We start from the raw sequence: 124,539 nt of genomic DNA on the forward strand, positions 1-124,539 counted from the left end.
TTAATTTAATTTACGATCCAATTTAGAGCCGGTAGAAATCAAGTCGAACGTTTCGCGTGGCGAGCGTGAGATTTTGACCGGATCGCTATACACATACACACACACACGAAATGATTATTTGGATATACAGCGAGGCAAACGAAGGCTCGCTTCAGCGATGATTTCGATGGGGCGAGGGTCGCGTCAAAAGAGCCGAAGAGCTTTTAAAGCGGCATTATGTGGTATCGAGGAGGAATAAAGCGAGAGGCTCGGTCCGATCGATGGGGATCGAGCAAAGAAAGAGGATCGACGGAGGGACGGACCGTTGTTATCTTCGCTTACGAAGAAAAATGTTAGCCGAGGATGTAGCGTACGGTGTGTGGAACGGGTCAGCAATGCTATATGGCCCGTTTGGTCGAGCCCATTAAACTGCACTCGAGTCAATGAAACCTCTCCTTATCCCCGGTCTCGCAAGACATGGCACGCATGTCTGAACGGCGTAACTGTTTTCCGTTCTTGCGAAAAGTTAACGGCAAGGAGCGAGCGAACTAACACGAGCGCGCGTGTGCACACACAGCAATTTCGCTGACTTATGGCAGCCTGGCAGGACGCGAGCGAGCGAGCGAAGCGTCCACCGAGCATTGGTATAAGAACGCCCGTTAGCCGCCAGCTCGATTTTCACATACCGTTGCGCAACTTCGGCCTTAATTTCTCCATGATCGATCTCTCGTCATCCACCACCCATCTCAACCCCATTATGCCTGCTCTTTCTCTGGTCGACCCCACCACATGTAATCTTTCCCTTATATTCCCTGGCTTATAATTACTTTCACTCGCCAAATTCCTCCGGCACTTGTAGAGATTCCTAATATATGTATATATGTATACTAATGCAAGAGAGACGCTATTGTCTGGATTATGCAATGCTGAAACAGCTGTTTTTGCACGAGCCAACTTATACGGATCAACGGAGTATATATATATATATACTAATTATTCCATCAATCGAGATGATTTATCGAGTGCAGTTTCGATGATCGAGAATAAGAACTTGAAACGGTATATGGATGGAAGCTGGTATATATTGATTTTCAGTGACACATTGCTAGATCGGGAATAGATACACTGTGTATATATATATATATATATATACATAAAGCGAGTGTCTTGCTTGGCTGCACAGGAGTTCTCGATTAGTCTTACGCAAAGTAGGCAAATTAATTGATCATTTATCCCTCGCGTGATTCGGAAGTATCTCAAATGGACAAGCCTTTCTATTTACCTTTCTCCAATTGTGCCTGTCAGGCACAGCTGAAACTATTCGCGTAATTACCCAATCTCATCGAGTACATACTTTGTATATTTATATAGAGTAAATAATATATAGTCAACTGTGCAATAAAAGCAATTCATTGGCATATTTAGCTTGATCGATTTGACTGATGGAAGGAGCGTTTAATTTTAAACGTTCCAGTGGTTTCCGTGCTCGAAAAACAACGATCCAGCGTCCATGGTTACATATATATATATATATATATATATATATATATATAAACATGGTCGAGCTGTGGAAGAAAGTTTTTCTTTCTGGTTCAACGAGATCACGCTGGCAACCTAATTTCGCCCGGCTGGCTCGCAACAAGATGTTTCCACGACGAAACTAATTGCATCCATTAATCGTGGCTCGATTGAAATCCTCGATGATAGAAACACGCGTAGCAGCAATCGCAACCGTGGCCATGGGACCATTAATATTACAATTACAAGAGGGGCAATTATCGGGAATTTCATCGGGAAGCAAGTCGAGTTTAAATGTATTTTTCGAGTAACGCTCGGTGCGCTCCTCCATCAGTCCAACGTCGCTCGTTACGTTTGAGTCGCCTTGATGGATCGTGGTCGCGAGTATCGGTGCAGCCAACGCGGACGACACGCACAGCACGCGATAACGGAGGGAACGCCGCAGAAAACTCATCGGAGAGCTAATTAGCGGAGCTTTTAAAGAGACCGTTACGCAACAACCTGGCAAAGTTTATCAGTCTTTTCGTGCATACGAGTCCGGTGCGTACGTACATACGTGCGACCCACCACTCGTGCATGTAGCTGCTGTAGGGTTAATCGTTAACAACCGCTTGCCATTAACGAAGACATTTTCGATCGTGCATGGATGCAGCCTGCAATATATGGCGACATACCTGGAGCTTCCATTCAGCATTGTCTACGAATTATCGCTTGGCTGGACGCACGTGCGATTCACTCGTCTCTCTTATATACCTGCATATATAGTATATATATATAGCTTATCTCTATAGACACCGATAAACTTTGATCAACCACGACTACTGCAATTTCCGTCAGAATTATTAAAAGTACTCCATTACTTCCGCACATTCTCTCCAGACTCACATTACTATATGCTCCAGTGATTCTGTGCATAACATTTTTCACTAATGTATATATATATATATATGTAATATAGCAGTCTACAAAGTTATATAGCAAACTATGAAGAATTCTTATCTTTGTGGGAATTTTTCAATCTGCGAAATCGTAACGTTCAACAGGCCAATTGTGCAATGACTCTGATATAATATGAGAGTCATTTTCAGGCAAAGAATCTCGTAGGTGTAAGGTACTTGTACGAGTTTTAAGCCCCAACCACGTCTGTTATTGCTGTTTGGAAAAAACAGGTCTAGTTTCGTTGTATCCTGGGGACTTTGTAAAAATTTTAGTTATAAGCTGCTGTATGCACGGTTGTAATGTACAATTCGTACTGTGGAACTGCTTCGAGATAAGGTAAACCGAATCTTGTTGTTATCACGAGAGTTTGGCAAGTGACACAGTTTTGTTTCAATGATTTCGATACACGTCGCAACATCCGATGAAATATACAATTTTTTATAAGGATCGATCTATCGATGAAAATTAACGAAAGAACGTGTCATCGAACCAATAATCGCAAGCAGAAATATTAGTGCGAATTTCGAGAGATCCGGACATCGGGATTACGTGGCGATTTATGAATGAAATATTTACCTCCGTAGTATAGCAGCTATACAGGCTTTACAACAGCGTTTGACTAAGCTGGAGCTTCCCATCAAACAGGTACCTGTACGTAGAGATGCAACATTGATGTTTCTGTGAATGAAACGGCTGAACCGGTTGAGAACCATTATATACCAACACGCCAAAGCGAACCTTAAGAGACTGGGACGCCCGCGCACCGGTCCCGCCAAATCTCACCCAGACACCACTCTCGCGTGATCGTGATTCCGGCTAATTGTAATTGCTCGTTAACGTTGATCAAAAACTCCTTAATAATATATTTTAACTCTCTGATAAACACCTCTGTGCCCGCAAGAAAACAAACCACCAAATTACTCCCCATCAACCATAATTCGCTATTCGGCTGGTCATACCTCGAGTTTAATTAACAAATTCCAATAAGAAGCGCGAGAATAATTCGGCAATTAACAGTCGTAGGGTGCGCGGTAAACTCTCGCAGAGACCGATTAAAATTCGCATACGGAAAATGCAAGATATATTTCGGGCTGGATTGGAATCAAGGAGCTTTCTAGTCCGGATTAATTCGATGTTTCGCAAGCGAGCGGATATACGTGCTGCCTTTATTCCTTTTAATTTTCAGCTCTTTCGTTCCTCGCTTTCAATGCTTCTCTCATCGATACGATAAAGCGATAACGACGTAAGAAGAATTTAATAGCACCTCTGCTGTATGATGAATGGAAACTGCGCGATAATAATTCTCCAGTGATTTCAGTGCACCGACAGATATTCGATCAATTAAATCGGAAACACGTTGTTTATCAGAAAACTCCACGCTGTATACTTTTGCCAAACTCGCTCTAGCGTATCGTCGCGTAATAATATAATCCACAGACGAAGAATCGTAGTAAATCTATATATGTATATAAACGTTCCCACCACATCTCGCACCGACTGTGTTCGTAAAAGAGTTTCGCTCTGACCAGTGTAATTTCGATTTTTCATCGATTGTTTCGGCTTTCGCAATACTCGCGACGAGATAAATTGTAATAGGGGAATGAGAGAGCAGAGTATATATAGAGTAAAAAAAGAAAACGAGAGAGAGAGAGAGAGAGAAAGGAAATGTTGGTCGTAAGAAGAAACGGGTGAGAAAGGTGGAAGAGAGGCGAGCCTTCGAGTTGAATCTCGGCGACTTTCGCGGACTTCATTATCCGTGCGTGGAACGGCGGGGATCACAGGAAGCCTGCGAGCGGGAAAAGAAATCTCGAGAGTGAACAGTGGTGTATATAGCGAGGCTATAAAAGATCTCGGTCCCTCCTCTCGGAAATCGTCGTCTCTCCAGCAACTCCCGCCTCGCGCGATCCGCCCACGCAATTGCGTGCAGCCACCCACGCGGCCCCAGCGTGCAAAGAACGGAGCGCGCGGCCATGATCCAAGTCGCGAGTAAAATTTCAGAATTCGTGCGCGAAGAATATTCGTGGTTCCACGCCGGATTTTTAGCGTCGCTCGAGATTCTTCGTTACGCGCCTTCGACCTTATAATCACGTTTATTATTATTGTTAAATAGAAGAGAGGGGGGGGGGGGGGATTTTGCAATTATCAAGAAAATGAAGGAAAATTGAGCGTGTACGGTAAAGGAAGATACGTACAAGAAAGTTTTCATTGGTGTGGCGAATGTAAAATTTTCCACGTCGCGTGGACGCGTGTACAAGGCACGGGTAAGCCTTACGTATACGAACATCGAATGCTTCCCTGAGCAGAATCGCGTCGGGCGACGTAGCCCGAGGCTGTCTTCTCTCGCTGGGTGCCCATTTTTCACGAGAATCCATCTCTCTCTCTCTCTCTCTCGCTCCTTCTACCACGAATCTCCGCTTCGTGTCTCCTCCTCCTCCTCTTATACCTTCGCCGCTCCCCACCCCCCTCTTTTTTTCCTCTTTTAATTCCATCTTCTCCTTTTTCTTCTTTTAATCTCCCTTCGTACGCAGGCAACGCCATCTCACTCCTGGTCTACCTTCTCCCTTCCTTTCGAGCAATGTCCATCCTGCCTTGCCTTCTCTCTCTCTCTCTCACTCTCCAGACACGAACTCACGCACTCCGCCCTCTCCGCTTCTTCTCTTTCTCTCCATACACCCCCCTCCCTCCATCTCTCTCCCTCTCCCCCTTCGATCCGAGTCCATCTCCAAAGACTTCGGCAGCAACACCAGCATCTCCCAGTGCTTTCTTCTCGTCTCCTTCAAGGCGCCAAGAATTTCAAGCGATTCACGTAATCGGAAAAAGTATCTTTTGTAACGAGCCTCTTCAACCGAGCTATCTGTCCTATCCAGCGGTACGTATAAAACCCCTCCTCTCGCTCCTCGTACGTACATTTGCTACGAAAAGGATAATTAGGAGAAATGCCAATATAAAGTGCAATCTCTTCGAGTTTTATTAAGAACAATTTGACTTTTTTTTTCTCAGCTTTCCAGTCAATGGCCAACGATATTCACCCAGGTGACCACGCACTGGCAAAATGCGGTCATCTCAACCACGTTATAACCTTCCTCCCAAATCTATCCTTATATATAGACGCTTTGTACCTATGTACACGCGCGAGGCTTATTTTCATTAAAGAAAGAAAAGAACAACGAAATAAATAACGCTTTACATGTACCACTCGCTGAATGAAAAAATATTCACAGCTTTATCTCGAAGCATAATCAGAAAGCTACGCAATCTCGCGTGTATATATATATATATATATATATATATATATATATGTACATTATAGGACAGAGCGCGACTTTTAATAATGAAATTAAAAATAATTTACTCGCGCCAAGTTGATAAAGAAAATGATAAAATAAGGAGCAATGGGATTCGACGGATAATTTGGAAAAATACGAGAGAGTATATACACGACTCTCCGGATAAAATCAGTTTAATGTGGCGCGTTTTACTTTTATTGCAATCCCGAGAGAGCGAGCTGCGTTTCTGCTCATTCTTTCCTGACGCAGCATTAATAAAGACTCGCTGCAATCTCGTGCATGAACGGCGCCAATTGGCAGGGTCCGTCGCGACGCCAATCTCACACGCACACGCGCGTACACATGGAACATTTGGTATAGAGAGAGGTGCCTCGTTCGCATGATAAATTGTCTCTATTAGAGCGTAATGAGAGGAGCGCGAATCTTTGCTATAGTGTCTTCTTCATCTCGCTTATTGGCTCTCCCTATTCTATATACGTTGGATAGATTCGCAGCGTCTCTTTCTCAGCAGAGACTATATATATATATATATATAGGTACTAGGGGAGGGGTGGAGACTCGCGTAGTACGGTCGCACGATACGATAGCTTTCCGAGAGACGACGACAACGACGTGACGCGACGCGACGCAACGACGACGACCACGCAGGCGCGCACACACGCACTCTCGCGTCCATTTCTTTTTCGTCCCTTCCCCCTCCCCAGCCACCTCTCTCGATCCCCTTTCATCCAGCCTCCAGGAATAAGAGAGATTTTAACTCGAGCACACTATCTACCACGCATTCAACTCACTCGAGATTCTACACGTTGATCCAAGCTCATCCTCGTCCCTCGCACCTTACAATTCTATTTCGATCCACTCTACCGATCGACTGCACGTGTATATATATATATATATATATATATATATATGTGTATCCAAAGGGATCGGTACGAGTGCCAATAACAGTCAATCACAATGCTAAAAGTCATTCTTTTCTTCCGCTTGCACTCAGCCTGGAGAAACATTGACTCGGAGCTGCTAACAGAAATGATAGCCGAGCGTTTAAAAGCATGTGCGAGAGCGAGGTTTAGCGTTTAGCCTCCGTCCGTGCCTCGGGATCGAGAGAGAGAGAGAGAGAGAGAGAGAGAGAGAGAGAGAGACGCGTGAGTATTCAATTCCTTCCATATTCCTCCTCTCACAGACCATCTCGCGTTTATCCTTCGGAAGGTGATCGAAAAGAGAAAGAAGCAACAACCACACGCCGATATCTATATATATATATATAGATATATATACACAGGCTAGACGAGGATCGAGCTAGAAAAATTATTTTCCAAGTATTATAAATACAATTCCGTGCGTCCTACGTGCTCCCATTTTTTTCACCTCTCCGGAGACTCACGAGCTCCGCGCAATGGAGGGGATAGACCGATATAGCCGAGCCCGCAGCGAAGTCTGCGGATGACCAACGCTCGCCGAACAGATGCCCGAGTAAATTTTTCCAACACCGGCTATTCGAGTATCCAGCGAGAAACTTCCCAATTCTATTTTCGTCCTAGAGAACGAATCAGTGGGTTATAGTAGATAATTGGAATTGGGGGGGAGTGATCATAGAGAGTAAGATAAAAGAATAGAGAGAGAGAGAGAGAGAGAGAGGGAGTGGACAGAGAGAAATTTCTCTGCACGGGTTTCACGCACACGCAGGTGCGTGTGTATTTCTGGCCATCTTTCCAGCACGGTCCATCGCAGGTATCCTTCGAAAAGTGGGGGGAGTGTGAGAGAGAGAGAGAGAGAAAGGGATAGAAATCGGGTATCAGGCAGGTCGGAGAGAGACAGCAGCGGAGACACGATAATGCCGGGTGGCCAGGCTGCCTCGTCGATGACTCGATGCTCTGTTTGTATCCGTGTGCTGGTCGCGCACACGGTTATCTCCTTCCTCCTCTGGTTCACGGCGTTCTCCGTGCAGCCGTCCTTCTCCCGCGCCAGCTACCTGCTCGTTCTCCTGCCTCTTGGAGCCCCTGTACCACCCCCCTCCCGCTCCCCACTCCTCCCGATAGCGTCGTCCCTCTCGCACCTCGCCACTCTCACCGTGGTCCACGCGGGACCAAGAAGGATCGACTCTGCAAACGGCTCGAAGCCCTCTCCTGCCGATGCTGGACCATACAGTGGTGGGAGTAAGTTGAGCGAGAGAAAAAGAGAGAGGGGTCTCGCTGGACGTAGATGGACCTGCGGCGAATCGAGGGACATGGAGGAAGCTGTGGAGGAGGAGGGGGTGGAGGGGAGGGTGAGAGGAGGACAGAAAAAAAGGGAGGCGTCACGGGGTGCCCAGGTAAGTGGAGGATGACAGATACGAGGAAGCAGGTAGGGAGAAGGACATGGGCTGCCCGGGAGAGAGAGAGAGAGAGAGAGAGAGAGAGAGAGCGGACGATGACGACGGTGCAGAGGGAGGTGGAAAGAGAAGCGAAGGTGAGAGAGTGCGAGGGAGAGGGTCGAGGCGGGAGGCAGATTGGAGGAACAGAGGGAGAGAGAGAGATAGAGAGAGGAGGGGCGGGAGGGGGCACGCGTGTGTGTAAGCGTGTGAGAGGGGGCTGCGCAAGGAGCCGAGCGGGATGCTGGGAGGCGGCGGCGGCGGTGGCAGCGGCCATGTTGCCGTATCCCAAGAGAAGAGAGAACGATCCAAGAGAGCACCGTGAGGCTGGTTCGTTCGTTCGTTTGTTGCTTGCAGCGGCGGCCAACTTTGCTGCCTAAATTTTACGTGCGATAGTGGCTTTAGAATCGGTGAACCGCCACTCGTATAAAGTAACCGGACGTGTGCGTTGTTCAAAGTTTTTCCAAGGAGCCGGACCCGCGGATTCTCCCGGAGTCTGCCGCCGCATTCCGCGATCTATCTCTCGCTCTCTCTCTCCCCCTCTGTCCACTTATACCCCCCTCTCTCTCTCTCTCTCTCTCTCTTTCTCAAACACAAACACCTACGTACACTGACGCCGCACGCACTCTCTCTCTCTCTCTCTCCCTCTCTGTCGCACCCTGCGTGTGTACAACGTATCTGTATGTGCTCGTGTGTTTTCGTTCCGCTGAGTCGACGTCGCCGTCGAGTCGCCCCGCGTTCCCGTGCGCACATCCAACGAGCCGGTTGCGAACGTCAGCCAGATACCGAGAGGGGAGGGAGAGAGACAAGACTGCACGGGAAAACGCAATCGGAACCACGCAGCAACATCGACACGTTTTTCCAGTGTGTGAGATAGTGTGATACCAAGTGTCCCCCACCCCTCCGCATCTAGCGTGAAACCGAAATAACATCCAGTTACCGAGGACCAAGGACCAAGAACCCTGTGTCATTCGTTTGTGCCCCGCGTGAATTATGTGCGAACATCAGTGACGTTTTATCAGTGTTTTTCGCTGGAAAGTGGAGAACGCTCGCGTTTGGTGTCGGCAAATGCGAGGAATCGTTCTGTAGACGCGTATACCCGGGGCCCCTGGGACAGGGCGCCCACTTCTATCGAACTGAGAGGATAACACGCTAGAATCTTGATTCTTCCCAGGACTCGTTGATAAACGACAAAGGTGGTGAAATTATCATCCGCGGAGATGTGATCCGGAACATAGGAGGGACTCTCAGTAGTTTGTAGTTGATCCCCTCTCCCCGACAGATACCCCACCCCCCACCCCCCTACCCGAACACCCACCTACCGTCTTACCTCTCTTCCGATAATACCTGATACGCTACTCTCCTATCATCCGCAACCACCCACTGATACATCCATCTTCGTTCATCGTCATCATCATCTTCGTCATCTTCGTCGTCGTCATCAGCATCGATCCACCAAACTCTTTTGGATAACCTCGTACGCGAACCAAGCATTCCCCTCGAACACGTCGATGCACATTAAGTGAGTATTCCTCGTGCCCTTTTCAGCTCGTTCCGATCGATCCTTCAAATTAAATTATCGCCTCTTTATCTCTACAATATCTGTCCCCAAGATACACGTACGTAGCTACGAGCTTACTCTCAGAGTCTCGAATATAATAAATTGCGATAAAAGTGTCTACTTTTCCATCTTCCGCTCCCTGAGATTCTTCTTATCAGTCAGGTCATCCGGAGTAAATTTTCCTGCTTTCCAATGGGAAGTGGATTTTACCTGCTTTGTGTGACGCACAGGTGACGCGCAGGTGACCTACCGGCAAACAGGTAGCGTGCCATTGGCAGAACCTAAGACCACCGCTAGGTAACCACAATATCTTAGGGTTAGAGTGGTGTTTTCTTTTGATTCCATTCATTGCTTCAATGAAAAGTTTATTGTTCGGAAAAATACGTCCTTAGGATATCCTGTTATTGTGTACTATATATATATATATATATATATATATATAGAGAGAGAGAGAGAGAGAGAGAGAGAAAGAGAATTGAATCAACGACACCCGAATAATTACTCTTTGATAGTACATATTTGTGCAATAGGAGATATCGTTCTATTATTTATATATTTTAACGAATCTTATCGATCCTTACTGATTGATTATAATTGGAGAAGAAATAAAGTTGAAAGGTATATATAGTGTGTTTAACATAAGATATTCCAATAACATCGTACGATACTTTGGGATTCGTCCCCATTAACGAGCCAGCGTTGAAGATAACCATAGAATGTTCTCGAACGACCTAAACGTCCTTCTCGCCTCCTTGACTCTCTCTCCCTCCCCCCCCCCCCTCTCTCTGAGAACACGTGCTAATCGCTTTACTCCCGACCCATCTCAGAGAACCAACTATATTCCCAAAAACCCTTCGTATATATTATATCTCGCCAGAAAATTCTCACTCCGAGAGAATATACAGCAGAGAGTGGAACATAAGTCAGTAGACTGATCGTGGATAGAAGCAGCAGGTACTGGACCATTTTTTTGAAGCAAGCCTCGAGACCGTGGAAGCCACACCGTGAAAGTCTAACATGACATAAATACCGTACAGGACACTCGAAAGTCAGACAGTGGAAGAACACACGAGTTATTCGAGTTATCGATACAAAATACATGGACCATTTCCAAGTCAGAGAATTTTTGCAATCAATCTGCGGAGTAGAAATACGAGTCCTCGCGATGCGAGAGTTGCCAATAGATCAAAAGTTACGTTTGGAGACTGAAAATGATCGGGGGACTTTCTCCAAAGCTCCGAGTCTCGGGAGAGGCCGAAGAAATTCCAGCGAAATATATATATATATATATACATACATATATAAGTGACGATTGGAAAATCGTACAGAGAGAGCGAGAGAGAGAGAGAGAGAGAGAGAGAAAACGTGAGTAGGTTAACGGACGGACGCAAGAGAGTCTCGGAGAGACGCGAAGGTCGCGGACAACAACGTTGGGCACACTATTTTTCACTATATATTTTATCACAGAGAGCGCAAGCGAAACGACGGTTGGCTCGAATAAACTCGGACTACCGGATGGAGCTATGAGAGAGCGAGCAACTTGTGACATGTCCAGCAAGGATGATTCTTCTTCTTGTACTAATGACGAGGTCTCCGTCTCCGTCTCCGGAGGCAGCGTCCACTGACGCGAGGCGAGGGCGTACAGGTACTTGAAATACAAACGGACCCACGGAGGTGGGTCCAATCTGATGCAGGGTTCCCTTTGAGAATCAGGTTAGACCGGCCGAACCTGCTTCTCTGGCTTCTCGGCTCCGCTCGATCCGCGTTGTATACCGGCCGTACTTACTCCTTCTCTTGGTCGCCCCAATCTCCTTCTTCCGCGTAGTAGGTAGGTTGGTAGGCAGACGGCTACCTACCTACCTACCTACTTCCCGCCACCCTCGGCGCGCACAACTTTTGTCTCTCTCTCTCTCTCTCTCTCGTATCGTGTCTTCATCTCGCGACTGGTACATCTCGCTTCTCTCGTCGATGCCTGTCCGTTCTGTTGACGAAGTGCAGCCGTGCAATGACTCTTTCAGAAGCCGCGAGAAAGAAGAAGCGAGGAACCGAGCGAGAGGGGAAGAAGTTCAGCAGGCTGCAGACACGTCGATCGAGAGACTCGCTCGCATTCACTCTCGATTGCTCGCTTCCTCGTTACGTCTATTATTACACCTGTCTATCCGTCAGACCTGCCACTTGCAAATTTCCAGTTGTACGCACCACTTTCAGCATCCACGCAACTCTCGGATTATCGCAATGGCTGGGATATCACACATTTATGTATATATATATATATATATATATATGTTTAAAAAGGACGGAGCAGAGGGTATATATATAGCTGTATAAGTTGGCTGTTTGTTCGCCTCTGGCCAATCGTCATCCTCCACAGCCCACCATGGAAAGACGATAAACGCCAAACGATTAGACACAGAATTCATCGTGTTGGTTCTTCCTCAAACGCCTTTTCACCTTTCTTTAACGCCCACCTCCCGTTATTCCTGCGACTGTGACACATGTGGAGTATACTAATCTCTCTCTCTCTCTCTCTCCCTCTCTCTCTCTCTCTCTCTCTCAGCTTGTATTCCTCTCGATCCAACGTTTGCCAAGCTTACCCAGCTTCACAATGTATATATAATAATATTATATTATACATACAAACGTTACACGGTTAAAGCTGTACGAGCCGAACAATGATTATACAAATATACATTTACAAGAGTGTTAATGGCTGCTGGCGTTTTTTCACCGCGAGACAGAGCAACGCTGTCCAGCAGACGGACTGGTTTAGCCAGTTTCATTGACCGTTCTTTGCCATCCAGTCATTCACCTTAACGATAATAACTGCATGATTAGATTAAGCGAGTCTCCGCTGACCTCGTGTCAAGGTCGAGTCAAGCTTCTCCCCCGCGTTGCGGCAGGTCGCTCTTATACACCCCGAACGCGTTCTATTTTATTCTTTTTTTTTTATTTACCTTTCGTCTGATTTCCCTCTTCCTGTTTTACAGCTTCTCTCGCTGCTGCTGCTGTTAGCGCATTTATCAAATCACGTGCCATACAACGCTCAACGACCTGTGATAGATTCATGTTAAAAAGAAACTAACATTGCCATAAGCAATAACGAAGGGATCGATAGTCCATCCGAAGGAGAGCGAAGCTGACGATAAAACGTGGGCTTTAGTAAGAATCGATCGGGAAAGAAGAGGCAGAAGAAGAGGAAGAAGGGGATCCAGTGCCATTAACGCCAGATTTATACCGGCCACACCATACGACGAGTAAAGAAATCGAAAAGAGCGTTCAGGAGAATGTCGACCTGCACTGACGAGCCTGACAACACATCCCTGCACATGCAGGAGGCTTTGTCCCCGGTGAGTATCCTTTTCTTTTACTTCTGTAATTATATAAAGGCGAAGAAAACAATTTCTACGATTTATTAGATGATTCGACGTATATATATATATATATATATATGTGGTTCGTCAGTTCAAACGTCCCGAAGCAAGCACGTGAGAAAACTTTTGTTATTTATATCCTATATGTATACAAATTATATTAAAAATAGCAAAAAAATTTGCACAAGACTTCTTTGAATGCAAATTACAAGACTATTCCAGAAAGAGCTGTGGAAAAATTTAATACCTCTTACAGTTATATATAAGAAGAGAGATATATTACACGCGTCTTCTCTCCTCGCGTTTTTGCTCTAGGGCGTTTCGAGTGTCGGACCTCACCGTCCGCAGTCACCGATTATTGCACGAATCTATCGAAATAACATAATGCAGCGAATGACGAATAAAAGAGAAGAATTTCGGTGAAATATTACAGCGTTAGGAGTGAAAATGATCAATTCTACTAGAGTTTTCGTCTCTCTATCCAACGAGAGAATTATTAATACCCGCACACACGCGAGTGCGAAGCTTTTTACCGCTACGAGTGTGTTTTACTCGAACGATACACGAAACGCAATCATACTTGAGGGCCGACTTTGGTGCATGGCCAGGTCATCCTTTGACCTCCCTTCGTTTTCTCTTTCGTACTCTCCCCGGTTGTACCACCCGGTGCGCGAAATAACGAGAATGGTTAGCCGAGGATTATTGCCGTTCGTGTGCTCTCTTATCCACTAGGAGTTCCTTGCACGACCCTGATCTGCCACAATTGGTGATGTACGAGCCTCGTAAGAACCGATCGATCGGCGAGATTCCGACGCAATCTCTTTCCCTCTCTGCTCCTATACTCGTAATAATTTCACGAAAAAACAAACGTAGATATTTTTGTGTATATATATATATTGAGAATGGAATAATGATATGGTCCACCCTGCATCCCATCAGCGTGCGTTACACACACTCGCATCAGTAGAGAGGTCCTTCTTCGCCATGCACTCGTTTACCCGCGATAGCTCGACGATCGATCAATCTCTTATTATGGAAACGGTACCAAAGTTTATTACTTGTCATCGGAATAAATGATCTATGGTAATTTATGTCAGCTCGCAATAAGCAGGATGTTATTGTTGCGGAGGATTTTTCGCAATTTCCTGCGGTACTCGAGCAAGAAATATTGATAGTTTTCAGTCAGCGGGGAGTATATCGATAGCAGTCTTCCACCAGTGGCACACATCACCCTATAAACCTTTAAGGATCCAACAACCCCCTGCGGATTTTCATTTCGAGCCTCATAATGCCGTACCTGTCGCTTAAAGTGAAACTCTCAAACTGGCGCCTTTATATTTGTACGCTGGAACGCCTCGCGAAGATAAGCTCCGGACTTATATATGCCATTCTCGAGGAATCTTAACAGCCAAGAGAGTTATAGCTAAATCCCTGTGGAGCGAATACAGTCAATTTTGCGGTTTCCGAAGCACGCTAGCGGCGATAAAACTTAAATATCCCAACACGTAATCGAAGTAGCAGAATGCTACTTGCGCGATATGCCTTTTCTTTCCTTCTCCCCCACCCCTCCCCCTATACTCAATATCCTCCACTTTTTCCTATACTATTTCTCTCTTTTTACCCGCGTAGTCGCGCTTTTATAACTCTACTTTCCCCATCGCGCCACGACTTACTCCTCCCAGTCAAATTAATATCCGCCAACGAGGAATCCAACAAATATTTGCTTATATTTCGAAAAGGGAGAATATTCCGTATAGCATTATATATATATATATATATATATATATATATATATAAATACGCTCTTGTGCCGAGGGACGATATTTTCTTTAAAACGTCAAATGCGTCACAATGAAAATAGAGGAAGGTACATATATATACGAGTAGTGCAAATAAATATTATCTCAGCGAGATCGACGGCCAATTCTGTTTTGCATATAGTCGCGCCTAGTCGCTAAACCAATGAAACGCTCGCATCTCTTTCGTCTCGGTATATATACATACATGTATAGCAATGGTAAACGCATACACACACACACGTGTGGAAGAAGGTATATAGCCAAGAGTGAAGGAAGGCGAGCCGTGAGAGATGACTCTTGAGATTTCTCGCGGTTGAAAGTAATACGAAAAGGGGCAGTTCGTGCTGTTCATTATCGAGGTGATCGTCGCCTGAAAGCCTCAATAAAATTCGTGTTTTTGCCCGATTTCCGTGAACTCGTTACCATGCGTCTTCATCGGAGCTTGCGCTCTCTCTTACCGCAAAAGAGGGCGGGCAAGTTACCGGCGTTGACTCACGGCAATCAAAACTGAAATGCCGCAAAAACTTTAATGAAGATGACAAAGCACCCTCTCGAACTCGCTGCACCTTCTCCAATCGCGTCCATCGCGGTTCTGCCTCGTGAAAATAAATCCACGACAAGACTCTCGTATTCTTCCTCCAGATTAATATGTAATTTACGAGCGATAATCCCCAGATTGAATAATCGAGCTTCGGAAACTGGAGACGGTTCTCGTTTCTTCTTTTTTCTCTTTTATTTTACTTCATATCTCTTCCAAAGACGATCGATCGAGTTAAAATATGTATTTGCGAGCGCAGCGCAGGTTCGATATACATTTCGTGTTTTCTCGTTTAACAAGCGACTCTGGCAATCGAGGGAAAGATTCGACGACCGAAAATAGCAGAAATCGTCGCGATGGAATATCATGCGAGATACTCTTGTATATATATATATATATATGTAACGATGTACAAAGTGGTCGTGCACCGGTCTCTCAGTGCGCAGCCACTAATTATATAGAAACGTCTAACAGAGCATAACTATCCGCGAACGAGAGGAGTCTGGACTAATTACGCAGAACAACAATTAGTACTGTTATCGCCGGAGATTTCTCGCGTGTAAACGTTTAAAGTATACGAGCCAAGAACCGAAGCAGCAACAAATTTAAATAGCTCTCCCGAAAGGAAGAGTCTGTGCAGAGAATTATTGCCACGTCGCCCTCCCGAATCATTAATTAATCCGTGGCAGAGGCGAGGATCGAGCGTTGCACTTGTCACCGGATGTGCGAGTTCTGACTAATGTCCCATGGGGCATTTTCAGGACCTTTGACGTCCTGACGAGGTCAAGCCGAGGATGCGCCGAGAATTCCGTCGAAAACATCAATAATGGAGCCTACAGCTAGGATTATTCGCGTCCAGCAGTCTCGCTCGGTGACAAAAAACCCCGAGACCGATAAATCAACGGGATTATCGAGATTTAGCCAAGGGAGAAAACATAATTCATTGCGCATATTACGTTAATTCGAAAATTTATCGGCTGCCGATGCGAGATAAACGACGACTTGGTGACACACTCGAAAACTGAGACTCGCTCTTTTGCCTCAAATTACCTTTCGTCACAGTGTATATATGTATATGCGTGTGTGTGTGTATATATATATATATATATACGCTTTGTAGTCGCGCGGATATTACGAGCGTGATTCACACTACTGTTAATTATGCTAATTAATGGAGCGTCGTTTGCTGGTACTTTTCGCACCAACGCGAGACTGGCATAGGCTTTGTTGTGCTTTTGACAGTAGCACGCTTTTTCGTGTGTTCTACGTTAGGTTACGTCAAGAGCGGTGGAAAAATTATTTTTTTTTCTTTAAATCTCAAATTATTGTTAAATGTATATAGCTTTTCTTGCAAAATATATATGCAACCTGTGTAACGTACAGGCATTTTTATTTTATTGCAGAGAAACGAGTGATATAGGTATATTATTTTATAATAGATTTTCTATTATATATAGGAAATGATCCTAAATCCTTAATCGCGCGTTTCACTGCAAAACGATGTATTGCTAAAATATTACGTGCGCAACTAACTCCTCCTTTAAACAGATTTAAAAATTGGATATATTTTTTCGAGCGTAAAGTAGTCTCGGTGTCTCGCTTGTATTATTACACATAGTTTACTTTTACTTATATAGCGCGAAACTCTAGCGAATCTTCCGTTAACCAATCTATTAAAGAATTCGAAGAGCCACAGGCGATTGTAGAAATTTATTATAATGGTTTCCTGGATATGAAAGTACAAGTACGATTTTTAAAATTCAAGGAACATCATTGGCTGTTAATTGTGTCCGATAGAAAGTTAGTTGGTAGGGACATTTGCACTTATAATCGTTTGATCTTTGCACGCATTAGAAATATTATTCGTTACGGCTAACCGCTGCAACTGCGATTAATAATTATTATGAAGAAGTGGCGCTGATATATACGTAACCCCCGTGAATAAGGTAACTGAAAGTTATAAATATCATTTCTATATATAAGATCGTTAATGAACTGTTGGATTATTGCACCATCGGTTGTAATTGCATTATAAACGGGATGATCAGTTTCTCCTTATTATTTTCTATTATAAATGGCAGTTGACATTTGCGAGAGTGAGCAGTGAAAATTTGGCTTTTCGAGGAATCGAACGCGAATACGAGCTGTATTTAGTAATAGTTCTGTCTATCTACATAGAAAAGCCATCAAGGTACTTTATGGAGCCATGATTCTCTGCGCTGTGTATAATTATCGTAAAAGATCAATTCTAACTGTAAATTTTCACTTAGACCAACTTATAATCTACACTTCATTACGTTATCACGGTGTTTTGAATTATTGACAAGTCTCGGTGGTAATTAAACGAGTAATCTTTTACACGGGAAATACCGGCGAATTATTCACGGTAATTACAAGCTTTGTGAGAATATGAAAATGCCATTATGGGAAGATTGATATTTGATAATGGATGTTTAGAAATTGCGTATATATAGATGTATACACGCGCTTTAATTGTGACACGTTGAATGTGTGATCGAAAGGTGCAGGAGGGGCCAGTTTCACCGGCGTCCTCCTCTCTGAGCAACCCAAATCAAAACGACAGCGAGCAACAGGTTCTTCTGGCCACGATGCAACCGGTGAACGTTCTGGACCTGCACGACCCACCGACCGTCCACTCGCTGCACCCTAAATACCACCACCACCACCACCACAGGCACCACCATCATCACCTGCATCATCATCATCAGCCGCACCATCAAGACCCGGACGACGTGCAGCGCGCAGGACCGGAAGATCCGGACGGTCGAGTAACACCGGAAGCCGGGACCAATCCGGCGCTGGGCGAGCACAAGATGATCGACCTGATCTACAACGATGGCCAGAAGACAGTGATGTACACTCACGACAAGGAGATCATTTACGAGAACGAGGCTGACAGGGTTCAAGTGGTGGAGTATCCGCCACCCCCACCCTCGCCCCCCTCGCCCTCCCCGCCGTCCGCCAGCAGAGCCGGCCTCCTGCCCCCGGCCTGCAACGCTCCAAGGTCGACCGCCCTGCACCTCCACCACTACCCTCAGCTGCAGCTCCAGCACGACGAGGGCCTACCCGTTCGCCACGCGGTCACCGCCAGCGTCCCCAACTGCGCCCCCCAAACCACCACCACCACCGTCCTCGTACTCTCCGAACTGGTCGCGGCCGATCCTGCGGCCAACGCGGCTGCTGCTGCTCAGCAACTCACCCTCACGGCAGCCTCCCTTCGTCCTGGGTGAGTAATCAATTATCTTTATGTTATAATTAATTATAGCCTTAATTTTGTGCCTGCGGTGCAGATTTATTCATCGCTCCCTTTTTCTTCCCATCCCCGATACGCGGCAAATTCTTCTTGTCCCAACTTAATCGGGGGTTTGTATATACTTATTATATACCACTGGAATCGTTACTGTTTTTGCGCCGCATCCGAATCCTTGATGTTTTAACAGCTCAAGATAAAATAACAGCTGAGACAGGAGTGGAAAGGTTGCGGTGATTAGTCTCGTGATAAAATCTTGCCGCGAGTCCCTTTTTTTTTCTTTTTCTCTCTCTCTCTCTCTCTCTTTCCATTCACATATAATATCCTGTCGAAATTATAAAATCGAAATCTAGCATTATAATAAATCGCGAACGTTGACCAGCCCGTTTTTATGACTCGTAAAACTGAAAGAGAGGGAGAGAGAGAGAGAGAGAGATGGTGCGAAAAAAAACCCGAAATATTTCTCAATACTGTGTGAAATTTACGTTGACAAAATTTAGGAGCTGGCGAGGGAATTTATAGTCGCTACTTTGGTAAGATTTTAGAATAATTGTGTGTATATATATGTGTGTGTGTGTGTGGCGGTGGGGAACAAAGAATCGTAAAGAAAAGTGCAGTGACCATACTTAATTATAGCGTATCACGTTTAAGCGTATCCTTGTCAGTTTTCTCTTTGCTTTTTCAAGAGTCCGGTAGGTAAAAACAATGTCTCGTTTTAATGGGCTGTATAAAATTGTTGAGTTTGTCCCGGCATTTTGAGGTGACGCGAGTTAACTAAGAGGCGCGGGATTGGAGCTTGTCTCGTCCGAATGTGGCGATTTAAATTTTCCTTTACAAGATCGTCGGCCATGAGAAGAAGTGGCCTGCATGGTAGTTCATTGAAGCGTCCATGCAGCAGCACACGGCGCACCGACGCGTCGCGCTCTCGGACGGGCTCGAAAGGTCAGAAACGGAAAAATGCGCGTGCAGGATGCCTCTGCGCGAGCTCCAATGAATATAGAGAGATCCAACGGTTCGTTAGTGCCGCAATTACGACCGCTGGAACGGAGACAGCGGCCATAATCGCCAACTTTTATTAAAGCCTCGGACCTGCAGTCTTGCGAAACAACAAAGCAAAGAAAAGAACGCAGCTATAGGAAATTCGCACTCTCGTTCGAAGCATCGCGTAATAACGCGAGCTGCGCGCGCCTCGTCGGCTTCGTTAATCATTTTTCGGATCTCCGCTATCCTCATTTTCACATGTTAATCCTCTCGACTAAAAGTCGACCTTCGATTTAACGAATGGCGCTATCGACGAATAACTGCGAGGTATTTTCCAGATTCTGCGTAGATACAAAGTGCTGATTAATTTGGTGAAAAAACCGCCGCTAAGGCGTATACCGATATATATATATAAAGAATTGTCGTTGCGACAAAAAACCTCGCGCTCGATATTGCAAAGCGATTATCTCTCGAGAGCGGCGATTAATGTTTGTTGAACTACGTTTCGAAGCACATGACGCAGCGCGCTAATTAAATATGTATATCGATCGCAGCCGTTACGAATATTTCACGATGAATTCTTCCAAGTTATTTCAATGAGTATGCGTTGGCAAAAAAAATGGGGCAAAAAAGTGGGGAAAAAATAAGAGAGATTACAATGCATCTTTCGCCAGTCGAGATCGAGCATCGTCGTGTAAGATAATTTGTTGCGCAGCGATTTTCAGATAAACTTGTTATTCCAGCGGATTTATGGTGGATATAATTTGGCCAGAAAGAGAAAGAGAGAGAGAGAGAACAAAGTGAGCTGTATATATATATATAGCGCTTGGTTGATATTTGAGTTGCACGGATTTGAGGAGGCGAGAAAAGAGTGTGGGATATCGAGTGGTTATCTGGCGGTTGTATCGGCGCGGACAATTAACAGTGATTGCGCGCTTTGCTATCCGGGAGCGCGCGCGTCCAGTAAGTCACGTTGCTCGCTGGAATTTATTATTACAACGCGTCCGGTACTCCGTACGTGCGTTACACTGCGTCTCCGCCTATATATATATATATATATATATATATATATTGGCGCGCGCGCTCGCGTATTATTCCTATATCCCCGGTGAGATACACCTATGCGCGGAATATCGCAAACCAATAACCATTAACAACACGCGGCGCGCCACCTTGCACTTTAGCAATAAATAAAAATCAACTGCAATTAATCGGTCGTAAGATATGCACGGGGAGACCTTGGCCGCCTCGAAAACAACTAGCAGAAAGAGAGAAACGCCAACCTCCGAGCTTATTTTCGCTCGTGATTATTATAAATTGGGTGTTTATGCCCGTGCGAGCGTGAAACTCTCTCTCTCTCTCTCTCTCTCTCTCGCGATCCTCTTGAACGTTTTTTTCTTCCCTGCCGAGCCAGCGCTTTTTTCTCACGACATGAATCTTTTCACGATCCTTCGATCGCGTCACCTATAATTTATTCGTTTTTCCAATCGAACGTGAATGAATGAATATATATATATATCTTCAGGTTTTTTTTTATTTGGTACCAATGAGAATCGGACCTCGCCGCACGACGCGATGCTCCGATTTTAATTGAATTTCACGTGTGGAGTTTGTTTGTTTCTCACGGACCGAGTCGAATTCGTGTGGGTATGAGTGTACGAGAGCGGGGGGGGGGGGGGTAGTCACGAAAGATTCATTTGCACGAAATGGAATCGGGTAAAAAAGATAGTGCGGGCGCTTGCAGGGGAGAAAGAGAGAAAAGTGAAACGTGCTGTGCCGGCTCTCTTCGTCCGTCGAAGGTGTCTCCGTGACGATATCTTTGAAAATTCAAGTTCCCTTTCACTTCCACCAACATGGTCGTGGACATCCAGGGCCAAAAAGAGAGAAGGAAGATGTGGGATCCTCAAGGTTCCCCCTCTTTCTTTATTTCGTTGCGTTGCTGCCCCCTCTCTCTCTCTCCCTCTCTCTGAAAAAGATCGAAGGAGAGGATTATCTGTCGGAGCGAGAGAATTGATCCACCTAAAATTGAGAGGCCTCGCATGGATTTGCTTCCAATACAACCACGCTCTCGTAGGTATTTAAGCCAGCACATAAGTAGCTTAACCATTGGCGAGAATTAATCTCACCCTTGTCGATTCATCCGGACTTTTTTCACATTGCGGACAAACGGGAATCAATTTTTATTCTCAGCATACCTATATTTATATATATATACATAAAAGAGTACACAAACCCCTTCCAAAATTGAAACTACCGGCTGGCCGGCGCAATAAATGCGCGAGTCAGAGTTTTTCGCTGTCAGTGGAAAATTATGGTCGTTTCCCACGTGCACGAATGACGATTACTGTGTTTTCCAACAATAAGTCGCGCGTCATTCTTATCTAGATACACGCGTGCTCCGTTGGTAATCAGAAAATAGCGATCGGTTAATAGCAAAGTGGCAGACGCTGGAGGGGGCCGCGCTTGTAATCTATGTTAATACGACGGAGGTGGGTGAACGCTGCCTGTAATAACAGTGTTTTTGACCGTGTGACGTCACGCGTGCACACCACAGCTTTTGGAGGATTATTTATTTGACAGATCTCCCTACGGGGCATTCTTCCGCGCCTTTACAGCCGAGCTATAATGCCAAGCCGACCGGCGAGCTCGACGAGCACCATCCTCCGGCTTATTAGCGCCGGTGTGGAAGCACCATAAACCATATGCCCACTGCACTTTCCCGTAGACAATATACTATACTCTCCGAGAGAGAGAGAGAGATCCTCCCCGAGAATACCCTGCTGCGTCTGCTGCAGCCTCGCTTCTTCGTCTCTCTCTCTCTCTCTCTCTCTCTATGCTCTTATACATATCCATGTACGCCTTTGTAATATCCAATATCATTTTATTCCGCTAAATAACCAAGATTTATCGCGAGAGTCACTGCAATTTTAAGCCCGACTTTTAATCTCTTCACATTTTCTACGTTTATGCATTGTATATAGGTATTACCATAGAGGGACTTGCTTTATTTTCAACAAACTAAATTCCTTCTTCTTCCTCGTCTCTCTCTCTCTCTCTGTCCGCCTCTTATAACGCTGCTTTTTGTGTCACTGCAGGTAGGACAGCTTTAATGAAGAAAAGTTTATGCAAACTTGTTTCAATTATTTCTTAATAAGCCGATAATTTGGCCGTTTTCGGCTTGTTCCCGTAAAGTACCTACGGCCAGTCGGTTAAAATCTACATACAACTTGATTATCGGTCACGTCAAGAGAGTGGCATCGTTAAATTCGATATTCCAGTTACGAGCGCTCATATAACTATATATATATATATATATATATACATATACGTGTGCGTATGTATATAGAGGGGTGTGTATACGTATGCAGCCGCGAAAGCGCTTCTTTCTCGCGAATTTTCGGATTACAGGAGCCGCGTTTCGTATGCGCGCCAAATTGCCGTAATGACGGTGCAACGACGTAAAAACCGTTTGGTTCGTGGAAAGCAGAATGTAAGTCAGGACCCGCCTCCTCTCTTCTTGCCTCCCATCCCCTCCCCCTCCTCCAGCACCACCGTACCTCCGAGACCAAATACATCCAGGCAACCCTCTTCTTGTACGCACGAAGGCAGGCGCCTTTGATCCCGAGCCTTCTTTTCAGACTCCGATGCCCCCACTGTACATCCCGATATTTTATGGCCCTACGAAAATAATATAAGCAAATTCCCGGATTCTTATTCCACCATGAAACACCCCGGCCTCGCGCGTTCCTGCCTTTCGGAATTATATATGAAAAAAACTCCTTTTTAATCCCATCTTCCATCCATTAACGTACGTCTTTCCTGTCAGAATCTCGGAACCATCTATTTATACCAATTATTCCCACCTTACTTCCCCCAAATGCATGCAATACGTACATATATATATATATATACGTTTATAATATTGTTTTCAATCTTTCCTCTCGTCTCTTCTCTCGCCACCTTCCTCTTTCCACGCACCACTCGGACGGATAAATAAAATCACTGAAGAAATTTTAATAAACTCATTTACAATCTATATATATATACGAATTTATAAATATTCCAATAGAGATATTAAGAATTCAGAATTTAAATTCACTCGTATCGCTTGGTTCGCCTCCTGCCATTCGTATTTATCTCCTCCTTTATTGCCGCGATTTGTCCCATGGTGGACAGAGGGAAAGAGAAAGAGAAAAGACTTTGAGCCGCCAATGCTCGTAAGAATCGTTAAAAATCTATGGAAAATGAGCCTCTTTGCGTTCCGTGCGAAAGAATTAAGAATTCACCGGGATTGAAGTTCGCTCATAATTCATGTAACTCTTATCCTACTTTGCATTCACTGTAATTAGCGCGTTTTTTTGCTCCGCTAGCGTCGATCATTTATTACGATTACCGGCGATCGCGCAATTAACGCGAGGCAGCAGCCGCGCGCGTTTGCATTAACCGAAAGCCCCATTGAGAACCTTCGATTTCTGCATGCATGTATATAGGCGATCGCTTAAAAATCCTCGCAATAACTCATGCTATCGATCTAAAATTAGCGAGTGCGCGGCAGCGTCGAATTCTCCACAGTTTACACGCGATATTTCTCAATGACCGCGATTCTCCCTCTCCCTCTCCCTCTCTCTCTCTCATGCTATATCGACGACGCATGCATGGAGAACGCATCGCGCGTCAAGCGGAAATGTCCCGACGCCAGAGACAAATTCTGTTTGAACTCGTGAGTAATTACGAGACGGTGTAATAATAACGATAGTGCGGTGACTTCTGGGGCCCCCCGTGCGTCAACATGTTTTCTTGCAACCAGCTATATAAGATTTTTTTCTTCCACCCCCCCCCCCCCCCCCCGCTATTCACAGACCTCTCGTCGTCTTCTTCCGAAGCTCGCCGAGCACCAGATTTGCATACGGACATGTATACGCATTAGCGAGCTTAACGTACGGCTCTGTAAATCTGCAAATCGAGCCCTCCACCTCACCCCCCTCCCCTTATTCCTCTACTTGGCCTTCGTCCCGCCTCAATTATCCCCTTTTATTAATGCAAATGGCACACGTCCTCGACTCTCCACCACAAAAGTCACTGTCAAAAACACTCGGGGTTGCTCGCGTATACAATTTCGAATTTAATTGAGATCGTGGAGAACGCTGCCAAGTTTTTCCATGAAACGCGCCGCCACCTTGTAATACACCGTTGTATATCTGAAACTCACAGATTAGCCGGGAAACGCGTTTATTTATCGCGTATCACTCGACTCTCCGGTTAAACGCGCGCGACCTACGCTCTATATCCAGGTAATTGCACTGGTAATTGCGAATTTCACCTGTCGATCGCGTTCCTTCCATTCTCTATGGTACTCGCTAATTAATTGTTTACATTTTTCAAGACTTTCCCGCATTGGCCTTATTTTGTCCGCTTTCATGAAAAACGTGGCCGATTCGATACTAACGCGAATGCCGATAAAAGCCGTTGGCTAATGTCGATCGCGATTACCATCTCGTATATACCGATTGCTTTAGCGCGACTGCTCGTATATATAAACTCGTACAGTAATTCGAGTGGAGAAAAGGGATAATAAAAATTACGAATTATTATTTTATTAAACGTATCAAGAGTCTGATAAACAATTAAAAGGCGAGGAAATCTTGTTGGAGAGAAATCTGAATATTCCGCAGGCCTCCAATAAGGCGAGAGACTCTGGATAATCCATGGTGCGAGAGAATACCCGACGATTGCCCAAAGATATCCAAAGATATTCCTCCCGCAAAATCACCTTTTACTCGCGGAGATACACGCGCATACGCGAAATACTCGATGCCCAATCGTAAATAACCCAGGCGGATATGCATGCATCGAAAGTCCCTCTCCTCCCCTTCCCCCAATATCGCTCCTTCTTCTTCTCCTCCTCCTCGGAAGCCCTACCACTTTCTGCGAAAAAACCAAAGTTTATCCTCCGACAGGTGAGAAAAGTCACGACACTCGGCGCGTAAATTCGATAAATTGACTATACCTAAATTTTCTCTCTTCCTTCGCGATGAAGCCAAACCTATATCGAACCGGGAAACTCGATAGCCAAAACGAAGACTCTGAAGAGCGCTCGGCACGAAAGGGCAGGATAAAAAAAACCTCTTGACAAATTCCTTCGAATCCTCCATTGAGAACCCCATGATTTCTCTTCAATTAATTATTATGACTGTGACAATTTAATTTGACGAGATTGGATTTTTGAAAAGTTATCGATGGTAGGGTTTGGTGTACACGTGCGAGGAGCTGCAGCGTCGGGATATATCAGGGAAGAAAATGCGAGACGCGCGATAAAAATGACGCGTGTACGGGAAGGAGTGTGAGAGACGAGAGCACATAGGCGAGCAAGTGAGATATAAGGTAAGACGATAGGACGACGGTGCGCGCGTCTTAACTTTCCCACACATTCACGACGCATCTTGTAAGTCAGAAGAGAAAGAGATGAGGGAGGAGGAAACGTCAAGATGGCCGACGAGCAGCGTCCACCAGTCCTCAAAAGGGAAAAGCTGCATCTTAGCAACGTATCCGTCTCTCTCCTTTGATTTTCCATTTCGTCTCTCTCTCTCTCTCTCTCTCTCTCTCGCTCCACCTCTCGATTTCTATCTTCCTCATTTTCCCTCCTCGCATCCCCTTTACCTATGATTTACTTTCGTCCTTTCTATATATATATTCCCAAACCCCAACCCCCTCTGTTATCTCCATCAGTCTCCCTCCTCCCCTTTACCAACACCTCCCTTCTCTCTCTATACATATATATACACAGCAATTATCATTGTCTTGCGCTTCAATTTCCATTGATTTTTTAACTACCATTCTTCCTCCCCTCGAGGTTCGCCCTTCCTCTCTCCCTCGACATCTTTTTATCCCTCCTTCCCTCTTCTCTCCTTTTCTGCCGTAAGCACAGCGATGGTTCTACGCTTTCCCCCACCCCCTCCCTATACTAAGAGGTTCCCTGCGATACCACTTGATCGACGAGCGTTAGGCGTTTATTAATGTGTGCGGCTATACTCAGAAAAGCGATGCAAAATCGACCATCCGCGCTTATATATACGTTTATCGAATTACGCTGGAGACCCTCTTAGTACCCCCCCCCCCCCTCCTTCCTACACTACAAGGACTCTAACTATATTCTACACAGCCTCTTTTTGCACCAAAGAGGAAATTGCTAGATACTCCACTTGATCGCTTTCCGACACTCTTAACGAGCCAGAGACCACCTTCCACCGATTCTCACTCTTCTATTTGATCTGTAACACTCGATTAAACCGTTCGAAGAAAAGAACCACTCCCTCTCCACACCATCGTCTATACACGAGCAGCTCTAAAGTTTACTCCAGTGCACAGTGCCGTAATATTGCAAGAATTTCATTATTCGACCTCGGAACATAAATCGTTCGGTAGCGTGATTTAAGACTGGGTTAAATTCGCTGTTTAAAATATTATACCTATTCTATATATATATATATACATTGCACGTTAAAGCGCTATCGGTAAATTTATTACACGGTTTTATCAATTTCCGTATTATCGCGCGTAAAAAGGTAGAGAGATGATGGAACAATCAAATGATGCATCAGACGGGATCCGAGCGTGGCAAAATAAGAAAGCACAGTGCACGCCGGGCATTTAGCTATTATTCACGGCTTTCTTTCGAGAAATGCATTAACGATTACGATCGGCTTCTCGCATTAGCGCTCATCACAATGGGTATAGCGCGAGATTTTCGCAATATCCTTGGGTGTAGCCGGGGGAGTAGCGTGAACGCGGCAAAACTGTGCGGATAAGGTAGAAAAAAAAAGAATTAGGGTGGAATGCGATATATTCGCGATCGAGAGAGAGAGAGAGAGAGAGAGAGAGAGAGAGAGAACGTTAATTCGTACATTTCGATCGCGATTCAGTCCGGAATGGGCTTTTACATAGGTGCAGGAGAGGGTGTTCGTTCAAGGAGGATAATTACGGCAAGCCTATAACGCGCGAGTTTTATCTGAGACTTGGATCGAATCTCTATTCAGAAAGGAGAAGCCCGAGAAACGGTTGGACGGATACGCGTAATAACAGTTTGTGCGCGTTGCCATAGCAATGTGCTCGCATGGCAGATAGAAGGAAGCTCTGAACGGACGCGCCAGTGTATATATATATATATATATAGCTACGCACAGAGAGTCGATAACTGATTTCTCGCCGACAAAACCTGCGCCAGAACTAATCTACTTTTGCAGCCGGACATTGCTTGGACATGGACGCCAATATGGATGCGTTACGCGGAAGAAACCTGATGATGTCGGAGCTACCATGGCAAATCATCCGCTCGCCGAGACGATAGACCCTGCCTATAGCTCCGCTGACGAGCCCACCTTTTCTTCCGGCAACGCCAGCATTTTCCAAGATACCTCGCCCTTTATCCACCTCCCGATGCAATTAATTAGCCGCGCGTTTCAAGAAAATTCCTACAGTCTAATAGGAGAGAAAAAATAAAAACACCGAGCTACCGCGAACGATGACTCTGTGAGATTTTATGATTGATGCGTTCCCTTCTGGCACGCTAATGAGCCAACCGTCGAATTTAATCGATTTCCAATGATTTTATTTTTATATATATATATATATATATATATATTATGATCCTGTACGAGCACGCAGTGTGCACGCGTATAAATAATATTGTAAACCGAATGTGACGTAAGAGAAGAAAATTCACCGAGCCTTTTTTTCGTCGTTAATGAGATTTAGATTGGTTTACAGGGGACATAAATCTTGTCGGGGTGAAGCTCGTAATAAGTGAATTAATCTTGCTCGGGAGCCACGGGATTTCTGTCGTAAAAAGTGCGATACCTTCTGGAAAAAGTAACGCGACGTTGGATGTGTATGAAATGGCGCATGGAATTTTGAAAAAGCTTTCTATGTACACGTATATAGATGCGCGTAGTGTAGTAGTAGTCGTGCGCGATACCACACGCTTAGACTCCTGCATGGTGGTGGATGATGGAACTAATGGAGGAAAGGTAAATAATGAGAGTCGTGCGGATGAATAATTGGGAAACTGTCTGCGGACGCTTAGCCATGCAGCTTGTTTTCAGATGTAGTTGCGCGTGAAAGGTTGAGAGGGGGGGGGGGAGGAGGAGGGGAGAGTTTAATAACAGCTTTCAGCGTTGAAATAAGCTACCAAGGCTCGGGAAGAGCCGTGATTTTTCGTGAACGGTGATTATCGGAAAGCAAGCATGTACTATGTAGCAACCAATTCCTCGGAGCGACTCGTCTCGGATCGAAAGCACCCGATCGCTACAGGCTCGGGAAGAATATAATCCGTTTGCGGAAAAACACCTCGGTCTGTACTAATGAGAGCTCCTTTTAACGCCATCGTCTGGTTAATGGACTCGCGCGGCGTTACCCTCGATTTACCACGAGACTCTCCGACGATTCGGTCTGCTACGACGCGATAATTCATCCGGCGACTATCGATATAAATCCACGCGATAATGAAGGCCGCGCGCGCGCGCACACCTTGTTAAAATAATCGCGAGCGAGATATAGCTCGCGGACCAACGACGCAATTATCCCGATAATTAATGAGTCATCGAATAATCGACGCTCCTCTACGCTTATCAGCTCCCGGCGCGATAGAATGATCATCGATTTCAACCTGTACCCGCTCGTTACCTTACAAAGTCATTGAAATCAATTCCTCCCTTCAATCTCTCGGCCGCGCGCGATAATATAAATGCATTTATTCATGGAAGCTGTGCGCGAATAAAAATCACCGGTGCTAATAAATTAACGAGCCTTGGATTAAGATTGCTTCCTCGTGTACCACGTACGTGTCTTCTGTATGTGTGTATATATAGTCTCTGCATGGAAAAAAGTGGCAGGAGAAAGAAATCGGCGCTGAGCCGGTGAAGATATTTCCAAGAGCGGGGATATATCGAAGGAATAAGCTATCGAGCCTCTCGGAGGTTTATTAAACGAAACGGCAAAGTTTCGGCGAACGTTATATAGCAGCGATAATAACGATAAGGATACGCGAATAAGGATGAGTACCGAGTCATCGAATTAAGAGAGATAACGTTATAATAATAAGCTGACAATTTTATTTAGATTCAATCGAGCCTCGTAATAAATGGACAATTAAAATAAGCATCGCGGCATCTCCGATATCACGCAGCGAGCGAACGGTCGGAATTCTTTCGCTGGGATAAAGTGGAAAATTTACAAAGTTGTTGGAGAACGGCGATGACGCTGGGATCCAGCTGAAGGATGATGCGCCGAATTCAGACACAATGACTCAGAGAGGTGCTATGGCCAAGGATGGAAAAGGAGCGAAAAGATATGGAGGGAATGATTTGGTGGAAGAGATCGAGGAAAAAGGAATAATAGGAGGGGGGGGGGGGGGAGTGAGAGAGAGAGAGAGAGAGATAAGGACTGCACGCGGGGTGTGCGATGCTACGCTGCAATAAATGCTGAGCCGGCAGCGGCGGGTTGTTCGAAAACACGCGGCAGGGGCAGCGGGATGAGGTTAACGCGGCGAATGATTCATCGGCAGCCCTAAAATAGCAATGATGTATCGTCGTAATTGGCTGAGATTTCGGCCTTAAATCTTCGCGGGCGCGTTAATTGCCGACCATGAAAACGTCCCGGTGAATCTCGACCCTCCCCCCTCCCCTCGCCACCCTGCACAACCCACCTGACACGAGACAATTTGCAGCCGTTGAAAGATAACATCCATTCTCCTGCTACGTACAATTATTTCACGAATAAACTTCATTCGTCTCGATTAATCGCGTTACCGCGCGCGCATGCGCCTTAAACGCTTATAACAATATTAATTTGTCTCTCGTCGGGAGCACAGCACGCGAAACACGACACGATTTCCACACTGTCATTATTTGAAGTTTCACTCGTTCAGTTTAAAAAGCTGCGGCTGCCGAGCGGTGAAAGAGAATACGCCTCGAGAGATCTCATTAAAATTACGCATTAGATCGGTATTTCTCCGCTCGATCGAAACTTTCGTGTCCTGAAAAAGTGGAATTTTCCGAGTCGATGAAAGATTTCGAGAAATGGCTGCGTATATACGTGCCTGTGCACCACGTTGCACTGTAGGTCGTGTAGGAAGCGATCGGGAAGGTCGGTGCGTGGATAGCGTTCATTCATCAAGGGAGTAGGAGTATCGTTTGGTTCGTTAAGAGTCGATTACGTTTCTAGACAGTCATCATTCGCGTGTTAGGCACGTTCGAGACGCGTCGCGAGCCGGGCACGCGCGCCACCGAGCTAGTCAGGAAGTTGCCAGGATCGTTTCTCGGAGGTTAACCGTAATCGAAGGGTCACAAGGGAGGAGTGAGAGGAGGGGAGGGAGGGGGATACAGATAGAGCGAGCGAGAGGAGAGAGGATGCACGGTGTATATATACAAAGCCCATCGTCGCGGTGGAGCGGCAACTCGCCGAGCGAGACGGATGGCAGCTGTTCGACGAGGAAGAACGGTGATGAGGAAGGTAGGGAGAGGGGAGGGGGGTTGGCAAGCGGCAAGAAGAAACAAGGACAGCTTCGTGCGCGGAACAAGTGCACAGGCCTGGTTGGTCTCGACGGCTGCTGCTGCTGCAGGCGGGCAGACAGGTTGTCCAGATTCCACGGAAGGTCGTTTGCTTTGCTTACCGCGGGTCGCGAGGCAGCGGAACGCCGCCGCCGCCGCCGCCGCCGTTCCGAACCTCGGCGGCCTGGAGCGAAGGAGACGGAGGAGAAGGAGAACGGCCAGACTCGCGGGGACACGTGCACGCACACGCGTACAGCCGTGTTTACATGCAGAAACTCCGTCTCTCTATCTCTCTCTCTGCATCCCTTTTCTACTCTCCTTCTTCTTCTTTTTTTTATTCCTCTCATTCACACGCACACACGCGCGCAACCCCCCCCCCTCCCCACCAGCCCTTCTACAATATTTCCAGTCCCCATCATTCATGTCTCGTTTCTGTCGTCCTACGTGAATTTCTTTATAACCTCGGCCAGGGAAGCGCGAGCGCGAATAGAGCGCACGCACACACGCGCGCGCTATCGACGATCTGCTTTCTCGGAGTGTTTGCAAACTCTCGTTCAGCAGACCGTTGTGTTTGTTTGTGTTGGCGCGAGAGAGGATGAGAGACACCGGATACCCAGTTCTGTACTGGTTCTCTTCACTGACCAGAGAAAGCTCCGCTATTGGCGTAGATTTATACGTGTATCGACAGTTTTGCCTCTGTGTGTATGTGTGTGTGATACACTCGCGTATCAAGGTTCCTCCGTGACATACCGCCACGGGAAATCCGCACCCATCTCTCTTTTTCTACTTATTTTCTCCACTCCGATATACATCTGTTGACGCAAGAACCTTTTCGTGAAAAACACTTTGATACCTCCAACTCGAATTTTATACAAAAGCGTATATAAAACTCGGATTAATCGTACTTTGAATATTCAACGGCGAAGGTTGATCAACGCAAAGATTTTAGAAATACGAAAAGAAATGAAGATATATATATATATATATACGAGTGGGAATTTCTAATGGCAAGATCGTAGAAGATCCGTAAAGTCGCGAAACCGAAAGACACGCCTTTATTCGGAGTCAAAGTAACTTTCTCTGTACATACTGACACCATGTAACGCAACCAACTTGGTAGAATCGACTTTGGCTAATACATATAGATATAGACATATAGAGTCGTGTAGAGCTACAAAGTTTCAGGCAAAGCGATCCGATGAAATCTGGAGCAGGAGATACCCGGTATATATATATATCTATATACGTGTTTGAAAACGTATATATAGCGAGAGGTTTTTATAAATGGAGAGAAGGAAAAGTTTATATATACGGGATCGTGTCGCTTGTTTCTTTTGGATTAAATGGAAAGGTGGGGGGGGGGGGGGGGGGGGGGAGGAAGGCAGCTGTGCAGGAGAGAATCCACGATGGGCTTTTTCAGGTTCTGCTTGAACGACAGGTACGAGTGGAACACAATCGGATGGAATTAGCAGAACTCGTGGGTATCTCCACATTGTTCGGGAGTAGCGTTAACGCGCTTTGAATGCCTGTATGCTCTCTGCATGCTTATACATATCAGATCACGCCCTCGGACATCGTGCAAGCAGCTGTTTTTCTTACGTCAGTGAGAGAGGAATGTCTTTGAATTACGACGGGTGTACTCTGGCGACAATTGCACTCATGCACGCGCGTCAAAAAGGGCGTGGATCGTCTTTTTGCTACACGCGCACACATACACGCACGCACACCGTGCAAGAGAGAGAGAGAGAGAGAGAGAGAGAGAGACCATTCCCCTCGAAGCAAATTACGAATGCGTTTTTGCGCATCGAGCAGCGAGTTTTTGCGTCCCGTGGGATCGATATCGTCGCGTTTCAACGCGCACGATTTATAAATCGTTGAAACACATTTAATTACGAAAGTCCGTAATCCCGACGAGCCGAGTCTCCAGCTTAAATCTGGTTTAAGGTGCGATCGCGAAGCTATTACTTAAGCCTGCAATATCGTAACTACACACTCGCCGTGCATGCAGGAGTAACCGCAATATTATCACGCGAGTGTCGCCGAGAAAAATCGGCGATATTTTGTACGTGCTTGTAACGACACTCGGTGGCTTTTACGAGTCGCGTTTTACAGCCAATAACTTGCTCGAATTGCCCGATAGCGTAGATCACGAAACCCGAGATTAATCGACAAATAGAGCTCTGCAATATGCTGCAACTTCCAATATGCAATAGCGTTATCTAAGCTCGCGTTGAATTTATCGCTCTGTCGCGTCATTGATGTTCCTGGATCACATTTCATGGACACTACTAACCGACGAGATTAAGACCATCATTTGCTTTTAAACGTCAGTACCGAATACCCTCGTTTTCCTTGATCCCTCTAGATCGCGATAAACCTATGCTTTTAACTTTGTCCAACTTGAAATTATAAAACGATTTTTTAACGCCGCCTCTCCGTGCTTACACCGCGCTGCTATATAGTGTATATAGCAGTGCAGCCACACTCGTACAGAGTTAATCTCGATATTTACTACCCTCATTCGCCTGGTAAGCTTTCATGTCTTCTACTACTGGCATTGAACAAATTCTGACAAGTAGTCAAAGCTGCAATGTCGCCACAATTTATCGCGCTCGGGTTATCCAACTCGATATATCACAGCACTAAATCTCAATAATTTATAATATGCGTAATTCATGATTTTATCATCGTCTCCTCGATGTCTTATAAATTAATCACCGAGCCTCGTTGCACTGGAGCACTAAAAATCCATGGAAACGGTGTGTGACGAGACTTGCCTCTGATCATGCTATACATACGGCATTATAATTTCATTGATAGCGCCGCGAATTACCGGATTCCACCTCGTGTTCTTATATTCTTACGAAATCTTCAGCAACGATGATACCAAAAGGATTCCAACTCGAATCAATTCTATATCCTCTATTTAACGCAACGAACCACAGCTTTCCATGTAGGTGATGACGAGATCGATCACTTCAGGGTCTAGCTGATATAACTCCAGGACGGTTATCCGAATAAGACAGTGTAATACGTACGTCAGGGGGTAAACTTTTCCATATCTATATATGTAGGTACAAAGGCAATAAGACGCTTGGACGTATGTACGCGACGCCTCGACTCGGATCGCTTTCGTAAGTTCGATCTGGTCGCGCAACGACGTCGTTTCTTCTCGTTCCACGAGCGTCGCGAGTCGCAAACTTGTCGGATTAGCCTAACGATCTCAGCTCTCGCTATCGGGCCGTTAAAGTGGCTCGGCGATGATGTCGCGATAACCCTAGCGCAGCGCCACAGGCTGCATCCAGTCCCAACGCGAGTTTATCTTTAGGGCCACCTCGCACACCCTACTTATATTACCCACAACTCTATATATACATATACCTCCGTCAAAATAAGCCTCGCGTCATCCGAATCAAAGTATTTCGTTTCCCAAATCTCTCCGAAGCGATCCAATAAACGCTATATATATATACAATTCTTTAAACGATCCTCGCCGCAATAACGAGCGTGCACACATACGGACGGAGAGCCATAATAGAGATTGCGAGTGAAATTCTTCTGGGAAATGGACTGCTCTGGTGAACGGGGCTTATCTCCCAGGACGATCTCGGAATGGCGTAGACCGAACTATATTTACTGGGAGACGGCGAGACGGCCGCGTCGCGTCTCGTCGCGGCTGCGCTTCCCGAGCGCCGGCCGCACCAGACTCGTCTCTCTTTCTCTTTCGGCCGCGCGCGCGCGCGCGCGCGCACGCTGGTGCATCGCGGTTTTCGAGCCCGCGCGCGACCTCCTGGCTCTCGCGTCGCGATCTCCGCACGCACACACGGGGGAACCGTGCGCCGCCTCCGGCTGTCTGGCGCTTCGCCGGTGATGCTGCGTGTGCATCGGTGCGCGAATGTGTGCGTTGCACGGTGGAAAGGATCAGCTCGCCTAAGCGGAGCCCCATCGTCCATCGCGCGCGCATCCGTCGCATCTCGCTGCTGGCGCGACCGAGTCGATATATGCGTGATCGCGCCAATATTCTCGAGGAACGCGCTCGTGTAGGTGTGTACGGGTGTGCGTGCACCCGATTGACGCGCATACTGCGCTAGAGAGAGAGAGAGAGAGAGAGAGAGAGAGAGAGAGAGAGAGAGTAGAGCGGAGACAGGGCGTGGTCCAGCCTTGCTCTTACTTGTAATTATGCTTATTCACTGGACTTGCAACCGCATCGATGTACTATATATATATGCGTGTTTGTGTGTAAGACCCTCAATAGACAAATCCACGCAAAGCTCGGATTTCACAATGGAATCGAAACTATTAAAATCCCTTTAAAAGCGATGAACGACATCTCCGACGACAGCACCCGTGTCACACATTTTGGCTGGGAACGCGCTGGACAGCGTGTATAATTAGCGGGGAGAAACGCCAGTCATGCGAAATTTTGTAGATGGACGTTATGTAAGTTGCACAAGGTGCCCGTTGCCGAGATCGAAACCAGCTGCAAATTGGTATGCGCGCCGAGAGTCTTGCGTCACTGCGGTGTATTTAGTGCAGATTCTCGTCTCGCGCAAATTTTATTCTCAATTCTGATCGGTAATGGAGGCTTTTTGGGTATTGTATAAAAACGAAAATTTTCTCCTTGTAATTCCGATTCTTCCGCGTGATTCGACGCCGAAAACCGGATGGAGAGGAGAGGATCTCGGCTTGTATGGATCGGTGTAGAGGGATGGAAAGTTAGAATGGCAAAAGGACAGTGGAAAAAAAAAGAGAGGCTTTGGTAAGTGACCACGGGGTACCTACGTGTTCCAGGTGGTAGTCATATATATACAAATTATGATAATGACCGATTGCTTCCCTTGCCTTTGCGTCCTTCCTCTTCTTTCGACCCCCACCCCCCCCCCCCCCCAACCTAACCCTCTTCATCCTTCCTTATTTTTTTCTTCGCGTTATACACACACACGAACCCGTATCCGTGCACTCTCATCCAATTGGTCGGCTTTTTTCTTACACACACACACACACACACGTGTGCAAGACCTATCAACGATACTTACCTCTATGATATTTTGATCCACGCGTAATGCGATACTTGTGCATATCGTTGCGCGATTGATACATCATTGAAGACACATATATATATACACTATTCGATAACCGTCCAATTATCAAACTGATTTCCACACGAGTTCCAAGTATCAGTGTTAGATGGCGCAGTCTTCGAAATTAGTCAACGGTGCCATTAATTCCCTGTCGTAAATTTCCTACATATACATGATAATAAAATGTATTCTAAAGCGCGTCATTTCCATTTCGATTTGAATATTGCGAAATCAATTAATGCAGGATAAATAATGTCGCGCGTCCGGGACACGCGCAGATTCGAGATTTTCAAGAACGAAGCTTCCCCAGCATTCATCGATATCATTGCTGCTGTCAACGAGCGTGACGCAGGGTAATGGATAATATTTTGGACACTTTCCATTAGCACATAACGCTCGTACCTTTCGCACATTTCAATCGACCGGTGAATTTTCCCGCGCGTACATACGCGACGCGTGCTTTTTAATGGCGCGCGCACGCGGCACCAAGTTTGTCCGCAGCCAGTCGACTATATCGACTGCTTCGCGAAGCGTATTAACTCTCGACATTTTCCAATACGGAAGTTCTCTATCTAGATTTTTCACTAGCCAGTCGTATCTCGACGATCTTATCGGATATTGCCAATACAAATCAAACTGGCTTGTCAATATCTTTAATGCCCCTCGCCGCTTTTATCAAATTCCATTTTATCACGCCAGAATTTTTCCAACCTGCTCGAATATCCAAGTTGCACGCGAGCAGTCCGCTCTTTTCCTCGGACCTCCAATAATATTGCCAGACGTCGTTATATACTCTACACCGTTGTACAAAATAAACCAACTCCGAGGGGTGTATAATTAAATCGGGAAAAGCGCGATGGACGCTGGAGATTTCGGTTGGATTTCGATAAACCTTATATATATATATATATATATATATATAATTACAGCATCTGAGAGAAAAGCATCGAACAAAAGTATATAGCTGACGCGTCGAGTGGATAATCTGACATTTTAGATGTGCTGCGGAGCGAAAAGAAGGGTGAGGGGGGGGGGGGGATAGGAGGAAGAAAATCGTGGTTTCAGCGCGCGCACGCGCGTAGCTCGAGGGGGATTTGCAAGGTGCGTCATAAGTTGAAAATGGTGGTCGTGGCAGAAATGTCACGAAGCTGTTGGCGTCGGGGCCGGATACGCGGAATAATCCGCGTTTCAGGAGAGATAAGCCGCGCGAGAGTCGGCGAGTGTGCATGTGCACGTGCGTCGGAGCTGCGGCGACGCGGCCGTTGCGGGGCGCGCGTGTGCGTTTTCAACAGGCCCTTCCAACACGCTATTCTTTTTATGCCCCCAACGCAGCGCGCGCACACACACACACACACACAGGCGTTCACCGACGAGCCAAAGCCGCAAGAGCGGCGCGCGCGCGTATCGATGTTTCTGCAGCGCGCGTCGAGCTATTGGACCAGAAAGCTCGACCTTTCCATCGAACGGCGCGATATCTGCTGCGGCTACACGCGCTGTATAATAATCGCTCTTGCGCCGAGTCGACGATCGAACACGTCTAAAACGCGCTCGAAACGAGCCTGGACACCGCTGCATGCGTCAAGTTTCCTTGTTACGCGCGCACGATTCGCGCTGCGTTGTTTACGACGCATAACAGTCTGCCTAAAAGCTCACCTGACTCGCAAAAATTGCTGCAGTTTCCATTTTAGCGGCAAATGATCCGTGGCTATAAAATGACTCGGTTGGCGGATTAGGAGAGACGGCCGAGAAACGGGTGCCTGGCCTTAGATAAGCCAGGACAGTGCGACGCGTGGACTGTGGTGTGTGCTCCAGTCACGAAGCAGAAGGACGCGAGTGCTACTAAAATAGCTACGAAGGTGCATATTATGTTTCCAGAGAGTGAAAGAGAGAGAGATGGAATTGCTGCGAGAAAGGAGATCGATGGATCTAGAGAAAGAGCTAGGCCGAGTCACAGTTGAGATCTAAAGGGCAAGGACACTCCAACGATCCATCTCATTCACTCTCTCTCTCTCTCTCTCTCTCTCTCTCTCTCTCTCATGCCCGCGCGCCCGCGTCACTCGTTCCATTCAAACTACAATCTCTAATCAGCTTCATTTTATGATTTAATCATGCGAGACTTCAACGTCGTACCATTGGAAGTTACAAGAGCCTACGATAATTAGGCTAGTTTTCCCAAGAGAGCCTGCGTACAAGCATCAGCAATTTATCGATCGTTTCAATAACAATTTTTCCAACTCTCCAATCACGCATTATATATATATATATATATATATATTCGTAGTGTCAATTGCGACGGAGCATGAAAACAGGATAAAAGGGCATTCGCGTTTTGCCATAATACGAGGGGGAGACTCGTATATATGTGTGTGTGTGTGTAGAGTGGCTACCGCGGTTCAAGCTCGCCACCACCACCCTATTAATTCGCCGTGAAGGCATTTTTTACGTGCGTGTAATTGCAGCGAGATTATCGGCGACGCGCTCATTACGCGTGCCGAGAGATTATTAAGACGCTGTATATCACCGAGACTGGCAAAACAAAGAGGGACAAAAAAGAAGCAGAAAAATTTCCTTTATTTTATGCAGAGCGCGAAGCAGGAAAGAACGTATAATTGAATCAGCGGAGAAACGTAACGAGGACTTTTCGAAAAGTTCCACGGTCTACTCGAAAGACACACTCGAGGATTAATCGTAATAATAATGCATGAATTAAAATTTTCTCCAGGTGGTTTTTAACATTTTCAGCTGTTCCGAGAAGTTGGCACGAACGGGAGCATTTATTTTCACGCGGTTTATGGAAATTTATACTGTCGAGGGAACAATGAACCCCTCGCGCAGTGTCCAACACACACACACGCACATAAAAATGCGAAGAGAAATGTAAATCAAGCCGGGCCGAGCGGTGTTATCATTCCGAGATTTGTTGTTAGATCGCCGAGCGGCAACGGTAACGTGGCTGCAGCAGCCTTTATATATATAATGCAATCGACTCGTGCGCGCGCGTGCCTCAGGGCTTTCATGTAAATGCGTGGCTCATTGAACTCCGAGTAAACACTGGCAGATAGCATCGAGCTTTTCTACGTGTTTCATTGAGTAATTGATTAATCGAGATGCCGATAAACAATGCGAATTTCTCCCAGAGTCTCTTGAATCTGATATCATAAATATCTCGAGAAAAATTTCAGTCACTCGACTCGTGCGAAAAGCAGCTGCAATTTTTTCTTTTTCCTTTACCAGTCAAGAATGGTCCCTTGATTCCATCTCTTCAGCAATTTTACCAAAATATTCGTAATATATTATGCAAATTTAGTCTGTGATGATTGCAACAAGAATTTGCAATATTTCTAATAACAAATGAAATTACTCGATAATATATATATATATATATATATATATATATATATATAGGCGACTAAGAGAAGCGTGCATTAGCCACGAGCGAGTATAGTCGGTGCAATAACGAAATGGAAACTGCGCATTATTCGCAGTCGATAAATCCAGTAGAGCGAGAGTACTATTATTATACGCGCGAGAGAATGACGTTATAAATTGTTATAAGAGTCGAACATTGAAAGCTTTCGCAAACACCTTCGTAGATCGCGCGTCGACGTAAACGCGATCGAGCTGTGGAAGCGTCGCGCACAGGATCGGTTTTTAAGGATCGTTCCTTCCTCTTGGACAGTATATATATATATATGTATAGGTATACATGTGTAGCGGGTCCATTAAAAGGAGTGGATCTCGCGCGAATCCTGGCAAACGCCGTGCAGATTAAGTCGTGGGACGAGTGGAATGCTCGGATTAAAGCGAGACACTAAATTCGACCTGGTGCTAGCTTCATGGTTATAAGCTGTCCTTATAGTCGTGCTCGCGCGCAGGGTCTTATCGCGCTCTTTCCAGTCGGAGGCACGAAGCTCGCACTAAAACCTGATAAATTCATCATGAAAACGTCGATGGTAACGACGACGGCGCGGTGCGTGGGTGGATCGGACGCGAGAAAGCAGCGTTTCTCGCGCGAAACCTATATATCCCCGAGACTCGCGTTCTTTCGGACAGAACGCGACTCCTTTATATGGCCATCGCAGAGTTACGGGAACGACCCTGAAGAATCTATATAGCGCGGCCGGCAAATGGCGCTCTCGTCCCGCGAAAAATCCGACCAGGACGCGTTTTCTACTGCCGCGTGCGAAAAAAAAAAGAGGAACGTCGGGTAGTTTAATCTAAATTGTCCTGGCGTCTTGGCAGATTGAAAGCTTCCCTTTAACGCTCGTTCTTACACTCTCACTGGCGCTATTATCGTTTAACTTTATTCAATCGTCAATTTCCCCTTAACTGTTATTATACGTGCGCGTACCGAAAGATAACTCGAGGTTTTAGGGACGTAAAGAGGCAGTTTAACAGCAGGTGTTTTTGCGCTCTTTGTTATTGGGTCCGCGGGAAAAAATGAGCAATCTCGTAGAAGAGAATTGGTCGATGCGAGGAAAAAGCGGTGGATAAGGTGTGTGCGTTTGGCATTGCGGGGATAATTGCGGGGCAATTGTGCCGTGGCAGTAAAATTGCGTTTTCTCGCTCGAACGTTGAAATGCGCCGCTGCCACGGTACGCGCATGCGGGGCTTGTGGGTGTTCGCGCCGTTTCTACGTGCCACGTACTGTCTAAGGTGTACGTGTCGTAAAAACGCATCAATCACGCGGCTGCTGTCCGGCGTTATCGAATCGTTCTTCGACTCGACACGTCGGCCTCGCGTGAAATGTTGCCTTGTTCCACAGCCGCTCGGACTAAATAGTCTTGTCCATTTGGCGCGGTGCCGGTATAGTGAGAGTTCCGAATGTCCAATTGCCCGACGCGACAACGCGCGATGCTTTACTTTGCAGAATTTCTTATCCGCGACACCTCGCACCCTTATCTCCTTCCTCGAAATTTTATTCTTTCCACACATTCGTGCTTTGGATTCTTTATTCCTCAAAATCTTTGTTACTGATATAATATTTTGATATATATATACATACGTATATAATTTTAGAATGCAATTGCAACGAAATTTTACGAGAAAAATTAAAGATTCTTTCACCTTTGCTTCATCTTGCATATAACTCGAGTCGAGCTGTGGATTGGGATTTAATATTGAAAAGCAACATTGATGTTCTTGTCATCGAGTTGACAAATCGCCATTAAAATCTAAATTGACGTTTCACTTTGCAATCTACTGTATATACTATCATTGATCCTCGGCTGCGCGAGGCTCTACATTCGGCATCATTATACCTAATTATTCAACGGACAACTACCAAGCGAGATATAACACAGCAATATTTAATTAGCGTGTCTGTCGCGAGCTCTCTCGGTCCGAGTCCATTGGTGCGAAGCTGCTTACGAAACACGCTGAAAATTCGATGGGCAGTTTCGATAAACTGACATTTTTCACTCGAACTTCCACTTTTCCTGTTTATATCGAAGCAACGCGATTTGCCACTCATTTATCATATTAAGTAATATCCGCTGCTGTTTTTCTTCTGCACAATTACCCATGCATGCACGTATGTATATATATATATATATATATATATATATATATATATACGTTACACATGGTACAGAGTACGCGTAGAATGTGAAAAAGAAATTGAAACGTTCTCTTTATATTACACGTGATACAATCTATATATTCCTCGTCATCTTATTAGCAAAATCGTTTGTTCGTTCGTTCGTTCGTTATTTTTATCGTTTCTCCAATTGGTAAATTGGGCGTTTGCTTATACACACACATACACACACATATATATATATAAGGATAGGAAATGCAGGAACTTTACGATTAGGGACGCGGTTGGATAGGATAATCGTGGTGCCGGTTATGGGGATGTTTCGACGAATAGCGGGCATAAAAAAGGAGGGATCGAGGGGAGGGGAAGTAATAAAAGAGCTCGGCTTGACATTACTGTCGCCAAAGACGCGAGGGGATACTCGTTTGCCCGGGCATATCTGCGGTAGATCTCTCTTTCTCCACGGCGCACGATGATACTCTCTGGCCAGCGCGGAGACTCTTATTTACAACGACAATGACCAACGTAACGACGATTCTTGGTTAAACGTGCCTCGAGCCGCGGACGCCATAACGCGCGACGACGTTTTTACGAAACGCGATAAGAATTCGAAAAGAGTAGCCCGATATATACCCGCTTTAATACTCCTCTACACCTTCATATATATATATAACCCTCGAATTATTTCTATGAAACAGACTTACGCAACTATATTCCCAAGTTTCTGCATATATATATATATATATATATACATATATTATTAATATTTTACGTCGCTCGCAAACTACTCGACGAAAACCATGATCGAATTAAAGACTATATGCATATAGTTGTATAAAAACCTGACGACAAAACTCGAAGCCATATTCCGATTCCTTCAACCTCAACCGATCAATGTTTTCGCAAAGGATCCTCGACTCGATATGCATATCAGTATCGTTTCTTTTACCACGCGAGTCTCTCGACGAATATATTAATTCATTTTATCAATCAATCCTCTTTTTTCGATCGAAAAGATGCTTATCTCAGGATCGAACGGAAATTCGCGTGGCTGTTTCGTCAGGATGGAGATTCTCCGCGGAATAATATTGGAATAATTGGCGACAGGCGTCGGCAGACGCGCCCATATATACGCTGGAGCGAGAGGGATGATTTTCAGGTGGAAGCCTGTCCGTCGGGCTGGCGGAATAAAATTTGTGCTGACGCACACCGGAATAGCGTGTAACCGCTTCATTAAGAAAACTGGTTCGTTGTGACGTGGGGCGGCTCGATTTTACTGGATTTAACAGTATATCCATGTGCTTCCCTCTTTCCTTCTCTCTTTGGTGAGATGTTTGCGGGGGGGGGGGGGGGGGGGGGAGAGTGGCGCGGGGCGACCTGGCAAGAGTGTCGGGCGCGCGCGACGTCCGAGCGCAGCCAGGGCGGTGCTCTCGATCCGGCTCGTTATGGATCGCCGCTTGAAATCGTTTTATGGGCGTATCACGACCGCGTCTTGGAAAAATGGCAGCTCGAGAAACTCTGTCCGGAACGCGCGCGAGATTCTCCGCGATCGTCGTGCGTGGCTTCGTTAAAATGGCCAATGGTGAAACTCTCCTGCGGGAAATCCGCCGCGGGCCTCTTCGATGGAGAAAAGCTGCGCGCGAGAAACCTTTGGATCCGCGTTTGCGCTATATATATAGGTATGGGTTCGTGGTTTTCCAAGGCCCCCAGCGACGCGCGAGCTTCCTCCTTCTTCGCGCTGCGTACGTCGATCGACGCAGCGCGACGCGCGATTTATTCGACGCCCGGAGTATCGCTCCAGAGGCGTCCCGAGTGGCGCGGCGCGACACCCGCGTCGATCTTCGTGATTTACGCCCATCCGTACCATAAATTTCCTGCCAAACCATCGTCTGCCTTCCTTCTCTCACTCCCGCCTATTTTTTACGAGTCCGCTCTGCGCGCCTCGATACTTCCCAAAGTACGAATTTCGAACCTACCGAATATATACACGCGCGCTTATATGTATATATATATATATATATATATATATATATACTCGATTAAAAATTCAGCTCACCGGGAGGTTTTATTAATCCCGCGACAAAATTTGCATGCCGCCGTGAGTCACGGTAGTCAAGAGTGAAAAATGCTGCTCGTAAACGGGCATCGTTTAAACGTCAAAAATGCTAATTGTACACGGTAATTAATAATAATTAATAATACGCGCGTTGTGCATTTGAAACTGCGATATCGATTTTTGAGATCGGTGTATATATGATAATTGCAATTATTATTAATGTATATAGGTAGAATCCTCCGTTACATCGACGTTCGTTATTTCCCGCGTGATTTCCGAATTTCGTCGGCTTCGTCTTCGTCGCCGGTGAAACTCTCGAAAACGAGTTTAGCGCGAGGCGCAAAAAGCCAAGCAAATCGGGATCAACAGTTTCCACGCCCGAGGTTCTTCTAGATCGAATGAATTATTCGCCCCACGAACACTCGCCAATACAGCTATATATATATATATATATATATATATATAGTGACACCGTAAAACATACATATATGTATATAAAAGAAGGCTCGCGTTCGTTCGGTTAGAGCAAATGTTTATGATCTTACCACGGTGAATAATGTCAACTTTTATCTCTCCGATTTCGAGACTTAAATGCCTAATAGAAATCGGATGTCGGTAGTCCAGTTTTTGCCGATGAACTCCGCGGGAAGAATAATTAGCTCGAAATCGTCAGGTTGCAATGCGTGCGCAGATTTATCGAGGTGAGCGTTCTTCTATACAGTATTGGTATAGTTATACACATGTATGTTGTTCAGCAGTAGTATATATATATATATATATATATATATAGGTATAGCCATCGGAGTGGCACGACGACGATCGATAAATCCTTAAAAGAAAGTCATTGAAAAATTGCGAGAGGCTAGCGCGAATTCTTGTCTCGCGGCAGGGAATTCCTGCCTCTGTGTATGTGTGTGTGTGTATAGGGCAGGCATCTCTCGCGCGTCGCAGGATGATCAAACGGGAGCATCCCAAAACAGGAATCCCGAAAACTCGATACCCGTCGTCCTCGGGCAAGTTAGCGACTGGCCCACACCCGGAAGCTGCTAATATGCAACACAGGAAGAAGAACCACCTCTCTTCTCCTTCCATTCTCCTGCACGAAACACGGCTACCAGAAAAATTTAGAGTCCCCACTCCCTCCACTCTTCTCTCTCGTCCTCCGTACGTCTATATATATATATATATATGTATGCATGTACCTTTTCCCCCGTTTCACAGAGGTTGGAAGGGGTAGGAACGAGACAGGGTCGAGAGAGCGAGATGCAGGTATATACCTATATTTATATACATAGACCTACGCACGCGTGTGTTCGTCGAAGAAGACATACACGGACACGGAGAACACAGTGGTGTCTCTTGACAAAAAGAGGGGGAGAGAGGCAGGCGACAGACACGGGGGTAGAGCGTGTGCACGCACACCTTGAAAAAAGAGTGGCCGGGACCCGGACGGGACGCGAGGGCGCGGTAAAACGCACACACACGGAAAGAAGGACCGACCGCGCTAGACGCACCAACACACCTATGCGTGCAAGCGCACCAGCTCTCTCGGATATACTCGAGAATCGAGCTACGATGGTGTGCTACGCTATGCTGTCTCGCACATAACGCTGCTGGTTCGTATGGCAGTGAGCGAGAGAGAGAGAGAGGCGAGGAAAGCGAGAGACGCGCAGTAGTAGAGTGGGGATGGAGGGGCGGGACTGCAATCGCGCGAGGACGAACACGCACGCACCGTGGCGAGCACCGACCAAGAGACCACCGAGACCCTCACGCACACACGACTCGCCCCGCTAATACCACCTTGGCCACGCACACTTGACTGTCTCGAGCGAGGCAAAGCTCTCACACTTACCTGACAAGAGATGTAAGTTCAGAAAGTGGAAGGTGCCACTTCTGCACAGTCCAATACAAGACTCCGAACCGGAAAGTTGCTCCGAAATTAGGTGTAGTTCTTAGCTTCCTGTTTTAAGGACGAATGACGGAGGGAGAGGGGGAAAAGGAGCTAAAAGAGGAAAAGGAGGAGGTGTGCGAACGAAGGAGGGAGTATGAGGAACGGAGGAGGCGGTGGAGAAGGCGGAGGCACGATAACGAAATGAACGGAGATACGTGAAAACGTGGAGAGCGGGACAGACAGGAGTGACAGAGACGGTGGGATAAGTGCTTGTTGGTGGACGGTGGACGCGCGCCAGGATCGATCTCCTCTGCTCTGCTCTGCTCTGCTCCTCGAGTCCTCTCTTCTCTCTCTCTCTCTCTCTCTCTCTCTCTTTCATCGCCTCTCCTATCGTCGTCCAATTTAACGGAAGGCATGGAAACCGGACAGTTGCGCGCACGCTATTAGCACGCTCGCTTCGCGCGACCACGCTGCTGTAATTCTTCGCTCCTTATACGCGATATTCGCGCGGGAAAAGCATCCAGTGACGAAACATTGTCCCGCAGCAACATTGTGACGCGAGTGCGACCAGCAACGAAACATACAGCAGTGCGAGCAGTGCCGGTACCACTCTGCAGAGAACGATGCGTCGCCGAGCGACGTCGACGTCGACCCTGACGTCGTCGATCCTCGTCCTGCACCAGGAACGACCGAGCTGCGCGACCCACGGATGACCCAAGGTCCATCCACTTCCAGCAACCGGACCGGGACACCTCGCACCCACAGGATTTTCTCGAACGGTGAACGTGACAGTGATTTTTCCTCAAAGCTGCGCTTGTGTTCCTCGCAGAGATGAATATTGCGACTGTTTGATAATAATAATATTGTTACGAAGGAGAAATTGAAAAACAGCGTTCTTTGTGTGTGCGTGTTTGTATGCTTCGAAACGTGTCCCTTGGGAAGCAGCATCACTTCCGGGATAAATTCCTCCACTCGTGTATTTGTATTTTCATGAAGCTATCCCGCTGGACGCGGATCGATCACTGACGCAGCTCCTCAAGGTAGTGTAATCAGTCTTTTAGCTTGCTCCGCTGTTGGAGGAGCGCGCAAAAACCGCGACAAATGTGCCCCTTAATCTCGAAATATTTCCCTCAAAAACTTTCCTCTCCTTATTCTTCTAATCCGCCATTCGAGAATCGTCCGTGCTGAAACTCTCAACGACCATCGGCGGCTCCTTTCCAACGACGAACTCTCGCTTTTTTGATTCGACTTAAAAAAGACGCACGATCATCGCGCTCTGCGTTTATTCCATACGAGTTTAATACTATATATATATATATATATGATGTGTGTGTGTGTGTGTGTGTAATTTTTATCTCTCTCAATTCTACAGAATTATTCGTACAGTGCATATTCTTGGAATGTTCCGCTCGCGTCCCTGATTCACTTTTCGCAAAAACCTCCTCAACAGCGACGATGAGATCGGTGGATAGTCTCCGGTGGTGAAACTCGCACACAAACGCAAACAGAGTTTTTTTATAAGAAAATCTGAAAGATATGTAGATTCGCGTTGGAATAGGCGCGGGTGTCGTCGGGGGGAGACTGAATGTTAATGACAAACTTTGTCATATCTAACCTTGCCGAACGTCGTTTATTTCTCGGTGAAATCCCACACCTATTCCGAAGACTAGCTTAATAAAACGGGCTTCCACACAATTGCTGCCCCTTTGACATTTCTTGCGTGGTATCGCGAGTCCTCTGATATTTCCAAATTCCCCATCGATTTTTATAGGCCCGCTCGAGCGAGCGGCCGGCCGGTCGTGCAACGATATACGAAAATAAAAAGGATCGGCAGCAGGGGAATATATATACAAGAGACACGAGCTTATACTACTGGCGAACCGGCAAGAATTTCTGATAATTAGAACGGGCGACACTTATCTTTGGTCTCGATTAATGACATCCGGGGATACTCGTCGCTCTTTTTTATTCCCATTTTTCCTGAAGAACGGTGCAGTCCCCGACGTGACTCGAATCGTCGAGCGAGCGAGTCTCGTGTTTCTCGGCAATAGCATCCCGATCACTCGGGGGATGAGGATGCAGCATATATATATATATATATAGCTATATGCTGTTTCTCTTATTGCAGGTTCGTGCGTTATTATTATTATTATTTTCGGGCTTGCGCGTGCGTGGACGTTTCGAGATGTTTATAGCTACCTGAGTGAGTAGCTGCTATGCTATACATATATATATAGATATATATATATAGAGAGAGAGAAGAGTTTTGCCAGGATTCGCTGTGTCAACGACGATGACCCCTCGATTGTCCGATGCAAAGTCCAGCCGTGTGCTGTAAAACCGAATGGGGTCCGAATTTCCCATGGGCTAGGCCTAATTATGTCCATGGGACACTCGTTCCATTATTGTAGTGGCATTGAGCATTTGCTAGTTACCCTTTTATGCTAAGTGAGAGCGAGCCAGAATGACCCTCAGGATGGGTGACCGTTCCTCCTCGCGTCGCTAAATCGCCCGGGCCGGACACTCTTCCCGGTCGTGGCCACTACGACCCACAGAGACCCACACGTACCAACACTCACCCTGTCGCACTTACCTTCCCGAATCATTCCCAGACTGTCTTCTTCTTCATCCTCTAGCTCACAATTTTTACCAAGAATTTTTTCAAATTTTATTCATTTGTATCCGCTGCACCCATGGAAAATTTTGTTTTTCAACTTTGAACAGTTTTCTATAGTCTACGTTGAAAAATTCTGTAGGTTTGCGGCAGGTCGATTGGGTAATATTTGGATTGCGCTTTAATAAGGGGGAAGCCTCTGTATTCCATGCAGGTAAACGTCCGTTGGAGCGTTCGTCCCGTGTATAAGAAGCAATAATTCTCGAATCTCTGTTACCGCGGAAGAACAACGCTATATATATATATATAGTTATTCGAAGAAACTTGACGTATACTCGTGATAAAAACACATGGATTTGGAGTTTTTCACTTGCAACGCGTTACGACGATTCGAACGTGTTTATGGGGAATAGATGGGTTGCCGGTCGAATAAGTCGATGGATCGATCGATCCGATAATAAGATCGTTAAAGATCGTTCGTGCGAGACACCGACATCTCACACGGTCCTGCGATCTGATGCTTGGCGACGCTTCTATCCGGGCGACATTGGAATCGCGACTCTTATCGACTTTTTTCATCGCCCTTTCGTCAAGGCGGACGGCAAGAAAATTGTAATTAGCTCGCCTGCCAGGAACGTCCTCCTTTTTACCCCCCTCGAAATATTCTCCCGTTCCACTCGATGATCTAATAATACAAACATCCAATTATCCCATTTGACGCATCGAACGCTAATCGCTGATGGACGGGCAAAACGCGAATAAAAACAAAAAATAAGAGACAAATACACAGACACAATTAATTCGAGCAAATCGAACAATTAATTTTCGTGCGGGATAAACCTTCGCCGTATATACTTTATTATCACTGTAATATAGCTGCTGGTTTATATCAGTTACACCGCCGACACGCTGGAATAATATTGTAATCGAATTATGTTGAAAGCGCGCAAGGGAATATATATACCTACATAATAATAATAATATAGGTATAACAAGACAAAGAAAGGTTCGGGCAAAAGAAATGAATGTGGAAGAATAAGCCCGCCTGCTTGGTTAGAAAATTAGAACGATTATTATCGGGCGTGTACGCGTTTCCGATATGCAAATTAACGTGTCGCGTTTGTGACTCGTGAGTAAATTGGACGGCGTATATCCGCCTCTCCTTTCTTCCTCTATTTTCTCGCTCCACCTTTTTCGCTCGTCCATCGTGAGACAGTCGCCAATTTGATTTGCACTAATAACTAGATCGTTAGCCCCTCGGGAGAGTCAAGCGGCGTCCTAGCATGTGGCTCTTCTTGTCGCGCTGCCACAATGCCAACAATGCTAGCCTATTTCCTCTCAATGGAGAAAAGGGCCAATGACTCTCGATAAAAGAACTCCCGTTGCGCTTTGTTCCATATTTTTCTCTTCTACATATATATATATATATGTATATGTACTCGTCTCCCACAAATTATATGCAACATTATCAAATTTCTTACATGTCTATATATATATATATATATATATAACATAATGTGGTACACGCAGTCATGAGAAAGAAAATTTAATTTCACTGTTTAGGCTCCTGTTGCTTCGAACGTTTGATCATCCATGGGCAGTGCGTACAAGAAACTAAGTGTTAGTAACTCTTTATTCCAGTCAATATTTCAACAACTTTTGTTAAAAGTATTTTTGCTAGCTTTACATCCTCCAAAATACATACTGCGATATATTTGTACAGCTCTCGATATTGGAAATTGCGAAGATTATTACATATACTGTTCGCGTACATATCATGTAACAATAAGTGTTTATTATTATATAAATTTTGTAAATTGCATTTCGCGTCAGAAATCGTGAATATTAGCGGTTGGTTAGCAGCACGATAGGTTGGATGGATGCATCAATCGGCGGTAAAGTAACGAGAGTACATCGATAATAATTTGCCAGCATAATTACCGGAGATAAACGTTCGAGTCTCGCGTGGAAACGATCGGTCCATAGAATTAATTCGTTTGAAAACATCGCACAAAACATCATCAATCTTGTTTCCTCTCAATAAGGAGAAATAAATTGATCTCCTCGTCAGGAATAAACATATCTTCCGAGTGATTTTTGCAAATGTTATACAGCAAAGATTTGGTATTATTATTATAGCAGCACCATAGGATAAATCATAGGTTTGGCCAGCTCGACGTTATTATCATTTTGCTATCGAACAGACTTTTCGTCGCTGGCTTTCCTAGAAATGGATGTGTGCAGTGTGCTGCAGCTAGGGATGAGAGGAAAAGGAAGAGAGAGAAAAGGAATCGAGACGAGACACTCGTATATATAGATATACGATGATGAATTACGCGTAGAATCGAGCTAATGGAAGGTCGCCATAGGGAGATTAGTTAACGGGCCGTGGATGTGTATTCGGGATCATAATGCTTCGCTGAGTTCCAACTGGTTCTGAAGGCTGCCGAGGTTAGCCGAAGACTCGAAAAGTCCCGAGACCTAATATCGAGCGTGGAATCCAGAGTACGCGCGAGTCACCCGGCAAATATTCGGTAACCCGTTCTGTGTGTGTGATCCTTAACAAATAATACCCTGTGTGTATATATTTCTCTACATCGTAATACTTAAACTGTCTGTCCCTCTCTCTCTCTCTCTCTCTCTCTCTCTGCACTCCCTTCAATGTTTATTAATTAATACAACACACACTCTGCTCTCTCTTGCTTGTCTAATTGATTCAATATTTAATATCGATCGATCAAACTCCTGCAGCAATAGTGCCAATTATAATGATTTAAAATATTCGCAAACTAGTCGACACTCTCCAAACTTAGATCATCAATCTTGTATGAAATCAGCTCGAAGCATTCGTTTCGAATAAGCTTCAAGCGTATATATACGTTGAATGCTAATTTTTTCATTTTTAAGAGAGAAGTAATTTATGTTGTGAACACTGCAATATTGAGAAACTGATACAACGAAAACCTCTATATTAGTCATGCACGATAAGTGTATATATCGCTTAGTTCCGAGTTGGAGTGCAACCCTGTCAATAGTGCCACGTAATTACACGAGAAGAGTCATTGAAATGAAAATCTATCCTAGAAATATATTTGTTTTACGAGATTCGAACCGTTGGATAAGCACGACTGATATTCCAAGAGTATGTCAAGAGTGGGGATAATAAGGTTCGAGATGCAAAAAATTGAATTAGCATTATTCGGAGCGGTATCACATTGAAAGAATTCACTGTATCGAGTGATTATCATTATTGACGAACGAGAATGTGCGTATAGAACATATGGTATACAAGTTAGGGTATTATCGATCGTGGAGGGGGAATAACGTGGAACGAATTGACCCAATCAATCGTACACAGAACTGCGGAACGTTTCAATCCGACAGTTGGAAAATCGGAGCGGAGAAAATGTGAAGGAAAATATCTGTGAAATAGTTATATAGAAAAGTCGACAAAGGTTGGTGGTGATTAACTTGGTGAAAAAATGTAGACGTAATGCGGCGATAGGATAAAATGCCCTTATCGTTTACCGACACTTTCAACGCGAACGAGGAAACGCTCGCAGGTGTTCCCTGCACGAGAAAATTATTCTTGCTTGTCGCATAAAATTAAGGTAAAAGTGCAAAGCTGCGAGGATGGTTTGATCGATCGTTGGAATTAGATAATTAGGGAAGCGTCCGATTTTCTGTATTTATTGTATTATACTATATATATATATATATATATATATATATATATACTCTCTCTCTCTCTTTCTCTCTCGCCACGCTCAAAGCGCGAGTATATTGACGAGAAAACTACCGATAAATTGGTAAACGCTGGATAAGAGGAATACATGTATATATATATATATATATATATATATATATATACGTGTGTGTGTGTGTGTAAAAAGGGAGAGAAAAGTGGGAAAAACGACTTTTGAGCAAAGGAAATTTATAGATACGGCTTTATAATAAACTTGGCAGAGGCTGAAAATATCGATATATAGCTCTGAGAAAAAGTTGGTTTCGGATAATCGAGCAGCGAGAAATTTAGATGGATAATATCGTAATTTAAATGTCGTAATCTCGCTTCAGCAGGAAGATAGGCCAAGCTCGTTTTCGCGTATCCAGCTGCCATCGGCTTAAATTAATTCGCTAAATAATTGGCATTGCGTAATTAATTAAATTACAGCGAAAGCGTAATACGCGCTGGGACGAGCGTGAAAAACGCGAAGAGTTCAACGCGGTTCATCCATCATATAGCTGCCCGTAGCAGCCAACCCAACCTGCAACTCCGCGGAATTATTGCGTAAATCGACGAAACTGTACGAGTTTTGCCGCGCGCGCGCGGATTAGACACGCGTCTCTGCGTATAAACTTTATAAAAAGCAGATTATGGAGATGTCGAGGAAGCGGCGCTTGATAATTGCGATCGCCGATTGAACTTTCTTCTTCTCCGTCGAAAAGTGCGCGATGATTCCTGTCAAGCTTTTCCTTATGTAATTTAACCTCGTTGGAGAAAAATCGGCGCACTTTCAAACCCGGCGTAAATGAAACCATTAAGCCGATGTATTCGGAGACGCGTAAAGATTAATATATTGACCGGTAAATTTCATCGGCGCGCTAAACGGGCTAATAATTATTGACTCGACCATAATTAACGAGCTGGGCAAAGCCTCTCTTCCACTATATATATATATATATATATATATATAAATATAAGAGCGTCGATGTTAACGGACGTTCTCCTCTCCTCTGATTGGCCGATACACGCGGGCGCGCGCGAATGCACGCTCGATCGCTCAGAAATCCATCGGTTTACCTCATTATCCGGCTGCGCGCGAGGCGCGAGATAACTGAAACGAGCGGACCGACCGATCGAGAAATTCCACTGCCAAGTCTCGCGCGACCAATTTATTTTTCTATACTCCATTATTAATTACTCAACTTAGCCCGGTAGCTTGTCTCTCGCTTTGCCCGTTTTTCCGCATTAATTATGCTTTACCGCGATATCCCTTTTCCCTCTGCCACTGCGATCTGCAAAAACTCCGCGTTATCTACGTACAATCCCACCAATAAGCTGCACAATAATAAATAATGTGGACAGCAAAGTGTCCCGTGCACGCGCGTTACGCGAAAACTCGTTTCCTTTCGAAAACAATTATCCATCCGATTATATTGATATTACAAGCGGGTGCGCGCGGAACGAGATGAGAGAGCCGAATATCGCTCGAGAGTGGGGTAAGAGGGGTGGTATAACCACACACACGCACGTATACGTGCGCAAGTGGGATTTTTCGTCGCGGTCCTTTCACGCGTAGAGTTTCATTAAGATAGCGTCAGTCTCGTTGTGGTATTAAATGCGAAACGTTGAAAACTCGTATCGTGTTTCCAGAAACGCAATCTTATTCGTCCTTCTGGCGAAATCCGCGTCCTTGGAGGTTGGCCGGACACGCAAGGGCGTTTATTAGTCGAGATCTGTTCGCGGGTTCTCGCGTGTCCCAGCAGCCTGCCTGCCAGCACGAATGATAGACGGATAAACAGATTCGAGCATTGTACGTAGCTGCACACTCTGGTGTATATATATAGTTATGTACATATACACGTGCATTTCGTATATACGTATAGGTATATATATTCACGAGCGAGAACTGGTCACACGCGTGTCGCTATCGTTAGAACGCTGCCTGGCCGGATTGGTGTGCGTCAGCTGAGTTCCTATAATGGGTATGCAAGTAGCGAAGCAGGTTCCATTCATTCATGTTCGGAGCGCACCAGTGGCCTACCATTTACAATTTCCCATTTACCATCTTCCTCTTCTTCTTCTTCTTCTTCTTCTTCTTTTCTTCCTCCTTCTCCTTCTCTTCTTTACAGCTCGCGTGCGCGTGCCATACGTCCAACTTGCTCCATTCCTTCTATCCTATATATATATATATATATATAGAAAAATACCCCTATCAGAAATATCCAAAAATATAACTCTGACCAATATAAACTCTACACTCTCGAAACTCAATTATCCAACGAAGAAATGCAGTCGGCCATTTATCATCGCTACCTCGTTTCTTTGCGATAATAAAAATCCTCGAGTGTTTTATTATGTGCAATCATGGAATATGTATATATATGTGTGTGTGTGTGTGTGTGTAAACGCCTTGAAAGAGAGAAGAGAGAGAGAGAGAGATTGGTTCTCTCGAGTCATATGCTATATAATACATACATGTGTGTACATATAGAGTCGACCTGGAGAAGAACTCAGATTGAAAGCAGAGATCCATTAGTCACGAGCGTTGCAGGAAAAACCAAACGTCCAGTCTCATATTCGAGCAACCCAGCTACGAAATAATAACGATGATAATAATTGATTGAAAAGGCTAGAAATGTAACGCGGCGCATCGCTATATTCGCGGGATGAAAATATTGCGTTATCTCTAAAAGCGATCGGTATGTAAAGACTAAAGACAGTCATCGGTATCTTCCCGAGTACAAGATCTCAGGATTCGATATTTTCCCTGCAGCACTCGCGTGCATTCGTCATCTCGACAGAAGGATGCGAGACCGATATATATATAAGTTTCCGTGGGCAGCCGATTCAGACTTGGAAATTGCGCTTCCACTTGACAAATAATGCCTATGACCGCGGACGAGAAAAATTAATCGCTTACACGGACCGTATATATTCGGATACCTCATCGGAACACGCGTCAAACTTTCGATACTCGCAACGAGCGAGCGTCTCCGCGTTCAATTACAATATTTATATGTATACTGCAGAGTTGCGAGTCGCGATGTCCCGATAAAAATAAACGACGCTGATAGAGACGTAGTGGCGCGAATACGAGACAAAGATATAACCATCGATGCAGCTCCTATATATATATATATATATATATATATATATATGTATAAATTGAGTCATTCAACCTTTCGCATTTTCCAAATAAAGACCCATAAGCGAGCTTCCAACGAGATTTTCACGTGGATCGATGGCTCGAGCGATCGCGGCGCAGGATAAACCTCGTTGGGAGCCTCTGATCCATCGCGCGATCAACGATCGACCGTTTGTTCAAACTCGAGCTGCGATCCAACTTGCGCTGTGTGCGACAGCGCGAGAAAAAGATGCCTGCTTCGCTACAATCCAAATAGCAAGCGTACGCGAGCCTTGAGCTATCTGCACGTAGGCGTAAGGTAAATAAAAAGTTCTAGTCCGTTCACGTAGCTTACGAGACGGAGACTTTTCTACTTAATCATGGATTCCTCCGGCAGTCTTATCGAACCATTACCACGTTTGTTGATTTTTCAAGTTGACTGCACGTCGTCGCGCGACATTAAGTTTCGCGGGAGAAAAAAAATTAACAAGCACCAAGATAAAAGAGATCCTCGAAAGAGGCAAAGTGCTCATCGGCCACTCTACGCACTCGTATATATGTGTGTGTGTGTGTGTGTCTGTATAGGTAAGACGCGAGGCGACGCCTCTCATTCGCAATACTGTGCAACGCGGACACAATACGCTGTATAGTACTACCACTACTACGCTCTACACTCTTAATATCTATATACCTACAGTGCGTGGCTACGCGAGATGGTGGGGTGAGGTTGGGTTATGGAAGAGAGACCAAACGAGCAAAGTCACGGATCGAATCACTCTCTCGGCAGCGTGTAGCTCTATGCTACTCTATTCACCTTTTTTCCACCTCTAACGACTACTCGCTGCACTTTTCTTACGCCCAACCTTTCCTCTTCTTACGGCTCAACTAGCCAGTTCATTGATTTAATTAAACAGAAACGCGAGGAGCTCCACGAGAGTATCACCGCTCTATTTCGTTCTTTCTTCCGTGCAAACGCTCGTAGGATACATTGTGTGGTATATTTATATATGCCCTTTTGCCTTTGACGATACATTTCCAATTCAACAATTTTCAGCCTCGCCATTACTCCTTGCATTTGCGTCATCCGTGTATTTTAAGCTGTCCACTCATTGGCCAGTTATTTATACATTCTTCTTTTTACGAGATTCTCCGAGCTGGCGGGATCCTCTTGAAAGATATGCAAAGAGTTCAGTGATCTCGAGAGTCTGCGCCTTTGCAAGGAGACGGGAGAGAATGAGGGGGGGGGGGGGTGGTCCCTGGAGTCCTGGGGCAGAAATTTGCTAATTGGACCGTGCGTCCGGCTAATTATTGGAAGGGTCGAAACTTGGCAGGCGCCCAAAAAGCGGCAGAATTTCTCGCCAGCACGGAGAAATCACGTACGAAGCACGAGGCACAACAATGAGAGACAATGGGACCTATCGTCGTTTCTACCGAGCTTTTAGTTGGCATAGAAGTTCAGGGAGGTGTGAAAGAGGATATAATAATATAGAGTTACTCGGAGGCTGGGGAATATTTCATATCGACTCATCCCATCCTGCTGGATATGCTCCTCTCATTTGCTTCTCTATGTCTATTCTTCCTTTCTCCCCCTTTCTTTTCCATACTCCCTCTCTCTCTCTCTCTCTCTCTCTCTCTCTTGTCCCTTGTTTCACTCTCTCACTCTCTCTATTATATACGTATATACAGTATATACTACATTCATTCTTCCTTTCTTCGATTTTCTTTTTTCTCCCCCCCCCCCCCCCCCTCTCCCCTTCGCATTCATCGATTCTCTATTTTGCCCATTGCTTTTTTTTCCTTCCATTGTTTTCCAACTAACCCTACATATATATATATATATATATATATATATATGCACGGCCCTTCATTTATTCCCCTCTCCAGTCATCATCCCTTTTCCAGCCTCTTACTCGGTCCAGCACCTTCGATTTTCAATCTCGCTCCACGGGGGTCTTCATCGACGAGACCCACCATGCATTATTTCGCGCACGCTCTTGCACGAGCTGAAAGTCAAAACGGTACCAAAGGGTGCATCGTGGCTAGAGAGAAACTTGAGAAGAGAGAACCATAATAACACGAGATCCCACCTCGCGAATGACTTTGTTTTCTTCATTATAAACGTACGCAAAAAGCATCCGCGTGGAGACGTTTAAAGAAAATACAAATTCATTCCCACTGTCTCCTAATATATATTATCATTTATCACCCTGCGGCACGTAGATTCCGTAATTTACAATGTAACTTCCATAGTAAATTTCCCTGACGACACCAGAGGCCAAAAGGTGAAAAAATCACTGTTATAACTGCATTATTACCATAGAGAAAACCTAACGTTTCCGCAGTAATTTGATAATAGATTCCGTCATTTTACGTAATAGAGTATTAATTCTCAAGAATATACAAGCGTTGATTGGAGATTCTCTGTTGAAGAAGCCAAGCAGCTAACTGTATTACGTCAGACGATAAGGACTCAATTCGTAAGTGATCGAACGACGTTATTTGGTTCGGTTGGTCTCGTTGAATGCCGAATGCGAATCAGCAGCAGCAACTCTGTATCGTTGCAGGAAAGTTAGCGGGACGATATTCAGGTTTCGCAGCTCGTTATCCGCGTTATCATTTTTCTGCCTGATATAGGCAAATGCTAATTGTTGGCGTCCTGGCGAGTAATTTTAAAGCGATGTAGGAAGTTCCGGGCACCGCTTATCCTATCGTCGGTCACGCTGGGGCAGCCACGGCTCGACAACCCCCGGATAGATTGTGCGCGCGCATGGAAAGATACCGTCCAACCGAGGGAGACAGATATATACGAGCTACGGTCAAAGCTGAGATAACGCGTCTACGCGCCTCCTCCGCGCATTGCCTAATCCGATATACTGTGCCGAGCCCGAAAAACTTCCAAGATCCATAATCGGAGCGTTCGCCTTCGCAACCGTGCGGACCAATTGCGTTCCTTCGACCGACATACACACGCGATATATATATACTATAATACCTTTCCCCTTTCTAACACTCTAAAATTGCGCAGGCATGAAAAATCAACAATGGACTTTATCCATTTCTATATAACGAGACTATCAGCCGTTTCGTGTGATATATATATATATATATATATACCTTGCATCGACTCCATTTCTCGACACGTCGATATTGGATCGACAAATTTCTGTATGGTCGAGGCGAGGAAAATTCTGTCGGGTTATATACCTATATACACCGAACGCGCTTGGAAGGATCGAATCTGCATACTCGCAGCAGCAGAACACTTACCGTGGGAGAATAACCTGTTGGATAGAGCGCTTTATTGGTGAAAAAATGAAGAGCAAATAAGAGCCCTGGTGAAATTTGACGGTTCGATCCATCAAAGTCATCGAGGTTTACCCTTGGATCCCGAGTCTCTCCCTCGGTGAGCAGCTTCCCGTCGTCATATTTTCGCAAGCGTGTCCAACGTCCTCGACGAATATATTAAAACATTAAGAGTCCCGAGAGCGAGAGAGAGAGAGAGAGAGAGGAGCTAGCGTCTGCGAGAGATTCGAACGCCGGCAAGCGCAATGTCGCACACAGTCGAGTGGTGTATATCTATATATATATATATATATATATATATATATAGGTAGAGCGCCTCCGCGCGCGCGCGCACAGTGCCCACGTTATCCGTTGTGGCGCGGCCAGGACACTTTGTCTTTTCTATTTTCGTGCCTGGGTGGTGCTCGGTTGCCGCCGGAAGTGGCCGGTTACTCGCTCAGATAGACACACGAGAGCGGAGGAATAATAATTACGGTGCTCGGTCGTTGTTCGCGACAAAACGACCATTGCGAAGCGAGAATTCTCGCTGTCGTGCTGCTGGCTCGCTCAGCTGCGGGACTGAGAAAACGCCCGGCTCCCTTTGCTTCCTCCGAAAATAAAAGCCCAAGACGAGAAAAGGAAGCTTTTTCTAGGAACATCGCGAGTAGAATACATCGATTTAGGGAAATAACTATTAACCCGTACTCTCAACAAATTGCATACCGATTGAGCGAGACGAACGATCGCGTTATAGCGTAATATATAATTGCACGCGTGGACGTTTTCTCTGCGAGACTCGAGAACAAGAGTTTTATATATATATATATATATATATATATATGGACTTTTGAGAATCGCGTGTGCCGATCCGTGTTCTTGAAACTCGTCCGTACACACAGCGGCGAACATTAGTATTTTCCTCGCGAAGCAAATGGATCACGAACCAGCCTGGTGTTCCTAGAGTCAAGTATCTTACGAACTCGTATAATGCTCTACAGAGCTAGCTAGGTTCACGGAAATGGAGAATTTTATATTTTCGAAGGACGAACGTCCTTCCGAGAATTATTGTCCCCGCGAGGCAATGCTAGGTAAACTATATATATATATAGTGATTTTAGAAATCCACTCTGTCGGATGGACAATACACATACACTTATATATACAGGGGAATATTTTCGAGAGAATTTTGTCCTAGTTCGGGATGTTTTTGGACAATTGGTATGTAAGAGGAAACATCGGCTGCCGAGTTAAGTGGATGCCGCTGTAGGAACGTGCAGAGGCGGCTTTATTGAAATGCTTACGAGGGAGCAAGAGGGTGGATTCACGGGTCGCGTGGACAAAACTCTCGTGGAATATTAAGCGTCCCTCGCAGGAGCTTTGCGCGAGCACCACCTACCTGCGGCTCTCGCCTTTCGACAGCTATATATATATATATATATATATATATATATATATGTATGAACACTCGTGTCGCACCGATATTAATGTCACACCGATTCCAGTGCAATACTACTTTGCACAACGCCCTTAATTCCCTGACAATGACTACGGCCACCAGCGAACACCAAAGGATCTCGTGCACAATATTGCGCCGTCGATCCGATTGTCGCCGAGCCCCCGTGATCCATAGATCCTCCTCCGCGAATTTCCATCCAAGAGCTCCACCATTGTTGCCTCTATTGCTCAAACAACCGGCTACTCTAGTCCATTATGTATAAGATTAAATCGGTTATAAGGCAAGTAGCAAATGAATAACGGATTATCGCGACTTTTATTAGAAGGGAATCGTTGAAAATTTGCCGCCTCGTCGTTGTTTATGTACGCGACCGCGAGTACGCTGCACTTTTCCCTGTCGTAACGAGCCTCCGTCCGGCGCTCCTATGTACCGGAGGATGGATTTTTAATGGAGACACATAATACGCGAGATTGATGCACGAGACGTTACGTACTGCCAGCTCCATGAGAACACGTGCTAAGAATCTTTTAACGTCTCACGTCGATTCTCGATCGTGGCTGTGATAGTTGCGTCAAATATTTTTATTATCTTGTATTTTTTTATAGAATTGAAATATTTGCCACCCTGTGTTCTATGAACGTGTTATAAGGATCTTTTAACGTCTGACATTGATTCTCGATCATGGCTGATCGTTGCGTCAAACATTTTCATCTCTTATTTTTGTATAGAATTGAAATATTTGCCATGCACCCCGTGTTCTATTATCGTTGTTATTTCTCCCTCATCAGTTTTCATGGAACCGTTTTTCTCTTTAAAACTTATTTGAAGAATAATTCTTCATGGAACACCGTGGCGAGCGACCATTCCTTTCGGAAATTTGCATCGGTTATACACCTCACAGTTATATACCTGCAACTAGAAGCACCCTTCTTACGTGTACGCGTGTATTCGTGTACGTATTCTCGTGCCCGTGCACTGTCATCCTGCGATGATAGATCGAATCATGTGCCTGCACACGATCGAGGGATTATACCTTCGAGAACTCGGCACGATCTATTTTTTGTTTTGTAAACTATACTCGTGCAAAAAAAAAACACCTGCGTCCAACGTTTCTCCTCGATTTTCCGCAATCTCTTCGGATTAGCAATCCATGTGTACATATATATAGTATACAGAGGGCGATATCAGAGAGAAAAAATGGTGTGGACAGCACCCGCGCCCCTACCTACGGAAAAGCATATGGAAAATCGTGGGGCTGGCGAGGGAACACAATGTAGAAGAAGAGGACAGGGTTATACCTATATACAGTGGTGCAAGGGACGAAAATCAAAGAAGCATGCGAGAACCGGATGCGCAGGTGAAGTCTGCGAATAGGGGTTGTTTGGAATTTGCATATGTATCCACGAGGAGCTGTTGCGTAATATTCTCCAAAGTCTAGCTTCCGAGCTGTTTGGGAAAAGAGTGAAAGAGACGGGGGTTAGAAATATAAGGGACTGAAGAGGCGCGGCGAGGAAACTAAAGAAGGAGAGTTCGGAGGAAAAAGAGATATATAGTTGTGTGCTTTGCTTATATATATATACGTATACCTGGCTAGCTCTCCATCTCTCTCCTTCCTCTTGTATACATATATATGTAGTACAACATATAGGTGAGTCTGGTACACCGGTCACGTACCGAGAGGCGCACGCAACTTGCCCGGTACGTGCTCGCATTACTCCAAAATTCGTTTGTCGAAGCACGAGTTCTTCGATACCCAGGAGATGTTGGCTCGATCCTCTCGGCACACGTGAGACATTTTTCTCCATAAGTCGAGCGGAGGTCCATCGCTGCCACTGCTTTTTTTCGTCGCTAACCCTGCCCATATCTTGCCCATCCACCGCACTCCGAATCCGCGTGGAATGAAGGACGAAAAAGCTGCTGCGATCACCCTTCTATTTCTTTTCACCCCCCCCCTCCCCCCCTCTCATTCCTCGAGCATCGCTTGCACTAATATGGACAACCGCCTCGCTCCCTCTCCATAACGCTGCAGTGTGACATTACACGTGAGGTGCTTCGCATTGCGATGTACTTCTCCCAGCGCAAAAAATTCTAATCTCATAAACCATACCCACCTCGCTTATCCTCGCTAATTATCAGCTTTTATCCACGTCCGTTTCGTCGGAAAAATGTCAAAAAGCCTGGGGAATCGAACACGAGCGTTTATCGCTAAACGTGTCGTGTTTTCCTCGTAGGACGACTCGTCTTAGGAATAGCGTGAATTGCAGTGGAGCGATGGACTTTTTTCTTCGACTCTGTAGCTGCCACTTTGTTTTTGATGGTATATCTGGTATTATATTCCGCTTCGAACTTTGTCTCTCTCTCTCTCTCTCTCTCTCTCATCGGCTCTGCCTCGATCGATGTTTATTTCTTCGCGGCATCAATCCACTTTTAGCCAGCGAATCCTCCATTAATCACAAAGGTATTCGCTAAATTTCCATGAAATTTCTATAATTCTCTGAAAACTGCCTTTCAGACATTGTTGCTATTTCATTTATCACGAAACGTCTGCCTTAATGCCGGGGAATAAATTTACTTGTGGAGACCTAGGCGAAAGCAAACTTGTGTATAGCTGTTGGAATGCGTGTATATGTTTATATGAAACAGCTTAACGCACTGAAGTATTTTCAGATATACGCCATCTTTTACCTATCATTTTGACACGTCTGTATTTCAATTATTTATCCAACCTTATAGTCGCGATCTTTTAATCGATAAACGTGCGAATATTTATTCTTGCAAAAAATTACAAGTTTTTCTTCTTTTTGCTCCACTGACTATTAATTGGAGAATGGGAAATTTCATTGAATACGTCTATAGAGCAGTACAGACAGAGGCATGCAGGCACAATAATCTAGAGCTGTGTTTACACAAGTCTGGGGCTAGGAAATTCTCGCCTTAGCGATCACGAAGAAATTCATTGTCTCGCTGCATAGGTAATATACAGATATATATATATATATATATATATATATATATAGAGAGAGAGAGAGAGAGAGAGGAAGATCTAGTAGTGAGATAAGCAAGCGGTGGTTGCACCAGATTGGCTCACCACCTTGCAGTTCGCTCGATCTCTTCGGAATCTCTCTGGTTCATGCCTGTGCAAACAGAATGGGAGGAAAATATTTGCACAGGATAGCTCGGGTCCTCATTATCGGGGGGTACCAGAGGGGCAACGGTTGTCCAGGTGCAGAGGAGCCTCTAGAGGTGGGGGGTTAGTCATCGTAAGTAGAGACTAACTGAGCCTAAAAGAGAGATAGAAAGTGGGGAGGGGGGGGGGGGCAGCAGAAGGAAGGAGATTGATTCGACATGCATAAATTAGAGAGGATGAGGCTTTATTCCATACGCGACCGGGATTGGGATTGGAATTGGGATCCGCGTAGAGTATAAATTGATGACTGTAGGCAAAAGGCAAAGGGTTTATAATAATTAATCTTCGTGATTGTGACTCTCTATATAGCGATAGGTACGCGGTGCGAGCCACCTTGCTCGTTCCTTCTCCTCGCATATCAAGTATATATATGTGTATACATACAGGTATACCTACATCCAAGCATCTGCCTTCAAAGTTGAGGAGAGCTTTGAGAGACTGCTACTCAGCTTTATCATTGAGGGAAGCAGAAATAATGCGCTACTCGAACGCCTACGATCCATCGGCATATAGCAATACACTATATATATATATATATATGTATATATATATATATATGTAGAAGCATCGACAAAGGATCGGTGATTTTCAATGGAACAAATGTAATGAGGCTTCTTAACAAGAATTCAGTATAGATAGAGCGCGATGATGTGCGATATAATTGGCTATGATCACTGGGAGAAGCACGTGAGAAAAAAAATTCAAATCGTCGATGCCTCGGCTGCGTTTCTCGATGTCCGTCCGATCTTATCTGGCCGCGCGCCGAGCATGAAGTTAAATCATCGAGCGAACACGCATCGATATTAGTTGGTAGCTGGTATCGTTCCACGGTGAGCACGCAGATGTGTAATTATTATAAAATAAGATTCTCCTCCTTGCGTACCGCTGCGAACTTCGTTCTGCCAACTTTTGTTTGCACAACTCGTTAACTTTATTTCCATAGTTTCTATATATTAAATAATATAGGAGAAATTTAGCATATATATATAGCAATAATATTAATTCGGTTTGTGGCAAATTGGCTGCACTAGCAAGAGAGATCGTAACGACGACAGTCGTATTTTAACAGAGTATTTAGGGAGAGAAGCCTCGCAGGGTTTCAGCGACGTTTCTTCGTGGCTGATCGAGAGACGCTGGAGAACCGCTTGGAAATACCTGATGAATCTTTGGGGACGAATAAGAGAATCCCGCAATAAGCGCGTGTATATGAAGAAGAGGAGGAACGGTGACAAATATCCGGGCACGAATGGTACTCGGAGGAAAAGCTCGCGTAAGCTTAATTCACAGTCGTATACGTGTATATATAGCGCGACGTATGGGAGCGATAAATTACGAAGGAGCACTGTGCGAAAGCCCGACCGTCGCGTCGTGGTGGCCATTGCTAAATTGAGGAATCATCCTGGCCGCTTATGCGCCGCGATTATCGTTAATTGATAAATTCGATGGCTCGAGGTGTAATTTATCGGCTTGCCGGCGCAGCAGCCGGTTATTTCTAACAGTTATTCCACGAGTGTGCCGCGTGTGTGCCTCTAGCCGTGACCTTCGAAAAAGACCGAGCGCGCGGCGCGCGAGGCTCGCTCAACCTTCCCCTCGCGCCAATATTATTGCACAACCGAATTCCCCCTCCAACCTGCACCCCGCTGCACACACAGAAATTCCCCTCTTTTTATCCCATCGCATCAAAATAAATCTGCCCCACGATGCGTTTCTCCCGCGTATAAGCGCGGAATACTTTATTAACGATTAAATTTGAAATGTTTATACCTGTTTATATATACATATATGATTTTCTTGGTAAAAGGCGCGATCGATGCAATCATTTCTAACTTTATAATCGCGCGTGTGCGATGTGGTCTTTGTTGTTTGATAAAAGAGAGAGAGAGAGAGAGAGAGAGAGAGAGAGAGAGAGAAAATGGGGGAAAGGAGGAGGGGGGGTGGCAAGTTTATTGGACATATAAATCGCGTTATTTATGGGCTTGATAATAATAGCAAGAGTCAAAGGCTCGGTTAATAAGCGCTGGTGTTTATTGATTTGTTAACAGACGACGTAGCCGTGCAGGGGAGGAGGACACGAACGGAGGGACGGTGGTAGTGAGCGGAGGCGGCGGCGGCGGCGGCGGCGAGGAGTCCGCGGATCAGCAACAGGCGCAGCAACAGAGCTACGTGGGGGGCCAGCAGCAACAACGTGATCCAGGGGAGGAGGAGGAGGAGTTGGGAGCGGAGGAGGCGGCGGCGCAGTCCCTGCAAAGCGGCGCCGAGGGCACCGACCCTGCCGAGGTCCACAAGAGGGTTGCCGCCGTTCAGGTACAGGTGCAGGGTATGGAGGGCGATTGGCGTGCCTACTGCGAGCATCCGCTCTCCGTCGCAACCGCTGCCATGCTAAACCTTCAGCAGCAGCACCAGGTCACGACGGTCGCCGGTCACGGGGACGACCCGGCTGCCTCCTACGTCTACGAGTACTACAAGCTCCCCGAAAAATCCACCGCTGACGTCAAACTCCCACCCACTCACGAGCTATGGTCCACGTAAGTTTTTTTCTTCAATTTTCCTACTCTAACGTCCACTCGACTCGACAAAAAATCACTCATCCTCGCATTCGCCAAGTTTTTCATCCATCCTTTTTTTTGTCTTTTTTTTCGTCAATTTTCTACGAAAAACTTTATTTCATAAATCGACGGCTGTAAGGATGAGTAAATCTTGCCGGATCGTAAAGTGAGATTTGCTCGTGACAGTTATTGCGTAAAGAGCTCGCGGTCCCCGGCAACTGCACGATAAAAAAGCATACGAGCATTTGGAATGCTTAACGACCGCGCGTGTATGGAGAAATTTTCTAAATTTCGATCGCTCCATTTGACGATGAGACGCTGCGCGATTCGGTGCAGGAGACTTTATTTATTTTAGGTTTTTTCTCTCAACCTCTATCTTATCTGCCGCTACGTCAGCAGGAAGAGCTCAATTATCGAGCGATACGATTGAAAAATATCGCATTAGCATATGTAATTATATTTTTTAGTTAGCTTTGTATAAATAGCGCGCGGATTATCTCGATGAGACTATCGCGATTCGATTGGCTGACAGATGAAATAATGCACATATAGTTCTTAATGATGAAAATTAGCATACCAATCGCAATAAGGCATATTACAGCAGCGAACAGCGATAATGCTACGAGGAACGATACGTACGGTTTCATCCCTAGCTATTATATATATAGTTATTGCGAGGCACGAAATCCTAAGGGTATAATAATCTCTCTCCCTCTTTCTACGACATCAAGCTGCAGTACCCATACATATATATATATATATATATATGTATATAGATTCACGTGCGTTACAATATATAATTCAAAGATATTTGCTGGAATATCGCGGACTAAAAGCTAAACTCACGGCTTCTTTATGCAGTCGCTGTTTACGGGCGCACTTAATTTAGAAGCGGGATCGCGTCGTAAAGGGGCCGGTTGGTGCTCGGTAGGACTCGATTAACGCGAATCCCTGCAGGATAGCACGGGATAGGCGATGTTCCGAACGGGCGCAACCGCGCCAAAGAATTCCCCGGTGCCTCGATTAGCACTCGGCGCTCCGTGTAATAGCGTAATCGCGTGCTCCGTGAATTATGACCGTAAATCCGCAGCTAGAAATCGGTAATGGAGCAAACTCGCGGCTTCCTCGCTCGATCCACGCGACTAGGCTCCCTCTACCACCACCTCAACACGCTGTATTGAGACGTTCTCCGGCAAGCTTCGCCAAATTCATCGAAATAAAAACTCAATTTCCTCTTATAAACAATCTTCATTCGATTTATGCAGAATCGCACTTATTTATTCAAGAGACTCTATATAGAACATCCTGTGCATACGCGCGTTATTTCCGCCAATCAGAATCTTCTGCCTGTCGTTTTGCCATACAGTAGATCATGGTTAATTTCTTGGGTTTTATCAAGGATGTAGGCGCGATTATTTTTCTCCATTTTTGCGCATCTCGATCGCTCGGCTATCTTCATTATCGAGCGTGGAAGAAAACGAGAGGTGATGCGCGCGGAGTGAGAGAATGGGGGGGGGGGGGGGAGGGAGAGACTAGGCAGAGAACCGGGTTATTATCCCAGCGACTTTGTTAATGTTTTCAGAATGGCATAAATCAGCAGTAATTCCTGAGCATCCCGGTTATTATCCAGGCTATTTTGTTAATACCCTCGGAGTAGCATAAATCGGTAGCAGCGGAGTGTCAGGCTCTTTCGCATTTCACGCATGGAGTTTAATTAGCGCGCATCGTTGCGGCAGAGATATATCATATCCGGCTTATTTACACCTCCCGCGGAGATTCTTCCGGTCCATTTGCTCGGTTTGCAAACTGCACGGCGCGCCAAAGGTGTCTCGTGAGAGAGGCCGCCAGGGCGAGTCCCGTAGGATAGGGGTCTCCCGTTTCGGCCTGCCAAGGACCCCTTCGCCGCTACGACTCACCCCTGCTCTGGCTGCGGCCCTACTTTTGATTTATATCGCCCGCTTAGCATATTTTGTAATTTACTGTTGAGAATCCTCAACGTACCGATTCAACAACAGCCATCGAAGCCCCGGAATTAAACTCTGCAACGCTGATGCAAGTGTAGAATTCTCTCTGTACGAGCGCGCGCGCGCGTGTGTGTGTGTGTGTGTGTAAGATGAAGCGACGCCATAACATCGTCACAGGAAAAGTTTCTCTCAGCGTCACCCTGCGGGAAGATTCTGCCCTAATCTTCCTTCGCATCTCTCACTCATATTCTCTCTCTCGCACTCTTAAGAACTGCTCGATCTCTCCTCTCCCCTCACACTCTCACCGATAACATCTACACAATTTGTACGCCGGTGGATCGTTAAAAGCGCGTGTCTCCCTTCCTCTCGTTATCCATGCATCCTCCGTTCCTCGTCTTTTAACTCTCCTCCCGAATCTCGATATCGAGACTCGGACGTATTTGATCCAATTTCATTGTGTCTCCTTCGTACTCTACACACGTATATATAGATACCTTGCGAAGGGATCCTGCTACCGATACGAATAATACGCGAGGAAAAAACGTGTCTCGATGCTCCGAAGCGAGACTCTCTCGTTCAGAATATATGTATATATATATATATATATAGAAAGCCACCGCATCATCGTCATCCTGCAACGACAACTGCTGCAAAGATCGAAGGGCGCGCGAACGTCCAGGACTTTTGAACTTTGCGAAACACGAGCCGGTGACAAGTCCCAAGGCACGAGTGTTTACGTTATTAATTCTTGCTACACGAGAGTTTGCGTTGGCGCATGCGGCAGTCCGACAACTCAACACCATCCACGCTATTTAAAGCTTGTATCCACCAGTCACATATATTCTATCTATTAGTAACCGATACCGAGGTCCCGGCGTGTACAGAGAGACTGCGGGAAAAGTGTGCAAAACCCGCGCATTCCTTTTACTCTTGTACGTTCCAAGCTCTCCTACACTTTTGTGCCTCTATTTTTACAGAAATTACCACGTAAGACGTTTTTCACCACATTTTTCGCTCTTTCCATATACGACGGAAAGTATAACGCTTGTACGATCATCTTTCATATCCTTTTTCTCCAAAACGTGTATATATATATATATATATATATACATGTATGCATAAACAGAGAGGATTTTCTATAAAAAGTTGTTAAGCGGTCATCTCCGAGGGCGGTGATAACAGTCGATGCAACTTTGTCGTAATTTACTCTCATCAGCGTGAAAACGGCACAATTTCCTCGATATATATATATATATACGCATTATACCATATACACGTGCGGTATACGCCATACGTACTTGACGCGTCTATAACCGCTTTATCAATAGACTGGTCGAGACGATACTTTACCGTTCGTTAAACTGGAAAAGTCACGAATTTATTGAAGGCGCTAATTAACGAGGAGCAGTCCGGAATTCGATCTGCGAAGTTGCGTAATCGCGGCGACACCCGCTTATATATGTACTATATATACCGTTTCAGGAGTTCCACGACTGGCTTCGTTAATTGCACCACGATCCAATCCAGAAACGCTTCCGTGTAATTGCAAAATTTATCTATCGATACAGTCACGCTACCGCGTGTTTCTTCTTCTTCTCGTCTTTTGTTTTCCTGTAATATTTTGAAGTTAAGGGGGTAGCGAAGGTGAGAGTGAGATAAGTCGGACGGTAGTTGTGCTTTAATGGGAGAGTCAGTTAAGAGACTCGCCACATGGGGTAGTAGTACACTTATACGCGTATAGGATAGGATGGCGAGCCGAGTGGAATCGGCGTACGGTTTCACAGCGAGCCGCTGCAGTAAAACTGGACTCCCAGCTGTCCGCGATCGCTGCCTTAATCTAAACGCCCGTACGCGTTAGCGACAAGCGCGATATGCGTTTGCCTGCACGCAGCTTCCCTCTCGAACTCGAATAAGAGAAATCCAGCTGCCTCGTTCCTTTACTCGGATGAGATCCCATCGCGTACTCGACAATAACAAGCCCACACGTATATGTGTATATACTATGTGTATCCTACTGTATAGTGTATCTCTATCAATTTTGCTGCTGCTATTATATACTCACTCTTGTATATATATATATATATATATATATGTATGTACATTTCCAGAGTGCTGGGGACAAAGAAAAATTAACCGAACGTTTTTATATAGACTCCCCCTCCCCCCCTCCTTTCACAATTTCTCCGGAGAAATTTATAATTTCGTATACAAAAAGAATAGAGTTAACGCGGAAGGCAGAATAAGGGGTTTCCTCGAAAGTAGAAAATCCCCCGAGGAAAGTAGTATAGTCACGTAGGTCGATTATTGCGCTTGCGGCACGTGAAGGAGCAAAGGTACAACTGGTTCCTAGGCAAGGTTCGTCGTGTCTATAATCTGGAGTTGACAGAAGCGACCGGAAGTGACCGTTTTACGAGCTAGCAGCCTCGTTACTTGGTCCCGGTGACCCCTGAACCTCGCTCGACGAGTAGTGCAACTGTGAACGCGGCCCGACGCGTTTGCTTCGCAAATTGCGATTCGCGCTCGTACAAAATGTAAATGTAGCTTTGACCGCGACACGCGATACTGTATCATTACCTCCGAGCTACTCCATAGTTACGAAGGATGTATTACGCATTGGGAAATGGAATTGGAGCTTATTATACCACGCGGACCGCGGATCGTTTCGCATGATCGATCCAAAACGCTCCATTTGCTTTCCTCGAGAAATTCACATCGCGTTGACGCGTCCAGACGCCTCCGGGGAGATCTCCCTATTATATATATATATATACATAACGAGTGAATCTAGAATGAAGCATTTTTCGTAACTCGAAAAAGACCAAGAGTATATATATATATATATATATGCGTATAACACAAGACATAAAGGCAAATGTGTAGCATGGTGTAAACTGGTGCAGGAAACATGGCTGACGCGATTACAAGCGAGCTAACGAGCCGGGCGGCGCTAGACGCGTCCGGTGCTTTACGATCTTGCTATTCGTCGCGCGACAAAGTGGCGAGGACGTGTATATATATGCGCGTACAATGGAGAGTCGGAGGAAGGTCTGCCAGGGGTCGAATTCAAGCGGTTTGACTCGCTCAAAAGTCTCTCAGCGATTTCTCGTTTCTTTGGCTATCGAGGCGAAAATCTGCTCTGTAACCTGCGCCCTATGACCCACCTGACGGGAAGGCCCCCGTGCGTCACGTCGTAAAACGAAACGGGCCTGAATAACCAGATTCTGAAGCGGAGACGTGGCAGTGGCAGGCCCCGTTTTCGCTCCACCTTCCACCGTCGTACATCCGTCTAGCCTAGTCTTGTTTCTTCAAATTTATATCGTACGTATAGTCTACTATATATATATATATATTATAGCCATTCTTACGAAAGCAAGTTTCGCGATCCACCGCGTTGACAATGCCACGCTCGTTTTACAAGCCAACTCGCGATCAGCCCCACACGCACAATTTTCTTTCCTCTCCGTGCACGAGTTTCTAAAAATTCCTCGAGAAACACGATAAAGATATTTAGCAACGCGATTCTTAGATTACCGTTGTCGTCGATGGATGCTGTAAGCAGGATCTGGAGGTTGTTAATATGAGCGCCTCGCGTAATCGTATATATATATATATATATATATATATATATATATACTCTCCTCGATATACACCGGCGAGCTCTCGCTCGATCAAAAATTTCTCACAGCAAAAACGAAGGAGTATCTGTATAGGATGTTCCAGTGATAAGACTCGCGTGTTTCGACGATATAAGAGTGATTAATTGCGGTATTCGAAGCGGGAGAATCGGTGACAGCTGTACATGCGTGCTTCTTCGGGTCATTCGGCCTGCTCCCCCTTTTGATCCTGAAGCCGCGAGACTCGCGAATATTAGTAAATTTCAACGCAATCTTTTAAAATCCTTCGAGAGAAGCGATTGCAGGAAAAATCTTATACGTTTGTATATTATTTCATTCCAAGATAAAACGATGTAACTCTGTTAATTCTTTCCTTAATTATTAAATAAAGAAAGTACGAAATAACTATACGAGCAAATAAATGATTCATCGAGCCGTGAAACGGACGACCGAATCATTATCGAGAGAAATTGGTAAATCAATTTGGATTCCTGTTGAGTCGGGGACCATAAACGATCTCGAGTACGGGGAATCCTTATAAATATTTCAAGAGCAAGTGGAAGGAGGAGGAGAAGGAGGGACTCGAAGAAGAAGAAGTAGCTACGAGGGTAGAAAGCCGGATCAAAGAACTCTTTCCGCGTGGATCTCGCGTCCCTACTCCTCGCTCTATACGATGGAGGTTTTCGAAACGCAATAATGGAATATTTCCGAGAATAAAGCGGAGCAGAGGCAAGACACGGAAAGTGGCGTAACGAGCGTGAGAAGTCTCTAACATAATAAGTTTAAAAGCGCGTGCGCGTTGCTGCTGTGTTGGCATTTGAAATTTGTCCGTACGGCACGTGCGTTTCTCTCGCGGCAACGGGCCGTGTACAGGTGCCTCGTGCCAGCTCTGTATATATATATATATATATATATACCAACGCGGTATTATTATACTATACACAGCTATAACCATCATCGTCCCGTTTGACCAGCGCGCGTGCTCCGTACGCGAGAAAGAAAAAAATATGTAAAGACAATAATAATAAAATGGAAGCTCCTCGGACCTGTCCGTCGAGTTTCGAGTAAATCTCACGCGTGTACACAGTGGCTCGTGTGCCATATATTCGAACTCAAGACGCACAATCGTGTCATATATATATATATATATAGGAGACATTCGACTTGGGTCGATTTCTGATGAATCGAGCCGGACGTTGCGATCCGTCCAGCTGAATCAATGAAGATTAATCGTCGCATTGTGCGCATTAGAGCTTTTTACCTATATAGCTAGGGAAAAAATCGATATACTCCGAGTGGTTGTTGGAGTTAAGCTCACGTGCAATCCGTTACCGGTTTCTCGAATGCGAAATAGCTTTTCGTGGAGCAGGAACGCGTTGTTCCGTGCACCGCTGACAGTCCTGTTGGATGTGATAAATTAATACTAATTCCGGTTCCGCACGAATCTTGCGGTATCTTGCGCGAAGCTTCGAATAACCTGCAGCAACCGCATACTACACTCTGGCCACCAAACGAGTTTCCTTCGACTGCACGGCGCGAACCAGCGGTGATTCTGCGGTCTAACCCCGTAACATAATGAAACAACCTTATATATATGTATATATATATATATATACGTATACAGAGGCATCCCCTTTGGCCGAAAATAGATTTCTTTCGTTTCGTAAGTCACCGGCAAATTTCACTCGATTAATCAGACTCTGCAACCTTCCAAGCTCTGCGATGCGTTTCTATCTTATTGGGAATGACAAATTTCTTATCGTTCGTTGGCATCCGTTATATTATACTATCGGTCGTCGTAGTTTACTACGAGGTTTGATGAATTTTTCTGAATTTATGTAGTCCATTATCGCAATTTGACAAAGAAAATTTTACAGCCCGTTTTCCTCTTCCGCGATAAACGTGGAGAACGTGTCGCAGCGTGTATTTTTGCGATAATAATCGCGCGAGATCCGGAGACTCTCGCGGCGATACTCGAAGCCCCGAGTTATTGGATGCGTATATACGTGTTGTGACCTCTGGCTGACCCCGCGACCTCCACAGAGTGCGCGCGACTGTCTTGTCGTCGATTTTGCTTGTTCGTAAGCGCCTAATTGCGCCAATGACGACGGACGTAAACTTGCAACTCCCAACGTATACATATATATAGAAAATTGCGAGCGTCGTTTATGAACTCGTACATTCGACTCGCTCGCAAAATCCAAATTCCACGCAGGATTTAATTCGCGATAAAATATCAAACACTCTCGTCCATTAATATTAAGCAGCTGACGCGACTGCAAGGATTCATAATAATATTATTTTCCTCGTGTGGAGAAATTCAGCCAAGTGTTATTCCCATCCATCTCCACGCTACGTATACAGGATATAGCATAAATGGTACATACGAGATCTCGTTTACGTGTGTCTCGATCGCTCCGACTCACGAATCCTCGACAGGATTAGCATACTCCTCGTAATTGCGGGTAATCGTCTGAATTTCGGTGTAGCGCGGCTGTATTATTCGCTTCCAAGTATTATATACGTGGAATATCTCGAGGATTCTTTCCTTCGAAAGCTTCTCCAGTCCCCTTTATATACACACACGCAGCTGAGTATATATATATATATACGCGAGAGCTGCGCTGGATGATTATCGGGGAAATTCCTAGAAACGGCGAATCGTCATTCGCGAGAGATCGTTAAAGATCGATTATCGTACAAGATTGGCGCAGAATCGGAGAAAAATAAAATGAAATGCGGAGGATAATAATTCGGAGCCGGTTTACCGCCGTTGGATCGCTTATACATATAGAACGCGATCGTAAAAATCGGTTGGGCTGTTTAATTCGGGGCTATCGTCGTTGGTGCGTAGTATATATATGTATATATATATATATATATATATATGTACCAAGTTGGTACAGAGGATATGACGGGGAAAGGAAGATAGGCTCCTCGAGCATTATTTGGACGGCTCCGGAGGAGAGTGACTCCGAATGGCAAATTCACATCGTTCGAGTACGGATTAGCATCGCATTACTCGCTGGCAGCGAATAGCACGCCGTAGGCGCGGATCCATTTCACGTAAGCCGAATTCATGAGGAAAGGTTCTCCCGTCTAGCCTGGGGTTATGACAGATTTCTTCCCGTTTGAGATGCGCAACCCCGGTGAAAAAAAAAGAACCCAGCGGGAACCCGACTCTTCCCGTTTGCCTTTCTCCTCCATGCGTGCCTTTTTCACCGCTTCGTCCGCCAATGAAGGTGATGACGCGTCGCGAAACACACCGGATAAATCCCTTTGAATCTCAATTGACAGCGTTGCACAAAAAATCAATCCAATTGATTCGATTATCGCTCTTTTGTCATTTATTCTCCCTGCGAAATCATTTGCACAGCGGCCTCTATTAATATATATATATATATATATATATAGCACTGGAAACTTTCTTCTCGTAAAACTGGTAATATAATAAATTTTAACTATGAAAGTATTTTTTTTTTTACGAGATATTTTTCTAGGATAGAAAGAAACGTACTCGAGAATTAAAAGAGAAACTGTGGCATTTCTCTGGAAGAATCGGTATATCGCCAGGTTATTTGTTTAGTGGTGACGCAGGTCTGTTGCGGGAAAAAATCTCGAATAGCGGGGAGTACAATGAGATGAGAGAGTGCGCGAGAGAGAGAGAGAGAGAGAGAGAGGATGGGGGATCAGGTATCAAGTGTAAAAAAGAAGGTATTGTACGGGTGCATCTGACCGTAGGGTAGGTATCACAGAGAGCGATGATGTTCGCCACAGTCGAGAGGCAAGGAGCGTCGTAGGTAGCCTCGACTTTCCGAGAGAGAGAGAGAGAGAGGAGGAAAAAAAAGGAGAAAAAGATCTCGCATGCACCGAGAGCACCTTGGCAGTTTATAAGGGTCTCGCGCTTTGTCGATACGCATTATCATGCTAAATATAACATGTTAACTACTTGGCATAAAACCCGACTCACCGAGCGATTCAACGACGAATCGCGTGTCGCGTTTCTTCCTCGCAAAACTTTTATTGCCGATTTCGGCAGATGCACTTTTGTTGCTGGTGGCAAAAGGAGAATTATCGTCGCACGGTGCGAATCAATTTTCGCCTTGATAAGAGACTTTATATGGGATGCCTGTCGCCAGGCTGCATTCCTCATCGTCAGCGCTCATAATTAATGTGAGAAATGACGCACCTTATTATTCGCCACTGCGTTTATAACGCAGCGTGCACGGCCCTTTCGATACGTTTCGAGCGAGTCCACGCTCGATCGTAAATGTGATCGGCGCGTTTACCCGGAGCTCGTTAGTAAAATCCCTCCTCCGATCTAATATATAAATTCGTTTGTTTATCGCCTGATTATCGCGGCCACTGTGGCAAGCAGAAAGGATCAAAGAAATCTTTGTCATTCGATGTACTCTGTATATGCATATATATATATATATACGCATTAGGAAGGATATAGTGTGCAAGGGTACATTCGACACGCGTCCTTGAGTTGGCGAATGCGAGAGAGAGAGATGAGAGATAAGGAAATGAATTTTAATGAAAAGTTTGAATTGTGTCGAAAGGGGTGTGATGGGGCAGAAGCTGCTGGTGCAAGAGGCAGGCTCGGGCCCGGGGCCTGGTTCGACGAATCGCATGGAAAGCGGCGAAGGTGCCGGGGGAGGGGAGCTGCATCATTTCCTACACCAGTACAACCAGCAGTCTCACAGTCCCGGGCAGAGCCTCCAGGGTGGGCTCCCACTTCCGCTGAGCCCGCAGTCCCTGCGCCACGACGGCTCCTCGAGCGGCATCACCGGGGTCAAGCGGGAACCCGAGGACCTCAGTTCGTCTCGCGGGGCCCAGTCCAGCAAACGCCACAAACAGGCACAGCCGGACAGTCCGACGCCTCCTGGAATGTATCACCACCATCAGCACCAACTACAGGTAAGCCAAGCCAGTCCCTGCATCCAATAACTCGCGAACACAAAGATATATATGTATATATGCGTTTTACATATCCACACGCTTCGCTGGATAAAAAAGACTTTTTTATCAAATCAAATAATTACTAATGAAACTCTTTAATTTGCCCGGGATATATATATATATTCTTGCGTAACGCTCCGCTGCGTTGCGTAACGAGACGTTAATACGCGAGAGAGGCCAAGTATGGTTATTCGATGGGTTAAAAGTTATCGTTATTAATCAGCCATTGGCATAAAAAGGTGCTTGCGTAATTTTTGGGATATGTGCGAGATTAAACAAGGATGGATCGTTGCGGATGATTTCCAGGTGCAGCAGTACGGCAGTCCTTACGATCCGTATACGTCCTGCAGTCCCAGATTGCAGTCTGGCGCGTACACTTCGACATCCACGGGGACCGGAAACGGCAGTAATCCGGGATTGCACCAGGAGGCCACGGTCTACGTGGCCAACGATGCACTTCCGCCTCTGGCGTCCTCCAGCTCTTCATCGTTATCGACCAACACAGCATCCTACACGAGGTACGAAATTGTACCGAGTTCCTACGCCACGACGCACGCCATACGCTCCACTTCCAGTAGCAGCAAAGTCCTCACGGTTGATCTTCCCAGCCCGGACTCTGGAATCGGTGCCGACGCGGTCACACCTAGACAGGATCATCATCCACCTACGGCGCTCCACCAGGTAAGTCTCGACATGCACGATAATAATGATAAACCACGAAGCTCTCGTCAGTTTAAACCGAGAATCGATTCTCTTACTCGAGCTCGTGCATCACAACTGTTCCATTAAAAATTCCTGCCAGATTTCGCCTGCATTCGTTACAAGGCTATTATTATATATATATATATATATATATATATATATATATATAAGTTTCTGCTTAACGATGCTCGTATATAAGACAGCGCCCGTTCTGGCATTTCGTTACGTCATATTATTTACGTTTCTCGTTACAACGCTGCGCCTATATCTTAATTCGTATTCAAGGCAACCGAATTTAATTTCGTGTTAAAGCCATTTCCATTCCCATTTCACCGCAAACCATTTCGGGCGAGGACCGCGTCTAGCCCACACGTAGGAATGTTAATGCTCCTCTTAAATAACGTCTTAACTATCCTGGTGGTATTTCACCGTGTGTGTGTGTGTGGAGAGGCGCTTAAATTCAATCACACACACACACACACACACACACACACACACACATAGGGACTCGCGAGCAAGGTGTACACACTAGAAATCTTTTCGATAAAATTCTATATTGGAGAACGTTGGTAGTTTTCCCTCTATTACGACAATTGTGACAAGGTAAAGTAATAAATATATGTAGTATATAACATATATACACATGTAGAAATCCAATTTACGGAAGCTATATGGGAAAGAGCAATGCGTTTTGGTCGGTTTTGCCGCTGATTCGCCATGCTTTCGAATATCGCGGAACTTTTCGCAGTAGCTTTCTGCGGTTGGTCGTTCGAGACAGTATTAAAAGTGCTCATTGTTCGAGTCGCGGCATGAAGACGTAAGAACGTCGAACGTTTAGCAAGCGACTCGTTTAACGACAGTGATTGGGAAACACGTATATATATATATATATATAAAGCGTGCGGCGAATTTTACGAGACCGCAAGGCTTCCACTCTTCCTCCTCTGCTTTTTTCCCCTATTTATTTCCCTCTCGAGTCTTTTCGCTCCTCGGTTCCTCGACAGCCGCAGCAGCAGCTCTCGCGCGGCGCGTCTCGCATCCTGCGCTTTCGACGTGTACGATTTAGAGAGAAGCGCATGCTGCAGAGTGGTAAGCGAATGTCACGCGCAGACCCCGACAGACGCACGAGATAACTGCTTTCCCATAAGCGTTTTCAAAGTGATGGGAAGACCTATGAGGTCTTTGGCGATTTTACTTCCAGCTATAAATCATCCTCGCCACTTTCCTCCCATCGCGAAATAATTACTCAAAACACACACGAACTGGTTAACCCGACCTTATTGATTTATCGCGCGAAATTCGTGCTTTCCAACAGTCTATTAAATTATTATTAATCACCCACGTAAGTTTCGACGCGTGTTTAACCTCGTATATATATACCTATATAGTGCATTTCGCAATGATTTTTATTATATCGATATAATAGGCTAATAAACACACTGAATTAGTTCGTGTCGTATTTCACGATAGATTTCAAACGCTGAAAGAATTTATTCGCCTATGTCGTGCGCTCGAGAGAGAGAAAGAGAGAGAGAGAGAATTTGCGTCTGGCTGTTATATCTGCAATAAGACGTTTATTGATTTACAGTCCTCGTTCGATTATACGGAGCTGTGCTCGGGTGGAAATGCCGCCGGAACCGCGGTGGTTCTCGAGAGTGGTGCAGTCATTCATCATCAACCGTTGCAGTTGCAACTCCAGCAAAATCACACGCAGGCGCAGGTGCAGCGAGGAGCTCTGGTGTCCGCCAGTGTCACGCCAAATCCGAACCCCAACCCACCCCGATCGAGGCCCTGGCACGATTTCGGCAGACAGAACGACGCCGATAAGATACAAATCCCAAAAATGTGAGTATACATATTTCAACATTATATATTATATATTTATATCAATTCACATTACACAGCTCATCCCCTCTCGTGAGATATCTGTTCGTCAAAGTAACATATACGTATACCGTGTACTACACGTACCAGGATTATCAGCGAAAATAAAACTAATGATAAGCAGTGATAAAGTCCGGGATTGTGGTCAGTATACATATACATATATATAGAGGCCGGGATAAATAGAAGATAGTCCGAGAGAGTCTTGTCGACATGGTAATCGGTAGTCTTTGAGAGGAGTCAGTTTGCGCGGAGAATTTGTACGAAGAATATTATAGCGCGTCAGCGGGAGTCGCGTGTACATATACATTTCATGGAGAACAGTTGTAATAAGGCAGAGCTGTCAGGTAGAATGTGGGCGAGTAATAGCAATAGCAACAGTAAGAGCTAGCCACGGGAGCCAGGAGTCGTTCAGGCCGTTCACCCCTCCGAGTCTCTTTTCTGCTTATCCGGTGTGTGCACGGTGCACGGTGCACGACGCGCGCGCGCGCGCTCGCGCAGGCAAGGCGAGGCAAAAATTCTAATGCGAAAGCGCCGACTGCCCCTCGTCTGTCGAGATAAAGATAAATAGGGAACCGTGCGACACGCTATATCGTTAAAACTTCTCCAGATAGACCAAGCGAGACAGGAAAAAGCTCGATTAGCCCCGCCAACTCTGTCCTCTTGTCTCTGCTCGCTACTTCGCCATATTCATTCCGTGTGTTCTGTACATGTGTCTGTGGATAGATATATACGTATATATATATATATATATATATATATATACCTGCCCGACGAGCTTTTCCACAACACGTTTATGTATATATGCTCTCCTTCGTTTTCTTCCTCTCTGCTTCCCACGAGTCAATTTTAATATGTCCGGCAAACGTTACGCGCGACGGAAGCTTATTCTCATTAATGAAAGTCAGAAAGCATTATATATATATATATATATGTGTGTGTGTGTGTGTGTATGTGAATATAATCTATAGAAAATATGCAGCGAGACAGATATTTCATTTCCTTTCGGAAACCCCTTCCAATATACTTGCTAATTTTATGTAACATCGACACACCGTGTTTCTCTTTCGATTTTATAGATTCTCCGCTTACGGATTCAAGTATCATTTGGAATCGCCTATCAGTACGTCTCAAAGACGGGAGGATGATAGAATAACGTACATCAATAAGGGACAGTTTTATGGGATCACATTGGACTATGTGCCTGATCCTGATAAGCCGCTCTTGAAAGCTGGACAAACCGTTAAGGTATATATATTTATTTATTATATCAATTAAAAGTCAATATTTTCTTTTAATGCATCATTTAATTTATTGATTTTTATTTTTTAATTTTCCATTACTTCTTTGTATATTCCATCGAAATAGTTACTTTTTATATAATATAGAATCACGTTAGAACGATCGTCAAACTATGAGAAATTAAAGTGAAATTTATAAAGTGGAAGATTCATCGGAGAAAGGATATAATAATAAAATGACGATGCATCGCGTTTCTGAAAAATCAGGGTGTCGAATAAATCAGATTTCGTTCGTACTATACATAAGATTTTCCAGTCGGAGAACGTAGCCGTTTGTTCACGCGGCTCTAATTGGCAGCACGGCGCACCGTTAGTAATTTCCATTCTGATAAAGGCGTCGATTTTTTTCGGTGACGAGTTACGACTTCCTCGTTAATTGCTAATCAGCCGTCGAAGCGTGTGCGATCAAACGGTACGCGCGTAAACGTAACTGTCCATCCCTCTCACCCCGCGCTCCATATTTTCTAGCAGTGAGCAATTCTTCGCCCATTCACCCGAATCAAGAAAAATTACGCGTATATACCCCAACGAGCAACCGCACGTACGCACGCATGCACACACAGAAACGCGCCAATCGCGTGCCATGCTGCGTGCCTATCTCGCGAATCTTTCTTAAACTTTTGCCAATTTTCCAAAGTTTGCACAAAACCATGCTGCGCACAATTCCACCTTCTCTCTCTCTCTCTCTCTCTCTCTCTCAAATTGCAGAAATTCTTACGTAAGCGATTAGAAATGATGAAAATTTCGCTTTCACTTTTCATCTCTCGCGGTGAAAGCTCTTTTTTCGATATCGCGAACCGTTCCGCGGCCGCCGATAATCTTTCAAGGTGTTTCACGGAAATACACTGTATACATATATCATATTATAACCAGCTAAAGAATATAATTTTCATTCAGAGCGTCGTGATGCTGATGTTCCGGGAGGAGAAGAGTCCCGAGGATGAGATCAAGGCTTGGCAATTCTGGCACGGCAGACAGCATTCTGTGAAACAGCGAATTCTCGACGCCGGTGAGTAAACATGGAAAAAAAAGTAGTATATAGTTCGTATATATATACGTTATGCGTTGACTCATCAACAGCCACCGAGTAAAGTGTCACGATCTAACCACATTTCTTTACGTTTTATCGCAAGCTATCCGAGGCGATCGTCAGTGAGTAAGTTTACGGTGGATTTGTCATCTTATAAGAGGATATCTAGAGTATTTCAATGGGGGGGGGGGGGGGGGGGTAGATGGTTGAATTTGTATCTCATTTCGATTCTGTTTCAACGAAGAGCTAGCTGACAGTAGACTTATTGTTGCAGACACGAAGAATAGCGTTGGCTTGGTGGGCTGTATAGAGGAAGTTGCTCACAATGCTATTGCTGTCTACTGGAACCCACTCGAGTCTTCGGCAAAGGTAACGCAGGCAATACAATATACGATTCAATCAAGATTTATTCCAACCGTTTCTTTCTCCTCGTCCCTCTTTGCGTTAATAAATATAATCGCATTGAGATTCCCAAGAACAATGGATATTAATTCATGACTATAGAGAGTTGATTAATTTGTCCGTTTTCCTGATGCACCCTTCCGCTCCTATTGCAGATCAATGTTGCCGTGCAGTGTCTCAGCACGGATTTCTCCAGTCAGAAAGGAGTCAAGGGTCTACCGCTGCACATACAAGTGGACACGTACGAGGAACCACCCCCTCACGCACACTCCTACACGCCACCCTCCCATCGTGGTTATTGCCAAATCAAAGTATTCTGCGATAAGGTTATTGTCAATTATTTCGGTCAAACCGATCGATTTCTGTAGGAGTGATTTTTAACCAAATTTCATCTATATGTAGAATATTCTCGATTAACAATGTTGAAAATGACAATTTCAGGGAGCGGAGAGAAAGACGCGCGACGAAGAGAGGAGAGCAGCGAAACGGAAAATGACTGCTACCGGAAGGAAGAAGCTGGATGAACTCTACCATTCCGTAACGGAGCGCAGTGAATTTTACTCGATGGTCGATCTTCACAAGCCACCAGTGCTGTTTTCACCCCCGGCCGAGCACGCCATAGACAAGGTATTTGAGGATCGCTTAACAGTAGCAATATTGTATGTATATAAAAGAAAAGCCACAGAATTCATAATCCTCTGCTCTCATTTCCGGCAAAGTGTCGCATGTGTCGGGCAAATTTTCTTTAATATATATATATATATATATATAAGAATGATAGAGATTGAGAGGAAAATATGGCGATGTATGCGTGCAAAAGAAATCGTAACGAGAGTAAAGTTGTTTTCCTTTTCTCAGTTCTCGACGATGGAGTTATCGGGCTTCTACGGAGGTGGTGGAGGCGGGGGCGGGGGCGGTGGCGACACAGACACGTCGTCTCTGAGTAATGGTGAGAGCGGAGGATTGAAGACGGGTGGCAGCAGCCCCTATCCCGCGTGCGGCAGACCAAGCCTGCCAGCGTTGAAGTTCCACAACCACTTTCCGCCCGACAATCTCAGTAGTCTTCACGACAAGAAGGACTCCTTGCTGATGCAGGTGCAGGAGCTTCAAGGCTCGGTCCTCCAGGGCGTGCAGCAAACAGCCCTGACAGCGGGGACCGTCGTATCGGGGGTGGGCAACCGTCTCCATTTGCAGCAACAGCCACCCCACCTCCGGCCAGCGGATACCGAGGAACGCGTCATGCTGTACGTCCGTCAGGAGTCCGAGGACGTCTACACTCCCCTCCACGTCACACCGCCGACGGTCCAGGGACTCCTCAACGCTGTAAGGACTCTCTCACGCAGGATTCCTCCCTTATCTCTCTCTCTCTCTCTCTCTCTCTCTCTTTCTCTTTCTCTTTCTCTTTCTCTTTCTCTTTCTCTTTCTACACAACTGAAAAATCAAACTCTCTACCCGCCTCCTCGCGATCTCTTCGCATCTCTTTGAAAATTATTCAGGCACTCGCTAAAATGTAAATCTCCTTTTCGACACGATCCTCTTTCTCGAGTAAGCAAATCGATAAATTAAGGGACGAGTAACTTGAAGTTCGCGTCGTTGTACGATATGTGCGAGAGCGCTATGCGAAGACAAGCGTATACACCACGTAAGAGTTTATTCATGCATGTAAACGCATATACTGTACCATAATTAATATCCGTGGCACTCATCCATTCGCTAATTAATATTAATGCGCATGCAATTCCCCCAAGAGATCACATGTGCGTACACTAACTCATTTCTTGCCATATTACACGAAGAACCGTCAAAGGACTGCGATACGAATCTTGGCGGTCATCCCAGTTTTTTAAATTGAAATTTAACGTTTAACGATGATGAAAGAAAAAAGTGGAAAACGTCGGATATAAGCTCGCTAACGCGCCTCTCTCTCTCTCTCTCTCTCTCTCTCTCTCTCTCTCTCTCTCGTTTCGCCAGAAAATGCAATTTTTCATAATTGACATAGGCGACTCGGCTTGATCTCTCTCTTTCTCCATCTCGATCTCTCTTCTCTCTTCCTCATCCCGTTTCTTCATACCACGAGACGCGTAACGCGGGCTATGATATCTAAAAAGCGAGCAGGATAGAACGATGGTCCGTCAACCACTGTCAAAATTCTAATATTCTACTTTTTTCTATTTTACAGATTGAGTCAAAGTACAAAATTGCATCCTCGAGTATTAATAACCTCTATCGCAAAAACACAAAGGGGTAAGTTTAGTAGAGTGTCATCTTTACTTGCATGCACGCTAAATTAGTGCATGCCATAACGGTGACATTGCCTGACTGACTCTTCGCCTGGTTTGGTAGTCTCTCGCTCTTTTGCCTCTATCTATATCTGTCTATCTATTTCATTCTCTCACTCACTCACTCACTCTCTCTATCTCTCTTTCACTCTCAATATTGTTTCTCCTCGGTTCATCAGACCAGATATTAATTAAACTTAGAAGTTTTCTCGACTGATCTCAAGAGAAAACAAAGCGCTCTCGTATCTTTCTTCGTGCATGTTTTTCAATGTTACTATATATATATATATATATGTACATATATACTCTAAATACGTTTGGTGCCCTTGTATCCTCCTCGCATGTCTGAAAGCTTCTCGTCTCTTACTAATCCACTAATCTCTCTCTCTCTCTCTCTCTCTCTCTCTCTCTCTCTCTCTCTCTCTCTCTCTTTTGTTCTATACATCAGCCTCTAATACTCTCACGCTTCCCTATATCGCTACCTCTAAAAATCTTATTAACTTATTAACTTTGCACATTTGCATCGCGCGTGTCAATCATACTCTTCCTCTTACAGTGTCTCGCCTCATTGGATATTTCATCTCACTGGTCTCTTTTTCCATATAAAATCTCTCGATTATCGCGAATCGATCGATCTCTCGAGCTACGGTACTCACGCAGAAACGGGTTGGGCGCGGATGTCTTTTTCATTTGAAACTCTGCAATCTCTCTCTCTCTCTCTTTCTCTTTATCTCTATCTATCTCTATCTTTCTCCTTCTTATCTAACTAATTAAATCGATGAGTGCAATTTTTTGATAATCGCCAATAGAAAACGTAGAAAATCTTTTGCAATGGACCGTAAATCGACGGCAATAATACACGCGACAACAGATATGAACTATATATATATATAATAGCTATAGGTTGTAACAAACAAGCGACGATGCGAATTTCAGTTGGAATAATCGTAGGAAGAATTTGACGAGAGTCGCTTGTGGGTTTTTAGCTAAATAATATATATATATATATACGCGCTTGATTTCACGTTTCTTTTTCCTGGTGTGTCCGCGGTGATGAATCGTCAGGGCGGATGATTGATGGAAGGACGTACGATGATTGTTGCAGAATTACAGCGAAAATTGACGACGGAATGGTGAGATATTACGTGGACGAGGATCTCTTCCTGTTGGAGGTCAGCCATTCGAGGGTGAACCCGGAGACCGATCGACACCCCAATCCAGGATCGCCGAGCGATCCAGGGGATCCAGAGACTACGGTCGGTTATGACGTCACTCTGATCGAGCTCTCGACGGCTGCGTCCTCGCCATTGACGAACTCCTCGCACGAGCACGTTCACCAACACGTTCACGAGAGCGCCAACACGTGAGCTCTTCTGTCAATTCTTCCTGAGGAAATCGCCTTTGCGCGCACCTTGTAAATACGTATATAAGCGGTGAAGGAGGAGGAGGAGGAGGAGGAGGAACTGTTGAAGAGGGAGCTTCTCTCTCTCTCTCTCTCTCTCTCTCTCTTTGTGTCCCTGGCTCGTCAAGAATCCTCCCGATCATCTCCAAATCCGAGATAATCGGATAGCGTGCAATCCAAGGACGCCTATATTCTCTCTCTCTCTCTCTCTCTCTCTCTCTCTCTCTCTCTCTCTCTTCTCTCTTCTCTCTTTCGATCTTTCTCTCTCGCATCAAGGTCACCAATCACCGTGTATCTGCACAGCCTCGGTCAATCAGGCTCTCGAGGAGTCGATCCTCCAGCAGGAGACGCCGAAGACGCACCATAGACTTAGACTGAAACTCGCTGAAATCGACGTGGCGCCAGCGCACTCGCCAATGAAATTCATCAAGGTCGAGAGATCTCCAATTCCTCCAGCACGACCAAGCCTCGGCGTGGTACGAATTCTTAAAGAGAGAGAGCGCATCTCTATTTCTCTCTCTCTCTCTCTCTCTATATATATATATATATATATATATACCTAAAGCGCTCGCCTATGTAAACCTATATATCGATATATCAATTTCCGTTTTCCCAATTTTCCAACACCCCAAAGTCTGCCACACATTCTCCATCGACTATATATATATATATAGTAACTTCATTCGTTCAACGTTTCATTCTTCAACAATTTTTACTGATGCGAGCGCAGAATTCTTAAGATTACTGGATCTAGTAGAATGTAATTGAAATGCGATCGATCTGTACTGTAAATCAATCAAAATTGATTTAAGAACTTTGTTATATATTAAGTATTGTATGTATGACGTATAAATGTATATGAAACTGTCATTCTATGTTATTTGTATTGTCGCTTTAGAGTTTAACGTCTGTTTATACGTTTAAGAAACGCCGTCGACATTAACTGAGTATACATATTTTAAGGGTTGACGATGTTCCAACTATTAATCTCATTATTGTGTTAATACGCCAATTGCCATTTTAAATAGTCCAATAATCCTGAGGATGTCATAATTTTCATCGATGCATCTCGATGTTGCGCGATGTCAAATTTTCAGCATCACGTAGATTTTTATGAATAATCCCCAATTTTCAAGCCTAGCTTCAAATGACGAAGGGAATTCTCGTAGAGACGTAAGAGAAATTCTAAAAAAAATATCCTTTTAAAGTTATGTTATTCGCTAAGAGCAAATATAATTTAAAAGAGAAATGCTAAATTCTGTTATTTAATTGTAATAACTACGATAAAAATTAGAGATTCGATTTAGTGGATAAAAATCTGTTTTGATATTAGAATCGTTGAAGTATATATCGCCTGACTAGAAGCCACCAACATTTCCAAGTCACCAGACTTGAGTAATTTAAATTCCAATCGTATATGCATAGTTTTAATAGCGTGTTTTTTAGTGCAGCCCAGTGCCAACAAGCGCGAGGATTATGTGTGACGAAACCAAACGTGTAAATTAGCAGTGAAAAAGAAGAAATTTAAAGGAAGCAAGGCATCTGTACTCATTACTGGCATCGATCGTTGGATCATTTATTTTTTAATGGAAACATTGTGAAACTCGTTCCTCGAGTTAAGAAAAACTATAACAAAAAGGAAGCGTTTTGTTTCGATCTTCGCGCATCCCTACTGCAGGATTACGACTATACACTTACAGAAAGATTTATATTATCCATTTGTTATTATTTACACTAGAATCGTTAGATTAGATTAGACACATCACAATCATGACACTTGTTAATTGTGCGTACGTCAATACCGATGTCAAAGCAACGATCAAAATACGCTTTTAAAATGCATATTATTATCGAGTACTATATTTTGTTACATTTATTGCCAGACAGCATATAAATTGATATTATTAATATTATTGATTCTATTGACTAGAACTACGTAATATACGTATATTAATATTATTATTTTTATTATTATTATTTTTTATACATATTATGCATGCGTGCCCGCAGGACGCAAAAAGGGCGAAGCGTGAGCGAGAGTGTATGGATGGAGTATGAAATTGAGGAGAGAGAGAGAGAGAGAGAGAGAAAGCGAGTGAACGGATGAATGGACTTGCATGAACGAATACTTTGAAAAATGACAGATCCACGGAACAAAATCGTTAGCGTTAGTCCATGACATGTTTATGAATAATCAGCTGGCCGTATCTTCTCACCTTTGCCTCCCGGAAAAGCACTCGATCCGCTGCTTGCTATTTCGCGGGCGACGGTTTTGCTACAACGAGCCATTTCTTTTCTATTATATCATCTTTATTACTTTTAAGATTATTCGTATTATTTTTAAGTTCAATAATGATATTATTATATATTATTATTATATTATTTTAAATAGTTATTATTATTTTTATTATTAGAATGGAATAAAGACATGTTAACGCCACGGGAAGGCAGCGAAAAGAGTCGCGGTGAAAGAAAGAGAAAGAGTGCTTCTTCGAGCGAAGAAAGAAAAAACATTGAGAAAAGGGGGAAAAAAATCAAATTCAGAATATATTTTACGTTTTTTTGAGTAGTCGGTACAAACGTCGAGAGCACTTGGATTTTTGGACGATTCTTTTCGCTGTCGCTATCCGTGGCGGTTTTACAGTCGAACTGATTGTACGTTATAATTATATATTACGAGTCCGAGTACACAGTAGACACGAGCGTGCGATGATCGATGTTAAACGGATTTTATTAATGGTTTTAAAGCATATCTATAATAAAGAGGAACTTAACTTTTCGCCAGTCAGCGGACTGGGCTCAAATTGTCAATGTAGCCATGCAACACGACAGAATAAGAGGATTTTTTAAGGATACCGATGTGAGAATGCAGAATATACATATACAATATTTTTCAACGCGTTGTCTTGCCATCGTGAGATTGTGCCAGAGGTGATATTATATTATTACGATGTTTATTGCAACAATAAATATTATATTAGTACGTTTTATAAACCGCACGCTATTCTTATTGCTCTCTACAGCTTGTGAACAATGATAAGAAAGACTGTCCCCATCCTATTCCGTACGAATCATTCTGCCCAGACATTTATCCATTCGCAGCACATTCTAGTGTTATATATATTTATATATATATATATATATACATACACATTATTACTCTTATATTATAAATCATTCGAGCAATTGAACAATGGCACAGACTAGCTAGGCTCAATTTCATCAACCTATTTCGAGAGACAGGTGATTAACATAGACATCCGAAAAACATGTAATAATAAAAAATGACATTCTGAAGATTTCAATTTCAATTCCATTCCTTGACAATCGTGAACAATGATCCTTCATCGAGCACCCGACGCGCCAAAGAGCAGAATAAAAATGGATTGATCGCAGAGATCCAATCCACGCGGGCCTTGGTCTATTTTTCATTAGCAAGCAGGAGGACCTTTCCAACGGGCAAAACATCCTCCCGGGGTCCTCGTCGTCATTAGAAGCTTTTACGGGTGCACGAGGTAAACCTGTTCGAGAGGAATTTAAAAAGAAAGTATTGTAAGCGTATAGAAATCTAGTATAAGGACAGATAAAATAAGAGTGAATCCCTGTGTATTGGTGGAGGAAGGTCCATAATGGTCGATCGAGCCGAGTCGAAGGATGTCGACGACTTTTCGAGGGGGGAGCGAGAGAGATGAAATCGACGCTGCTTCTCTCTCTCTCTCTCTCTCTCTCGGGGATACGAGGAGCGCTGACAGTTCTGACAGATTTTTCGGTCAACTCGTTCACTCGTACATCACCGAAACGACGTGTCATCCAGTACGATTAGTCGCACACCACAAATTACTCCTTTGACGAGCTTAACGGAACACGTACCTCGTACCTCATCGCAGCCAGCTCGATTTAAGATCTTTATCACCAGCCATCCATCCGCGTACATATATATATATATATATATAGCTATCAGGGCAAAATTCAATCAAAAATCAATCGGTAATATTTATACGTGTGCGTATACGCGTGTGTAGGGTATAATACCGATCCCCAATGCCAATTCCGATCCGTGCCTGAAAATGAAGCACGCATCGAGAGCACGTAAAACTATTTATGCAAATAAATCCTTTAAACAGGATCGTGGCTGGAATATATCATAATCGAGCTGTATACACTGCCAGAGGTGACGATCGATAGCCTTTCAATACAGAACCGTTTGATTTTATTATCCTCCAGAAGAAATGGTCGTGTTCGAGGCGAATTTTGATTCCTTGCCGCGTGCGCGCGAGTGCTCGCAAGCCCGCGCGGTTTGAGCCGTGCAGAATTAATTGATGCCTCGCAACTCTTAAGTATAGGATGCAGCTCGCGTACTCGTCGGCCGGTAGGTGGACGGAGGGGGGCAAACGAGGAAAAACGGAGGATGCTGAGCATAAAGTATGAGTATAGGAGTAACTATACCTATACTATATATCGTATCGAGCGAGAAGCTCGCGCATGATTGTGTGCGTCCGCTTCGCGGCACTCGACACTCGTGTGGAAATCCACGACCTTGTAGGGGGCCACTGGCCCTCGCATAAGTTTTATAGTTCTTTGCGTGTACAATACACATGGGGCTCCCTCCTCGTCATTCTATAAGTCAAACTCGATATTTTCTCCATTTACTTACGACTTTTACCATACGTACACCGATCGATAATCGTTTGATAATCGCCTTTGCTCTCTCTCTCTCTCTCTCTCTCTAAGAGATTCGACAAATTATGCGCGCAGCACTCGACGCTATATATTTATAACTTTAAAGGGCTACTCGCGATGTTTGCCTCATTTTTACTTTCAACCTGATATATGCACTCTTTGCACGCCACGTATCATACTTGTATAACCGCAATATGTTCTCCTCTTGTTAAAACTAACACACACACGTCTCTTTACACGCTACTTGCTTACAGTGTACATGTCCGACTATCTAATGTCAAGAATTTCTGAGAACGAAGGATAAGGGATAAAATCAATCTGATCTTTATTTTACTTTCCTCCGGTAAATTCTTGCTAATTCACCATTTTTTACCTCGGTGTGCCCAGCCCTTGCGAAGAATTTTGGCCATCGTTAGAGCAAAAGGGCAACAACCTACTTTTCACCATAACAACGCGTCTCCGACCGGTTTACACTTTGCACTTGTCCAACAGACACCCGCGTGATCTTGCCATAAAAAAAGAAGAACAAAAAAACGCGACTTTCATATTTTTCAATCATCAAGCACTTTCCTAAGCGCGGACCGTTAAAAATTGATTGGTCGATCGAAGGTCGCTGACTCGAGCGTGATTATTTTCCATCGACATAACGATGATTTAATTACACCGCTGAGGAAATCGTGGAAATTTTGGGTAAATATTTGATCGAAGCAGAGTGACATGGACAGGAGGGAGAATCGTTGGGAAGCTTTTATTCGACGGGCCGAAAATTGGAAAACGCACGAGTGGGCGTGCTAGAGGTTTTTTCTTCAGGGTTCTCTTTAAAATAAAGGTACAAATATTTTCGGTTGGTCCGGTTTGACGGGTTGGCGTCGCGCGCTGTGCTCTCTTTATAGATTATCGAATTCTTCGGGGCAACGTGGAGATAAAGGAGGTGGTCGGTGGTGGGGGCAAGAAGCTATTAGCAGGCTTACCGAGGGACGTGCAAACCGAAACTCTTGTCTCCTCGGGTGGTTTTTTTTTCCCTTAAAACGCGGATCACTGACTCCTCCGAGCAAAGAGCCGTGGACCACGCGTTCCCCTTATTCCTTTTCTCCAAATCATTTCGCCGTTTCGAATAACGAAGCACGTTTCCTCATTGCGGTACTCGCCACTCGAACCGAGACCATTTCAAGAACCAAATTGTTTTCCGTGAAAAATGCTAATTTTCAGTTTTTATACCGTGTAATCCTTTGAGCCAATCCGCGAGTCGTGGAATCGCTAAATTCTTGGAGAAAGGGAAGCGTGTAAATGTGCCGTCTTCAAACGCGGCGTACGAGGATCAGACAGCGAGCAAGTTCATGGCCGTCCCTTACGTGCAACCTTCGCGACTTCTTCTCAAGGCCAAACCGAGGAATCGTGCTCTCTATGCAAATGCGTTCGCGCCCAAGATCACGCGACACTGGAGATTCAACAACGTAAAATCATTCTTCCTCTTCTTTTTTTTTCACTCTCCCTTCTCTTGTTATTTCAACAATCTGCAACTCTCGCTCGGATTACATCATTCCACTTGGTTGCATCGGAGCAGCAAAGAAAAGTCCTTTCTTCGACAAATTAATCCCATCGATCGACTCTTATACACGCACACACTCGAATTTTGCGATTATAAGAATCGTGGGAAACGGCGCGTTACGATATGTATCAAATATTCATGAATCAGTCATCGATCCCGACAAAGATCTATGAATCACCGAAATTTCGTTGATAATAACAATGGTGGGGAGACGCACAAATCTTATGGTATGCGTCATAACATAATAGAAACCAGTTGCCAGTGGAGGACCCGATATCTAGTCCCTTGTTAAATCAAAAAGAACCGCTATCAAACCACCTACGGCTTCTCATTATCATATACTGCAAGATCGACGTACTGACAATTCCCATACGTACCGTGTAATATTAGTATATACAGCGAGAGATGGCAAAAGTCCAGGTCGTTTTTGCGCGGATATTGAAAAATCTCAAGTTGCATAATGATATTTAACGTACGTACGACGGGGTCCAGTGGAGTAATGACAGTGGATGTGCATGTTATTGTGTTCGGGAAGGTATTTGTTAAGACGGAGAAATGTTATTTTGAGAGAGGGAGAGAGAGAGAGAGAGAGAGAGAGAGGAATCGGTACTCGGAGGATAGGAATACAAGATGCCTACTGGGGGCAGAGCGGCAAGTATCAAGGGGAGGGCGAGCCCGTTATAAGCTCGAGCCCCGGCTATTCAGCAGCTTAGCAGCTTAGTGCTGGTTCCAAGGTCCCTACCAAGACGCCGGTGGTAGTGACTGGTGAGTTTTGCGGCTCGCGTTTCAGTGATCGTTCAACCTCTCAACCACGTCGGACAGATCTAGTATTCCATCGCTCTAATCGCCTCGCGTCAGAGGCCATTAAGATGCACTGGAGAACAGCGTCGATAGCACTGCTTCTGACATGGATCAATATCTCATTGACATTGGTGGCTGGTGAGAGTGCGTCCGATGGCAAACCTCGCGAATTTTTCGTCGACTCTGTCGAGGATGACACGGAAATCATCGACGGTGAGTAATTTTACAATCATTCCATGTACGTCCAACGGAAGTCATCCAGGCTTATTTTTTCATTCGACCTCGCTTATATCCTACGTGCACACGTTTATTCTTGTGTCAGGCATTTTCAGGGTCAGCGAACTCACCAATTATACGCTATACTGCTGCCTTCTTCAAATTCTTTCGCACTCTGCGACGTCGTTTCGTTTCTCTCGATCGATTCAACCGCAGCTACGAAAAATGTCCCACCTCTTTTGTTCTCTTCCTTTCCTCAGCATCGATTCCGCGAGGATCTTATATTCGTCGTTCTCGCTGGAAATATTATCAAGCGCGGCTTCCAGTTCTACGATAAACCCACAGGCGAGAGTCCTCTTTTGTCGCGAGTTAACAGTGTCATAATTTTCGATATTCCGCTCGTGTAAGTGAAAAGAAACATCGGTCGTTATTCACGAGAGACCCACGCGTCGGTGTGTGTCGTTCTTTACCGGACATCATTAATGCACGTCCACTTACGTGCCGAAGTAAGTATTCCTGCGGAATAGTTAGTAAACATGACAACGTGCAGATATCAAAAGATGAGAGAAAGCTGATGGTGTATATATATATATATATATATATATAAGAACAAAAAAACACTTTTATATATGTATGACCAAATTGCAATCACAATATTATGTATAATTATTAAAAGTAAAATTTGACAGAGTAAAATTGATTTGATAAATTTCTAGCTGCGTTGGACTTTGATGAGGAGGAATCGAGAGAAGGCCGAGGTATCTTGTGGAACGGAGCCTCCAATCGTGGATCGTGCCTAACGTCGAAGGGTGAAGTTGGTCGCTGCACTACTTTCAAGGAATGCTATCCTTACTTCAAGATCCCTGACCTAGGAGCTCTCGATGGTTGGGTATTGGGCGTCTACGACACCTGCAGTTACATTCGTGATGACGGCGGTGCAGGATTTGGAATTTGTTGCTCCAATTTAAATCCCGTCAGTCCTCCGACTTCTCAACCCGGCGATGGATGCAATACAAATCCCACCGTGGAGGAGCCGCAAGCTGAGGTAAACAGCGATAAACAAAAGCATATACTGTTATAGAAGAATGGAAATGGAAGGTGTAAAGAATGGTCTTTCGTAGGCTACTTTAACAATCTGCTTTTTATCATCGGCTGTGACGATAATTTTGATTTGCCTCAGGTGGATGATGGAAAAAAGAAGGATCAAGAGAACTTGGCGGCCAAGCCAAGGCCACAACAACCAGGTACGTGGCCACCGCCATTGCCCACTCATTCGCCAGATAATACGATTCCACCATTGCCAACTCATCCACCGTATCCTGGAGCATCGACTGCTTCAACGTCGAAGCCTGTCACGAGTCCTCCTCCCAAGAGGCCACCTCTGGCGACTACATGGCCTACGAAGAAACCAGCTTGGTGGCCAGGAGCAACAACACCATCGAGTCCTCCATCCAAACCTGTACCTGTTGCCACTACCATGGCCACTGCTATTTACGTAGCGCAATGCGGTGCTAAAAACGGTAATCAGGACCAGGAACGTATCGTCGGTGGTCAAAACGCTGATCCTGGCGAGTGGCCTTGGATCGCTGCCCTCTTCAACGCTGGTCGACAGTTTTGCGGTGGATCTCTCATCGACGACAAACACATTCTCACTGCTGCCCACTGCGTTGCTCAGTAAGCATTTTAAATCAACTGCGAAAATCTAGACCGATCCACTTACTGCCGTTGTTTTTATTTTAACTAAACGTATCACGTACGATGATTTGAGTAACCGATCGATCAGTTTCTCACTTGTATTTTGCTTTCAGCATGAACTCTTGGGATGTGGCCAGATTAACGGTACGTCTAGGAGATTATAATATCAAAACGAACCACGAAGTACGCCATATAGAAAGACGAGTCAAACGAGTTGTAAGGCACAGAGGCTTCAATTCTCGTACTCTCTACAATGATGTTGCATTATTAACGCTCAATGAACCAGTTCCATTCACAGAACAAATTAGACCAATTTGTTTACCAAGTGGGTCGCAATTGTATTCTGGAAAAACAGCGACCGTCATTGGCTGGGGTTCCTTGAGAGAAAGTAAGAAACTTCCTTTAGTTTATTACAAAATTTCGACGAGATTTGTTCATTGTTGAAATTCACGCTTTGCTTTTGATTGTTCCAAGGTGGTCCTCAGCCAGCAGTTCTGCAGGAAGTTTCCATTCCAGTGTGGTCCAACAGCGAGTGCAAGATAAAATACGGTGCTGCAGCGCCTGGTGGAATTGTTGACAGTTTCCTCTGTGCTGGGCGAGCTGCTAAGGATTCGTGTTCGGTTAGCATTTTATTTTTAATTTATTAAAATCTAAAACTTACCACAATAGATTCTTTCATATCAACAATATAATTATGATTTTCATCTGTAACGTCAATCTTTTTCAGGGTGACAGTGGTGGACCGCTGATGGTGAACGACGGAAGATGGACGCAAGTTGGTATTGTTAGCTGGGGAATTGGCTGCGGCAAAGGGCAGTATCCAGGAGTTTATACAAGGGTCACACATTTCTTACCTTGGATTAATAAAAATCTTAAATAGAACAAATAGAAACATAAGTTTTTAGAAAATTAAGTGGTTTTTCCTTGATATATTTGACTTTTTTCATGTAAGTGAACTCAGCACCTACTCGAAACTAATTACGCTTATGCAAGTGCTATGCGCTTCTCAAATCTTGCAATACATGTACGAGAAAAGACGATGGTGATCGAACGATCTGTATTAAATACTTGACATATCATTTTTTATCAAAAAAATCTTTCCTTCTCTCGTACAAATTTCATAATTATAAACAGGCTGTTACCGAGAATAACAAATTATTTTATATTTCCTATACATACACGAGTATATAAAAAATACAATTAAACATGACAATAGTTCTTTCATTGTAGAAGTAAATCCTGCTCTGGAAAGCAGATCAGATTTTGTTTGTTTGTTTGTTTTTTTTTTATTTATTTTTAACTAAACGTCACAACTGCTGACGGTTAAATGCTGTAAAATGTTTCGGGCTGGAACGAAAGAAAAAATTATCAATGTGAATGTATTGACATTAGAGAAAGGTATCAACGATATAAGCGATACCTTGAAAATAACAAGTGTCGTAATTGTCATCAGGCTGAGGTATAAAAGGTGCTACCGCTTTTTGCGGCTCATCCCATGGGAAGTCTTTAAACATGGCCATAGATCTCACTTCCTTCGCGGAAGGACGAGCGGCTTGATCCGTAGTTAGAAGGGAATCTATGGCTTCAATAGCAGCGGACGACAAAGCCTCTTCGTTTTCTGGCCATGGAATATCCCTTGCTAGGATATTAGAGAACACAGCTTGCGGAGTTTCGTCATTGAAAGGCGGTATTCCAGTGCAGAATTCAAATAAACAAACACCAAGGGCCCACCAGTCAACCGCAGCTCCATGATTTTGGCGAAGCAACAATTCTGGTGCGAGATAATCGGGAGTTCCCCATATCCTCTCATCGGAGCGATTTTGTCCCCTTCTAACTGATTTTGGCGTTCTTCAAAATAATTATTGCGGATATAAGTACCGATGCTTAATTGAACTATGAAACATCATTAACGATATAAGTACCTGTAAGGATTGCAGCCGTTGCTTGACGTAGCTGGTGTTTTGATAGGAGAAATACCCTGAGGTGACCTATATTCAACATTCCCCGACTGTTCAGACCCAGCAGTCTGTGAAGAAGGCGGAGGTAAGTGAAATCGCGTTGCTTTAACTATAGCTAGTTTCTCTTCATCATATTTTTGCTCCTCTGTAGCTTTTTGGCATCTCTGTTTTGTGGATGATACCGGAGTACTGAAAGCCACTCGTCCACCCGAACCGTTCTCTTGTCCAACGGCAGCAATTAAATCTTTTCTAGTTAATTCGGATACAGTTTGCTGGTGGAGATTTCCATATGAAAACATTGTGCCCAAATTTTTCCTCTTTGGCGTTGAATCAACTTCCAGATCCATTAGGCATAATTCCCTTGTTAAACCGGTTCCTACCACGGCGCTTCCCCTTTTTCTTTTAGTGCCGCGGGCGTACGAATTTGTGCAGGTACTAAGAGGACTAGCGTGGAGAAGAGGCTGAGTGGATTGCTCGGCCTCAAGGGTGGATTCCTCTTCTTCCTCTTCTATGTGATCGCTCAAGTGATTAGTAGTATCGGTAGATGATGATTCACAAGTGTGATAACTGCCCGAGCTACTCTGAGTTTGCTCTTCTGTCTTGTTATTGTAAGAATCTTCTATGTGAGACGAGATTTCTCTAAGATCTTCCGCAGATTGAAATGGAGTAATACCGGATAGACGTGAATAATCACCGGACGTAGCTGAGGAGACAAGAGAATTCAGCGAGGAATGAGAGCCTTTATGACAAGTGTGCTGTAAAACTGGAAGAAGATTAACAGCAGGATTACTTCTATCGCTGGAGTCAAGCGAATTAGAATCACTGGTTGATTTTTGGCCAGAGCCAAATGATAAATGTGACGTTAGGGACAGGAGCTGTCCCGGCGTTCTTGTGCATAGACTTGGTGTACAATTTACCAAGTCGGATATTTCCAGATCTCTGTGACAGCTTGAAATTCTACTAAGTCCAAAATCTGTCAATTTTACATGTCCTTCTCGAGACAGAAGCATGTTGTCTGGTTTTAAATCTCTGTGAACTATACCATGGGAATGAAGATATTCCAAAGCTAAACAAACCTCAGCAGTGTAAAAGGCTGCCATAGATTCTTCCATATAGCCACAAAATCCTAGTAAACTTTTAAGATCTCCTCCCACCATATACTCCATTACTAAGTAAACACTACTAATTGATTGCAAGGAATAAAACAGTTGCACGCAATATGGGCTGCTTGTCAAAGCCAAAGCATTACGTTCTATTATCACTTGAGAGGCCATATTCTTATGGATCATTTCATTCTTCTTCATCACTTTAATCGCATATACAGTTTCAGGATTTGATTTTTTATGGCCCAAGAATACTTTTCCAAATGCTCCTCTACTTATAGGCTTTACTATCTTAAAATCGTGTATCTCTGGTACCTGAAATTTTGTATTATAATAAACAATTTGATAATACTTATTATACTCATAGTTGAGATAATTAAACGTAAATAGATATAAACCTTAGTTGTGGTTGGATTAACAATTTTAGAGATTGTATTAAAGATTGAGTTATCGATAGGTTTGTTTTCCAAATATTGTTGAGGAGTAGAGCTTTCCCTAGATGCTTCATGTTCAGTGTCTGTTTCATTGGGATCACTTATACAGACATTCAATCCATTGATTCGCTCATTTTCGATTGTGTTTGTTGCTGGCAAATCAATTGCCGCTCCTTCCATTTGAAAAATAATGTTAGTATCCTGTAAATGTTTCTGTAAATATTAATCATTTACACACATAGCATATCACCCACTTAGTTTAATTTAACTGTATACTTTGTTAACCAACAATATCATGTCATCATTCGTGCATAAAGAACGATTTATTTGACACTTATTAAGATAATCTAATATAATTACAACGGGTCTTTGACAGTCTTTGAATAAACAGTATAAAAATCTCATATATATATATATATAACCCTTATAATTCTTATAAACACGTTGCACAGGAGAAAAACACAACGAAGTGTTTTAAAGAGACCATGTTTACCAATTGCTGTTTAAAAGCAACGATGGATTATACTTGCTCTTTAATGCATTAAATATACATATTTATCATTGATATTTTTCAGTCTAGAAAAAATTATTTTTCGTATACTTTAAATTTTACACTGTCATAATAATTCTAATAATATAAAGTTTTATAATCATGACAACACTTACATTCACGAATATTATTATATTTTCTTGTCGTGGCTACATTGTTTTCGATTCCCGCTATTATATTTTTTTAAATGACCAACGGGCGGTCGGCGGTAGCGCCGGCAGCAAGCAGCGACAAATCGGAACACTCGGAACTCTGCATTCGGCAAGTAAAAGAAAAGGACGGCAAGATGTACAAGTAGTCCTGTCAGCTGATAGCTAATTTTGAGCTACTTTTTATATTTTATTATTTGCAGTAAGTGGAGAAAATTATCATCTAGTATTTTAACGTATATTGTGATCGATAGATCTTTAATTAGATTTTATTTTACGCAACAGATTAAATTATAATTTTGAATAGGAAAGACACATCTTTAACCTAACCATGTCGGGTAAAGCAACGAAGCCCCCTCGAAAAAAGGCAGCAAAACTCTATAAAATGCCTGATCCAATACCCTTAGGTGAAGTATTGTCTGATATGAAAAAAAAACAGTGGATTATTGGTAAATCTATTGGGCTTGGAGGCTTTGGTGAAATTTATGCTGGTACATGTTGTTACTATATTGAAATGTAAAATTGCATGCTCCATTTGTTCATTACAGTTTAATTCGCTAGAACTAATTCATTAATATTTACAGCTGCTGAATATACAGGAACTTCACCAAAAGACTACCCTTATGTTATAAAAATTGTAAGTAGTTAAGATATATAAAATTGAAACAAAATCATTCTTTTATAATTCAGTAAATTTTACAGGAGCCACATGGAAATGGGCCTCTATTTGTTGAAATGCATTTCTACATGCGAAATGCAAAACCTGATGACAGTAAGCTATAATTTTTATTTAACAATTCTAAGTTGTCTATATTGATTTATTAATGATAACACTTGTAATTATATGAACTAAATTATTTCAGTTGATACATGGAAACGAAAGCATAAACTTTCTGACTTGGGTATGCCACGTTATATTGGCTCTGGAAGTCATGAATGTAATAAAACAAAATATAGGTTTGTCGTTATGGAAAGATTTGGATGTGATTTATGGAAACTATTTATTGAAAATGATAAAAAATTCCCAGAACACACAGTGTATAAAATTGGCCTACAATTAGTAAGTTTCACTTTTACTTTTTATGATATAATAGTTGTTTCAGTAAATATTTAAGTTGATTGTTTTAAAATGATATGTTTAATTATTCAAAACCCTTCAAGTTAAATGTTTTAGAATATATACATGACAAGACGTATGTGCATGCAGATATAAAAGGTGCGAATTTACTCCAAGACCTGAAAAATCCAAATCAAGTATATCTAGTAGACTTTGGTCTGGCATCTCGCTATACAACAGAAACAAACTATAAGTTGGATCCAAGAAAGGCACATAATGGGACTATCGAATATACCAGTAGGGATGCTCATATGGGAGGTAAGAAAGATATATTGTAACTGTAAATATTAAAAATATTCCAAAATAATTGTTCTAAATTTCTTAATCTAAAGTGCCAACTATGCGTGGTGATATAGAAATTTTGGGTTACAATATGATACATTGGCTGTGTGGTTGCCTACCATGGGAAAAACATATTTCAGATTCAGTTACTGTTCAGAAAGAAAAGGAGAAAGCATTCGATAATATAGCTAGCTTTTTGGATAAATGTTTTTCTACATCTGTACCAAGTTCTATAAAGAAATATATGACACTTTTAGCCTCTATGAAATTTAGGGATACTCCTGATTACAATAAATTTAAAGCAATTTTAATTGATGGGCTAAAACAATTGGGACATAAACCTGATGGAAAGTTAGAGTTCAAATATTCCATAGGTTCTATCGGAGAAAAGAATGATATGAAAAAAGCCACGCCAAAACCATCAGTAAAGAAAACTGTTAAAAAGACAGTGACCTCTTCGAGAAAGAGTCCGCGCCTTAAGAGATCTCGCAGTCCAAGTCCAACAAAAGAAAATTCACTAGATACGAGCACGGTGGGTATAATCTTGGATAAGAAGCGCGGGAATGTTAAAGATCTTAAAAAAGTATTAGATAGTATTGAATCGGATGAAGAATATGATATTAAAATCGTAAAAAAGACAAAAATCAAACAGGCAGAAAGTAAAAGAGATGATAAGACTATAAAAAAAAACACTCCTGTAAAAAATAGTAGTAGGAAGGCAACAAAGAACAAGTACGAGGATTCCGATTCAGATCCAGAGGTAAGTGGGTAAAAATATGTTTTGTATAATGAGAAGTTTTCATTTAATGGCATTATTTTTTTAGATATTACCAAAAGGAACCAAATCCAGGATAACGAAAAACACAAAATCAGCTTCATCAGGGCAATTCGTAAGAAAAGCATTATGTGCATCCGATGACGATATATTCGATGATTAAGTTCTTGTATATTAGATTTCAAAGGCTGCATTGTTAACAAATAATATGTAATGAAAATATTTTATAGAACTGATGAAAATAAATTATTTTCCCACTACTAAAAATTAAAATTTGGGTTTTTAAACTTTTTAAGAATCATTAATGATTTAATAAGAAGTCTGTATATTTACATATTATACACAACCTTATAAAATAACATAGTTTAATTTACTTCTTTAATTTTTGTATTTGTGGTGCACTAATTTTAACTTTTCCAGGGATATTTCTAGCTATCGTTTCATCTTTTACTGCTTTCAACAAATCTTTCTCTCTGGAAGTTATGTCTTTATCCTTAAGGAATACAGCAACGACAGTTTTTGCCGCTTTTCCTCTCCTTCCTGTGCCAGGTGTTAGCTTTACTTTAAATCTGAAAGATTAAACGTTGTAGGAATATTTTTTAGAAATGCAAAATTATTAGAGTATTATAATTATTTGTACAAACTTGTAATTCAAAAGAGTGTTATAAGGAGCGATAACTGGTACAGCAAATAATAACTCATCTTCAGATAATGGCTTCCCTGTTAACTGACCAAGCATGTCAACCACAGGTCCGGGGCCTGTGTCTTCTTCATCAATATTATCTAATTGTTGAATATTTTGAGGAGGAACGTTTGGTCTGGGATTTCCTTTTTTCTTTCCCTGTTTTGGGCCGGACGGATCCTTATTTTTGATTTTTCTTTTATCCTCTTTAGCTGCACCTGCCGACTATCAAAAAATGGTAAGCACACTTTACCAAATTTAACAAATAGGATGAAATACTATACCTGTAAAATAGCCATAGATAATTTCCTATCCTCTTCATCCTGATCTTTATATTTTTCCTTCATCTTCTTCAATCTTCCTTTTTGACCTCTTTTCAATGCAGTTTGATCGTTTTTTTTTTCATTTTTCGCATTTTTTTCATCCATTTCACTTTTAAACTTAGCAGCTTCCTTTTCACCACCTTTTGATTTGTTAATACTTTTAACTATCACTGGTTTATCGTCACCAAGAAAAACAACGTTGTCCTCATCTGTTTCCAAAGATTTAAACAATTGTCCACCATCAACTTGAACTTTTAATCTATTTGTATAAAAAATAAAATTACTCTACATTAAAGTTACGGATTACAGAATGTTAAACTTTGAAGTGCTTACTTTGGACCAGTTAGATCTAGTTTAATTTGAGTGTCGGGGAAAAGTCGGCTATTTTCTTCACCGCTACTGTCATCATTGAAATTGGTTTCTTTTACAGTTTGTTCCGTATTATCCTCCTCTTGAATTGAACTTAATTTTTGTTCTGTCATTTCGTCTAAAAAAATTTTTTTAATAAAAATATTCAAAATAAATCATTTAATTTTCGAAATATTCACCTTCAGAATTTTCTTCTATCTCAATCTCCGTATCTCCATCAAGAAACTCTGTTGTTTCATTTTCTTCTTCTATAATCTTAACTTTTCTTTCGTCTTTATGCCGTTCTATAGAACTTTCTTCAAGTCGGAAAAGAAATCCCAATCCCATAACTAATTGGCAAGGAGGTAAATAATTCTTTTTTCCTCGAATCATAAAAGAACCAGTAGTTAAATATTCACCAGTCGGCGCAGTTTTGGACACTTGATCATGATGCACCCACCATGCCCCAGCTATTACTTTAGCTTCCCATGCTATACTAAAATTTATAATAACGCAAATCTCGTATAACATTTCTAATTAATAGTACTTTATTTTACATTTTCATGCATACCTGTAAGCAACTGCCATAATTCCTGCCTCGGCTAAACTTTTTGGAGGGACGGCAGCACCACCGGGGTTTTTAATAATAATAGAGCTAGCTCCAGTTAAGTCGGCATGAACGTATAGATCACCTGCCTTTAAGTACCTCTTAACAATTAACTCATTTTGCTGCTGATCTCTTCCACCAATAACTAAATAAAAGATATCATTAAATTCAATATAATATCCTTCAATTCTGTGTGTGTGTGTGTGTGTCTGTGTGTGTGTGTGTGTGTATGTGTATAGTCTTGTTTTCTTAATCATTTACCTAAATAGTTTTCAGAAGTAATGAACCAATAAAATTTTTCAAACCAATATGTCTTCCTAAGTTTATTAATACTATGAATAGCTTGTACTTCTTTGAGGGTTTGTTTAGTTTTCTTTTCTGCAGATTTTAGTGCTTTGTCTTGAGATTCTATTGTTTTCTGCTGTTTTTTAGCAGCAGACCTTTTTTGATTATAATATTTCCTGGCGTTAGCAAAAGCTGTATGTGCTAAATCAATGTCAATAACCATAGGTTTCAATTCTGCTTCTTCTTCATCGCTGTCTGCATATGGATCGCGTAACAGTAGCGATATGTGATTAGTTTCTAATTTTAATTGCTTTATTGCAGAAGCAACAGGATCCTCTCTACTGTGAGCTTCTTTGAGTAAACTTTGAATGTCGGACCATGACATTTGATTAGCGAGAGCACTTTGTATAGCTAATATTGCATTATCTACTAAAACTTGATTTCTTGTAATAAGCTCTGCTTTCTGCTTATCCAGCTCTTGTGTTTTCTCTAATGACATTAATCTTTGATCATGATCCTTTTTGACATTTTCTAGCTTCTTTAAAGCTTCTCTTTCTTGCTGTAAAGCTTTTAAATCTAATTTTTGTCCCTCCATTGTAGAAAAGTATTCATCTACAGCCATATCAAACGAATCAAATTCCTTGTATGGCATATCTTTAAATTGCTCGAACAAGATTGGATGAAAATCAATATTAGCAAAAATAAAGCCCATTGACCCATCCTGTAATGGTTTTGCTTCTTTTTTTTGAATTATGAAACCTTTCGAAACAATCTTTTTTGCTTCAATAAACATTTCATTTGCATTTTCTAGAGCTCTTAATAATCTTGGCATATCGTCAGTGACGCTAAAATCTTTACCAATTTTGCAACCTTGGGCTAAACTAGCTTTTAACAACACATGATCAATTATAGATGCACCAAATACCAAATTTGGATTTAAAACTTTTTTAAGGCTTTCTCCCACTTTAGCATTTTTTATGCACTCATAGATTATTTCTGCTGGAGGCATTGTAATTTTATGAGCTCGATCTGAAGGATACTTTTCTCTAACAGCAAATCTAAAAAATATACCTTAGTGGTTACCAACAAACATCAAGTTTTTATGTTTTGACAATACTGAACTTGATTACCTTATTTGATCTTGCTCTGTGTGTGGTCTTAATATATTGAGAATTGTCATTTCATAATCAGTAAGAACAATATTTCCTCTATCGTAAAGCTCTAATATTACATGATAAGCAGCTTCTCCAATACCAAACTGCAAATCTATTATTCGATCCACTCCAATTTGAGTTAAACTCTCCAAACGTTTATTTTTAAGATGTTTACGCATCTGTTTACAAAAATTTGATCATTAAGTTCTGTGTGATAAAATATCTATTTATTTTAACATACCTTCATTGAAAACCCTGATGGTGCTACATTTTTAGGCCATTCAAATGCAGTTGTATGAATTCTGTTACCAGACTCCAATAACAACACAGATTTTTCTTCGCTGCGTTGAAGTCTTATAAGATATGTACGATGATCTATATCATAAATTTGGTTAACTCTCATACCAACTAACCTATGAATGGATGGTAAAATTTGGATATAGTTTATCATCTAACCTATGTAAATAAAATTGTATTTGAATAAAATGAAAATATTTACCTCTGCAGTTCAGTAATTGAACATACAATATCGTATGAATTAAATCGAGTCTTCATTTTGTTTTATGATTTAAGTGAAATTGTTGGAGATCGGAGGTGTGTGATGTGAGCACTCCATTCAGTCCAGAGCAGGGGTGACAATCTTCATTGTGTTTGGATTACCCTGTACCCAGCGTTAGTATCGCCCCCGCTGTAATTCATGATGTTTTTTGGTACTAAACTGTATACGTGTGCACATGTGTTAGTATGAAACTAAGTGCTATCTGATGACTTCAGTTTACTTGCTATTTCCAATTTTTATTGATTGCAATGTGACGTATTCAATCGATTAAATGTCACTTTGAATTACTTCGCCATTTTTTATGAGCTGTCACTTTTTGCTCGACTTGATTTCAAAGCAAAATATTCGCCATTACCCGCCATTTCCCGCCATTGCCCGTATATTCCTGAAATATCCGCAGATTTCCAGTTTTTGAATTTTTGTGAAGGTATTTTTGTAGAATTAATTTTTTAAAATGCCAATTTTTAAATTGGATTAGGTATTATTTTTATTTGAAATGCATTCTATAATTGATGTATATGTGCGCATAAATGACTTAATTAAGTTTATGCATTTTGTGCGCCCATATTTTAGAATGCACATTTGAAGGGTTAACAATAACGTTCTATTTTATACAGGGTTATAGTTAACCTACTTCCTTCAGATATTATCTGAAATTTAATGCATTATTTTTTTATAATTAAAATACCTTTAGAGATTTTTTATTTGTCTAGCTGATATATGAATGAAATTGTTAAAAATTCAAATTGCTTTAAGTTGAAACTTGTTAATAAAATTGTAGGTTACACATTTTTAATGATTTTCATGTATTGCTGTGTTAGCTAATAAATAAAAATACTGATCTATTTTTCCTCGGAAATATTTTCTAAAATATATGTATGTATAATATAGGGTGTTCCATAATAATTATTGTACTCTAAAGCAAAGTGTCTTACAGGAGTCATTACAATTCGAGTGCAACATAATATATATGGTGATATGCTTGACCTTGGGAGATCATTTGGCAGCTATATGGAGGATAGCTTGACTATTGTGGAGATAAAGCGTGCTGGCTGACTGTGCTGAGTTAGTAGGCAACATGAGAATCTTAGGGTGAGTCCGACCAAAACTTGTAAGGTAAAATTTCACCATGTAGGATTGCCAATTTTTCGAAAATACGTATGCTGATTGGCTAATTCACAGCAAATTCGCAATCCTACATGATAAAATTTTACCTTACAGGTTTAGGTGGGACTCACCCTTAAGGTGGAAATATACTGACCGGCATGTATGGCATCCCTAGATGCATTTAGGAACTGCGTTATAGAAGCCGTAATCGGTAATTACTGCAAGTAAACTTCAAGTACCGAGAATTTATATTTTATGTGACACAAATAATAGAATTTCAGTACTTGCAGTTTACTTACAGTAATAAACGAACACAGCCAGACTCCCTCACCATCAGCAACTCAAGACGGAATAGAGTGTTTCTGCTTACACTTTTGATTAAAAAAACTTTACATTTTATTATTCAAAGTTTTTTAATTCAAAATGTATGCTAACTTGTGCTTTTACGTCTTGAGATATTGATGACATGAGCGGCCCTATAATGTGGTTCCTAAATGCATCAAGGAACGTTATACTATGTGCCGGTCAGTGTATTCGGCATGTGGAGGATATGGAGTGGCACGCCACACGCCGTGTATTCCACCTTCATGCTGTCTGTTGGTGATCGGAGATGTGTTGGTGTAGCGGTCTGGGATTCTTGGGCCGTCTCGCTCCAGCGCACTCTCCGTCTCTATTCCACACTCCCCACTTTAGCACAACACTGCCAGGTGGCCGTCTCGCGGAGCGTGTTTCTCACTAGTCAAATGTTGCTCGAGATGTACACAGTGGGAAATTGAATCGTGTGTGCTTTTAACTATAGTGTAGTATATCATTTTCCATGTTAAATTACAGAGTGAAACTAGCCGAACCACACACGATTCAATTTCCCACTGTGTACTTAAGCTCGCGAGCCGCGCCAGGTCGTGGCTCTCGACATCATAAGGAGCCAGGGCCCTGTCCCTTAAATTTTCAATTAACCCATCTACGTCACTCCACTTAGGATGCGTAGTTTACTCCTTTCCTTTTCCTAATTCCCATTTTAACTATACTTCGAATTTTCTCCGAAATCATACTGGGTCCTGGGTCAAATATCTCACAATAAATTAAATTTTGTATATGACTCTTATCATCTTGTTCAACATTCTTTTTCAAATTGATATACTCCAAGATATCCCATGCCACGGCTCTAAAAATAGAGTTATTTTCGACAATCCTATTTTTTTCTATCGTTTATGGAAAGTAGATTGCTAACAAAGCATTTTATTAATGGAACTATTCCATTTGATTCATTATTGTTTCCTTTAAAAATACTATTTTTTTAAGGAATTCGGCTAATATATATTCCGATTGTGACGCCAAATTCAATGAGAGCAGCACATTTTTTGGTCGTATTAACGATTTCTTCAATATTATTTCAATTCATGGTAAATAGGAGCTGAAATATTTTGGTTTATTAATATTATATCCTGTATATTTTAAATACTTTTGTTATTTTACCTGTTTCTTCTGTATTATTTTCTCTCATATTAGAGCCATGTCTTCTTGCTTGTCCTCGGTTTTCTACACATAGAAAAAAGTTTTTTATAAGCAGTAAAAAAATAAAATATATAGGGGAGATCGGAGTCAATTGTAACAAAATGTGAGTTTAATTTCTTCCGAGGATCCTACTCATATTAAAAATCTCAAAAAAATGGTGACATTTACTACATATACCTAGAATGCAATTATATTTTGAATGAAGTGATATTTTAACTAATTTATACGAAAACAATTAATACCCCATACAGAACACTTGACTAAATGTTGTCCTATAGACATTCATCATAAATAACTGTACGTATCTGATACAAATAATATTGTTGTTTTTCATTTATGTGTTTCCTTAAATTAAATTTTTCAGTTTCAGTCAATACAAAGTTGTAAATCATATCGGCAATCATTTATTCGTTATTTAAATTAGTAAGGCTACAATTAGAAAATATATCATTCATCAATGTAAAATAGCACTCAAATACTAATGAGTTGTAATTATTGTAATAATTATAATTTACCTCTCTGATGTATCAATGGTAATTTTCTCTACTACATTAGCCAGTCTCTGTATGTACTGTTCAGTTTCGTTTATCTCAGTCCATTTTATTTCTTCTTTTATAATATTATTTAAATAATTTTCTGTCGTATCTTGATTAACTTTAACAATTTGTTTAAATATTTCGTCAAACCTTCTGCGGCTATTATATTCCAATTTCCTTTTTTTTCATCAGATAAAGCAATGTGCTTTTTGTTCTTCTAATTCCATTAGTTTCTTTAAAATAATCATATGTTTAAAAATGTAATTATTTCACTATTTTAAATAGTAATTGCTTAAACCATTCTCTTTTAACTCGCTAAATTAAGAGGTTTAGCGATTCACCAACTTTCGCTTCTTCAAATTAATCGAGAGCTTCGCCAATTTGATCATTATACTTTGATTGCAATTTTTCAGTGTTATCTTTTTCATCAAATAACTTTTTAAAACCATGACCAGATTGTAATTCTTCCATTAATTTTGCATTTCTACTTTTCTTTTCATAAAGCTTTATCAGTGGAAAAGTACTTTTTTTAGAACATCTTAACATTTATTCCAAATAATTTAAATTAAAAGTCATTTACAGGCAGGTTTAACGATAATATGATTGTTATTACTAAAAGTCAAATATTAAAATTATTAGACTACTATGAGGGGCCATGCGGTAAAGGCATTAAAACCACCACCTATATTGTCCTATATTATTCGAATGAAATGTTTAGTACAAATAAGTGTTTGATCGTATGAAACGCATAATCTGTGAATATCTCTAACCGAAAACGATGACTGATTTAGATTTACATTCTTTTTACAGATCTTTAACAATATGTATAAAAGAACTGATTTCATTAACGTAACCATATACTTATAGATTCCAATTATTTCATATACCTTTTTTTATAATAAAATTATTTAAATGTGCAATCAAATTTTTAACCAATTTACATAAAAATATCTTTATGGAAGACTTAAATGTTTTTGAATCCATGTAGATCCTTCATAAAATCTTGGATCTCCTATCCTCAATAATGTTCTTTTAAAAATGTAGTAATAGAGAACTGCAACTGTAAATTAATCAATATTAGTAGTTGATGTTGTTGAGGTGACTGCAACTGACTGCATGTGTATGATTAAGCTTACCTGTTCTGTGAATAGAATAAAGAGCATGAAAACCTTTTGGCCTATAATGGATAAGTGGTGTAGATCAATGAATATTCATATGCCAAATATGTAAGCCAATACTTAAAATTACATAAGTAACACACAAAACTAAAGTCATGCAAAATCTGGCATATAATAATTGTATAAGGCCAGCCTAATAGTTAAGAAATATAAACACATGATATATTATTTTTAATTATTTACATGAACAAAAGAAGGAACATTTTTATTACATTGATTACCTGAAAAACATAGGTTGAAAAATATGCTACCAATAATACAGCTTAAGTGCCACAATCTGAGAGAAATCTTGTACCGTAGTATAAAAATACCTTGTAAATATTTTTTAAAGTTTCTATTGAATCTTAGGCAAAGCTTTAAATATAAACTTAACTTACACATAAAGGACAATTAAGTCAGTTGGATATGATCTACAAAAACTTGCAAATTAATTGACAAAAATATTAAATAATAAAATGAAATACTGTATTATTAGTATTACTAAATACTGTTTTGCAGTGAGAGTACCCATTTATTGTTTCTTTATTCGTTTAATCATTGATTAGAAAATCCGAATATAATTTAAAAAATTTTAACACAAATGAAAGACTTAATCAGTCGTATGGAGCACTAGAGTCAGATCCGAGTTGGCAGTTTTACAATACCCATACCGTAGGTCCCGTACTCAAATTATAACACCAATGTAACTAATAATTGCCATGACAACGGAATAGTTGCGTTTTTATGAATGGGCACTATAGTATGTATATAGGATGGTACCACATTTCTGCGGTTTGATTTATCCGATCTGAAGTTATCGTTTTTCTGCGATCTGTGTACCGATCCATGCAATTAGTTATATTCGACACCACATAGACGTGCCGCCTGGAACTTAGGCTCGAATTTATAAACCAAACTAAACTCGAATTTTAGCTTAGAAATTGCTTAAGACGAAGACCGAGCTTAGCACTGTATTGAAGGTTAAAATGAGACAATTGATCTTAGCTAAGACCGTGCTAAGCTTAAGTTTCGTTTATAAATTCGGTCCTTAAGAAAACAGACCCCCAGCAATTCTCATTAATACCAACTTCTCGCCGATGAATACTTTTGTACTGCTGCCAACTTTATTTTCATTTCCAGCAGCTGGCCAGTAATTTCCGAACACGCCCAGTGTCGAACCTAGAATCGTCGGTGGAGAATTTGCTAAAGGAGAAATTCCATTTCAGGTACTTATCACTATTTTAACCCTTTGAGACTCAGATTACTTCCATTTGTAACTTCCTAGTACAATTTGGTATTCTTACGTTTGTTGGGTCCAGAATTTCGAAACTGGAAAAAAAGTAATAATAATAATAATGACGGATCTGGTATAGCGATCCCTATAACCACACACTCGGTGACATAAATATTCATTTTCCTTATTTAGCTCATTTATAATTTTAAAAACAATGCTTTTAAATAACGTGATTCGTAAATAACTTTTTGTTTCCTTTGTGGAATGATTGGCAAAACATCCTGCAGATCGTAGGGCAAATCTATCACTGTCACGATTTCCCTGCTATATACTGAAAAAAGAAAATATATAGCTATAGGAATAGAGCAATTGCAAAAATTATAAAATTATAGAATATTATTGATACCCACACTTTCGCAGTGTTTTAGACACTGTAAACATTCCTGTAAAGTTGAATCCTTCAAAACGATCAGCTGCTTGGACGACTGTTCTATCAAGGACAGAAAACACCTTTTAGCATACGACCATGTATCGGTTCCTAATTTGTTGCTATAAGGTTCCAAGCTCTTCATCATTCTGGATATACCAAATTCGTAATTTCCTTTCGAACAGTAGAGAGTTCCTATAACAAGATTTACAATACAGAGATGAAACGATTTTTTCTCTTGATCCTTCAACGTCGTCGATTCCTCCTCCTTTTCAATTTTCTTTATCAACTCCTCAGCCTCCGTTGTTTTATTCGTCATTATATATAACTGACGCACAGATTTGTCAAGACAATCGCGCTTACTTCCAGGATCTATTACAAAATAGTAATTTAATTTTACATTAAAATGTGAGTAATAAAAGTTCATCCTCTACAATTCTATACGTTGTCATACTTTTTCCTGACTATAGGCTCGTAAAACCCAGTGGCCTCTTTAAATTTATTTTCCTGCATAAAAAGCGTGTGAGCTACATTTAATTTCCATGTGTCATGCTCGTTACAAAATTCCACACTTTTACGAAAGATTTTCTCAACTTGCGTGTAATTTCCAAGGTCCCAGTAAATCTTTGCCTGTACCATTAAAACTGGAATGTAACTGTTCAAAACTTCATCCTAGTCTCCCATGGATTTCTTCACTGTATTATCATCATAGTTCAAGCGAGCTACTTGAACCTGCTTGGTCGCTTTACGAAGGGCCTCCGTGTGCTTCATCGCGAGGTCATCAAATTTCCGATAAGCCTCTTCAGGTGATGTTTGTTGGGTTATCAATACAACCAGAAAATCATACAAATACTACAAAAAAAAAACATTTTTTATCATTAAATCAAAGTACACTCTTATTATTATATTATAGTGTAAATAGATTCATTTTAAATACATAATTAAAGAGATAAATAGTAATACTTTTACGATATTTCTTTTTTAGGATATTTGTAAATTTTAAATTTATTAGGAAACGCGAGATTTTCATGATTAGAATTATTGGAATCAATGTTTGTTATTTGATACGACATTTAACAAAATTCAATTATTTATCGCGTTGATCACGTGATAACTTCTTGATTATCAATCAATTCATTTATCTAAGCTATAATGTTAAATGCAAATTTCATTCGCTTAAGAGCTCAATACTTTTCATACTTACTGGTATTAAATATTTATAAGTTATATGGATATTTTCAGTTAATAAATCTGCTGCTAAATCAAAGTATTGATTTTTACAGTATAACAGTAATAAATTAGCAAAATTTTCTGGTGGAAATGGATTTTGTTGCAAAAGAAGATGTAGTTTTTCAAAGCCACCATTAAGCTTGGTATTCATATTTATCAATGCTTGATTGTGTAAAGTAACAGCATCCAATTCTTCCTCAAAATGCGGTGGCATATCCGTCAAGGCTTCTTTAGCTACTTCAACTAAGAATCAAACAATGTAAGGTATGAAACAAATTTGTGAAATATCTCATCTATTTTCCACATATATGATTCCACAATCTTATATACGAACAATTTTGTTGCTGGTATTTTATCGCTGATCTCAGATTAAAAGCTTCGGTGAGAGCAGTTTCGTGCAAAGTCAATGTATTTCCCACGCTCCGAACTTCTATACCATCGGTGGTCATACGAACGCTTAATTCTGGATGTTCCCGTATTCCTTGTTCAATAATATCGGCTATGGCAAAAATAAAAAAAATATTAAACTTCGTACGCATCTGAATAATTTAATTAATTTTCCTTACCTATGTGTCTCAAAGAAGCTAGAAAGTCCCTCAACTTGAAATAGCAAAGAGCTATATTTTACGACAAGTGGGGCTTAAATCCTATGATTTGTAAAGCATTTGGGAACTTTTTTAAAGCTTGCTCATATTACTCCTCCTGAAATGATAGTTACCAGTTTAGTCAATGTTTAAGATTCATGTTTTCTTCTTATAATCATGATAGAATAATTTTGGTGTACAGACTTTGTATAAAATACATCCTAAATTAATCTCAGTATCAGTATCATCTATTGGACACTGATCTATGAGAGCTTTTGCGGCGACTATATCTTCTTGGCCGTATCTGATCGCAGCTTGCTGTTTTTTCACCTTAAATTCTACAGCAACTTGATCGGTACTATTGGATGAGATGATCCATACTTCCTGATATATATATGTTTGATGCATGGACTGAGCATGATAAAGTTTGTAAACATTATCATCGGGACAAATCTAACTCAATTTTTCGTAATATTACGTTGACCCCTAAAATCTTGCGTGTAAAAGTAGCAATAGGCGAGTAATGATAAACAGGGCCTAGACTATTATTTGGATGATTAATATTTATGTTTATATAATTCATTGAAATAAAAAATTTCAATAATACTTATGTCAGGATAATTGCTTAAAAGGTATTGTAAAATTTTTATCGTTTCCACATCGTTGCTCTTTAACCTAAAAATCATTAACGTTATTTTTATGTTGAAAACTATAATATATTTCTTTTAATTTACGTAAAATATGAAGTATGATGGTATACAAGGTTTTAGTATATTCACCATCCTTTATTTGAATGTTTTGTATAAAAACACTCAATGCAACTATTGCAAGTTACTCTACATATGTTTTTTTTACAAGTAGATCACACTGCGTTCATCATAGTGGATTCAGAAATGTTTTATTTCTATGTGAGTCGCGTTGTCATGGTTACAGCCAAGGAACACATGTTCGTACTAACCCATACAGCACACTTGACTAAAAGGTGTCTAAAAGATGTCTTTAGATTTTTAAAGAATGTTTCTCATGTATTTACAGGATTTCTGCTGGCACGGTGTACTTCTAGAATTTCTTCCGTCTCGCTTTCCTCGTTAAACTCATGATGATTGATGTCTTTGTCTAAACTTCTCTTAACTTCTTCCATGATTTGCGATTCGGAGATTTTCCATTCCAAGTATTTACTACTGTTCGTATCGATCGCTTGCAAGATCACCGATGAAGCGCTGTCACCATCACCGTGCCCTTTCGCCGCCGATATACTATAGTTAATCTTTTCCTCATAACCTTCATTTTCAATGTTATCACGTAGAAATTCGTCAAGTTTCCTGCGAACGTCAACCTCGTCATTGCTCGCTTTCTTCCACTCTAATTTCTTGTAATGAATCTTACTTCGGGATTTTTTAACTTTAGTTTTCTTTCTCTGTTGATGCATGTCCCTTTCTCAAACTTAATGGAATCATTATTGAAGAAATCTTCGCTGCATTGCACTGACACGTTTCTCTTTCAACAAACACAAACGAGTTCTTGTCTATTAGCATGAAAATTCTTATCTGTCCAGGAGGGGCTGAAGAAATAACTGACATATCTCCTGAGATTAGTCGAACTATAAATTCTGCAAGTTTCACTGATTCCCTCAACTTCTCCATTTTTGACCCTCGTTCCTGAATTCAGTCCAATCGAGTATATTCTCGGCTTTTCAGGCGCAAAGCGAATGGGAAAAACTATCTTCGCGACACGGCTACGCAATAATTACTGCTTCAATAATTCCGGGCACGAAGTTTAACCAGAGGTCATTCGTGATATGGATTCTCGTTGCAAGAATGCACGTCGCCGATACTCAATGGAATTGATCGAGTTTACGTTTCTCAGGCTTGGACGACTCCTTTTTTCCATTCTGCGATACTCCTTGCTTTTCTTAGGCTTTTCCAAATCACCCATACGTGACGCGTAATCATTTAGTACCACTTTCTCTTCCCCATAATTTTTACCCCTGCATGTAAAAATTCAATTTCAATTATCGCGTTAAAAAGAATAAATTCATAGAATTTGTTTTTTGTTGGAGTTACAATAATCTCACACTTGATTTTGTAGAATAACAATTGGTATATAACGGTCACGAATTTCCTTAAATTCTGCAAGGGATTACCTATATATACTCCTATGTTGCTCGAGAATGCTCTTCTAAGCAGGGTTTGGTAATATTTCTGTAGCGTGTATCGCGCTAGCCATTGCAGATTCTTTCTCCTGTACTCGAGTATTTACATCGCAGTACAAATTGCCAAATTTTTATTTTCCAGTAAAGCCATTTCTCGTTGAATATCATTAACATTGTGATTCTGGCTCAACGCAGGCTTTCGCAATAAAATAATTCTTCAGCTTTCAAAATGTACAATTTGTAAATTCCCCAAGTACTCGTTCAATTCCATAATAAGATTCTCAAAATAATGTATCCACTAGAAAGTTTGGACACTTTTAGGTTAGTATAGATTAATCTTAAATTGGCGAAAAGAGAAAGGGAAATTTCACAATTTCAACGAGACGATAAATATTAGCCAAATTATCAAAAATTATGTTAATGTTAATTTTATACACTGTGATTTACAATAATTCGCTGGAAGGATGGACAACGTGACTTTTTATTAAAAAAATAAAATAGTATATAGAACAAGAAAATCTGTCGGATGTCGCGAGTAATGAAAAATAAACCAATATAGTATCCATATAACAGCCAAATAATGTGCTAGAATAATAAAAAAGTCGTTAGCAATACGACGAGGGTGTTTTGAGCTAAGACTAATATCGAATTTTTATAAGTTTGAAGGAAAAAAAGCAATTTAATATAACAATATAAATTTTGGATTACAACATATTGTATATCCCCTACTATTTTGTGTGTAAATTTTAAATTCAATAAGTAGAATAAAATCTTGCTGTGCGGGACATGAAATGAATTTTGTGAAAAATGTAGACTTTTACTTTGGTAAAAGAAATCAATTTCAGAATATAGAAATGATAGTTTAAAAGAGAAGCTAATCTTCCATTGAGATTTTACTGCAGGCACATGTTTCCGAATAAATTGTATTTACTGCCTCCGATAGTTGACCTTCTTCACCAACAGCATGTATTGTAATTATCAGTGGTTCGCAAGTTTTAATAACTCGCCTGGTACTACTTCTGTTTGCGTTCCTGGACTTACATGTGTGCTGATTTTTCTATCAAAGATATAAGAGTAAAATGCATTAAATTAATCATAAATAAGGGGGAGAAAAAGTATGAAGAAAATGTAGATTGTGTTCAAATTGGATAAAAAACCATCGATAAGTATCTGATAGCCAGTTACTCTTGAAGTGTCAGCAATTTTTGAAGATACTAAAACGTAATTACAGATTTCTTTATCAATTTTAAATTCGGTTGGAGCTCTGGTATTACATCATTTGACTCATTTTTTTCAATTATCTTGTCACCGTTAAAATTATTCTACCCGTGAATATCCGAGTTTACTTTGCATAATTAAACATATAAGTCACAATTATCAAAATCCATTGCTTTACAGGTTTCGCCGGTTTCTGTCAGTCTTTGAGAAATATCGCAAGATTTGTTGTTTGGCGGAGTCCCTCGATAAGAACACCTATCATCTCATCTTTACTGCGACATTTAGACTGCAAAATGTTTATAGTTGCTGAGAGCCCCGAAAGATAAGAGATTTAAACAACCCATACAGTACACTTGACTAAAAATTGTCTTATAGACATTTTTTAGTCATCCAATTGACTAAAAGACACCTAACAGATGTCTTTAAGCCACTAGGTGCTCTATGGGCGTGACTGTAAGGAAAGGTATTATAAATCCGTTACATGTCCTATGAATATAGGAGTGTTATAGTAATTGATCATAAAAATGAATGATCGATCAACTTTAAATAGAACTGGCAGTGTTTCTCGACTGGGCATACATCGAACTTTCATTACCACAGCTGAAAATATTCATTGAAAGACATTTTTCAATTATATATTTGAACGTCTTTAAACTATAATAATGCTATTATAATTAATACTAAGTAACTGAAGCATGAATAGCTTCCTTTCAACATAATATATTGAATCAAATTACCTGCAGTAACTGCAGCACCTCACTTCCTTCCTCGTTAACCAGAATAAATGCTTTTTGAATAACTTTGCTAACGTAAAAATCTTTACCATCAGTCATTTTCAAAAAATTAGCAAAAGAATCAACAAACATGTCAATCATCCCCAACTGAAAAACAATAATAAATTATATATAAATTTTTTACTTATAATATTAATTATACTTTAAATTTTTATAAATAATTATATGAAAATAATAATAAATCTTTTACTAATAAAAGTTGATTACAATTTAAAGAATAAGAATCAAATGTAATAATCTAATAAACAAATTTTCATTTCATTTACATATAAATTTATATATGTAGCTGATGAATTTAATTTTAAATTGTATTTTAGTTTCAGTTATAACATTAATTCTTTTTGATTGGTATCTGGTGTATATTGAAAAATATTATTTTTGATTCTTGAAAAGGTTTGAAAATTTCTATTCTAAATAGTGATTTTTTGAGTATATTCTTCCTCGTCGCAATACAACTTCAAGAACTGCTATTTTCACAGCACTTGGGAGATGCGTGTCATTGTCTACAGTAGTCACATTCACAAGTTGGTTTTTTTTTTGGTAGAGGATACTTTTTAGGTAGGCAAACTTTCGGTGGAGGTCTCGTGTCGCAACAGCAAGGGGCACAGAGATCCTAAAATTGCAATGTTTACAAAATTTTAGAAATATTGTTTAATAAATTTATGGACCATTAAAATTTATTCAAAAATAATTTACCTGCATTTTGATGAAACAACAAGTTGGAGGAATCATAATACTCGGGCAAATTTCTTCAAGACTTATGTAAGGTTTAGGTTTGGGGCAACTATAAGGACATATTGGGCAGTGGCCTTTCTTATAGGTTTGCTCACAGTCTCCTCAACTTTTTCCTCCGGAATCTCTTCCGGTTTTAACTCAGCCTCGGCTGCCACAATATCCTCCACGGTAACAGCCTTAGCTGGACAAATTTTAACTCTTCCATTGCTCAAAGTAGAGGATAACTCCAAAACAGCAAAATTAAATAAAAATACAGTCACGAACAATTTTTTTCGTTGTTTCAATGAATTTTTATATTTTTATTATTATATATATATATTGATGATACATACAGTTGTCAAATAATTGATGTAATATACTTCTTCCGCAGCTAGCGTCGCCCATGATAATGTATTTTTAGATACCTTAATTAATCAACAGTAAAAATTGATTATTAATTTTACTGAATATTTTTTAGAAAAATAAGAAGGAAATATGTGATAACTTTTTTTTATTTTCCTAGTGCGAGTCTCGTTACGACGAAGGCAACATCTGCGTGGAAACTCCGATTTGTCCTTCCATACTTTCTGCGAATTATTTACTGTTTTTTCCCTTTTAAGTTCTTGCTGTGCTTTGGATGAATTTAAGGACAAAAATTCTGATAATGTCAAATATCGATTTTCAAAGCATGGAAAATCGTCAAAGATATCTGTTTCGTTTGTTAAATTATTATTTAGATTTATTAATCTAACAGAGATTATATAAATGTGGAATTGAAATAAATCTGACAATATTAATTCTGTTATTTTAATTAATCTTGTAAAATTATATTTATCTTATTTCGTATCGCTGTTATTTATTTATCAATTGTGTTTGCCTCACCATACTCTTTTTAGACATTTCTTAGCCAAAAATTATCTTAACATTCCACATAAAATTTTAAAAGAAAATATAAAAATTAACTTTTTACAAGTTCAACTCAAGATATTTCTAGGTAATAAACTGTAAGCTTCAGTTGGAATAGGTTTTCCTTTGTTTTTCAATAAAATGATCAATATTGAGGGATTTCAAACTATTTGCAGATTTGCACTTGTATTTAACATTGTGCTATATTCAACTGCTTTACTACCCAGATAGCAACTATTCAAAGTATCATGTTTAATCATAAACTGCAATTTCTTTTTTTCCGTCAAAATGATATATTCTATAAATTACATTTTGCAGAAACTTATTATGATGAAATTTATGAGCTATAATTATAGTAAAATTGTGAGATCTTATTGTGACATTTACTGTTGAATTTTGCGATTAGATTTTGTTTTATATTTGACTCCAAATTGTAAGAAAAATGTGAGCCTCATACTATGCTGAGAATAGGGAAGTTTCTGACAACAGAATGTGAGTGCTCTGGGGGACATTTAATGCTGAATAATTATAATTCGTTATTTTTTGCTTATAATTTATATATATTGTATAGTAAAGTAATGAATATATTTGGATAGTTTTAATAAAGGATTTATTAATAAACAAACATTTATTAATAATTTTATAACAATAAAAATTTTAGTAATTAAAATAAATAATATTAATTATATAGATTAAAAAATCATAAGATTTGTTCATTTTGTATTTACTCTCTTTTAAAATTTCGGTGTAGAAAGTATAGAAAATAAATATATATTGGTAAGTGAATATAAATATAACAAATGTTATTCTGTAATTATTTTCAAGTAAAAATTTTTTTTAGATTTCCAGCGTACCTCTAATGAAAATATATATATTATTATCAAGAGAATTTATCACTCTTCTGCAGTATGTAAATCTGAATATTTTTGTTTATATTAACCGTAGAATATAATTTTATTGCTTTCTAAGTGATATCAATTAACATTACTTTGGAGTTCATTGTTATAGAATGTTATAATTCTTTCTCCTATTTCCCTCTATTTTCTTCTCTTTTTTCATTTTTTCTCGCTTGTTGTTCTTGACTTTATGGTTGATATATAATTATTCTTCAATCTGGTATATTCTTGCTTTTGAATCATAAATAATTTTACAACCCAGTAATTTACACGTCGTTTTTTTTCTTTAGGGAAATAAAAAAACAAAATGATGAAATATGTGGTCAAAATGAAGTCATATTATCGAAAATTTCAAGATTACAGATGAATGCAGATATTCCAACAGATACTACATTATATAATAAGCCTGGAGGACTACCTTTAAAAACAATAGATGATTTTAACAATTTTGAAGAAGATATACTACGCTTACAAGATTTAGTATGTATTATTTAAACTAATGTGCATATAATTAGCTAAAAAAATTGTGCGGAACATGTTTTCTTGACTTCTTTGTAATTATAGGAGCGGTACCTTTCTTTTATTGGAGGCATTAAATTGAGAGAAGCTCTCAGTCATTTCATGAAGGAAACGATGACCGATGAATTAGCCTCAAATTTTACATATTGGGGTCGTAATCCAAATACAATAGCATTCTTCAATACGAAAACAGCAAGAATATTCTACCGTAAGATTTGTCTTCCATTTTAGTTTGTTTTGATAGCAAATTATTTGTTTAAATCGATTGTTATGCACGTATGAAAATAATGTATGTTTCAGGAGCTGCTAAATCGTGTAAAAATTTCATTGGGCCTGAAAATCGTGCAATATTTAAATTTGAAATTAGTGAGGCTATTCGTGCAACGAAACAAAGGTTTTATATACGTCAAAAAGGTCTTGCGGAAATACAGAAAATGCAACGCCTACATCAAGCTGAAATGGAAAGTCTTAGTGATTCTTTTGAATTTCTTCAGGAAGAACTGGATCTATCCAATTAATAAGTTTTTTTATGGGTTCAATACACTTAAAGCCATTATTATTTATATTTCCAACGTAAGACATAAGAAGCTCTTAGATACCATAAGATAATAATTACTATTTAGTAGTTTCCTGTTATGCGCGGCATTACTTGTTAATTTTTGTATTTTTATATTTTATGTGTAACTGTATATTATGTTTGATGTATTAAACACTTTCTTATTGTGATCATTTCCAAAGAATTTCTAATTTATAAGATTTATGTCATTAATACTTAATTTTTACTTTTATATTGAAGCATATTAACCCACAGAGCACCAAAATACTTAAAGGCATCTTTTAGGTGCCTTTCAGTCAATTGGATGACTAAAAGATGTCTATAAGACCACTTTTAGTCAAGTGTGCTGTATGGGAAGTACACTCATATTGTGATAATCATAATCATTGATAGAAATTTTATCTTTAAATAAAACTACTATGCTCTTAAATATTTTATTTTATTTTTTTATTAATTTTACAATAAATTTATGAATAAAAAACAGATCAATTATTGATATCGAGAAAGCATATTATTTGGAATCAGATACTGATATCAGGTCTGAGATCATTTATCAATATATTTCTAGAATCTCATGATATCATAATTTGAGTGCGATGTGAGGAACATATGAGTCCTTATCTGTGTCTATTATTGTCATCACGTATGTTTGCATTCTAATGACAGCTTGATAACATGCTGCTATCATACCTTATCTTTATTTTAAGAGTAAAATAAACATGTAGCTGGCGCAAATTTTCGAATTCTTATTTGTAAAAAGCTTAGATTAATAATTGCAAGCGTTAATTTTTGGCATTCATCTATTATCTTTTTTCAATTTTATAGTAGTATCCCATATGGCCGAACAATATTATGGAACCGTCATGGGCGCTGCCTACCGGCGAGGATTGTTGTAAAGCCCCGCATGAAAAAATCTCCCGTTTCATCTCTGGTGAAATCTAAATAATAGGCAAGTATACAGGATGTAACAACAATGATGTTTTTAATTTTAACCGTATATTCTTGAGGCTAAACTAAGTAGAATAATCCTGTATCATAACATCCGTAAAAGCATCATTACTGAGATAAATCAATTTTAAACCGATAAATCAGGGCTTTGATTCGAGGGAACAATTACATACTTTACTTTCACTTCGTTGACACCTCCCTTTCGAAGAACAAAAGCAGTTCGTACTTCTCCACCGTTTCATATTGCCGCACAAGCACCCAGATGACATTTTGTGCGCAGATATTGCTATAGCAAATTGGCAACAGAATTTGCAATTTCTATTGTCAGATAGATATCAAGTATTAAAACATTTGATTTGGTATTTTCCGTCAGAATCTGCACATACAAACCTTTCAGTGGAATGACGCCAAAAACAAAGTAAAAATCTGTAGAAATAACCTGGGCGCAGATTTTTAACAAAGTTGCGACAGAGTCTGCAGCTTAGTCTCTGGAGGCAGATTAAGAATAATAACAAGGCAGGATTTGTTACCCGATGTACGCTCTCCAATTGGCTTTCAATTGTTACCCAATAAAATCAAAAACGTTGAATCAACGTAATTTCTTAACGGGTTATCTATAGTTGAAACAGCGTGCCTTATGTCACCAAAATCGACGTTCTATATCAACGATTAATTTAATGTTTAAACAACGGTTAATATCACGTTTCTGTCCAGTTCAAAAAATTTTAGGACAAATAAATTCAATCGCGTGAATAGTTTTACACTTCAATTTCTATTAAAATAACAAAATATTATAAGTTACAATTATGCAATCAATTTTTACTAAAAGAAAAAATATTAGGAGATGGCTGAACGCGAACATGCGTCCTGCAGGTTTTCCCTCCCGCGTGTAATCTATATGAATTAATTGTATTTAGAATTGGTTCATATCAATCATTGAATGTACATATTATAATCATCTTTATCTTAGTAGCATAGCGGACGATCCTTGGAGTGTCTCTTATCTTCTGGAATTGGCTACAAATCTTAAACTCCGAAAGAATATCTAACTTCACGCGCATATCTTAACCACTACGCTACATTATTAACATATGATAGACTTATAATTTTGGTGAATATACAACTGACATTGAAAATCACCTTACATTATTTTTTTTCGAATTGAATCTTAAAATCTGTGTTGTTAAATATTTTTTATCTTACAGTTTTTTAATCATTTGAATAAATATGATTAAAAACAATATTTGAACTATATTCTTGACATAATTTCAGTTCACGAAGAAAACGTTGAAATAACGTCATTTAATCGTTCCATCTACAGTAAAAATTAATATTTAAATTACGCGCTAGAAAGATGCCATCAATTCTTTCGTTTCATATTAGTTGTGGAGAAAAACGTTACTTCATCAACGTAAGTTAAATACGTTATTTCTCTTGGAACAATCAATGTTTAAAACATGTTAAAAAGATGCCGTCTATTCAACCGTTTCGAATTGGTTATGGGTAATAACGTTGATTCTTCAACGTCACAATTAAACGTTATTTCTCCTGGATATTTATCTTTATATGCTTCAAGAAATTTTCGAATATTTCAATTAATAAAATTTTAAATGATGTATGTACCACCTAGTGGTTATCACGTTGTACTAAAATATGACGTCATGTTTATCGTTCTGCGCATGCGTCAAACGACAAGACATTGCTGTTAATGGGGTCAAATTCCATGAACAATTTTTCTCTGTGTTCCTAAAATAATGTAAAGAACATTTCATTTTGACAATATAATTGTAGAAAAGGTGATTTTGAAACGCTTGACATATAAGGGATACTGCGAAACGCGCTACTTACGATGGTCCACTCGTATTTTTCAACAAATATTGATGAAACGCGCGAGTCATAATAAAATCCATCCTTCATGTAGATTGTCCTAAAATACTTGCATTTCCGACAAAGCTTATAGTTTTCAAGCTATATATAAACGACTGAAGTTGCACAACGCAAATACAATATATTTCTTCACTCGCGCAGATCACCTGTTGCGCACGTCCATCTTTATTCGTTCATAATTGCCAAATTATAAGCTTTATCGAAAATGTGAGCTTTTTAGGACAATATACATGAAAAATGGCTTTAGTTGTGACTAGTTTCGTCAAATTCTGTTAAAAAATACGGTTGTACCATAGTCCCGCGTTTTACCGTAATTTCAGGTGTTCAAGCGTCACCGACTCGTCCATTCTACAATTTATTTCGAGAATAATAAAAACGCATCAACAAGTTGGGTGCCATCATTGAATAGAGCGTGAAAAGAAGAAGATGCTCTTATAATATTTTCAAAATTTTGCAATGCTTCTTCTGGTTAGCATAATGCGAGCCGTAAAAAAATGCATACTCGGAGTCAAAGTAAATACAGTTGCCTCTTTTAGCGTACACCAGCTTGGCTAGCCTACATGCAAATGCGACTGGGTTAGTGACTCATGGAGTGCACTGTAAACAAACATACACAGCGTTTACCATATACGTGGGTCATTTTCTTAATCGTATAATGACCTTTCTAAATTTACTGCATTGCACCTTCTACAACAAGCTTCATAAAAAGAAGAAACATATAGCAGCTTGTACATTATCGAGAGCTTCTAATGTATATATTCAATGCGTAATCGTACTTTTATTTTTTCGAATTAATTTGCAGAATGTACGAGTCAATGACATTACAAGACCTGAAATTACGGCAAAACGCGGGACAATGGTACAGCCGTATTTCTTAACAGAATTTGATGAAACTAGTTATAACTAAAGCCATTCTGCATGTAGATTGTCCTAAAAAGTTCGCATTTTCGATAAAGCTTATAATTTTCCAATTACGAACGAATAAAGATGGACGTGTACAGCAGCTAATAACTTCAACCGTTTATAACTGGAAAACTATAAGCTTAACGGGAATCCGTATATACCGACATTACAGAGCGAAAACTATTTCGCATTTAGCGTCGTCATTTCTTGACGGATTTGCATTTTTGTGGACTTTTTGGAAACGTAAGAACATTATCTAGTAAAGTACGTTGGGGGATCTTGCGATTTAATTGTTGTTTCTCAATAATGTTAATATATTTACTTAAACAAAAAATTTTTTTCATTTTTTGTTAATTTTCCTAACGTAATTTAGTAGATAAGCTTCTGGCATTTCCAAAAACATGTAATAACTTTACAATCCGCTAACAAATGACGACGCTGCATGCGAAATAGTTTTTGCCCTGTAATGTCGATATACGGGTTCCCGTTAAGAAGATCCACGATCGAGGCAGAGCCTGAAATGAGAAAATATAGGGAATAAACAATTTCCCCATTCACAAAAGTATTTAGTTTATTGCGGATAATGGTGCTAAAATCTTGTTAATTTTTTTGGGAATAAAAACAAATATAATGTTGTTGATATAATAGCTAAATTAGTCAGTCAAGAATACTTTCTAAATTTATATGAGTGTTTTATTTACATTGGCATGCAATTACTTATTGACGTTTCTCTGAGTGCACTATAGTCTAACTTTTTCAAAATAATTTGAAGGATAAAAATATTGTTTAGATTTTTTTTACGAATT

At 42.0% G+C, this 124,539-nt stretch overlaps 6 protein-coding genes and 2 pseudogenes across 13 annotated transcripts; 4 read left to right on the forward strand and 4 right to left on the reverse strand.

Annotated features, from left to right (window-relative positions):
• The first annotated feature begins 8,875 nt into the window (after positions 1-8,875).
• On the forward strand, positions 8,876-88,471 carry grh (grainy head). Of its 4 annotated transcripts, none has more exons than XM_066735624.1 (15): positions 8,876-9,595; positions 12,622-12,981; positions 17,865-18,589; positions 65,137-65,619; positions 75,784-76,141; positions 76,490-76,864; positions 78,474-78,730; positions 79,849-80,017; positions 80,968-81,079; positions 81,375-81,469; positions 81,658-81,828; positions 81,944-82,129; positions 82,361-82,825; positions 83,682-83,746; positions 84,887-88,471. In XM_066735624.1, the coding sequence occupies exons 2-15, from the start codon at positions 12,919-12,921 to the stop codon at positions 85,146-85,148; spliced, it is 3,786 nt and encodes a 1,261-aa protein (XP_066591721.1). In that variant the 5' UTR covers positions 8,876-9,595; positions 12,622-12,918; the 3' UTR covers positions 85,149-88,471. The 4 variants fall into 4 exon arrangements, with proteins under 4 accessions (XP_066591721.1, XP_066591732.1, XP_066591742.1 ...); XM_066735635.1 differs by having other exon boundaries at positions 82,580-82,825; XM_066735645.1 differs by lacking the exon at positions 83,682-83,746 and having other exon boundaries at positions 84,887-85,043.
• A 3,776-nt stretch (positions 88,472-92,247) lies between these two features.
• Positions 92,248-95,074, forward strand: LOC136778101 (proclotting enzyme-like). The gene is made up of 6 exons (XM_066734713.1): positions 92,248-92,426; positions 93,146-93,474; positions 93,610-94,103; positions 94,238-94,512; positions 94,599-94,744; positions 94,852-95,074. Exons 1-6 carry the CDS (start codon positions 92,282-92,284, stop codon positions 95,002-95,004), a joined length of 1,542 nt encoding a protein of 513 aa, XP_066590810.1. The 5' UTR covers positions 92,248-92,281; the 3' UTR covers positions 95,005-95,074.
• Positions 95,075-95,248: 174 nt separating this feature from the next.
• On the reverse strand, positions 95,249-98,305 carry gwl (serine/threonine-protein kinase greatwall). 4 transcript variants are annotated; one of them, XM_066734701.1, is made up of 6 exons: positions 98,286-98,305; positions 97,896-98,195; positions 97,584-97,820; positions 96,047-97,500; positions 95,545-95,972; positions 95,249-95,471 (listed from the first exon to the last, which is right to left on the reverse strand). In XM_066734701.1, exons 2-6 carry the CDS (start codon positions 98,022-98,024, stop codon positions 95,425-95,427), a joined length of 2,295 nt encoding a protein of 764 aa, XP_066590798.1. In that variant the 5' UTR covers positions 98,025-98,195; positions 98,286-98,305; the 3' UTR covers positions 95,249-95,424. The 4 variants fall into 4 exon arrangements, with proteins under 4 accessions (XP_066590798.1, XP_066590794.1, XP_066590804.1 ...); XM_066734697.1 differs by having other exon boundaries at positions 97,896-98,286; XM_066734707.1 differs by having other exon boundaries at positions 97,874-98,286.
• Positions 98,306-98,424: 119 nt separating this feature from the next.
• Positions 98,425-100,752, forward strand: LOC136774904 (serine/threonine-protein kinase VRK1-like). 2 transcript variants are annotated; one of them, XM_066729380.1, is made up of 8 exons: positions 98,425-98,520; positions 98,626-98,809; positions 98,903-98,955; positions 99,021-99,090; positions 99,182-99,378; positions 99,480-99,693; positions 99,768-100,477; positions 100,542-100,752. In XM_066729380.1, the coding sequence occupies exons 2-8, from the start codon at positions 98,650-98,652 to the stop codon at positions 100,653-100,655; spliced, it is 1,518 nt and encodes a 505-aa protein (XP_066585477.1). In that variant the 5' UTR covers positions 98,425-98,520; positions 98,626-98,649; the 3' UTR covers positions 100,656-100,752. The 2 variants fall into 2 exon arrangements, with proteins under 2 accessions (XP_066585477.1, XP_066585481.1); XM_066729384.1 differs by having other exon boundaries at positions 98,429-98,520; positions 98,604-98,809.
• A 43-nt stretch (positions 100,753-100,795) lies between these two features.
• Clbn (Nuclear export mediator factor NEMF homolog Clbn) lies at positions 100,796-104,526 on the reverse strand. Its single transcript, XM_066729373.1, has 10 exons — positions 104,391-104,526; positions 104,133-104,304; positions 103,868-104,070; positions 102,714-103,795; positions 102,417-102,597; positions 102,046-102,341; positions 101,831-101,984; positions 101,459-101,756; positions 101,137-101,399; positions 100,796-101,061 (listed from the first exon to the last, which is right to left on the reverse strand). The coding sequence occupies exons 1-10, from the start codon at positions 104,444-104,446 to the stop codon at positions 100,863-100,865; spliced, it is 2,904 nt and encodes a 967-aa protein (XP_066585470.1). The 5' UTR covers positions 104,447-104,526; the 3' UTR covers positions 100,796-100,862.
• Positions 104,527-105,279: 753 nt separating this feature from the next.
• Positions 105,280-109,789, reverse strand: LOC136777172 (transmembrane protein 138-like; annotated as a pseudogene).
• Positions 109,790-110,189: 400 nt separating this feature from the next.
• LOC136780685 (intraflagellar transport protein 70A-like) lies at positions 110,190-115,989 on the reverse strand (annotated as a pseudogene).
• A 2,866-nt stretch (positions 115,990-118,855) lies between these two features.
• On the forward strand, positions 118,856-120,104 carry LOC136777166 (uncharacterized). The gene is made up of 4 exons (XM_066733244.1): positions 118,856-118,930; positions 119,211-119,400; positions 119,485-119,647; positions 119,740-120,104. The coding sequence occupies exons 1-4, from the start codon at positions 118,884-118,886 to the stop codon at positions 119,955-119,957; spliced, it is 618 nt and encodes a 205-aa protein (XP_066589341.1). The 5' UTR covers positions 118,856-118,883; the 3' UTR covers positions 119,958-120,104.
• The last annotated feature ends 4,435 nt before the right edge of the window (positions 120,105-124,539 follow it).

This window comes from Prorops nasuta, unplaced genomic scaffold (assembly GCF_024137725.1).
Source record: "Prorops nasuta isolate Cenicafe-Biocafe unplaced genomic scaffold, Cenicafe_Pnas_1.2 PNAS00002, whole genome shotgun sequence".
NCBI classification, from domain to species: domain Eukaryota; kingdom Metazoa; phylum Arthropoda; class Insecta; order Hymenoptera; family Bethylidae; genus Prorops; species Prorops nasuta.

What these genes read in the sequence shown, in the direction of transcription:
- LOC136774904 (XM_066729380.1), top strand. Translation starts at nt 98,650, where the DNA reads ATGTCGGGTAAAGCAACGAAGCCCCCTCGAAAAAAGGCAGCAAAACTC. An exon ending in ATAAAATTGGCCTACAATTA is followed by an intron (nt 99,379 to 99,479) that starts GTAAGTTTCACT and finishes AAACCCTTCAAG; the next exon opens with TTAAATGTTTTAGAATATAT. An exon ending in TAGGGATGCTCATATGGGAG is followed by an intron (nt 99,694 to 99,767) that starts GTAAGAAAGATA and finishes CTTAATCTAAAG; the next exon opens with TGCCAACTATGCGTGGTGAT.
- LOC136777166 (XM_066733244.1), top strand. Translation starts at nt 118,884, where the DNA reads ATGAAAATATATATATTATTATCAAGAGAATTTATCACTCTTCTGCA. An exon ending in GAATTTATCACTCTTCTGCA is followed by an intron (nt 118,931 to 119,210) that starts GTATGTAAATCT and finishes TTTTTTCTTTAG; the next exon opens with GGAAATAAAAAAACAAAATG. An exon ending in AACAGCAAGAATATTCTACC is followed by an intron (nt 119,648 to 119,739) that starts GTAAGATTTGTC and finishes TGTATGTTTCAG; the next exon opens with GAGCTGCTAAATCGTGTAAA.
- grh (XM_066735624.1), top strand. Translation starts at nt 12,919, where the DNA reads ATGTCGACCTGCACTGACGAGCCTGACAACACATCCCTGCACATGCAG. An exon ending in AAGATACAAATCCCAAAAAT is followed by an intron (nt 78,731 to 79,848) that starts GTGAGTATACAT and finishes TCGATTTTATAG; the next exon opens with ATTCTCCGCTTACGGATTCA. An exon ending in AAGCTGGACAAACCGTTAAG is followed by an intron (nt 80,018 to 80,967) that starts GTATATATATTT and finishes ATTTTCATTCAG; the next exon opens with AGCGTCGTGATGCTGATGTT.
- gwl (XM_066734701.1), bottom strand. Translation starts at nt 98,024, where the DNA reads ATGAGATTTTTATACTGTTTATTCAAAGACTGTCAAAGACCCGTTGTA. An exon ending in TTAATCCAACCACAACTAAG is followed by an intron (nt 97,501 to 97,583) that starts GTTTATATCTAT and finishes ACAAAATTTCAG; the next exon opens with GTACCAGAGATACACGATTT. An exon ending in AACGGCTGCAATCCTTACAG is followed by an intron (nt 95,973 to 96,046) that starts GTACTTATATCG and finishes ATTATTTTGAAG; the next exon opens with AACGCCAAAATCAGTTAGAA.
- LOC136778101 (XM_066734713.1), top strand. Translation starts at nt 92,282, where the DNA reads ATGCACTGGAGAACAGCGTCGATAGCACTGCTTCTGACATGGATCAAT. An exon ending in GCTGCCCACTGCGTTGCTCA is followed by an intron (nt 94,104 to 94,237) that starts GTAAGCATTTTA and finishes TTTTGCTTTCAG; the next exon opens with CATGAACTCTTGGGATGTGG. An exon ending in CTGGGGTTCCTTGAGAGAAA is followed by an intron (nt 94,513 to 94,598) that starts GTAAGAAACTTC and finishes GATTGTTCCAAG; the next exon opens with GTGGTCCTCAGCCAGCAGTT.
- Clbn (XM_066729373.1), bottom strand. Translation starts at nt 104,446, where the DNA reads ATGAAGACTCGATTTAATTCATACGATATTGTATGTTCAATTACTGAA. An exon ending in ACAGAGCAAGATCAAATAAG is followed by an intron (nt 103,796 to 103,867) that starts GTAATCAAGTTC and finishes TATATTTTTTAG; the next exon opens with ATTTGCTGTTAGAGAAAAGT. An exon ending in TATCTATGGCTATTTTACAG is followed by an intron (nt 101,400 to 101,458) that starts GTATAGTATTTC and finishes ATTTTTTGATAG; the next exon opens with TCGGCAGGTGCAGCTAAAGA.